This window comes from Rissa tridactyla, chromosome 11 (genome assembly GCF_028500815.1).
Source record: "Rissa tridactyla isolate bRisTri1 chromosome 11, bRisTri1.patW.cur.20221130, whole genome shotgun sequence".
Lineage (NCBI taxonomy): Eukaryota > Metazoa > Chordata > Aves > Charadriiformes > Laridae > Rissa > Rissa tridactyla.
In genome coordinates this window covers 7,745,850-7,888,669 of record NC_071476.1, presented here as the reverse complement: position 1 = coordinate 7,888,669, position 142,820 = coordinate 7,745,850, and the positions used below count along the sequence as shown (strand labels likewise).

At 47.5% G+C, this 142,820-nt stretch overlaps 2 protein-coding genes and 1 long non-coding RNA gene across 10 annotated transcripts; 1 reads left to right on the top strand and 2 right to left on the bottom strand.

Annotated features, from left to right (window-relative positions):
- Positions 1 to 8,512: 8,512 nt before the first annotated feature.
- Positions 8,513 to 20,774, bottom strand: LOC128916360 (uncharacterized). Its single transcript, XR_008468944.1, has 5 exons — positions 20,515 to 20,774; positions 16,256 to 16,357; positions 13,744 to 13,957; positions 11,760 to 11,913; positions 8,513 to 9,860 (listed from the first exon to the last, which is right to left on the bottom strand). It is a non-coding gene; the product is annotated as an uncharacterized LOC128916360 (long non-coding RNA).
- A 27,093-nt stretch (positions 20,775 to 47,867) lies between these two features.
- TCF7 (transcription factor 7) lies at positions 47,868 to 123,691 on the top strand. 8 transcript variants are annotated; one of them, XM_054216900.1, is made up of 12 exons: positions 47,868 to 48,377; positions 48,470 to 48,536; positions 48,938 to 49,047; positions 99,912 to 100,044; positions 103,167 to 103,257; positions 108,776 to 108,886; positions 109,167 to 109,329; positions 109,535 to 109,642; positions 113,660 to 113,708; positions 115,793 to 115,865; position 116,309; positions 123,409 to 123,691. In XM_054216900.1, exons 1-12 carry the CDS (start codon positions 48,177 to 48,179, stop codon positions 123,466 to 123,468), a joined length of 1,167 nt encoding a protein of 388 aa, XP_054072875.1. In that variant the 5' UTR covers positions 47,868 to 48,176; the 3' UTR covers positions 123,469 to 123,691. The 8 variants fall into 8 exon arrangements, with proteins under 8 accessions (XP_054072875.1, XP_054072868.1, XP_054072867.1 ...); XM_054216893.1 differs by lacking the exons at positions 115,793 to 115,865; position 116,309 and adding an exon at positions 106,852 to 106,938 and having other exon boundaries at positions 48,941 to 49,047; positions 120,251 to 123,691; XM_054216892.1 differs by lacking the exons at positions 115,793 to 115,865; position 116,309 and adding an exon at positions 106,852 to 106,938 and having other exon boundaries at positions 120,251 to 123,691.
- A 1,869-nt stretch (positions 123,692 to 125,560) lies between these two features.
- On the bottom strand, positions 125,561 to 135,251 carry SKP1 (S-phase kinase associated protein 1). The gene is made up of 6 exons (XM_054216901.1): positions 135,096 to 135,251; positions 132,266 to 132,362; positions 129,687 to 129,760; positions 128,409 to 128,552; positions 127,585 to 127,725; positions 125,561 to 126,799 (listed from the first exon to the last, which is right to left on the bottom strand). Exons 2-6 carry the CDS (start codon positions 132,360 to 132,362, stop codon positions 126,764 to 126,766), a joined length of 492 nt encoding a protein of 163 aa, XP_054072876.1. The 5' UTR covers positions 135,096 to 135,251; the 3' UTR covers positions 125,561 to 126,763.
- Between the last annotated feature and the right edge of the window lie 7,569 nt (positions 135,252 to 142,820).

Here is a 142,820-nt window from a genome sequence, read left to right as displayed (position 1 = left end):
GGTGTCGTGGGAAAGGAGCTATTTTATCATGGAACAGGTTGTCCATGGAGGTTGTGGATGCCCCATCCCTGGAGGTGTTCAAGGCCAGGTTGGACGGGGACGGGCAGGGGGGTCAGAACGAAATGATCTTTAAAGTCCCTTCCAACCTGAACCATTCTATCATTCCATTTCTGTATGGCCCACATCAGGAGTAGATAAAATCCATTTATCTTCATTTCCCCTGTGCCTGCTCCCCTGCACGTCCGGCACCCACCGGCTGAGATCAAGCATCATGTGGGCCGTGGGATTCACCCTTCATTCCCGAATGGAGCTGAGAACCTTCCATGGGGCAACTTAAACTGCTCTGCCCCAGATCCCCAGCGCCGGGGGAGCCCAGCTCTAGGAACTATTGCCGTCCACCCGCCTGCGTGCTGCCCTTGTGCTGCTTTTCAGTGTTTCAAAGTAACATTTCAGCAATGTTCTGGCAAGCCATTAAATAATGCTGAATTCGGTAAGAACGGGTGGTTGCAAATAATCCGTAAAATCTCTTAGCACCGGCGCTGATAAGCAGGAATTGGGTTGTAACTGGTTGCCTTGGTTTGGTCCCGGTGCAGACACCTGTGTTTAGGGATGTTTTCTGCCGGCAAAAGGCTCCTTCGCCACTTTCCTGAAGCCGGAGCTGTGGGAGAACGACGAGGTCCACTCACCTGTTTCATCTACAAGTGTGACACATCATGAGATACCGAATTTGTCTTTCGTTTTGCGTTAATCACCTAAACGATACATTGGAGAAAATGCAAGTTTTTCAATAAATGAGTAGCAGGGGAGAAACTTTTTCCTGGCATTTAATAATCTTTGTCATCTCTGATCAAAGTAAAATTAAGGGCTCATTTACATTTGGCTGGTTATCTCGTTACTGTAGCGCTTTCATCCGAAACACCAGCTAAAACACGAGAAGGAGCCGAACTTGAAAAAAAAACCTACAATACCTTAAAAAAATCCATATGCGTGTTGTGACCTGCTGTTTATTAGACTCGTGCTAGCTCTCGGCTTGCTGCACTGCAACACTGAGCAAAGCTAAAGCGATCGCCGTAATTACCGCCCAGCAGGCAGCAAATCCACTTTTTTTTTCTCCCCTTCTGTTAAATAAAGCCACAGCCGTGATGGAAAGTGGGGAACGGCTGGAAAGGACGGAGAGCTTGCAAAAATAGTGATGAGATTTGCAAAAATAGGGGGAAAATAATATTCTTTCAAAGATGGAAAGATTAAAAAAAACCTGTGGGTAATTCTGAAAAATAAGACGACTTAGTGCGTAATTAATGTCTGACTTTGGGCCAGGGATCTGGAGTCACATATCGAAGAGCAAATGGAGGCAAGGTGTTTTCAAGCCTAATACCAGAGCAAATCATGAGCAAATCGAATCACTCAGACCACTAACCTGAACCCCCCTCATTTACTAATAGCAGCACGGGATGCTAACGAAGCATGGGCAGTGCTCCTGTAGCGAGGGAGTATTTCTGCTGCCCAACTGCTCAAAGAAAAGAAATATTTGTAAAAACACAATTGAAGAGTGTGTAGAAAGGAAAAAAATTCTCTGACTTGGCAAACAATTATGCGCGAATCGTCTTCAGCAGCCCTTTTCGGGTGATGCTGCAAACACCGTTGCCCAGCTTGGGTTTTCTGGTTTGTCAGGCTGCGTTCTCACGTAGGAACACGCACACGCACGTCACCGCGCAAACCGAGATATTCCCATCGCAGATCCCCTTTGCTTAAAGATAGGACAAATTTTACTCATTTCTAAACGAAGCCTCATCTCTTCATTCGAAAATAACTCATTGCTAAATGGAAAAAAGAAAAAAAAAACAACTGAATTTTTGAAAAAAAAAAAAAATCAGGTTTCGTTTTTACAGTGAGCGTGAAATACCCAATTCTGATGGTTTTCACTTTTATTATACGTTGCATTTATTTGCACAGCCCTTCTCTTACGCAGGCCAGTAAGTGACTGGGAAGTCAAGTTTTTACCTCTCCGAAGACCGTACAGCCCCTGAAAACAAAAGCCTCCAATGCCCCTGGTTAGAACTGGGGTTCCCAGTGCTAACCAGGCGTTAACTGGGCGTCTCAGAGCTCCAGGGACGGAGGGCGCCCCCGAGGGTGGAGGGCGTCCTCGTGGAAGGTACAAATAAAAAAAAATATCCCTTCTCAAAGTGATGCTCCGGCTTTTTCCCAGCCGTACAGGTATTTTTGTGAAAAACGGAGGCCAAAAGTCTGCTTATCTACGCAACCACCTGCTCTCACTTTGGAAAGAAAAGCAGCAAAGAAATTCAGAAAAAGAAGAAAATTGCTTTGTGTTCCCATCACGGGGCCTCGGCGGGGGCAGGCGGGTGTTTCTCTGCTATAATATTTCTTTTGTGGTGCCAGCCCAAGGCGCGCGGCAGGGCCATGGGGCTGGGAGCTGGGCGAGAGACGCGCGTCCCAGCTGGGGTTTCCTGGGCAGAGGTCTCCAAATCACCCCCGTTCTCACCGCGCCACTTCCGCCGCTCGTAGACCCCGACACATAGTCTGATGGCGAGAGGTGACACCTCAGCTTGCCAACTGTCACCGCCAAACCTCGCAGCGGCTTCACAAACCAGACGGGAAAATAGCGTACCAATTTACAGATGGGTAATTAGTGCTTGGGGTTAATGCCTTGTGGTCTTTCTTGGAGGAGGTTGGCGAGCATTGTATCAGCCAAGCTTGGGGCCAAGCAGACACCTCATGGAGGCAACCAGAGATTTGGGGAAAACACCTTCGGTCTTTCAAGATTAAAGGCAGGGTTTCAGGAAGAGCAAGCAGGCGCTCTCAGCATCTGCAGCTCCTTGGCCTGGCCCCGCACCCGGCCAGGCAGGAGATGGTGGAGATGGTTCCCCGGCCAGGGCTGAGGTCCCGGCCCTGGAGTCCCACGTTGGGGTGTAGGATGGGGAAGCGGCGATGGGAGGTACGCGGCGATGCAGCCTATTCCTACCGCGGCGCAATAACCAAAGCGCTCGAAAACAAACTGCCTGTGGTTAGTTAAATGGAAAACACACAAGATCGTTCCCTTCCCCCGAAAAAGCTCACCCCGCAGCCAGCCCCACGGCCGAGCTGCTCCTGTGCCCCACACCGTCAGCAGGGCAGGGGGGGCCCAGCGCCTCCCCATCACCCCTTCGTGGGCATCCCCCAGGGACGTGCATGAACAAAGAGGTCTTGCGATTTTATTCCAACTGATAGTTCCCGTCACTTGCATCGGGGTAAACTCCAAAATTCCCTTCAGGACCACCTCAGTGCCGAGCAGCTGCAGCAGAAGCCTTGTCCCCACATCAGTTCAACTGAGTGCAAACACATCTCTATTTTGGAGAAAACTGCTTTCCATAGTGGCCCAAGCTCACCCGTGATAACAGGAGGGCTTCATTATTGTAACCCGCGCCACCAAGATGGCAATTATTTTTCCAGACTTATGAAAAATAAAAAATGATTTAAATATGGCAGCATATAAACAACCTGATTCGCAAGCATGGGCTCATTTATTCCATCCCTAAACAGATATGCAGTGGAAGACGACAAAGGCAAGGAAATGGACCACCAAACAAATGTTTTCTATGAGCAGAGAATTTATGTTTCATTGAAATAATCTGCTGTATCCCAGCAGTAAACGCTCCGAACTGTCAATGGTTTCCATGTTTCCCTGACTTTCTGGCATGCACAAGGAAATATGTTGTTATAAAACATCAGCAAAAATTTCAGACTAATTAAAGGGGGGATTTTATCTGCTTAAAATCATACATTGTTTTGTTTTTTTTTTAAAGAGACATCTCCTTGCCCGTGTCTTCTAAAGAGCATCTTAGATTATTACAGCAGAAAGAAGTTTTACAAAGATGATTTACATCACACTGTTTATGGTCGTCATTTTGGTTTTGCATGTCTCCCAGTGCAGTCTAGTCAGTCCCACCTTTCTTCACCAGCGCTTTCTAATCAATGGCGTTTTCCAACTTTCTCGCCCGAAAGCAGGAGACGGGATGGTTCAGTGGTTAGGGCACTAGACAGAAATACAACTCCCTGCTGCCAACATCCCGTGGGATCCTGGGCAAGACGCTCGCCCGCTCTTTGTCTCTGCTCCCCATCTGTAAAACACACCATTTTCCTAACGCGCAGGGCTGTCCCGAAGCGCACGGCGCTTTATTGGAGCGGGGTAATGAGGCACAGACTCAGCTTGCATATGCCTCTGTGAATGCCACCACTGTTTATCAAAAAAAAGCTACAAAACGATTGATGGGAGCTGTACATTGTAATTGTAGGCAGTAATGAAGCGGTAGGTAAGGCATATGACTTTGAAGAAAGGAGACACATGAAAGTGTGCAAGTCCCTGGGGTGGAATGTAAATACCGGCTTTCCAGGCAAAACACCCGGCTTCAAAATTGGAGTAACTTTATTCAGGCATAAATACTCTGCTTTAAATAGCACGGCGGTGCCTTATCTTCCTATCTCGAATATTAAGGAACCCTTTGTTTCTCAGCAGACTGCGACTGGCCCGAGTGATGATCGTGTGGCATGTGACTGCTGTGGCTGAAATCAGCCGAAACAGGATTTGGCACAGCAGCAAGGGACGGTCGTTCTTCTCCAGTGAAATCCTTGCCCAGTGCAGGCAGCCTGTCCAGGTGTGGCTGGAGCTGCACAGGGAAATGTGTAGGAACAGAAAAGGAATCATAAAATCATAGAATGGTTTGGGTTGGAAGGGACCTTTAAAGCCCACCCAGTGCCACCCCCTGCCCTGGGCAGGGACACCTCCCACCACACCAGGTTGCTCCAAGCCCCGTCCAACCTGGCCTTGAACACCTCCAGGGATGGGGCAGCCACAGCTTCTCTGGGCAACCTGGGCCAGGGGCTCACCACCCTCACAGCAAAGAATTTCTTCCCAATCTCTAACCTAAATCTCCCCTCTTCCAGTTTAAGACCATTCCCCCTCGTCCCATGGCTCCCCTCCCTGATCCAGAGTCCCTCCCCAGCTTTCCTGGAGCCCCTTGAGGGACTGGAAGGGGCTCCAAGGTCTCCCCGGAGCCTTCTCTTCTCCAGGCTGAACCCCCCCAGCTCTCTCAGCCTGTCCTCACAGCAGAGGGGCTCCAGCCCTCCCAGCATCTCCGGGGCCTCCTCTGGCCCCGCTCCAACAGCTCCGTGTCCTTCTGCTGTTGGTGCCCCAGAGCTGGACACAGTATTCCAGGCGGGGTAGGCAGGACCATCTTCTCCCCACCACATGCCACCCTGACATCTTAGACCAAGGCTATGGCCTTGAAGACGTGAGGCAGCTCCGCAGCCTCCAAAAAGGACATCCCAATGCAGCCGGCCCAGCATGGGACAGGCTGTGCTTTCCCACCAGTATCTCTCTGCCCTGCTGAGCCAGCGTAAAGCTGGCAGGTACCCATGCATGGCAGAGGCAAGTCCTTCCCCATGCTGCTGTGAGGGCATGTACCCCATGCTGCCTCAAAACCCAGAGTCTGCCACCTGGGCAAAAAGAAGAACCCGAGCATGCCAGAGCAGAGAGCAGCCGAGCCGCCATGGAGGCAAGGCCACATCTGGAGCACTGTGTCCAGTTCTGGGCTGCCCAGTTCAAGAAGGACAGGGAACTGCTGGAGAGGGGACAGCAAAGGGCTATGAAGATGATCAGGGGATGGGAACACCTCTCTTACGAAGAAAGGTTGAGGGATTTGGGTCTCTTCAGTCTGGAAAAAAGATGACTAAGGGAGGATCTCATAAATACTAAAGGGGGGGTGTCAGGAGGATGGGGCCAGGCTCTTTTCAGTGGTGGCCAGTGACGGGACAAGAGGTAACGGGCACAAACTTGAGCACAGGAAGTTCCATCTCAACATGAGGAGGAACTTCTTTCCTTTGAGGGTGGCAGAGCCCTGGCACAGGCTGCCCAGAGAGGTGGGGGAGTCTCCGTCTCTGGAGACATTCCAAACCCACCTGGACGCGTTCCTGTGCCACCTGCTCTGGGTGACCCTGCGCTGGCAGGGGGTTGGATGAGATGATCTCCAGAGGTCCCTGCCAACCCCTGCCAGTCTGTGATTCTGTGGGTGGCAGCCCCCGAGGAGCTCAGCAGCACTCCCTCCCGAGGGAACCCACCTGCTGCCACGTGGGCACCAGCCCTGGCCCCATGCCGAGCTCCCTCAGGGGTTATGGGGTCCCCAGCAAATCGCCTTCTATTACCCTGCAGAGTCTGAGAAAGAATCTGGAAAACATTAGATTTAATTCAAGCAGCCAGTCTCTTTGCCTTCTGTACCATAAAATACTACAGGTAGCTAAATAAAAGGATATTGGTAGAGAGTTTTCCATTTCAAACAGATAAAATCCAGCCCAGAGTCCAAAAGAATTGTCATCTACGTGGCAATCATAGAATGTGTTGGGTTGGAAGGGACCTTTAAAGGTCATCTAGTCCAACCCGCCTGCAGTAAGCAGGGACATCTTTAACTAGACCAGATTGCTCAGAGCCTCATCAAGCCTGGCCTTGAATGTCTGGCAATCTACATGCCAGACCTCCCAGGACTCACCCGTGAGACCATCACCCAGGCAGGGTGGCAATTTACCCTTAATGTGACTCCAGCAAAAGCACGAAGTGTAGTTACAAATAGTCACTTTTTGTGTAACTGCATACCCAGGATTTGCCTGTGCTGGTGGGAGCTGAATTTGGTGGCATCCAAAGCTCGGGGAACACTCCCTGCACATCGCTGGGGTGACCAAGCTGTGCCGCTCTCCAGAGCATCGTGTTACATTCTCCATACGTCTGTTCAATCAGCCTGAAACCCTCCATAAATCCAAATGCGTATGTGCATCACAACTGCTATGGATGCTGGGTTACATGAGCATATGCTCCTAACGCACAGGCTACCCTCCAGCAAGGTGAACCCATTTGTTTTCTAAATATTATGGAGTGATCAGTTCTCTTATTTGTAACAGAAGCCAAGAAAAAGCAACAAAATTATCTGTTTTCTCCCTGATATACAGCTAGTAGCAATAATCTATCATTCAATTACTACTCAGCTTTCATAACTATAAAAATACACACCACTGTATGCATAGAGTAATATCTACAATTACTGGGTAAAGCCCAGTTTGCCCTAAAAGAGTAGTTGACTGTAATTACTTGTATTTACCTAGTTGCAGTTCATCACACCCCTGACTAAGCGGGCATCAGCAGCACTTTCGTGAAGATACCTCTGAATGTGGTGGTGCACACGGAGCATTCAGTTGCCTTCGGGGAACGTGAGCACCAAGAACTAATCCTTTTAATCAGTACCCAGATGACGCCGGCCGGCTCCCAGCGTCAGCCTGTCTCTTGCCACCCTGTGTAATGTCACCCCGCAGCGAGGGAAGCCCAGCCAGCCACATCTGCAGAGCCCATGTTCATGCACCAGCATCCTCAGAGTCAGGCTCAGCCCCCGGGGAGCCACAGTCAGCGGATGAAGATCCTATGGAGAACGTGGGGTGTCAAACGAGTGGATACACGCAGCTATTTTGTAAAGCAGAAGGCAAATAATTAGGACCTTCTAAACACTCTGTAAATGGTTGTCCAGCTCTTGAGCCTCCAGCATAGGAAAGACATGGTCTGGAGCTGGTCCAGAGAAGGCCCCGGAGATGCTGGGAGGGCTGCAGCCCCTCTGCTGTGAGGACAGGCTGAGAGAGCTGGGGGGGTTCAGCCTGGAGAAGAGAAGGCTCCAGGCAGACCTTGGAGCCCCTTCCAGTCCCTCAAGGGGCTCCAGGAAAGCTGGGGAGGGACTCTGGATCAGGGAGGGGAGCCATAGGACGAGGGGGAATGGTCTTAAACTGGAAGAGGGGAGATTTAGATGAGATCTCAGGAAGAAATTGTTTGCTGTGAGGGTGGTGAGCCCCTGGCCCAGGTTGCCCAGAGAAGCTGTGGCTGCCCCATCCCTGGAGGGGTTCAAGGCCAGGTTGGACGGGGCTTGGAGCAACCTGGTGTGGTGGGAGGTGTCCCTGCCCAGGGCAGGGGGTGGTACTGGATGGTCTTTAAAGGTCCCTTCCAACCCAAACTATCCTATGATTCTATGCTTTAATACTCATTTCTTATAGGAGCTGCTGATCTGAACCACAGGTACTCCCTTATTCAGCAGGATGTTACAGCATGGACTTTAGCCATGTACACTAAGGACAGGTTTCTCTTCTGAATCAGGGTTATAAGTAGCCCATACTAGGAATATTTTTTTTCACTGAAGTTTCATGTAATATTAAGAGCTTGAAAGCAAATTAGAAATGAAAGTTTTCTTTTACTAAATGCAAATAATTCCTTTCTTCTTGCCACTGGCCTACAAGCCTTTAATGCAGAGCTGGGTCGGCGGAGCGAGAGGTGGAGGTCTTTTCCAGTCTGCAGCTGAGCACTGGGAGCACGCTGAAGACCAACACCAAGTCACACAAAGAGCACACATGTCGTTTTCTGGGAGCCTTTATACATCAGAGTTTAAACAACTTGCTTGGTTCCTGAAACGGCTACTGGAAAAAATGCAATGGAATCAAAATAACTTAATCATTTGGGCAGAAACCCTACCGGAAATATAGAAATAAAGAGCAAACAAAGGACGGTACCAGAAGGGCCTGTTTGATTTCGAGGGTGACTCGAAAGGCCGTTCTACCCGCGCAGAGGTACCCACCATCGCACACTCCTCTGCCCCAGCCCACAACCGAGAAACTCTGTGACCTCTCTCTGCCTCTCCACCTTGTGAGTCTGCAACCATCATTTCAGCATGTATCACTCACAGTCAGTATTATTACTAGTCGTAATATTAGCCAGCTGTTTGTTGTTGTTGTTTAAAAAAAAAAAAGATGACGATGACAACAATCATATTTAACTTTATGGACATTTTGCTGTAACAAGACTTTACCAGATGTTCTGCCCCTCGGTTGTGCATGCCACAAAAGCATGTTTTATAATGACATAAATACAAAGCAAGATGAAAGTCATGGAAATGCCTGCGTGTTCTTTTCTTAACGCAGCTGTATTTGAGATGGTTTTTGCATCTGTCGAGCATAAATCAAACGGGGGAAAACGATCCTCAGAACTAGCCCGTTCCTTGATAGTGAGTGTTTTGTGTCACACACATTAGTCGATGTCAAGAATTATTCTCCGTTATAAACTTCCACTTCCCACACTCATAAGGAGGTGAAGTTAAATGTTACTAAAGCATTCCCAACCCTGCACTGGAAAGTGCTGAGAGCTTCAGGTTTGCTACATTTATTGATCAGCATTGTGAAAGATAAGTAACAAGGACTGCTTACGAGGGATGTATGGCAGCTGCAATTCCTAATTCCTATTCCCAGCAGTGCCAAAACATACATGAGTGGCTACAGCCAAATTTCTGACCTGGACATGAGGATTTGTTCATGCTCTTTGGGGACATGTTAATGAATTAATAGTTGAGACGCTCAGATGAAATTTCCTCATCGGTAAATACGAATATTTATTCTGTTTAAACTTTTCGCATGGCTTGGCCAGGGCACTGGCAAGCAGGATATCATATACATGACAAACAGGCTGAAGCGATAAAAAGTGTTGCCATGTAAGCACAAAATATAGCGGCACCAGGAGAAAGAGAACCCATTTTTTTTCTGACCTTTCCAAAGCAAAGCACTACTTGCGGCGAGCCCTCGGCTGCGCGTTACCTATATCCTGTATGAATGAATTCCTTTTTTGTGTGATTGTTCAAAGCCAATATGTCCGTTTCTATAGAAGCACCCACAGGATCACCGAAAACCACATATTCAGCTCTTGTTAATGTCAGCAATGACGTACCAGAGCAAGTACTTGTTTGTCCTGAAGAAATACAGGACTTCCACCGCTCGAGCACGAGCCTGCTGCCGAACGCCTGTTCAGAAAAAAAAAAAGAAAGAAAGAAAAGAAGTTGTTGACATGAGAGGAAAAACCAGGTTTCCTGTTTGAACTCTGACAGGTACTGGAAGATATGAGTAACATCAAATCTTGGTCTGCTCTAAAGGCAGTCTGTGGTCAGGGGGTTCTCACATTTGTTTGTGTGGAACAGCTTTGAATTGTTTGCAGATACCGCGCAGAAGAAACTCAGAGATCCTTATCAGGGCGCAGGGCCTGTTATGAAATATATGCATTTGTGAGCAGGTTACAGGAGATCAAAACGGCTCCAGATGACATGCCTCACATGCTGTAAAATGTGGTAGATGCTCCCGAGATACCTCTGAAAATATCACATGTCGCAGCGTTGTCGAGTACAGGCAGTGGCCACCTTTATTTCCATTTCTCGCTGCGTGGCAGGCGAAAGGAGTTTGGGGGATTTTTTTTTCCAGATCATTCTTCTTTTTTTTGTGTGTGCGTGTCAGTTTGACTGCTCAAATTAAAACTTTCCTTCATTATGATTTGCACTAACAGAACTACCCAAACAATTGCAAAAGAAACTAGATGCTGGAGAAAAATGGCTTTAAGACACCCTGGGTTTGCCCCAGCTGCATGCCACGCTCTCCCCGCAGGTGACACCACCTGGGGAACAGGGGACAATGCCAATGTGCCCATTTACCAGCTCCTGCAAGCCGCAAACCTCCAACCTGCAGCGAGGAGAGCCAGGAGGGATTCTGCATGAGCAGTAGGGACTGGTTTGTGGCAGAAATAAAACCAAATCGATTTGGGTGGGAATGCTGTAGAACCCTCGGTGACCAGACTAGCCCCTGGATACCCAGCCCAGCCCTAAGAGGTGCTGGGGAGCATTGTCCCATTTGTAAGAGGCTTCCCAAAACAATCGACCAAAATCGCAGCTGAAAGCCTGTCTCCCTTGCCACACAGCCTGCCAGCCAACGGCACACCGCTTCCTCCTGTCTAAAGATCAACCCCTACAAACTTCTCTTTCCTCATAACTTTGGACAAAGTCTAACCAGTTGACCAAAGACCTTCCAAGGAGCTCACCCTCCAGCCCAGGTCTCCAGGTATGAAGAGCTCAAAGGGCCCTGCTCAGCCCCTTCCTCACCACAAGCAGATCTCCAACTCCAGCACCGCACGCTTGCGATGCCTTCTCCTTTCAACCACCCCTAATGCTGCATTACAGTGCCTTTACATACACAAAACAGCTTCAATTTTCCTTACAGTCTAATGCAAGCCATCGTTTTCAAAAACTATCCGAAGAAGAGGCCTCCAAGAGCTTTGCTCAACCCAAGTCATATTGGGGGATGCAGCTAGGTCATAGCTCCGTGTTACAATTTAATAAGTGAATAACTTAAAGTTGCTGCAGCTCATTCATTGAGGCAAAACTCTCCTCAAAACCGTGGATCCCAAATTCATGCCATCAGCTCTCTTATAGCCCAGACTGAGTCCACACAAAGAGCTTCTACTGAAACCAGAGGCAGTTCCTGCGTACACACCCGATGAAGGAGACACAGTCCTTCAGGAGGAACCCTCTCCTTGGAGAACATCAACACCCTGATCCATTGCCATGAAACCACCAGACCAAGATGCTACCAGGAGATAAACTGAACTCTCCTGGGCCATGTCCTGCACAGCAATGGAGGTCCCCAGCTGATGGTGGTCCCTAGCTGGTGGGGGACAGTGCTCAGCACCACACAGTGTCAGACCTTCAAAACCATCGATTTTAGGGCTCCCTACACATCACTAACCTCAAACCCGCAGCTGATGAGACGGTGGCAGTGAGCTCCTCTCAAAAACCCGTGGCACCTCCGAGCTAAATGGTTCACCTCCTTGCAGGCTGCAGAGCCAAGCTCAGGAATGGGTCACGGCTACAGAGACTCACCAACGACAATGCCGTGCAGATCTGTTACTGTTGGATTCTGCCTGTTCTCTTGGATTTTTGTCTTGGTTTTTTTAGTTTTATATTTCCAGCTGATGTGTGTGAGCCTCTTCTACTGCAGTGAACACTCCCAGAAAGCAAGTTCTCAGCTTACACGCTGTAAGCAAATCGAAAATTAAAACCATTAGATTGAGGAAAAGAACAATTCCCTACAACAGGGCTAGCCAGTTGCAGCTAAATAACAACTCAGATTTCAGATCTGGGCTAGTCCTAAACTCACTTAGCTTGCAAAATCCTTCCTCGAGCTACTTGTAGTAAACAGTAAGTTTGAAGCAGAAAACAGAAACTCAGTAAATAATTATCCCCTTAAACTACTGGGTGTCATGTCTTCATTTCTGAGATAGAACCCTTTCAGATAAATTCATGATTTTCCATATTAATTTTTGTAAATTTAGTGAAGGCGTTTTTTGTTCCCCCCACAAGACCAGATGGATTTTGCCAGTTGGATTTTAACTGGTTCTTCTGGTGCAGCTCATAAATACAATACGAACAATATCTTCCCAGTGATCTGGTACTGAAATTCCCCTGAAATCACTGGGTTTATTTAATACCCGTGCTTAAGAGCGTTCCTGAATCAGGGCTATAAATCACAAGAAAAAGCTAGAGGAATCCTCCTGTCACTGAAATCATTGCCCAGTCATTTATTTGAGGATAGCAGAATTAAGCCATTAACTTTATTTTTAGTAATTCATACCAATGTCATTAGAAATGAACTTATACAATGAAAAAGTGCATAAGATAAAACCTAACAGTATAAAGAATGAAAAAAAAACAAAACAGTAGATTCATAAATAGAAATAACATCGAATTCATTCAGTATTACTTGACAGCAGTGGAAAAAAAATTTTAAAATGGGAACGCTGGTTGTTCATATACAGCACCACAGCATCATAAATCTACAAGAGCGAAGGGTTTGTTTTAACTCAATACTAATCTATGGCCAATTTTTGAATAATTTTCGAAGTGAAACTGCTTAAAATAACACATTACAGATCTTTGTTCCTTTGAGTCTTCAAGTACTGATGTGAATTATTACATCCAAAAGTGCTGTCCCCATCGATTCAGCCTTGTTTTAGCAAATAATAAGACCAGGTGTGCTCATACTCTTTGCAGATTTTGAATATTAATGGACAATCAGGAAGATAATCAAATTTAACCAAGATATAAGAAAGACAGATTAATTCAATTAGAAATATGATTTCTGCTCATTATGTTCATTCAGCACAATTTCGTTAAGGCATTTTCCCTTTTCATTTAACTCTTCGTGCTTAAGTGCTGCTCCTAAATGTTTGGATTTTTATTTGAAGAAAATAATTACAAGGAACAGTGCTCTTAATCTTATTCAAATTTTTTTCTTTTCAACTTGTCCTTTTAGTTTGGAATTTGAGACAGTTAATAAGATGGAATAGGGCTCTGTGTGCTCTGAGCAAAAGCTTCATTTATTATACCCAGACTTTCCTGGTAACAAACAGGGAATCCAGCCCCGCTCTGCCAACCCCACCACTTCCCTCTGAAATTCCAGCCATCAGGTGCCACACACTGTACGTGGCTCCAGCTCTGAATTAATATTTATCAGCAATATTACCCAATTTTATGTTATCAAATAGGCTGATAATCAAAATTACATAGTGGCTTATTAAAAGGAAAAAAAAAAAAGGCGGGGGGGGGCATTTTTAAGAAAGCAACTAATTTTCAAAGTGTCTAAATCTTTTTGTCTTTTTCTCTTTTTCTTTTTTTTTTTTTAATTCTATACTTTCAGAATATCTAACCACAAGCATTTGAGCAAACTAGAGAAAAGAAACTGTTGGTAATTTTCTGTAAGTTTCAAAAGGCAGCAGGATATACACGCCGTTTTATGTTTCTATCTATAGAGACCTGCAGGCAAACGTACAGTGGAACAAAGATAGACATCTCGATATATTTGTACCTGCCGTTCATGTGCCTATATGGAGATAGATTCTTAATTAGATAAGTAAACAATGGAAAGTTTTAAAATTCGTAGTTTGAGTGTACGGAACTCTTTCTCTCTTTTTCTCTCTTACTTCTTTAGTAATACATTTTTATACGCTTTCCACACGTCACAGCTGATCACAATGCATCCAGCAGTGCTGGCGTGTTCTACAGCAGCTCTGGGCTTTGACCTGCATTGAAGCACAACCAAACATAGAAAAGTGAAATAACTACCTTTGATTCGCATATTTCTTTGGCATTTAGCACGTGATTTTATTATTTTTTTTTTAGCAGAAAAATAATTTCTGAACTACTGAGTGAGGTGATTGCAACATGGAAGACCTTAAGCAGAACTAAAGCAGCAAGTAAAATTAGACAAATATGGGTTTATCATTTAATGGGCAGGGTCTGTATGGGACCTTCGGTCACGGCTGGAGCTCCCGGAGCAGCCCTGCTCCCTGTTCTCCCCTTCTCCCTGCTGTCAAGTGAATATTCAGTGAAAACAGGACCATTCTCCAACTAATTCTAGGTGAGAAGAGTCAAACGTTTTCCAAACTGGAGAAAACAGACACCTACCAGACTACAAACCAAACCAGTCCTCCTCTTTCTTTCTTTGCCTCTCCCTGTCTTTTATTACCACGCTGCTGCTGTGATCTAGCCCCAGGCTCCTTGCCAGCAACCGGCAGTAGCCGTTGCTGCTGCAAGATGCTTTGATACAGGACTCGGCTTCTCCACCCTGAAACCAACAGCCAGGGTCCGGTTAGGTGGTGTTACCCGTGCTTTGGCTGGAGGTTGTCCCCCATAGCCTTCACACTTCCCTGCTCGGTCCCCATGGCTCTGGGGACCATGCCCTTGGACACGTGGGGTTTTTACCAAACCTCAGAGCTCAGGTTGAGCCTGCGGTGAAGATGCTCCTTTAACACACCTAGTGCCTCAGTTTATAAAAAACTAAGCATCCATTTTGGGGGGGGGGGAAGGACTACATCAGCAGCTAGTGGGGATCAGAAAAGCTCTGGTGAGTTCAGCAGGACTACGCCAACTCACACAAGGTTCAATTTCAGACCACAGGGCTCAATTCAGAAGACACAAGAGAATCATGCACTGGTTTCCCAGCACTGCTGGAAGAGCCATTCAAATGTCCACAGAAATCAATCACTTCTAGCAAACTGAAAGGCAATTTGCTTATTTTTATTAAGCTTTCTTTGTCCCTATACTGGCAAGGATTTAAGGAAGCAAAGATATAAAACAGAAATATTTAAAAGAACATTCATTAATTTGTAATAGCTACAACGTGTATTTTAAAACCCCATCTCTCTGGGAATCGTGTGTTAAATATCCATCCCAAAATTTAGACAATTCCAAAGAGGATATATATTTCTTTGCAACCAAACTAGAAATTAATGAATTGAAATAAATAAATCCAATAAAATCCAGATGATGACTCTGACTAACTTTGCTTTCTTAAAGAAATCTGATGGCTTCAAGAGTCTTCCTCCCTCACAGTCAACAGAGTTCAATGTTAACTGTAGTTGGTGGTTTCTCAGTCTTTGTAACAAAGGATTAAAAAGCACAACTTTGATAATAAAACTTGTCTGTGATCTTATTTAGTGATAAGTAAAGTCCAATGAAATCATAGAATGGTTTGGGTTGGAAGGGACCTTTAATGGTCATCTAGTCCAACCCCCCCGGTATGAGCAGGGACATCTTCAACTAGATCTGGTTGCTCAGAGACCCATCCAACCTGTCCTTGAAAATGATAAAATACCATCCAATACTTTGGTACGATGAGATTATTCTGGTACAGAGAGTTTACAACCTGTTTACCTAAGCCTTCCTGGAGGTTTGAAGCAGTACTCCGAAACCTCAATACTGTTAGGACATCTAAAATAGCCTCCAAGTGTAGGACAAAATATACCATGCAACGAGGTGCACAACTAACAAAGTCAGATCCTTTAATATAACATATAATTGTGTTTCACCTTATGCAAAATACGAATTTTGAGTGTTCACTAGAAGTGAAAGTTGGCACTCAGGTGAGGCCAGCTCAGTGTCTCCTGTTTACGTCTTTCTTCAAATTTCGCAAGAGCTATAAAACCTGCAAAGATTTTGTGACAATCCCTCGCTTTATTTTATTCCAGGCTGGAGGGGCAATATAAAGCAAAAAGGAGAAAAATAAAGCAGAAAGATTAATAAAAAAAAAATCCTTACTCTTAAAAGCAAAAGGTTACTCTTAGGTTGCAAATGTCACTTTTCAGTTGATGAATTTCTCATTCCTAGCAAATGTTTCTGTGATTTTCACTTTCAGGGTCTGTGTTGTGTAAATATTTTATTTTTGGCCACAATAGAGGCTGTTTGTAACCCCTTGATGTGTTCCTGGGGCTCCTATTGATGCCATTTCAGGATTCTCTATCGCATCACATTACTCGCTAATTTTATCACTATCAGTTTTATCCAGTCTATTGTGTGGCTGGTAAAATTGAAAGCAGCACCTGAAATACAATTCTAGGAAATCACCATGGAATTTCACCTCCAGATTTCAACACTGACTCTCCGGTAGCTGGAAATCCAGGCTAAAAGCAATAATTCTGTTCCTGCAATATAATAAAAGTGTGTAAGTGGTTGTAAGTACTGCTATTTTTAGCCAGTACAAAGCTTCCGCTTCCCCAAACCAAAAAAAAAAAAAAAAAAAAAGAGGCAGAAATGAATGAGAATCATCTGCAAAGTCTGAGCTTCTACAGTCCTCCAAGTGTGTTCGCTCTAAGTCCTTTTTGAGAGTTGGGTTGATTCCAGTTTTCTGGCTAAAATCCACATCAGCTTCATACCCCGGGGTGGTAAAACATCATTGCTTTTTAGCTTTCTGGCTATGATCCAGCTCCCAGCCACCCGTCTTTCTTGGGTCATCAGAATTTACCTTGACTTTCTGCTTCTAATCCTGGTTCTCACCTGGCCGCAGCACTGAACCCCGTGCCCAAACCCAAATCATGCCTTCCCCAGAAGCTGCTATCTACGGTACAGGATTTCCCAGACAGGATTGTGCAAATGCATATATGCATTGTAAAAAAAAAAAAAAAAAAAAAAAAAAAAAACACACTACTCTGAATGCAAACTTTCCTAAACCCTTTGATGACAGCAATAGAAAGTGGGACTGCAAGCGCTGATGCGATGCTGCTTACTTGCATTTCTCATTATTGTAACAAGCACTCAGTCTACAGGCTCTAGAAACCAAACAGCAGCCAGGGACTAATTCTCCTCTGATTGCTACCCTGCTGCTGATAAAATGTTACAGCACAGACAAATTCTGCCTTCAGACTTTTATATAGACACACGTACGCAAAAGGCACCGACGGCACCGCTTTTCATAGCGATTCACAGGACAAGACAGGAGGCAGAGCGTTTATCTGTTGGAAGAAAATGCTGCACCAAACCAGCACCACCACAGCACCTTTAGCTGAACGGGAGCAGAATGCACAAGCAAAGAGGAGAACAGGAGAGAAGGTGCATGGCATTGGGTCCCAAAGACACACAGAGCCCACGGCTCCATCGTCCCCTGCTGCTGGTGGAGCCCACGGCTCCTGCCCCACAGAGAACTGGGCAGCTCCCCCTACGGCACCCATGATGTGCTCACTGCCCAGACAGGAGAAAGTCAATTTTCAAAACAGAAACTCTAAAACGTGGAAGGCTGGCACACAACAACTGGCATTTCAGAGAGACAGCAGATTGTTTGGTTTAGTTTTGCTAAATTTGTTGTATTTCTGTTTTGTTTTTATTCTGCTCCTCCTCCTCTCTCTCTCTTTCAGGTCCTGTGTTATAATTATTACTTAACTGGAAAGGGCTTTCTCTAAACATTTCCAAGTAGCCTTTGGAAGGCTATCTTTCCACAGCCCTCAAAGTTTCTACAGAAATCTATTTTCCCCTCCTATCTTGACAATCTTTTTGCTTCAACAGTATATTTTCTTCTTTCTCTGCTCTTCTTTTTTAACAGCCCTTGACATGGCCAGGAGCTACCAGGCAGAGAGTTTCCATTGACTTCATTGTGCTTTGCTTCACACTTTACATTCAAAAGTTTTCTGCCCCTTCTCATCTTCAGATCCCTTTACCGCAATGCTTCCTACCCACACAGAAGCTAGTTTGTATGAGCTGGAAATCTCGTGAGACTGTGGCTCTCAGGTTGTTTCCAGTTCCCAAAGAAGGCAATGTTTTTGCCCTCAGGGGGTTTCAGTAACTCCCATTCTGAACTGGCAACAAACATAATTTTTCAGGCACAAAAGAGCCTCAGATTTGGTCAGATTTAGATAGAGCAGACAGGGGTAGTTGGCCACTTCTAGCCCTATCGATTTCATAAGGTTTGAGCAATTCTTCAGCATGGGTGCCAAAGTGGCTATCCCTTCCCAGGAACCTGGGGATCTAGCCATACCCAGAAGGCGAACGTCAACAACTCATTATCAAGTTGATTCATCAAAGTTCTGCAGGAAACTGTCTCGGATCCAATTCTGTTCAACGTTTTCCCCTGAAATCGGGGATGATAAAACAGAAAGGACATGTTTAGATTTGCAGATGATGCGAATGTGGAAGCCACTGCAAACATATCAGAGAACAAGACTGAAGTTCAACTTGATCTTTATGGTAGAAATAAAAACGGATGAAGTTCAATATGGATAAGTATCATAAATGAAAGGAGCAAGCACTATCACCTGCAGATGCACATTGTGAAAGGGTTACAGTGAATAGGAGTCAATAATTGCAGGTTGTTTCAAAAAAAGTGACTATGCAGTATTTCCTGTAGGGCACACGATGAAATGCATTAGCTGTGTTTGGTACCAGTGCAGTCCCAGCTGTGCCAGCCAGCCACGTCGGGGTTTCAATTTCAAGGAAGTTATGGAGCAGTTGGAGAGAGTGCCAAAGTCAGAGAGGAATGATCAGGCAACATGAAAAATACGGCCCTTAGGAGAGGACTAAGAAAATCGAGGTTTCTGAGCTCAGCTTGACACTGAGCCCCTGCTCACCAGCAAGGGAACGATACAATCACAGTCGTAAAAGGCATCTAAACAAGAAAATAGTTTATTGGACACATCCATAGATGATATAATGAGGTGGACAGGCAAACTTTCTCAAGAAAAACTTTGATGAGACTTTAAGAATACCCTTTAGGGAGAGAGCAGCACTGGAACAGGCTGATCGGAGAAGCTGTAGAGCTCCCATCATGGGAAGTCTTTAAGAATAGATTAAAAAGTTTTTCACTAGAATGAAAAAAGGCAGTTTTTCCTGGAGTGGTTCAGGGGATGGGTCAGAAAACTTGAGAATTCTTTTCCTTGCTTATTAAACAGGTAGCTATGGTTAGGTTCTCTGGGAAGATCAAAGCAAACACTTAACCAAGCACAATGCAACTGCAGATTCATGGATGTTGTAATGATACAATTTTCTGGATTTTTAAACCCTCAACAACAGTTAGTGGCCAACCTTGCCCAGAAGGTCCACAGAAATGATGCAATACCAGTCTGCTGACAGAGATCTACGGTGGGAACAGGGAAGAGTCCACCTTGATTGCTTTTCACTTACAAACCCACACGGTTCTCCAGGAACTGGCTTGGCTTGAGCCAGAAGGATGGAGCTCCACTGACAAAGTACTTTTCCACAGAAGGATCTCCATGGTGCACTTGGGCTCATATTTTCTGTCTTAGCCTTTGTCTAACAACAACAACAAAAAAACCCAACCATTGACAGATCTCTCAGATCTTATGTCATCCTGTTTCCACTCCCACCCACCATCTGGCTGTCCCTTACCCTCTCCCACCACCTTCAGAAGCTGCTCCAACAATAAAACATCTCAGCATTGACAAGAACATTAAGGTTTTTTCAATTATAGAGAGGTCATTTCTGAGACCAGCTTTTCCAAGCACTAAGACAGAAGAATAAATTACGTAGCAAAAGGATGAGTAACAATAACTGCTAAACAGGGAGCAGAATGAATTCCTTTTCTGCATGTTGAGTGAAGCAACTGCTGTCCCAGGAGTTCCTGCCTTCCGCCTGTATCCTTCCCTTATTCTTCTCAGCATTGGTCAAAGCAAAGGTAAACAACCAACGGAACATCCCGCGCTTCAACCAGGAGCGAGACATTGTAATCCTAAACCCTGGGCCAAATCCTCACGTTACACCAATGATTTATCCCAAAGGAGGATCTGGCCACCCGTTTCAGTCACCGTCTGGCGTATTGTTCACACACACTGTGTGCGTGAGGTTCACTCAGGTTTTGCTCCCTTAACTAGCTTGATATTTACTTACACAATTATTTCATGCAGACTTATTGTTCAAGCCTTTTCTTTTGTTCTTGTAAAGACTAACTTTCTAGAAAGACGCTCAGCCGGCAAAACATTTTGAAATATAGTTCTCTGGTGGTCTATTTTCAGAAGTGAAATACTTGGTGGTCACTGTATTTCACTACTAGCATTTAGTGGTTTTAAAAGTTGTTTTCTGTTCTACATATTAACATAATTTGTTTACTATAAAAAGACTCTTAAACATATATTTCTCCAATCTTCCTTGGCCATTACAGAACGAAACCTGAACGTTATATCAAAGAGACTAAGGCAAAGTCAAGTCTCAAAATGTTCCTACCCCAAACCAAGTTGACTTGCAGATTCTAACTGCTTATTTTCCAGATAAGCTTAAAAGCCCTTAAAACACCACCACAGGCACATACACCACACCCCATCAGAAATGCATCGCATTCCGTTATTGTCGCAAGAAATACCATAATAGCAGGAATCCCAGCACGTAGGAGACAGACACACTGAAAGCACAGACTCTGGTCTTCTGCAGACAATATCGATGGAGAATAAACAGCGATGTTAAAAGTTGTATGACTTATAGCTGTGTCTCAGCAACTGCTCCTGCTCTCTGCTCCTGCCTGCAAAAGAACCAAGCAAGAAAGATCTCAGACACTAGAGGAGTCTTCAGAAAAGGATTTTTAAGCGCTCAGGAAAAAACTCTCCTCTTCCCTCATCAGTCATGTTTGCCACTAATGTTTTATTCTGGGTAAATATTTAACTGCAGGTAGTGTTTGACATGCCACCCTCCCGTTTACAGAGTATCTGGTTACACAGTGGAACACGGTATTTTCCCTCGTCGTGAAAGCTTCCTTAAATAATAGAGGGGGAATCAGCCAGGTCTGTACCCAAAACACGACCTCCGTGGGTTGCGTGTACGTGGGCAGGGGAGAGAATAATGTCAGGAAGGCAGCACGAGTGGTTCAGAAGTCATCATAAAATAGTATTGAGAAATGGGAAGCAGCTCAGAGCAGGGCTAGCAAAATAATGAAGAGCCTGAGGGAAGGGATGGTGGAGGAAAGATTAGAGGAATTGCATATGTATATCTTTGACCAAAGGAAACAGTCGAGGGATATCTGACAGGTATCAGCTTTACAGAGAGGAGGGAAGCGTTCAGGATGGGATAGGATGGATAACTGCGAGCGATTATAGGAAAGTGAATAAAAAGAAATTTAGACTCAGTATGAAGAAAGAAAATTAAAGAAGAAAATTAGAATATGAAATAGTTTAGGGGCAAAAGGGTCATTTGTAGAAATTCTCCTTCACTGGAGAATTCAAAAGCAAGCACGATAAAGCCCTAATAAATATTCGGCAAGGAGAATCTTCCTTTGTGAAGTAGGAAAATTGTCTACATGACCCGCTAGTGCTTTGCTAGCTCTAAGATCTAGTGCTCTATTTATACCTGACCACATTATGGAATACGATGCAGTAAAGTCTAACGCACTCGCTTTTAGGGGAGCCTTTTCTTGATATCTCTGCTTCCACGTGGCCGGTCTCTGACGCAGTTCCACAGACTCGAGCTTTTGTTGTGCTCCGGGACACTTGACCACTACTGCTGGTGGCAGCAGGAGCCAAGTATAAGCGGCGTTACTCTGAGTAACAACCAAAGAGCAGGGAGAGCCGCCAGATGCTGCCCTCTCCCTGGAAGGCTAAAACACTGGAGCAACGAATGCCACTAGATTATTCTCCTTTTGCCAGAGTTTACATCTAGGACACAAACAACACAATAGTGTCGCCCTGACATTTGTTTCAATAAACACCGGGAGAGCTTCCAAAAAAGCCTGTTGCAAACAGTTATGAAAACTAACCAAGCCATTGAACTGTTACATAAATGATCTCCCAAGCCTTCATTATTATGGTTACTATTGGACAATAACAAGACTTTGAGGGGCTTCCACAATAGCAAAGTCTTGTTTGTGATCCCAGAGGCTTCTGGCTCGTTCTCTTCTATTCAAGCACACCAGAACTTGTCCCGCTCGGTCTGAATTGCAAGACACTGTGGGGTTAAAACCAAGCATTGCATCAAGATTAAATACATCTGTTATGAAAATCTTCTCTGGTTTGCATACATGATTCAATAAAGAGTCTTAGCAGGATAATTGTTTTGCCCAGGTTATTAACCAGAATTTTCTTTACTTTTTTTTTTTAATTATTATTACTCCTCAGAATAATGTTTAAGGTAAACAACTCATAATTGTGCAAGAATTGCATTAAGTGGAATGCTCTATCCTGAATGTCCGTTCCCGGATATTATATTCTATTACCAAAAAGTCATCCTTGCGTTAGGAAGTTAATGTTGTGTTTCAAGAAGCTAAAGCAGACAGCGCATGTATGCGAAACATTAAAAAAAAAAACCACTGGAAATTAAGTCCTGAATATCAGAGGCGATGTCAAAGTGCAAATTAGGTTTGTACAAGACCAGAACTCATTGAAGGCATTGCCAGAGAGAAGCAGGGAGATTTGCGCTTTGCTCCTTGATCGCTGGAAGCCGGGGCGGCTCCTGCACCCCCCTGAGCAGAGCTCCCACGCTGCCAGCGGTGTCCCTCAGGCGGGGGCCACCCCGAGCCCTGCCACACGCTCGCCTCGAACACCCGCTGTGGGAAACAGGCCGTGACAAGCGGTAGGATCGCTCCCAAAGGAAGCCGTGGCCACCAACGCGCCTCCCCGGGGTCCTTCAGCCTGATAGCCCAGGTGGGAAAGAGCCCGGCGGCGGGCGGGAGGCAGCGCCCGCCGCCGGCCGCCAGGGGGCGCCCCAATGTCCCCCCCGTCCCCCCCCCCGCACTCCCCCGCAGCCTCCGCCCCCGCGGCGAAGGGACAGGGAGGGAGACAAGGGGACCGGGCGGGGGACGGACAAGGGGGGCTCCGGCAACACCTGAAAAGGCAATTAGCAATTAGCCCTCGCATCGGGAGTGGGGTGACTGGCGGCGGCGCCAGCCCGCGGGCCCGTCCCAGCACAGCCCGGGCAGCTCGAGCGTTGACATTCGCTTTTGTAGTTAACTGGGATCATATTTAGGCCTTTAAATAAATAGCTGTATTTTGAGGTTTGTATTTGTATTTTGAGATAAAGGCGTGGGTGGGTTCAGGGTAAGCAGGGTGGAAAATGGGTTTCAGGACGCTCAGATGAACTTTATTCCTATTGCATCAGGCTCTCAAATAGCTGGCACTAGCCTGGCAAGAAGCACACACACAAGCAGATACACACATATATGTATATATATACACACATACACAGGATATATATAGCACATGCACACACAAAGAGTAATTTGTGACATTTTCTGGGGGGGGAAAAAAAAAAGTGAATTGACTTCTTCCCAGGTGATATGGAGGATGTAAAATGCTTGAGAGAAAGAGAAGCTTGAAAATTATGGTCAAAGAAGGAACAAGAGGCATAAAGTGGGACTAATGTAGACTTTAAAAGCCAACAGCCAAAACAGTAATGCTCAAAATTCCCATCCATTTGCAGGTGATGAAATACCCAAAGCCTGTCTGCCTAGGCCAAAAGCATCTCAGAATCTATTTCAGATCTAAGTCCTCGAAAGCCACATGACACGGATTGTTATTATTTTTTCCTGAAAGGCTGGATCCAGGAGAGTAGTTGGAATATTCTTGCCAGATCAGGTAGCGGCAGCATTCTTCTCTTTTCCATAGAAAAGTGCAAAGGTTAGGATACAGGTTCAGGATGCCAGGATGGGGGGGCCGTACCCCTCATCTCCATGGGCAGCATCCCAGGTACCAAACTGCAGGTCTCATGTGCCACGGAATCCTGCTCTTGTTTTTCCCTTACCTAGCGCGGGACATTTCCAGACTGATTGGACTGGAGAAAGGGACTGTGTAGCTCTGGGATAAGACTCTTATTCCTGCTATTCATCTTGGAGCTTTAAAGAAAGAGCATTTCTCCTAACGGAGGATTGCTGCAGAGAGATTTAACCTCTGAACTACTCTGAACTGAAGGGCTCCTGCGCCCTGTCCTGTGTTCAGGGAAAACTGCCAGTTTGCAAAAAAAACAATCCATCACAAGCGTTGCTGGAGAAGTCCTACAAGTTTCAGCCCTTCCGCACAGACAGGCGGAACTTTGCCTACTCGGCAAATCCTGACGGGGCAGAGGTGTTAAACAACTACCCGAAACCCCGGTGTCGCAACACTCCCCGTCCTTGCTCAACTGCCACCTGACCTTAGAGGCTTCTGGAGCCAGCTGATGCCTCTCCTGTCAAATTTAGCTTGCCCCAGAACTTGAATGACACAAGAAGGTGTCCTGCAGTGCTCCGGAGAGACCCACTTCCAAACCATGTTTTGTTAAGGGTAATTAGCTGAGTAGCCATAAGGGATGAGATAGATAACTGGGAAAGCCGCAGCCGAAGCTGCGAGTGACCACTAGTCAGCATCGCAGGCTTTCGACAGCAGACGCATTGTTTTCTGCTATGTGGACAAACAGGTTGGACTAATTACCACATATAATCATTATTATTTATGCTCTACAGACATCAGAGTTTTGTCTTTAAATGAATTTGGTGGGGGGGGGGGGGGAAATAATCACAAAGCTGAATAATCCCTTTAATTATACGCTTAAAAATCCTGAATGGAAGAAATTAAGAGACACAAAGGAACAAACATAAACTAATTATTCCTTGTTTTGCAGCTAACGTATTTCTATGGTAACCACTATGGTCTTCGAAGAAATTAAATTATTTTTTTTAAAATCAGTTCATCAGGAAAGTCACCCAGTAAAGCCACAAAACAAAAATCTTTCAAGTAAGTTTAGAGATGAAGGAGAAAAGCATGCGTTTTCCCAGCTGTTGATCATTAGGGCTATGAAACTACATTTTCCTTAAAACCACGGAGCAGATTCTCTCTTACGTGCTGTGTGGGGAGCTTGGTGGGTATGTGCATGGGCACACAGGCACAAATATATAGAGAAGCAAGGAGAGAGACTACTTTTATTCTGTATACCATGTGTCACTATGGCAAAGCGAACAGGAGGCAAGAATGTATGTTTTAATGCACTTTCTGCTCACATACTCTTTTTTTTTTTTGAGATTGAAAGCTTCCAACCTAATTCTTACACCACCTCAGTTTTCCTGTGCCACTTGAAGTAGATTGTTAAGTACTGATTTAATGTGGAGTGTCCCAGCTCTGTCTCTCCAGTACAAGCAAAAGCATGTCAGGTAAGCAAAAAAAAAAAAGTTATACAATTTTTGTAGGTCAACAACACATGGAAAGTGGTGCAGTACTCAGTAAAGACCAAGTTTACACATTTTTTTGCCCTTGAAACATAGCGAATTAATCAAAACCATGCACTTAAAACCTAAACCAGCCTGCCACCAGCTTTACATTATTAAACTTGAGCTCAGGGGGTGCAATGCCAGAGGAATAATTCAAGCAGAATGGTCCACGAAGCAGGCAGATCCTGCCTCTGTGGGAGGTTCACTTCAGGCTGTGCAGAGCTCGTTCGCCAAAAAGACAGTTCATGCAAACATGCCTTACTCTTCATTTGACCACACCACCAAAACCAATGGTTTCCCCTATCGCATCTGTGGCCATGCTGGCAGCTACAGATAAAGAAGTTAACTGAACAGGCTCATACGAAGGGATCCTCAGGTTTCAGTTAGGAGGAAAGTCCCTGCAGTTGAAGCTGAGGAACACGGTTCAAAGTTTTTTCACAGAATTCAGAATTTTTTCCTCCCTTTGGGCTCTGCATGGCACTTTTACAGTCACACTCTTGATGTCTACCTTCCTTCATTGCTGTGATCAAAACAGGAACTTTACTGCAGAAAACTGTAAATTGAATGCTGGACGCGATCTGTCTCTCTGCGCTGGGATGAGTAGTCACAAACAGGGGAAATACCAAGAAAATTCAGTGTCAGCAGAGGCTAAAAGGCTGTCCAGCTCCCCTCTGTATGGCTTTCTACCCAACAGCCATCTTCAGCTTTTCCATTTCTCTTGGATGGTTTTTGCCACAGCTTTGTAAAGGCGTAAAGACAGGTCACACATCCCAGACACCGTCCAGCAAGAGATTCATTACTGCCTTTGGTTAACATAAGATTATTAATATTCTTAATAATAGCAATAACAGCTCCTATTAAGACATCCTGCTGGCTTCGGAGAACAGGTTTCTATTTTCCTCAGGTTCTAATTTTAGAAGCTTCTGGGGACTATGTAAACATGAGAGCCAGCAACAAACGAGAGAACCATATAGATTATTTGCTGAAAGCATGGGGTGGGTGATCAGATCCAAATATCCTGCTACACTGAAGTCGCTGCCCTGGACTCACACAGATCTGCCGAACAGAAAGTGCAGCACAGGACTATCATGGGTCTGATGGGGCTGCTGCTAAAGAGAGGAGCTTCCCCACCTATTTCACTGGGAGACAGCAAACTCGGGACAGATAGAAGTGTACTGGGAGCGACCAAGACTATCAGGGGAAAGGCAGAGGGGAATATATCTCTGAAGTCAAGCCTATTCGTGTTCCATTTTTCTTTTTCATTAATCCAGTAAAAATATCAAAAACTACACAAAAATTTGCATCACACGGACAAAAGAGCTGAAAAAACTTTACGAGCCCTTTTTGGCTCTTGATTCTACAAAGCACTTAAGCAGAAGCTTAATTTACTGCAGGTAAGTAGTATGTGGCTCCAGTGGGACTATGTATCTGATTAAAGAATAAATGTAATTGTCTCTCTAGATCAATGTCAGAATTTATTCCTCCTTGAGTATCAGATGGATCCTTATAGTTTCTTCGATAAACTCATGCAGTGCAAAACATAAAGTGACCCAACCTATGAAACTATACGCACGCCCTACTGGAAACCTATACCCAGATACACATTAACATCACTGTTCAAGTATTTCATTTCTATTACATTTCCTAGTTAAATAAACTCCATGCTTTTTTTTCACAAGTCTATATAAAGACCTCATAAAAGCAACCCCTCTCCTTTTCTAATATCATCTTGACAAATTCCAGACCAAAAGAAAAAACACTTATCAGGTCAGATCCCTTCAACAGGACAAGTTTCCAAGACCCTGGAAAATTAACTTAAGGTATTTAGAAGAATACAATAATTTTGTAGACTAGCTATAGGGCATAAAATCAGATAGTGGAGTTGATTGTGTTGATAGCTGCTGCTTTGGACACATGTTTCTTTATCTGCACTTCAAGGACCTTTATTCACTAGAGTCTGAAAGTTAGCGCATCCAGCAGAGGTATGATTTAATGGCCTTCACGGCCAACAGTGACCCTACAGGAAGAATAAATGAGTATGTGTTGTTAGCTGAAGGCGAAGGCATGTTTTGCACACATGATGTCACTCTTGCAACTCAGGAAGAACTAATTGCTCGGCTTGTTGTAAAGTCTCATACTCGTTGGGTTCACTTGCAAATTATAGTCGTCTGGAGAGCTACAGTATGTCATCAGCACACAACAATGTTGTCTGAAGCGTAATTAATATCTGTCTTTCTTTTCAAGTTCCTTATTTACCCTCTTTCCCCCATGACAAATATGTTAATGACCTCTCCAAAACCCACAAGTTGTCATTTTCAAAGAGCCCCCGTCTTTCTGCCTTGAGCTGAACACTTTAGACTAAATCACGGTGAGCCTGTTCTTGCCCCCATTAAAGCTATTGAGGGTTTTGTCAGTGACTTCAGCATAAGCAAACTCTCACAGGCTGTAATGGCAGCGGGACCACAGACCTATTTTTCTTCGCACCTTCAGCCAGGGGAAAAAAAAAAACAAAACCCAACACACCAAACAAACAATAGGCAGGGATTGTCTTACAATTTTGCAGGATTTTGAGTTGAATCAGGTGCCCAGAGCAACATGAGGATTATCAAACCATCCAGTCTTATGGGTTGCAACGTTTGTGTTGGATTAGAGAGTCCTAAAAGGCAACTACTTTTGCCTTTGGTTTTGATTTTGAGAATGGGGTTTCTATCTTTGAGTTTATTTTCAGCGATATTATCTGCTAACCTGATTCTCTTTTAAGTACTTATCTGCAAAGGGTAAAGTACTGCCCAGAGTTTAATATAGTTGCATGTGAAAATAAACACACAGAACATGTATAACAGCAACAGCAATAACTGTACTGGTAGCCCAGACCATTACCAGTGAACATTTTGATACCAGCGTATAAAATACTGTTCACACTCATACAAGGACTTGGATAATTCTGAATGTATGCCCATTTTTTTGCGTGCGTCTTTACAAATGACTCAGATTTACAAATAATAAATGCATTTACACTAAAACCAGAAATAGCGTCTCCTATATTTAATTACACATATCTGTATTCTACTTTTCCTTTTTTATTTAAAAAAAAAATCCCCTGATTAAATCATCTGTCATGCAGCAGAAATCTCTGTACAACAACAACAAAAAAAGTACTATTTCCACTACTACATAGCTGCTAGTTTCAGATGTGAATAAAGCATGTCCCTTTCGAAGATTCAAACACATGGCAAGTCCCTATGCTGTATTTATCAAGTTTTCACATGTTTCTATCCTTCCACAATTAGCAAGGTAGATCTTCTGGAATTCTTACTGTATTACTAATATGAATGTACTTGCAGGTAAGAAACTACAAGATACATTATAGATTTCTTCTTCTTTTGTACATAGCGCTGTATAATAGAGGTTCAGACACCTATTTTTTTTCTAGAACACCTGGCCGTACCTGCTTTCAGTGTTAGCTGATACTTGGTGCACCACTTGCAGACCCTCTTGGGGGTCACGGCTGCAAGCAGATATTCATATCTAATTCCAGCTCTGCCTCAGCAGCATTACAGCCGCATCCATAGCGGTGCATTTCAGGGTGAGCTTGGTATCTGAGAGACACTGGGTACTCCTGTGCTCTCAGCTAAGTAGGGGTAAATTTTACCTTGACTGGAGCACCTTTTTCTAAGCATCTTTTCCCCAGTCAGGAGCATTATACCATCCTATGAGGTTTCCAACGAGAGCACTGGCGCCAGTCTTCCAACAGGGATCTGCAAACCCAGACTATCCTGTAAGTGTAAGACGCACGCAGAGCCCACACCTACCCCTTAGGCTGAAGACCATGATCCAGGGTCTCAGTCCTGCTGACCAGAGGTGGAAGGAAGCTGATGGTCTGCGAGCACTAAGGTACCATATCCTACAAGCCATCTGCCATTTACATTTTTAAGAGGCTTTTATGTTACATAGGTAGAGCAGCATAAAGGGAGCACAGAATATAAACACTGCTGAATAACAGGAAAAATCTGTTCCAGCAGGACAGGATTTCTTTTTTTAATGACTTATATTGATTCTCATTCCACCATGGTTTAGATGTGTTTCTTCAGCATTATGTTAAAACCCTCCTACTTTCATCATTTAACAAAGATAACCCGTCTGCATTTAAAAGCATTTATAAGCTTCTAAAGTCTGGCAGACTTAGTAGCAAGTCCAATGGATTCTAATGATCTACTCTTCTAACAATAAATGGACAGTTCTTAGAATAGGGGCTATGATTCAGGATTCTTGGGTTCTGGTCTTTGTTTTGCAATACCATCGCTGCCAAGCTACATTTGACACCTCTGTGCCCCAGCTTGCCTAGTTCATAAATGGGCCCAGCAACACCTCTGTCACATGGTGTTAAAAGGTTTAGTTAATTACTGCTCATAAATCATATTGAGAGCCTTGAAAATGAGAAATATATATATATGCAAAGTAGTTTTGATGTTGTAATAGAATTGCATTGCTGTCAGATGCAGCATTTAAAATTAAATTCTTAGGAGATTCATATTTCTTGTATCGTTTTGCTAATGATTAGCATTAAGGATTACTTCCAGAATATTCAAAACCTAGGTACATTTGTGCAGTTTAAGAAGACGCTACTCATGACAATCACAGAGGAAGATACTGGAATAGGAACAACTTTCTTTCTCTACGCATTTCCCATTGAAGTGGAGTGAGTTTTGCATTCATTTCAAGGGCTGTGGAACCCAAATCTATTCACCATTCCTAATCAACCTTGAAAAGCAACACTGCCACTTTATAAGACACAAATCCTACATTTAATAGCTCAGTTACAAACAAATGCTTCTCCTCCCTCCTCTTAACAAGCACGTTGGCTGACTGAAGGATTTAAAATTAGGCACCTTCACTTAGTGAAGTGTTTTGAGATCTGCCAAGTACAAAGTAGAGCGTTAAGATTACCGTTTTCACTTTGATTTTTTTTTTTCCCCCCATGAATTACTTGCTATCAACTACAGCTGCTTTGTGGACAAGAAGCAGATAAGGGGTTTAGGAACCAATGCTGTACCTTACACAGTATCATATGCACAAATGTAGTTTGCAGTAGCATAAATAGGATCAAGCTATGAAGTTCAGATTAGATGAGAAATTCCTTATTTAGACTTCAATGATTTTCAAAGCCTCAGTTTTCCTTCTGCCCACTAGAAAGACATGGGAACATTACAAACTTTCAATCCATGGCTAGAATTCAACAGAATCCAGTAAAGCTGTCTTTACTTGGATTTTTGGCTCAATTTCAGCTCTAAGACAGAACCAAAGTAGATAATTTCTGGGACTCTTCCACGTCGCAGTGAAGCAGCATGAAAAGCAATAAAGATTCACCAATGGAGGTGCCTATAGCAACATGACTCCACTCCTACACATTTCTCCCACTGCTCCCGCAGGTTGGACACTCCCTGTGCTCCAGGCAAACGGCATACGCGACCACAAGTGGACCTTCGGAGGAGAGAGGACTTGAATCCCTGCTGAGCTGTTCCATCCTGGTACGATTTCTAACCACACAACTACGACAAAATCCCAGACGATGAGACCTTTTGAGACTCATCCCTCACCCCTACCCGGGGCACCAGGGAACATGAGCTCCATTCCCAGAGCAGCTTACTCAGTCTGTCCTACGACTCATGTCAAACAGGCAGGTGAAAGATTAATCTTTTATTTAACCATTTCAAATTGAACTATTTCTGCTTCTTTCACAGACTGGGTGCGCTTTGCCAAGGAAACCTGAGGCTTGCTATGAGGATTTTTTTTTTTTTTCTTAAATCCTGTATGTGGAAAAATAAAAAAGTGACTAGTGAGCTGGGAAATATTTAGTATGCTTCACAAAATGAACCTGATGTCTTAGTGATAGTATGACAACTTCCCTTTGGTGCTAAATTTCGGCTTAACAGAAAAACAAGTGCATCTTAACGTTTTAGTAGCCTCATTTGTTCACCATATGAACAAATCAAGCCACAAGAATAGTTTGCAATTTATTTATTTCTTGCTTGAAACAATGTGCTGGATTGTCCAAATTCCAACCTGAATCTGAAGCAACCAGGTTCTACAAGAAGGGGCCTGGACACTGAGTAGAACCATCTATGTGCTAGAGAATGTAAATAGGGAGACAGGTAACATAAATAATACATGACTGCAGGATCTGGCCCTCATTTGGGGGCAGAACACTGAAACTATAATTGCTCTTGCAATGAATAGCTGATGAATGAAAACAATTAGTCATTTTATTTAAGCTGTTGTTAGTTCTGCCAACGCAAGTTTACAAAAGTCGTTAGTCAGACTCCACACAGAAAAAAAATAGATTTGATTTTTAAAAAAATCACGAGATTCAAAAAAGGCCCGAAACTGATAGAAATGTTCAGGATTTCTCTTCCTTTCTGGTTGAAACATCAGGGTCCTTTTTTTCCCCCCACACTTTTCTTTGGAGCCATCAGAACTAGAATTTTTAGGTTGGTTTTTTGTGTGGTTTTTTTTTTGGTTGTTTGTTTTGTTGGGGTTTTTTTAAAACAAGACAGAAAGCAAGTAAAGCCTTGGGTCTGCAGGAGCAAGGATTTTCTAGATTCCACCAAGACCGAGGATAAATTTTGGAGGGTAGGAGCCATGCAGGACTGGGCCATGCAGGGGAGCGAGGCGCAGCGCCAGCAGAGGCATGGCCTCCTCCAGGGGTGTGGAAGGAAGCCAAGGTGAGCACCATGGCGGCACAAGGAGGGGGAAAAGCTGGCTCAGCTCATCCCAGAGCAAGACAGAGGGACATGGCTGTCCCTGAGCCGCCTCCTCGGCTGGCCCTGCAGGGACAGGTGGCTCCTCAGCAAGTGCCAGCCTCCCACTGAGCACCCACAAGCCTGCCAGCCAACCCCACAGCATCAAAACCAGCAAGAAACACTTCTCTTTTCTGCATTTAACCTTCTCTGGTTTAGAAGGTTTGGAGAAACAGGGCTGCCAGGAGCCTGTATGTTCTCAGTCTTCCTCCTGCCTGGCCATCAGCCATTTTGTCTTCCCGCTCAGGGAGTGGCAGGAACCAGGCCAGAGGGGAAGGGCAACCATTTTGCTGGCCTCAGCCCCAAGCACAGGCCTGGAAGGAAGGCATCGACCATCCCAGCTGGATCCAAATGGCTGCGGGCAACCTGTCCGAGGCAGGTTAACGACAGACACCGTTGCCTGGCACCACTGGGTACTCAAGCCCCACCACAAGACCCGCCTGGAGATGGCGGAGCGCTGCTGCCACAGCACAGCTACCACCAGCACAAGGCTGACCCCAGGCCCAGTCAGGAATTTCTTGCTCCATTAAGACACAAACACTGACTGCAAAGTGCAGGCAGACATTTTATGACCCAAACACTCAGTGCCTGAGGAGGAGACAGGCGAGAGTGGCTTAGCAAGGGAACAGGACAGCCATGGCTCAGAGCCAGCACAGGTCTTGGGATACCAACTGCCTCGCCATTGCTGAGACGCTTTCAGCATCAGGAACGAGAATCAGGCAGAAACTTTGTGCTTTCCAATACCTATAAACAGAAGCGTTTAAGATACTTTTCCCGGGGACATGAGGTAGCGGCTCCAGGTTTGCCTCACAGCTATTCGTCACATCAGAAGTTCACAAGTTTACAAGCTTATCCTGAGCGACAGCGTAAAGCCAGCTGAAGAAGAGCACGTGCTGCTTTTATTATTACGTCTAAAAAAAAAAAGCCCAAAATGTACCAACCCAGATATTTTGAATTGCTGAAGTGCCACTGACAGATGGGAAGCAAAGTGCATGACCAGATTCTGTTGGAGGTTCAAAGGGACCACATCCCAAACGCCATCTGGATACAGTCATGCATTTGTTTAACCAGGAGGAAGGAAAAATATTTCCTAACAGAAATTTATGTTTCATTGACAAGATGATCTTGATGTAGTCTCTAGATGGTCAGCTCTACATGATCTATCGTCAGTATTGCCCTGGATGTTCCAGTCTCCTTTCTTTTCACCTCTAAACTTAGTATTTTAGAGACATTGTTCTCCTATTTTCCTAAAGCATATGGCTTCTTGATGCAAAATACACCATCATGACCGAACAGTTACTGGCATCCCCAGCAAGACCTGCACAGAACATGAGGATGTCTTCTTGCTCCTCTTCAACAAGGATGCAGCACAACTATCAGGGAGGCATGCAGTGGTTATGGCTGCTGTACTACTTCTGTAACTTCTCTTTGGCCAAATGGCATCTGCATGCCTCAAGGGAAAACAGCCAAAGCTTTTACAAGGGCTAAATTTATATGCACAAAAAAATTTGTGACAAGTTTTTTTTCTAAATTGTCACAGAGACTGATCCAGCCTCTCCTCTTCTCTTTCTTGGCTTGCAGCAGTTCTACTTAAAGCTGCCACAGTGCATGGGCACAATCTACACAAGAAACCACCAAAATCCTGCTGTTCTGCACTCACTAAGGAGAGACCACCCTCACACACAGAGTCCAGAGAAACAGTTAAACAGGGGCACAGCAAATGTTTGAATGTGACAGATGCCAGGCAGAAATGAGACTCACCTGTTTAGCAGATTACAAACTGGACTGATAAGAAACAGATACATGTCAATAATCTGGAAACAAAATGGCCTTTTAAAGGGGAGAGTTTAACCCAAGGTTAGCCCTGTCTTCCTTCAGTTCACAAGTTAGAATTTTATTGCATTTCAAATGCTGCTTCACATGAACAAAAATATATTGTACAGAATCCAGGAAGGTTCACACTGGGCTGAGGAAATACTGTGCTATTAGTAATGGACAAATTCGACTTCCCCTTGCCCCCTTTATAGTGGTGTGCTCCAGTATCAGTATTGGAAGACAGGCTAAGAAACGTAGCTTCTGACTAACTTTGTACAAGCAACATCTAAGTTTCACTTTTCCAATCTGTAAAATGAAAGTACTTCCATACCATCACTGCAAAGTACCTAAAGAGCAGTGGGTGTAAAGTGCTGGAGTAGAGCTTCACATCATTGATGTGTAATCAAGGGAAAAACCCCAAGACTTAGACTGAAGCCTTATGCACCACCTTGGCATGTGGAGAGGAGCATATAGTTCATTATAAGAGAGAAAACTGGGATCCAGTTGTTCATTCAGCAATTAAAACTGCTGCTGAGGAAGAGGTATTTCTCCACATCCATGAAAAATTACAGCCTGGATACCATTTATGTTCAGTATACTATGAGGCATTCATGATCTCCTTGGCCCCCATGCACACATTCTTTTTGTCCTTTTATTCAATGAGCTTCAGACCCTCATTACCTATATTTTTAATTTTTTTTAAGAAAAAGTTACAGTTAAGCAGAGATTAGTAAGAGTGGAAAGTTTAATGTGTTCAATGGTCATAAAGAGAAGTCTTTGATAGAGTCTAACCAAGACTAATTTATAGGTAAATGCATTCTTTGCTTCATCTAGACCATCTCAGATATCACAACAAATATCTTCTTTAAAGATGCTTCAGGTTGTTCCATCCACTTTCTATATGGTAGGTACTGCCCAAGAAAGTCACTCTATAGGTTATTCCCCTGGCTGTATTTCCATAAGCTTAGAAGCAGAAAGATGTCTTTCTGCGATCCTTCTGTTTGAGTGAATCCCTGTGAATCTCTTTTGTCTGCCTGGATCTCCAGGAAGTAGCATTGAATCTCCTCAGCAGTGTTTTAATTGGCACTGCAGGAACATGCTGTCATCACTCCCCTTCATTTTCTAATGTATCTTTCCAAAATCACAATGCCTACTTCCCTAATTATTTTATTTGGCAACCTGGAAATAAGGGTAATTGCAGTGTTTGCTATTAACTTTTAAGAAGGACAGAGGATCAGATCATTTGAAGGAAAGAAAAATCAGACCAGTAGGTCCTGGTTATAGTCAAATAGGAGTCTCCAGAGGAAACGTGTGGTTGTCTGTGAAGTATTGCTGGCAACTTTAAGAGCAATTTTCCTTCAGACCAATGCTGAACCAATACTCCAGCATGACAAGAGAGGCACAGTAACTCTGGATATGCTAAATTCCCAAACGAGATGTTGAACAAATGTCTTTACCACATGTGGTCATTAAAGATTTGATGTCGAGATGAAAGGTGCTAACCTTGGAAACCTGGCCAGACTCCAACATGGGTAATTACATTCTGCCTCCCTAAGCAGTTCTCTGTAGAGTTTCAGCTGGACATTTCAGATCTTAAACCGTTATGTAGCCTTGCTGTGAGTGGCTTAAGAAAAGGACTTTGTTTGATCACTGTGACAACTCACTGACATTCTGCATCAACAACTCATATTACGGAGCTGCAAACCTTAGAGCAGTAACAAATCACATCACGGAAAAACTATTCTGGTTACTGTGCATTGCTGCAGCCCTTTTACATGCAAGTAGCCCTAGGAATGCAGTGAAACCTACTGTGCAGATAACTGTTGTGGGATGGACCTTTGGAAAAGGACAGAAAAAAAAAAAAAAGAGATTGTGTTTTCACTCATGGTATCTGCTTTGGAAGACACTCACAGGTACAGGCCAGAGTTTCTGTTTTACTGTGGTTAAATGCTAAAGTTTGTATCCTGTAGCAGTTGCTCTTAGAAGCAGTCCTGCTTGGATCTGTGAGTGATGGGAAAGTTTTGCAGAGTCTTGTAACACCATTCCCAAGTGTAAGCATCGCCTTTGCAGCCTGGCCACTGGGTGCTACCAGCACATTAAGCACTGCAACCTGCTCTGCCAGCAGAGCATTTACAATGCCAGACGTTTTTATAAAGGAAGTTTCCCTAGAGGCAGCATCTACCTTGCTGGGCAGATGCTCCCTGCAATACAGCCTGCAATCCTTGTCCCTGCGTACACACCCTCACCCCACACCGTCTCTGTTTCAGGAGGAGATCTGCCTGCACACCCATTTCCTTGGTAAGGAAGTGAGGATGCTCCCAATCCATGGGGATTGGAGCCAAACTGCATGCTAAGAGGTCCCAGGTTGGTACCACCCGGGCACCAGGGCAGAAATGAGCTGCAGCTGCTGATGCTGCAGCCCCCATTCAAAGAGCAAGCAAAAAGCAGCACTGAGAATATTTTGCACAAGTTTCCCTAAGTGTTGACAAGAATGTTGTTATTACCATCCTCACTATTACCACATGCATCTTTTCCTTAGAAAACGGAATTGTATTTTAGCGAGAGCAGGCGCAATTCCTGCAAGTCCCATGCTGAACAACGTTGGGTCCATGCAAAACCCTGCTGCAGAGGTTTGCTGAAGTCTGTCACTCGACTGATTTAAATGCGAGTGATTTCAAGGACTGCAAACTTAAAACACAGCATAGGAAACTGTTGTAAAACATGTTGACCAGCTTATGAATAGAAGAGTACAAGCAAATCCTTATTTATGTAAAAATCCTCAGCCTACCCGATCTTGTATTGATTGCCATGCTATCTTAGAGATATTCATTTCAGAAGACACTTAATAATACTATGCAATAAGTAGAGCCAGCTATGATCTCCTTTCAACGTTAGGTTTCTGACACCGCGAAGAATGTGGATCATTTTCAGAATTTTTCCCAGTGCTCAAGATGCAACTTATCAAATTCCCTTCAAGCGTTCATCACACCCATGCAAATAATTTATTCTTCCCCACAGAAGCTTTGTGTTTGATCACAATGACAACTTACTGCTGCTACTCTGTATGAAATACGTTATGGAGCTTCAAACCTCAGAGCAATAGCTAAATCACATCGAGGAGACCTACTGAGGTGAACGGCCATTCCTGCCGTCCTTGCACACAATTACAGCTCATGAACTCAGTAAGATTTAGTTACGTCAGCAAGGCCTGCAGAATCCAGACCACGCTTTTGAAAAATGAGTTGTTAATCCTGCAAAGGATTAGCATGTTGGAAGATAAGCAAATACCTAGCTCAAGATTATTGTTAGAAGAAAGGCACTTTGATTATAAACTACGTTTTTATCATTTAGAAGTCACCTGTCCTGCAAATACACATGCACTAATTTGTCTATGAAATCCCTGGGAAACCACAAACAGGTTTTAGAATCTGCTGATCAGTGTAAGTAGTCTGTCAGAATAGCTTTAGCAAATAAAAGAAATGCAAAATACTGAAACGTACCTAGAGGACAGAGTCTCCTGGCTGAGTAGGATTGCAGGCTGAGACCCAAATAGCTGGTAATTTGGGATGGAACGGCTTCTACAAATCAATCAGTACAGAAAGCCAACATCACACAAGCTACACCTTTACCAGTCAGTGTTTGACAGCAAGAAACAAGCTACAGCATAGAAAATTTCTGTGTATTTTAAGCCTCCATCCCAAACGGACTCCTCACACAATTCATCTGCAGGCTGTAATTTACTAAATCCATCTGTTGTTCCTGCAGCTTGCTTTCTGGAAATGCTGCATTTCAAGGGTCTGCTTGTTAGAGAAGGTCAAAGAGTAAAGCAGGCCCTTTCATTTTAAGTGACTTGAAAGAAAAGGAAAGGAAATTTATATTTAGAAATAGCAGTGATTAAGTAGGGGAAATATATTAGAGTATTAAAATAAATGACATAGAATAGCTCTTACTTCCAATTAGGCTGACTTTACTTCAACAAAAATATTTATATACAAATATAAAAAGCTGGAGAATGCTAACCTATACTAAGATGAAAGCATCTCGTAACATAATTCATGTTTAGCCATTAAAACGGGTATCACATTTGTATGTACTTTTTCTTCTTGTCCTTCTAAAGTCTCTGCTTCTGTGCTTTCTTCTCTAGTCATCAAAACTTTAGCAACTTCTAGTTGTCTGTTACCAGGCTGCCTATTGCAACTGCGCACCTTCCACATCTCCATAGCCTTCAGAAACACATCATCTGCTACTACTACATCATCCCTGCATCCGTACATGTCACAAGAAGACAACTAACATATTCACCACGGAATTAAGAACGTAAACTCCCATAACACACCAGTCCAAAACTGAGGGTCTCAAGAGCTAAAGCCTAGACCAGGATCCACCAAGATGTATCCTGGATTCCTGGTTGTATTCAGGGCTTCTGTTATCAGCCCACTTGTTGGACAAGAGAAGGAACACCAAAGCCACTTAAGAAAAACAGAAGTTTTTCTTCCATTTTCTTCAGTTACCCACAAAAGAGGGCTGTGAGCAACTCCTGAGCGTACCGCATGGTCAGTGGAGCGCTAGTGGTACAGCGCAGAGCCACACAAGACAGCACAAGTCAGACCAGAAACCCAAAGGTGTACCTACAGAAGCTTGTTTGAAATGAGTGAACTCACATACCACTGGCGCTGTAGCCATCATCAAGGGAAAGGAGAGAGCCCTGAGACCCCTGCCTAAATACTGAGCAGCTGATCAGCAGTTGCCCAGGTGTGTTAGTTGCTTCCAACTAACTAATTAAAGGTGTGTCACAACCAGCTACAGTCATACTTTAGGGCTGTGGTATAGACCATCATCACAGCCTTAAAGGGGGCAAGAATTGACACCATACAAAGCAGTTACTGAAGGAAAACACAACTAATACAGCTGGACTTTGACCAGGAGACTGAAATCACCATCTGTATGAGCGCAAAAGTCTCCCAGGACCCTTACCGGTATGAGTAGTCAGGCTTTCAGTCTAAAAAACGTCCTAAGCTCCGGTGTGCTCACGTCATGCAAGAGCACTGGTTCAGTCCTGACTCAGATGTCACCTACTGAGTCACCAAAACCATCCCTTGCAGCATGGATTTCCTCGGAGTCCCCTTTGTAAGCCTTGCTTAGGCCCAGCCCTGTTTTGCCTATAAGATTTAACGTGATGGGAGTCGAAAGTCCTATGATGCAATGAGCTGCATAGTTTGTTTGCTTTCTTAGGGGCTCTCCCTCCCTCCGACTGCAACCCTACCAAAAGGCCTTTGTCTAAAGAGTAGAATAAGGAGTGTAACAGAGTGTTTGCATTTACTTATGGAAGAGCTACTCCAGCAACTCCTCTCGAGCCTCTGAAGTCAGCTCCAGTACAGTTACTTGGCCTAAGTTCATCTAAACTAAATGGGCTGACTTGGTTCAAATATATTGCACAACCAAATGATAAAATTGGAGGGGGGAATGACTAGTGATGACACATGTATTTAACACTGCATGTCTCCTCTTTCCAGATTAGGAGGAGCTGGCAAGCTTCAGTCTGTACACATGCCAACAGCGGATGTCGGCACATATACAACACTTTTCAGAACAACATACTGTTGAAACATGTAGTTCAACTCAAAGGCACCCCTTCTGTTCAGCTAGCCCAGCACAACTATGAGAATTGTCTTGCTTAATATGGTAGGATTTGCAGCAGAGCTTTTAATGCCGCTTTAATCTGGTTTCACTATAGCCACTTCAGAAGTGTAGAGAAGTACAGGAGCAACCAGGCTATACTTTGCACAAGGTCCCTCACATCCATTTGAACCAGGGGAAGTGATGGAACTGTTGGCAAGAGGGAAATTGCAAGGATAAGGGGGATGGCATAAATGATGCAGGAATAGAAGACTCCCCTTCCGCATTTACCTTTCCTCACTTTTCTTTCATTTTGTAGTCTGAAGTACAGAGAAATGTGAAGCTGACAAGCTCACCCTGGCTTGTTGTCAGCGTGTCTCGAGAAAGTCATCAGAAAAGATCTGAAAGAAGTAACATCTGCAAAATAAATAAAAATATATTCCAAGTAGTAAATGAAGTGTTCTGCATTCATTAGCAAAAAAGCTCTGCCTTGCTGAATTCAGATTTCTAAATATATTAAATTCTTACCTTCTTTTACTTTCAATAATTTTGGTGTGAACATTTATAAATTCAGCATTCCCCCCCTAATCCCGTGTTCTTTTCCCCGCTTCATTATCCCCCTCGGCTCTTCTGTTATTTTTTCTTCTTTCCCACAGCAGGCAACAATCATAAACTAAACGCAATGTGGAAAAAAGTCCCTAATAAGTGCAGAGAAAGCCACCTTTTGCCGTTGGAGTGGTGCTGGCAGTAATGGATCAGAAGTGATCAATACACCCCACATGATGTGGGTGGCTTTTAGACACTGGAAGCATTTTCCTTTGGATTCCAACCTGGCCAACCTATCCCACCACTATAACCCTGACAATTTCCTTTTAGTCTCACTTCCTACCAGCTGTTCTTTCCCCTTTTCTTTTTGCCCAGCTAAGGCACTGGGAAGGAGGGGATCAGGCTGCAGAGGCTCAAGGAGGGCTTCCTGCCACGGGACTCAACTGCACGTTGGTGTAAGGCAGGAGTCTGCCAGAGCCTCCAGCTCTGCTCTGCAGGAGTTTGATGTGCTAATGCGGGGATCACAGAAAAAGCTGCAGCCAAGCTTGTCATAATAATCCTAAACCCTTTTTGCGTTTCCCCAGCAGCACCAGTACCTCCAGGTACCTCTTGGTTTGGGTCTTACTCCTTTCAGTGACCTCCCTGAGCATTCAGGGACAGCAGTTCTCCAGTCAGATGTCCCAGGTCACAACTAAAATAAAGGTAGCAGATTGATCTGCCGCTCAGTTCAGCATTTAATTGCCCAGGTTTTTTGAAATTATTCTTTTTGTCTTTTAGAAGCGGGTTAATTCGGACAGGAGAAGGTTGGGGAATGCCTACACATGAAATTACACAGCCCCGTCTGATGGAGCACAGTCACCTTCGGTGGGAGATGTGCAAGAAGGGAAGCTGGAAGCTGGATCTGGATAACAACCTCTTAACCAGGCTCCGCTACAGCCTGGATAGCATGTCTGACCAGAGCCTGAGCTAAAAGAACAATATTTGGATTTCTCCTGCACTTTGTTCCGTCCGATGTACAAACAGGAATCCCAGGACAAAGTGTACTTTAAGTCCATTGTACCAAAGGCACAGCAAGGGGCTGCTTCTATCGGCTTGTAAGGATTTTGTTAAAATGTAAAGGACACTGTCAGAGAAAAAAGGAACCCAGTACTTTGTTTTGGTAAAAATAAGATTTTATAGACCCCAAAATCAACATACTTTTCCCTATGGTTTAGGGAAAAAACGGTTGTGGAAGCAATGAGTGTGATTCTGCAAATCCGTCTTCATGGGTCCTTTTAATTTAGAGGCATGACTCATCGGAGCAGGGACTACTTGGATGATTGTATGACCACAGGATGCAGCCCTGGAAAAGTGTTTTTGTAAACAAATAAACATGCTCCTTCCTGTTTGAAACTCAGATCTTTCGGCATCAGGCAAGCGCCTGAGAACCTGACAGTGAAAGTAATAAGAAGTGTTAAACACGATGCCAGTTGCTTGGGCCGGTTCCAACAGCAAGAGGTGAACAAAACACACAGAGTGAAAAATAGATGAGTCTTATAAAGTCCTTTAATAAGCTGAAGTGTTGTTTGTATCAGGAACAAAGAAAAGACATTTTCAGTGAAAATTGCCCCAAGAGACGGTCTAACAACCTGACAAAATCGAAATAAGAGGGTATCTTCTAAACAAAGGAAAACCCAAAAACTGTGCTGGGAGATTTGACGGTGGCTTGGGCCATGTCGTGCCGTACGTACAGGGAGTTGTCCCAAGATCATGGTCTCCAAAATGGATTTCACACTATTTGACATCTGATGAAGTCTTTGGAGCGAGATTATCCTCTTTTCCTGGAGAAAGCCGGATGCTGGCCCCAGCCAGCAGACTGCGGTGCCGTCAGTACTTGCCTCCCAAGGGGGGGAAAAGGAATCTCCAGTCCAAAAAGCTGGAAACATTTCCAGAAAATCATGTAGACATTCGAAAGCAACCTAAATATTGCAACGTCAGGGACTCAATTTTCTGTTGGTAATTTAAAAGCCATCTTTTGGCAGCTGCCAGTGAGTCCTTTAAGTACGTTTAGATCAATGCATGAAGTCAAATAAACACTTAAAATCATGCAAGATTAAGATGGGCCGAGTGAAAGTGAATCAAGTAGGGAAACAGCTGAGCGGCTGCTTGACCCTTTTTTTCTGTCGCAGACCAAGAAAATCGGAGGATGTTCCAAACCAACACGAAATCCTGCGGTTCCCGGGCGCACGCGAGCAAAGGAAAGGCATAGGGGAAAGAAGAACGGGAGGTTTTGCGCTTGCCTCAGCTGGGTCGAGATGTTTCAGTTGCAAACGATAGATCTATTTTACCTATTAGAGCTTGTCTAGACTAAGGAAATGTTCCTGCTATGACTATGCCGAGGTAATTACACCAGTGTAAACCCCTTTGGGCAAAACAGAGCTTTCAGTGGCCTGATTTACTCTGGTCACTTGCCAGGATTAGTTCAGCTGGTACCAGCCTGTCCTCCCGCAGCTCCTGCGCCCAGCTGGAACCTCGCACAGGGGTTTGCAGCCATCGCCTCTGAACCAGTCGCGCTGCCAATCTCTCCATCAAGCCATCCTTAGGGGACGACCCCGCAAATGAGTCTCCAAAAGAATGGTAAATATTTAGAAGGTTCCGCTGTTCGTAGAGAATTGATTAATTGGCTACCAAAAAAAAAAAAAAAAGCCAAAATAAATCTGTTTTAAAATTAAAACACACTTTGATTTGTGTGTGCGTATCAGGGAAACATATTTGCTGCAAATAGAATGAAAGAGGAAGGCAGATGTAGGATGTTCAACCTGCCAGGGATAGATGTGTCCCTTAGCCACATTAAATAAACTTGTAAGCGAGGATAAAATGTGTCCAAAAAGAGTAAAATGGGAGCTACTCCAAACTGATGCTATTAAATGAATGAAAAAACTGAGCAAAAAAACCCCAAAACTAAATTACATAAATCCAAGTGCTTCACTCTGAAGCCCCTTTTAAAGAACAGAAGGTGAAACCCCAGCCTAAAAGAAATATCAGTGGCCGCGTTTACATTGATTTTAAAGGAGAAGCTTCACTTAATGTAACGTGTCTGGTGAAGCCACGTAATGCCGCTGTGCGCAGCGCGGCGCAAAAATACACGTGCTGAGTTTCACACACAGCATTGGGAGAACGTGCTGATAAACGCCAGGAGAGGACCAGACGGACTGACAGCCAGGCCGCCTGGGTTATAATTTAATCTGCTTTACCGTTCTCTGCAGGTGTTATGGTTAAAATGTTCTAAAAAGTGGTTATACACCTTTAATTCTAAACAGTTACTGGAAGGACAGTTAGAAACTCTAATCGGGAAGGAAACACGCTCCTTTAAAGGTCTCCTTATTAAAAAAAAAAAGAAAAAAGAAAAAAAGGAGGGGGGAAAAAAGTATGTCTGAAGCACAAAGATGACATCAGAAAAGTTCCTCAATTCACAGATGGCTGCACCTTTCCAAAAAAATTAAAATAGGAACCCTAGATTGATTTAATCACCCATACAAGCGAAAAAACGTAATGAAGATACTTAGTGCCAAATTGGTTTCTTGGGACCTTTTCCATGTAAATAATACAAATCAAACCTTGAAGTTCAGTGCAGATATGATCTGACAAGTAAGCCAGGCTTTTTGTTTTGCTTTGATCCGGCTCCAGAAATATTTTATCCAAGGTAAAGTTGTTTTTAAGTGTTTTCCATTTCAGTTTTTAATTTTGGATATTCATCATATAGGAAACTTGCTTATAATGCTTAAAACATCAGTCTGGCTGCACTGACTCACAGCCCCAAATATAAAGATTTCCTTGTATTTGCTCCTAAGAGTGAAAACATAAAGAGCTCTTGATGTGACGGGATCGATTTCAAATCCCTCTCTTAGTTTTAATGATACAGCAAACTGGGAAAAACCGGAGTTGAATATTCCCAAACATCAAGTCAAGCTGACTACAGTATTTTTAGCGCTGTTCCACTTCTCACAGGTGTGTTGGTGGATAATACTTTGGAAAATAAGAAGATAGGTAGGCCTTTGCTTTCTGAGTGATTCCCCAAATTCCCCACATGCTGCCATTCCCTCAGGATGCCGTCTGGGAGCAACAGTGCCTTATCTTGGGAAGAAACTCTCAGGCTTATTCTGATTTCTTAGTATTTCACTTTCATACTTCTGTTTGTTAAAAATTAAAAAAAAAAAAAAATCTTTTTCTTACTCCATTCTAAAGCCAGGATGAAAATCCTGTGCTTCAGAAAACTACATATTTATAAAAACAACCCAACATTCTTCCAAATTTGCAGTGTTGTGTGCCCAAATACGGATTTAGGCACCTTGCTGTAGGCATGCAGCTATCACAAACTCAGCTCTTGTGAATAATGTAAAATCCTCTGGATTCTCTTACTTCCACAAATTGTTATGTAGTATATTTAGAATTAACAGGGCCCCTTTTCCCTTTTCACTCGAATATGTGGTGTAAGGTTAATGAAAATAAGATGGATCTTTTATTTTGGGTCTTAAATAGAATATTATTAAATGTGCCCACCAGAAATGTAGGATAAAATATTTGCTCTGCTTGAAGATTATGTGATATTTGTATTCTAAGCCTCACCACAGTGGGTTTCTTTAAATAGAAGCTATACTTTACTCCTAAATTGCTTAAGGCAAAGGAAGCAGAGATGATGTTTTTATGAATGTTTAAATGCAAATGGAACTGAGAGTGAATGCTATGCTAGCTAACATCAAAGGCTCACCAAAGTCTCTGCATTAATGAGGCTCTTTGTTTCCTGGATCACAGATTACAACAGGTTTCCAACTCATTGCCAAGGCTTTATCTCCATTTGGGAGGGCTGTAAATCTCAGACGATTTTTTTTTCACATGCAAAACAAGAGGATCATCTGAAAGGGAAAAAAAAAAATCTTAAAGTAGCAAATATTTCATTCAAATGATTATTACTCAAAGTGGCTGCAGCTTATTTTATTTTTGTGATGTTTAAAAGAATGGAAATTTGCAGACGGAGTTTCCTATGGGGTAGCCCGCTCGTTCTTTTGGATGGGAGAGCTGAGCAGGAAAAAAAAGCCAAAAGCATCCTTTCCCTCTCCCATCTCCCGTAGCCCAGCGTAAACTCTGTGTGTGTGTGTGTGTGTCCCCCAAATCAGAACGATAATTCTATGTCCTGCAAAATCAGCAATTAGCCGAAAGACGGATTTCACTTCATTTCAATATATTCAGTACTTTTCAAAGTGGCTCCAACTAGTTCTTCTCCTCCCCAAAAAGTAATGAGATTATATCCCTGGTAATAATACCCTAATTAACAAGAAAAATAGGGACCGAGATTTTTAGCTTCCTATTCAAGGGCTGAATGTGACAATATGTAGTATATTGGGTCATAAAAAACAATTTACATGGCGTCATTACAGTCTGTAGAAAAGTCTCCAGGACCCAGGGCTATCTTATGCAATCTTAATTAAGGAAAATAAATATCGGTGTGTTGTTTTAAGCTACCGGAGACATGCACAGGACCTGTCGTATGTGATCAGAAGAGATGGGGAGTTTCCTTTTCCATGGGAACTGCTTAAAAAAACCCTCCGACGCCGACACAGAAGTGTCTAGTGCCTTCCAAATTGGCTGCGAAGACGTTAATTTCATGTTTCCTGACCCTCGGGGCCAGTCGGGAAAACTAATAATTTTCTGTGATCCGACGTCCCGCCTGCGCCTCCGAAGGGGCCGGGGCTTGGAGCGATGGCGGGGAGCTGATGGCATCACCCAGGGCCTGGGCACCCTCTGCCCAGCCACCGGCACCCCCGCCTGCCCCCAGGTCCTGCCCGCACCCACCGACACACGTCTCCGTGTGTGCACACACATGTGTGTGTGTGCGTGTGTGCACACATAGAGGTGCTGATGTGTCTCTGTGTGCGTACACATACATATCCTGATGTGTCTCTGTGTGCGCACATATACGTTCTGGTGCATGCATGTGCACACACGTATATGTGCTGATGTGTGTCTGTGGGTGCACACATACGTGTCCTGATGCGTCTGTGTGTGTGCACATGGACGTGTCCTGATGTGTGCCTGTGTGTGCACACACGTACGTTCTGATGTGTCTGTGTGTGTACATATACACATGCTGATGTGTGTCTGCGTGTGCACGCGTATACGTGCTGATGTGTGTCTGCGTGTACAGATAGACATGCTGATGTGTGTCTGTGTGTGCGCATGTACATGTTCTGATGTGTGTGTGTGCACACATATACATGTTGTGTCTCTGTGTGCACATGTATGTGTCCTGATGTGTCCCTGTGTGTGCAGATGCAGATGCTGATGTGTCCGTGCACACATACATGTTGATGTGTCCCTGTGTGTGCAGATGCAGATGCTGATGTGTCCGTGTGCACACATACATCCTGATGTGTGTCTGTGTGTGCACACATATATGTGCTGATGTGTGTCTGTGCGTGCACACATATACACGTGTGGATGCGTTGATGCTCCATGTACAGCCTTCTGCGCTCTGTGTTTAGTTGCGTGCTGCCGATCTGCGCTTGTAGATTTGTGGGCAAATGTGAGCGTGCAGCTGTGTTTGTGTGCTGGTGTATTTGTGTGTGCTGGTGTGTTTGTGTGTGCAGAATCATAGAGTCGTAGAATAGTTTGGGTTGGAAGGGACCTTTAAAGGTCACCTAGTCCAATCTCCAAGTGTTCTGTGTGCGCAGATGTGTGCGCAGATGTGTCTGTGCAGATGTGTGCCGTTGCGTGCTCACTTCTGCTGATGTGTCTGGGGACATGTGTGGGCCCCACTGGTGTGTGTGTAGGTGTGTGAGTGCTCGCGTGTGTCCAGATGTGTGTGTGGATGTACACACCTGTAGAAACGTGTGTGTGGCTGCGCAGACGTGGATGTGTGCTGGTGCATGTGTACAGCCCGTGCACACGCAGACGTGCGCACACAGGGAGACGTGTGGGAAGATGTGTGCATGCAGATGTGCATGCAGCTGTGTGTGTGCAAACAGGCCCTGACATATGCAGAGGTGTGTGTGCAGAAGTGTGTGTGCACAGACGTGTGTGTGCACAGAGGTATGTGCAGGCACGCCTGTGTACACGTGTGTGCACAGAGGTATGTGCAGGTGTGCCTGTGTGTACAGCCATGGGAGCAGAGATGCATCTGTGTACAGATGTGCACACACATGTGTGTACAGATGTGCGCAGGTATCCAGGGGCTGCACCGAGCCCCCAGAGCTGCCCACCATCGGGCCACCCCACACCCCAAACCCCCACCGGGCGCCGGGCCGGGCTGGCATGGCAGTGGCCGGCGGGGTCTCCCCTCCCGGTGCCGGGCCACACCGGGGATGGGGGGGGTCACCCCTCTATAGCGCGGCGGCGGGGCTAGCGGTCCCTTTAAGGCAAGCACTGCGCGTCGGAGCGTGTGTGCGGTGTGTGCATGTGTGTCTATGTGTTTGTGTGTGTGTGTGTATGTGTGTGTGTGTGTGTGCGCCCGCCCCCGGCCCCTCCCCGGAGCTGCCAATCACCCGGCGGCCGCTTTGATGTCGGCAGCCCTTGGCCGCCGCGCCGCCGCGATCGCACACAGGCACCGGGCGCTCCGTGCCTTTGGCTGCCGCCGGCGCCCGCTGCTCCCAGCGAAACTTCCCGGGGCTCGGGGCTTGCGGGGGGGGGGGGCACGGGGGGCGGGGGGGGTGGGCTGTGGAGCCCCGGCATCCCGCGACGCCTGCCCGCAGCCTGCCGAGCCCCCCGCCAGCCGCCGGGGGAAGGGAGGGAGGGGGGGAAAGGAAAAGATTTAAGAAGGGGGAAAAAAAAAATTATAATTTTTTTTTTTAAATAAGGGAATTTGAAAAGGGGAAGCAAAGTTGACGGCAAAAAGAAAAAGTTTAAAAGTTAAAAAGGAAAGAGGAGAAAAAACTTTAAAAAGAAAAATTTCAGGAGGGAGTAAATTTGTTGGTTTTTTTCAAGAGGGAAAAAAAAATTTGAGCCAGGAAAAAAAAAAAAAAAAAGGATAATAATTGCGAAGGGCTTGATCCGGGCGGCGGAGAACAATACTCGCCGGGAAAGTTGCTGCGCGGCTCGGGAGGGAGCGGCGGGAGGAAAATGCCGCAGCTGGGCAGCGGCGGCGGGGACGACCTGGGGGCCACCGACGAGATGCTGGCCTTCAAGGACGAGGGCGAGCAGGAGGAGAAGATCCCGGAGAACGCCTTCACTGAGCGGGACCTGGCCGACCTCAAGTCCTCGCTGGTGAACGAGTCGGAGGGCAGCGGGAGCCCGGCCGCCGCCGCCGCCGCCGACCCCGAGGTGAGCCGGGGCCCCCCCCGCCGCCCCCGCCCGACCCCGCGCCCCCCGCCCCGCCACCCCCCGTTCTGCCTCTCTCTCTCCTCCCCATGCAGGCCATCAGGCGTGTGCAGGATCCGCAGAGGGTTTATCAGGACAAGCTCCCGGACCACATGGATGATGGTTAGTCCGCAGCGACCCCCTGTCTCTCTGTGTTTGTGTGTGTGTCCCCATCCCCGGTCCCCCTGCTTGCCTCCCCCGGCTCGCCCCGTCCAGCCAAGCGCTCGCCATCCCTGGGGTGGGTGAGCCCCCCGGTCCCTGAGCCCGCCACCCTGTAACCCCTGGGAGTAAGGGATGCCAGCTTGGCCACCACAGCCCTCCCTGGGAAAGCCGCTCCTGACAGCAGTGAGGCTTCCCAGTACACCTCCTGTGGGACCCCGCAGGCCCAGGGGACCCCAGCAACCCCCCAGCACCCTCCCCGAGGGGTATGGGACAAAAAGACTCTCAAAACATGCTGCGACCCCCTGAAAGGCAGAGGAATTGCCTGTCGTAAGGCGAATCTTGATGGGGAACTTTGATTTTAGCAGGTATGAAGCATCAGGATCCAGGGATGTATAAAGGATCCGCGTATTCTGGCTACCCCTTCCTCATGCTGTCAGACCCGTATCTGCCCAATGGATCCATGTCACCTCTGGTGAGTTCATCCTCTCCTTACGGAGAAGTTTCGTGGCCTCTCTCACTGCTGAAGTCTGTTGCAGGTGTCGCGCAGGCACCTACACATGCTTTTTTTTTCCTGACAAATTACATCCTCGTTTCTAAAATGGTTGTTCTGCCCAAGCCGAAGGCAGGAGGAGTGGGAAGGGGGAAAGATGCTCGGCAGCAAGCGCCTGCTTGGCTCCGAATTTGCTGGAGGAGCTTCTTTCCCAACCTCCCCATCTTCTAGGTTCGCCTTTCCTCTTCCAGCAATCAAAGGCTAATATCTCATGTAAGAATGGCCCTTCCTTTCTCTGGGTCACAGGCTTTGGAGACGAGCGGCTTCGGGTGTTTGTGTTCGGGGATATGTCCCACAGCTTAACTCGAGTTTGACGTTATCTGCTTGTAAAATGGCCAGGTTTGGGCCTGCCTTCGGTAGGGCTCTGTTGTGGATGGTGGCCCAGAAAGTGGATTTTATGCTTTTAAAATGGCAATAGAGGTTTTTAGGAAAAGGTTTTCATGCTGCTGGAGGACTATTCCCATCTTCTTCCTTTAAAGTTTTTCCCTCTCAGGTCAAATCAGCTTTAGTAATTCCGTTTATTCTAATGTTTGTAAATTTTGCCATCTGATTAATTAAACTAAAGGCTTCTCTACAAAAGCTGTCTTTTCCCATCACCATCTCTGTCAGAACTTCAGAAAATAATGTCACAGCGTTGCGATGGATAATCAGTGCTCGTGTCGCTCCTGAGGAGCCGGCATTGCTGCATTCATGTCAGAGGTTATTCTGCATTTACAGTTGGTAAATGAGAACAGAACATCCTTTGGTTTATTTCAGCTTTAGTTTTAAACCTGTAAAGGGACAAGGTTTGAAAGAATACATAACATGCTCCTTAATTTCACCCCTTTGTCACTAGAGGGGCAGGTTGTTAAACTGGCGTTATGAAAAATTGATGGATTGCAGGGTATGAAACTCCAGTTAAAGTGTGATAAAATACTATTAACTGGAATCACTGCGTGTCCTCCCACCCGACGCCGCTGGCCTGTGCGGCAGGAGGAGACGGGTCGCCGTCCCCTCTTCATGCCCCAGCACAGCCCTTCTCGGTCACACTGGGAGATGATTTTTCCCTGGTACAGGCTACTGTAACCTTGCTGAAGTTGCTGTGCAGGTATTTAGGATCCGTCCCTAAATTTTGAAGTCTTCCTTCAGTTTACAGCAAGAAAAGCTGTGTTTGCAAGGCAGGGCCAACGTGCATTTGTTGTAATTGAATAAGCATTCCTTCTGTTGCTTCCCACCTTGTGTCGCTTCCTCCAGGTCCCAGGTATCCCCCTCGCCCCTCTAAAATATCAAGTTGCTCTCTTCTTGATACATTTTAAATGATGATACTAAATATATCTTACTTAAATGCATTTAGTTTGCTCCCTGGTATAGAATCTGGCCAAATTCAGAGTTATGTTAGCCCAGCAACTATGTGCTGTAGTAGACTACTTCTTTTAATCTTAAACCCTTAGTAGATGGGCAACAAAGTGCGATAGCCTATTTATTAGCAATTAAGCTAAAAAGTAGATTGTGGTTTGTGAATCGCCTTTCCCCTTGATAATGCAGTGAAAACCCCAGAGGTTACTGTCGGAGCAGCAGACAGGAGTAAGTAAGAGTGTGCAGAACTCGAAGGGGAGAAAACTGAGTCGCAGAGAGGGAACCATCCCGTCCCCTCAAGAGCCACAGAAATCACCCGCTGCCCTGGCCCCTTTACTTAGGCCTGGTCGCGTCCTGCGGCGTTTTGTGTGGTGTGATTTAAAAAGCTGATTTGGTGTTTTCAGCTAAAAATCTGTTACCGAACAGGCAGGGGAAGATTTCTTCCTCAGATCAAGGCTGGTCTTTTGGTTTTTCGACTTGGTACAATAGCTATTCCGATATATCTTTCTGGGCAGTTCTGTCTTGTATTTATGTTGACTGTGCAAAGGTTATCATAGTAAATTATGTATTGCTCTCATATAGACTTATTGCTGCTGTGTATATTGCATGAAGCGCGGGCTATAATCTGGTGGCTGCTTCCAATAATTGAGGAGGTCAGATCTGTGACCGAAGATTGCAGATACTTAACCATCCATAAAAGTGTGTTTAATTAACACTTTAGCGCAAGTAGAGTCGGGGAGGAGGGTTGTGTGAGTGAATGGGATTACATATCGCAGTCATGCGGGCATTTGGTAGTGGAGATTATATTTTGGTTAATGGGGCTTCCTGGAAATGGTTGTTTGCAGCTAGGATTAATTTCAGAATCTTCAAAAAATAAAAATGAAAACATTTAACCCAGGAGGACTTTGGCAAACTGGCCGGGCTTTACATTTTACTGATTGAAAAGTATAATACAGGTCCCTGAAAGACGCAGGGCGGCCGGCGCTGAGGCTGCGGGTTGAACCCCCGCCCTGCGACGCACCATAAAACCACATTTTTTTTTTTTCTGCGGGCTCCCTCCGAACCCCGGCAGGGTGCTGCGAGCGGCGCCGGAGCCAGCCCGGAGTGTCCGCCTGGGTGGGTGTGTCGCTACCGGCATTACCGACCTGCTGTTTTCCTTTTTTTTCTCTCTTATTTTTCTCAGCAGCATCACTTCTGCTTTGTTTCCCTCAAGGTGATTGGAGCCCGCTAACTGTTACGCTGCTCACCCCAGCATCCTGCCCGCATCTCCCCAGCCAAAATTGGCCCTTTTTACCAAAACACACCCACTTGTGTTATTTACATGCTCTGGTGTCGCTCCTGAGTGATGCATGGAACGTGTCCGGGTACCTGACATCAGCAGCGACACCCAGCCCAGCTGCTGTCCCAGCGAGGTGGCAAGAGCCACCCTGCAGCCCTTGCCTGAGTGGGCCACCTTTGCTGTAGGTGGTAAAGGCCAGTTTGGGGCAGTTGAGCCGGAATGACGCTGTTTTGAGCACGCACAAGTAGCCTGGACTGGCAGGAGAGTTATCAAAGAGAGAAAGGAGGACCAGGGGGTAACCAGGGTGTGCAGGTGAAGGGGCTCCTGGAGCTGGGGACAAGGCTGAGCCTGGGTGTCCCCTGGTTTGGGAGCGTGCTGTGAACCCCCCTCAGCTGGCCGGGATGGGGAGGGCACCTTCCGGCTCAAGCGTGTTAAGAGCATCTCAGCGCAGGCTCCGAAGATTCCAAAATCTCAGAATTTTGCAAGGCACCAGGAGAACCGTTTCTCGCCCGGTGTCGCATCCATAGTGGTACATGACTCTGCCAACTCTTGCCAAGTCCAGCTTTTCCTAGACTGCGATATATAGGATTTGCCGGTTAAAAATCTGCAAGAAACTTCCAAAGAATATTAGCAAGTTGAGGAACTGTATTTCTAAATGAAATATAAAATCATAAAACTATATCCTTTTTTAAATAGTACAAATGACTTTAAATCAAATTAAGCTACATCCTTAGTAAGAACATCAGCCTTTTAGGTGGTTACAAACATTAGAGGTCAGACATGGTCAAACATGTTAACACTTTGATCAGATTAAAATATTTTTCTTGCTACAGTTGTATAATTGAGTTTAGACCCGAGGGGGTTTTCTGAACATTGTTATATCTTGTACTATGTGGTAGTTAAATGGTAGAAGGAGCGCTTATAAGTTCCTTTAAGTTCCTTTTGTAAATAGGTTTATAAAATAGGGGAATGAGCCGTGCTGTCCCGTATGTAGGGCACAAGCTCTGGTCGGTGGGAGAGCTCTCAGGGGGGCACCTCTGTTGGGTGTAGTGAGCGTGTGAGGTGTGTGAAGGCAGAAGTAAAATGTCTTATTTATAAAGCTGGACTTTCTCTGTGTGAGAAACAGAGGTCCAAGGGCCTCTATTTCTTCAGAAAACAGACGCTACCTAATTTTCTTAATTATTAAGTTGTCTAACCAGAGCTCATGGAGGAGCAGAGGGATGGTGGGACCTTCCTGAGCTCTGCACATCTACAGTCCCCAAAAGAGATGGCAGGACTGGGAAATCATGCTGATGTTGAGAGCCAGCTCTCTGTGGTCCGCCAGGCGCCTGGAGCTCGGTTCCCTTGCAGTGGGTTTGAAATGTCCCCTTGGGCAGGGCAAGATGAAAGTGCAGTTACTGCTGGCCTGGGGCCACAAGTCCCAAACCTCTATCATGAGGTCAAAAAAGTCCTGCTGGCCTTGGCCGGACAGAAGCTCAGGGAGCATCAGCTGGGCCCTGGGATGCGGATACTCCTGCTGCAGCCCCTTCCCCCAGGGCTGCTCCATCCCTCAGTGGGGGGCGACTCTTGCCCCCCCAGCAGTTGGCGGAAGGAAATCTGCAGCTCAGCTGCTGTTGTGGAGAAGCCTTTCTGTCCTAGCTTGTGCTGTCGGGGCAATAGTTTAGTATTGCTTTTTCCTGTGTCGAGTTCTGAGCCTCTTAAAACCAGTGGGAAAACTCCCTGGAGTCGCCTTGTGATGGGGATCTGTCGCCGCTGCATCCCTCGCCAGATGTTGTGTGCAGGGAGGGAGGGCAGCTGCAAACACCCACCAGCTCCGCGCGTTCCCGGCAGCGCCTGCTGCTGCGGGAGGGAAACATCACCAACAGCATCCCAGCCAGGTTCCCTGGCAGCAGGGCTTGTGCCACAGGACCTCACCGGGACGCTGCTCTGTCCCCGTAAATTGCTATATTCCTGGCAGAAAGCGCTAGGAGTGCGGTGGCTGCTGATGGGCGTCCTGGCAGACAGACATGAGTAATTTGTTCCCTCCTGACCGGAGCGAATCCACTTCTTCCGGCTCTTCTACCTGGCTTGAAAGGGGATAATGGTGAAAATAATTTTTTTTTATATGAAAGCATAATGTCGGATAGGTGGATGTACCAAGGCACAGGGCTTCCGAGGTCATTTATTGCATGTCTGATTCAGCCTTGGTTCCCCCCAAGGAAAATTCTTGTCTTAATTTCTGAGTTCATATCACACCCTCAATTTTGAAGCAGAACTTCCCTTTGAAATAAATTAGAGAGTTCTGCTTAAGAAGCAGTGACATGATACAGCACTGCCTGTGTGTGGTCTAATATAACCTTATTTTTAAAATTGTTTGGAACGAAAAAAAGAGAAAGAAAAATGTCACAGGGAAACAAAAGCAAGCTTTATGTAAATCCGTGCATGTGAATAAGCGCGCACGTGATTCAGACGGTTCAACAATATCTGCACTCCCACTGGGATTCCTTCGCAGGCTACCCTGGAACTGGCTTCCCAGGCATGGGATGCTTTGTCGGTGGGGAGCTGCTATGAGATCATGTATGGTAAAGGCACCGTTCCTGCAAGCTTCCAACTGTTGCTGTTTGTGAAATGTTAGTAGCTCAACCGGTTGAGAATTGGGAGAGAAAAGCGAAAACCTAACATCAGCCCGAGCTCCCAGAGCTCATCCATGTTAATGATTAATACTTTTGAAATTTTAACTGTGAAGAACAAAGTGATTTGGGGGTTAGCGGCGCACGACGTGTCCAAGATGAAAGAACAGAGCTGGTCTGGCATCTAAAGCTTTAACTGAGAGAAGGGGGGAGCGGTGGGAGGGCAGCGAGGAGCTCTGCGGCTTATGGTCCCTCTCCTGCCATAAGTCTACAGGCACCATTAAATTCCTGCGTTTGGGTGGAAACTCTGACAAATCTGTACAGTCGGGTGTACTGGCTTTTGCTTTTCTGAGGTACCTGCTCAAGTAACCACGCATGTGCTCCTGTGACTAAACAGACACAGCCAACTCCCTAGGGATGACTCTCTTGACTGCTCTCATAGATCATCTGTGAGGGGCCAGATCCTAATCGCAGGCTGAATCCCTCTCTATCTCTAGCGTGATCTGCAAGTGAAGCAGGTTTTGAGGATACGGGTGGTGTGAGCTGCACACCTGAGATTGCAATCTGGTCCGGACTGTGTGTGTCTGGGTGTACATGACACGATGGTTATTGGTAGAGCACAGTCAAGAGCTGAGAAATATCAACAGTTTTGAGGAAACATCTACAGCTTGCCATTAATTTCACACCCGCAGTTCTTTGATGGCCCTTTGGCCATGAGTGATTCAGCAAGACTGAATTTAGTCTTCGTTTCATACGGGTTGGCCTTTGAGCCCCCTCGCTAGTTCACCGTAGAGAAGGTGAAGGAAGGACCTGTGCATCTGTGAGCATCGTGTGTGCTCACGGGGAGGCTGTGCCGGACAGGATGGGTTTGGGTGAACAGCCATCGAGCACATGCTGCCATTCAGTTACTAAAATCTCCCGCACCATATGCGAGTCACAGATTTCCCAAGAAATCCTCAAGGATTGTCTTCTCCCATCTGTTGCATTGATTTGAAGAGGGACTTGATGGCAGACATCCCCAGCACTGTCCTCTTGGAGAGAGCACTGCCGCCGTGGGGGCTTCTCTCCATCCCACCCCTGCGAGGCTTTGGGCTGTCTGCAGCCAGCATGTAACGCCTCTCCTTTCCATTGCTGCTCATGTCCTCAGGTTCCCAGGCCTCTGCCGCTCCAGCTCACCCCTCTTGGTGCCAGGAGATGGCTTACATCAGCATCTTTCCCAGCCTGATGTATATATGCTCTTACCTCATCATTTACCAATGGTGGGTGGAGGGCACGGAAATCGGAGAGTAGGTACAAGTTGGTTCCTGAGCTATTTGCAGAGCCACTGCGTCGGGGAAAACTTCTCAGCCTGACCAAATCCCAGCTTGATGCCAGGCTGGGACATGTGAGTCCCCCCCACAGGCTCCTTCATGTGCCTCTCTTTAAAAAATCTCTCTTTAAAAAATAGGCTATAACATGATACTTGGTCATTAATCTCTGTGTCTGGAGGAGGAAACAAAGGTTTGGTAGGACGACGGGTGACTCAAAGGGTTGGTAACAGGATACGGAGCTGGTCATCTCCTAGTTTCCAGTTTTAATCCAACTGAATCAGTAAAGACCGATGGCCTGTTTTGTCTGCTGGCTTGTGTGTCGGTCTGTCTGGGAGGGCACAGCCCCCTCCAGACCCCGGGCAGGGCCAGCGTCTCATGGCGTGAATGATGAGGTGTCCTGGGAACCTGCAACGTCTGTACCAGGCCCTCTGCGAGTGTCAGCCCAGGTCTCGGTTCTCCCCGTGGGGCTGCAGGTTCAGCACATGCTGCTGGCTCACAAACCCACCTACTTCATTTCTTAAAAGAAGTGATTGCAACATCACGTGCCTCCCAGTCTTGATTACGGCAGGATCTTTTTCTTGGTACCCTCCCAATGACCTTGGACAAAGAGCTCTCACCTTCACCTTCTTACGGAGCCAACTTGTCACTGCTCTGTCCTGTGACCCTTTCTCTGATTTTTGCCTTTGGGTCTTTGATTTATGACCATTCCCAAAGTTATGCAGGACTATTCCACCACAGCTGCCTCTGTGAGGTGGTTTCACGGAGCCAGTGGGACATTTGGTCAATCCTGAGCATGAGGAGGGTTAGCAGAAGTAGCGGTACCCATCCTGAGCATCCCCCTGGCTGGAGGCGCTGGGCGAGAGGTCACCAAAGTGGCTTTAAACCACAGCTCCTCTCCTGTCCGCTGCTTCTGTGCTAAACACAGCTCAGCTGCAACGAGAAGAATCTGGTTCATTGTGTTTCACGGGGTCCCAAAATTAGTATTTTGTTAAAGAACACAATAAACTCAACAATGCTGTGGTAAGTTTTCGAAACCAAAGTAAAGCTGGATACTAGAATCTAGAGCACTTTTCCCCTCCGGTTATAACAACTTTACATTTGATTAAATGATAGGCAAAAAAAGTCTCAACAGTATCTCCTTTGTTCCATTGAGAATCTGGAACTATAATATCTGCCTTGAAGAGCTATGCAGTAATCATGGACTGACCAAAAAAAAAGCCTTTTTTTTTGTTTTTTTGGGTTTTTTTAAGTGATTCAACTTGTACGCGGTATGTTGAATTTGTTTTCTGCTGTGGTTTGCTCTGAGGAATAGCACACGCGAGCGTAAACAGAGGTTCTCCTCTGATGGGACTCAGACAAAAGCAAAATGTGAAAGCCCAGGATTGTAAAGTATGTTTGACTCAGCACGAGGGGGATGCAATTATAAACACGCTTGTTGAAGAAGTGCTGGGGAGATTCTCTTCCCAGCAAAATGCTCAGAAAGGGTCAGAAATGTGGGATTTTTATTCCAACGCTGAGGAGATGGCAGTGCAGAGATTGCTTTTGTCTTTAGGAAATAAAGCATCGTAAGATCTACCACATGAAAATGGGTTTTTCTTAGCACAGAGAGGCTGATGAGTTGGTTCTTGTTACGTGCCGCTGCCCTGGAATTAGTGGTGCAGGAGTGGAGATAGCGAGGAGGAGTCATTGTCTTCTACAAACCTGGCTTTGTATGACTTTGCCCTAAAAGAAGAAAAGACGACTCTACCGGGGGAGACCGTGCACAACCCCTGACGCCAGCATAGCCCGGCTCGGAAGTTGGCCTTTGAGCTTTGGCTTCCTGCCATGGCGTGTGCCCGCTGTGGCATTGCCAGCTTTGACATCCCACCGTCCAAAGGGACATGCGGATTCACAAACCGAAGTGACGTTTTGCGGGATCACATCATGCCATGCTGAGTGTTCCTTTGGGACAGCCAGTGCTGTCACATAGGGCAAATTAAAATATGCAGATGAGCCCTAAATCCGAAACAGAAGCAACAATATAAAATAAGAAATAAAATTAAAAAAAAAAAAAAAAACAACCCACCCAAACCTTTTTGTTTAACTTTCTCTGATACAAAGCAATTTCTCCCGGACTGTACACCATATGAAACACATTATAAATGCTCTTGTAAAATCCACATCATTATACCACATGAAAGGCTGGGTCCTAAAAATAGCCATTCAGAGAGGATGCAGGCTAGTAGCAATTTCGGTGATCGTGAAATAGTTGTGTTGACATCTCTATGCATGCACACCCACAGAAAGCTTTGACTTTTGAATATTCTTAGCAACATTTGTTGCTTTATGGAATTTTCCACGTTCTGGTCCTATGAATAGTCTCTTAACCTGGGGTCTTCCTTTCTCATCTTATCCCTGGGGGGATAAGATGAGATGATTGGGGTTTTCAAACCCCAATTTTATTGAGAAAATGGCTAATATTTTTATTTTACATGAAACTTTCTCCTTGCTATCAGTTTGACACTGGTTGTCGGTGTCAGTTGTATTTCCCTTTTTTCCTATCAACGGAAATATTTTCTTTTCCTTTCAGTAGACACACACATCCCTGATATTTGTGGGGTTAACTGTTGAAATATAAACCTAGAGCTTTAGTTGATAATGTGAGGAGCTGCCACAGCTGCCCGGCCTTTGTATCTGCTGTAATATTCAAAGGCAAGTTAAATGAAATCTGCAGTAATTACCCAGTAATGTATCCACAACAAAAATGTGCTTCCTCGTCCCAGCGATCAGAACGTTTTGTTTGGAAATATGAAAGGATGCAGCCTCCTGGCTGGAGTGTGTTTGCAGCAAAGCCTTGGCTGGGATGAAGTGCCGTAGCTCTGGGACACACAACACGGTCCTGCCAACTGATACCGCCTCCGATCTTTTTGAAGAGCTCATCAGATTTGATTTTATTGCTGTTGTGTTTTGGTTTTAGCTTGTTATTTGTTTGAAAGCATTACTATAGGGATCATTTTCTGCAAAAGCATTTGAATCTCCAGTGCTGATCTCTTGTTTGCGTTTTTCTTTTACAAGGAGAGATGGGGATGTGGAGACATACACCTCCAGACACCGGGCTGTCTGAAGGTTGTGGTTTAAGCCCATCTAGGATTTTAAGTGTGTGGCCCCTCTAAAGCCAGTTGGAAACAGTCTGTTTCCTCAAAAGAAGTTCACTTTTGGAATTGGAGCAAAATCTTTGGAGATAGCAAATGAAATAAGAGGGTGTTGAAGAAAATGACATTGCTTCTTAAATAGCTGGCATGAAAATCATTAAGGCTGGCGTTTCATTCAAATCAGATGTAGCTGTGGTTGTCATGGGGCAGGACACAAACTCTTCCAGCGATGCAACCCAGGGCGATTCACTGCCGGAGCTACAGTCGTTCTCCAGCTGGTTTTAACTGAAAGAGCAGCTCTTGTCCCTTGTCCAGCTTTGGAGTCCTTTGCCAATGAAACAGGCTCTCAGGTTTTCAGATCGATCAGTTGAATTCTTGCAGGCTGTTGGCAACTTTGAAGAATCAAATGCTGTAAAATGACATCACGGAAATGTGTTTGCTGTTGCTAATTTAGCCCCCCCAAAACAGCTGCTCAGGGGGACACGGGAACACCTTGACAAAATGATAATTTTATCTAAACCTCTTAGAGTTTAAATATATTTCCTTGTCCTGGTTTGAACGCTTCTGGCTTGAAGTTAACATCATGTCTAAATCCTTTTGTGTTTTCCATACTTTATTTGATGGCTGAAACCAGGGTTATATCTAGTAATGTAAGTTTTTTACATTCTGGTGAAGTCTTGTGCTTTTCCTGCCAGGAGCAGAATTCAGGTAAAAACACTAAATATTTGCTGTCTGGGACTTGTGTCAGCACTTGAACACAAGAGTTGTTGTAGAGAAAATTTAATTTCTTCGCACTAGAGGACAGAAAACTACTTAATGTGTCAGTGCCAGTTGCTGGGTTATTGTCATTTACTGGAAATAGTATATAACTAGGTGCGTACATTTAAACTGTGCAACATGAAATGTTTGCAAATTATAATATACTATTTGTACTGGTGTAGTACGTGGATCCGCATATACGTGCATAGTGAGGGATGAGGCAGGCTGCAGTGAATCCCTGAAAGATCATCTCCAGTGTCCAAAAGCATCGCTTTTTGTCCAAATTTTCTTGTAAAACCCAGTGCGGGGGTGGACGTCTGTCTGCGGGGCGGGTGTGTGGCTCTTTGCCCTGGGTGGGAGCTGCCTCTCTCCTGCCTGCGCCCTGTTTGATACGGAGCCGAGCGCTCCCCTTCCCCGAGAGCACCAGGTGCCGTGTCAGACGCGTGTAAATAGCCAAATAAACAGACATTAGTTACACCAGTTGTTTATGTGTTAACACAGGATGTTCTCAAAATCAGGTAAGAAGTGAGGCATGTTACCAAGTTTTATAGCAGAGGAACCGGATAGTCTTGTAACTGCCGTGCACGGCTGCGGCGGAGGAAGCGCGGTTTTATCCTAGCTCCCAGTCCCCCAGGAGCTTGTTTTTCCGTGACTCAGTTTCCCCCAGGAGCGTTTTGAAGCTTTATCGTTTCATGTGTAAGCGATGTTTGCAGAGCACTGCAGGGAAAGCCACCTCGATACTGCAAAAAACCCATAAAATCCAACAGGGGCTGCTGCAAGAGGGGATGTTTCAGAAACGATCAGAGAAGGACTAGCCAAAAAAAGTAAGCTGTGCTGCTTATTAGACCATTTACTTCAAGATATTAAACAAATTGCAATTTCATAATCTTTTAGCAAGCTGCAGGTGGCCCTAAAACCACAACTCCTTCAAGGCGGTTGGCATCTTTTCTTGCTTTAAAAACAAATCGCTTTTTCAGCCTAAATGGTAATTTCATAGCGTGGCGTTAGTAGGATGGGAACGATGCCTGGATGGTCCAGCATGTTGTCTCAAACACACATGCCGTACAAATCCGTGCTATTAAACTGAGGACAAAATGTCATTTCTTATTTACCCGCTTGTAATACGTTGATGAGAACAACCTCCAGGATTGCACGGCGTAGTTTTTCGACACACGTACCAAACCCCTGGATGCATAATTCAAATTCCTTGTCATGAAGAATGAGTCTATTTATCTTGGAACCTTTTTTACTTAAACAGTAATCTCTAGGAAATCATTTGTTAACAGTAGTTAGCTGCCAGTTTGTCAGTTAATGGCTTGAGGCAAAGTCAGAAGTGAGTGAAATCTTTTCCAAGGAGATGCTGCTGTCGCATGTGGTGCAGAAAGGTTTATAACAGCAAGCATTAGAGGAGACGGTCAGATAAGTTCAGTCCAATTTTTAGAAACATGAGGAAACTCAGCACAGTGGGGTAGAGACGGCCGTTTTGCTAGAGCATCCATTTGTGAAATATTAAAGCCATCAGTCGTGCGCATGTCAACTTCTAAGCCTAAGTTTTCCTTACTGGAGGCTCCAGGTGTGAGCCTGTGGAGGCCAAAACCACATGCGTTCGCGGTGGCTGGGGCTCTGCCTTGCATCCTGGGCATCTCTGCACTCCAGGTATCTGCACCCCAGGCATCTCTGCATCCAGAGCACCCCGGGTATCTCTGTGTCCTAGGCATCTCTGCACCCTGGGCATCTCTGCATCCCGGTCATGCCAGGCATCTCTGCTCTCTGGCCATCTCTGCACCCTGGCTATCTCCGCATCACAGGTATCTCTGCATCCCTGCATCCCAGGCATCTCTGCATCCCAGATGCGGGGGCAGCCGGGTGGGAGAGCCGGGGCACAGCCCCCCCCAGCTCAGCCAAGGTGCCGTGGGATGTCTGCCAGGGCAGCAGAGTCCTCCAGCTCTCAGACGTTATCATTTCTCTATAAAAGTCTAGCAGCAAGTTTCAGTTAGGTAATGAGAGTTATCTGATTTCTCTTTAATCTGAGCAGCATCGCTACAGCACGATAACTTCGAATTGGTGTTTATTTCGCGCTCGGTGCTGCAGGGAGAAAAGTGGCGAGAACGGGTGAAAATTGACTGGAAAAGGAGCTGAGAAAAGTTGTCCTAGCCTACACCAAATGCCTCTTTCTTGCAGCAGGAGCGGGTGAGAAATAACTGCCCCGAGTAGAAGCTCTCCCATGAAGCCGCAAAATCCAGGCGAAGTAAATACCACTTCCCTGCAGCATTATCTCCCACTCTGTGCTGTCTACCCACAGAGGATGGTAGGGTGTAGGAACTGGCAGGGGATTAATGGCAGCCTGGTTCATAAAAAACTCTGCTGCCAGAAGGACGTGGGACCCAGACAGAAGTAAAGAGGGGCTGGTTCTCTCTGCAGATGCCCCCAAGTGCTATTTGTCTGAGAGCAGATTTTCCCACAGATCTTTGGCCTTCATATTATTTGAAGAACCCCCTCTGCAGCTGCAATCCTTCCCTCCCCCGAGGGAAAAACAGGGTGGTAACTTTGTGAACTGAATGGTGTGGAGGTTTAGGAGTACTGCCATGGGAGGGGAAGATTTGGCTCATTAGCGTGGAACATTGTGTTGCCAGGAACAGAGTTTTGGGGCAGAACTAATAACATGGAAGCAGATGCAGTCAGCTTTTATTAAACTGGTTTGTAGATGACTTTAAATAGGCAACAGTTGTATCTGGGGCTCTCCTTGCAAGAGGCAGTGTGGCAGACCTCAGCAGCCGAGCCTGGCTTAGATGCTGGCTAACAAGTACAGAGAAGCCAGCCGAATCTCTGGATGTAAGGAAACATTTCTCCCAAACGTATTTAACAAAAAAAAAAAACCAAGAAGAGACTTTGTGGTTCTGTTATATTCTTTAAACTCTTACAGTCCACACAGCTCACTTGGAGCAAGGAAGAGCTGTGGAGTCATAGAGTTTATAGTCTGAAGGACCCAACATTGTATCACCTCCTCTTTGTCATGGTGTGTCATCTCCTCTATGCTGTGGACTCCTGAATTTCACTCAATTACCCCAATAGCTGGATGTACCATTAACTGCTTGACAGTGCGTTACAGGTAGGGATGGATAAATTCATCTCCAAGCCAAGTTTTGCAGCGCTTCCCCCTTGAACCACCCTTTCCGTAGCACTAATTAACTCCGTAATGCTTATCTGCATCGGTGATGGTTGGATGCCATTTCCTGACACATAGCATTCCACGGCCACCAGTAACGATGGGTTGAACTCGCTCTTACCCAACTTGCCTTACCCAAGTAGACAGGTTGGAGTGACCATCAGCCAAATACAAATTGCCCTTCTCAGCTGGCTACCAGAAAATCAAGAAAGGCCATTGATACCTCCGAAAAGTCACCACAACGACCGACCATCCATCCATCCATCCATCCATCCATCCATCCATCCATCCATGCCTCTGCCAGACCTAGCAATGACTGTTGCTGTGTGTCCTTGTGATGTCCTTCTGGTCCTTCACTACCTCCCTGCAGCCTGGACGAACCATCCGGCTTTCATGAGGGTGCCAGGAATGATCAGCCTCCCACCAACGCAACTGAGCCCGCAGAACTCTGTAGAGATGCCCATTGGATTTCTGACTTCTCCACAGAAGTCCGTAAGTGTCACCTCCTTCCACACCAACTCCAGCCACCATTTCACAGAGCAGAGTCCAGAAAACTCCTTGCTCTGCCCTGCGCATCCGGGAGCATCCTGGCATCCGCACCAGGTCCTCATTGATGTGCTCCTCGCAGCCTCGTCATCCCGGGCTGGCTGAACGAGGCAGGGAGAATCCCATTTGAATGCTGTACTCCAGCCTACCTTTGTTGTGCAATACTTTTTTCTCAGGCAGTTTCTAATCTAGAGATTTTCTGGGATCTGTGCATGGCATGAAGGGAAGTCTCCTCATCACCTCGGGTTCTGTCTTTCAGTACCAAGTGTTTAAGACATAATTCTAGGCGTCCAGGGCTTGCTTTCTCTTTGTGTCTCCTTTGCTGTTGCTTTCATTTACTAACATGTTGAACTTCAAAGTCTATTCTTTCTCCTTCCTAATTTTTATGGAAAAAATGGTCTGAACCCTATTTGCATTTCCTCCCTGAGGATACTGGCAATCCTTAATCCTATATATTAAAGAATCTCAGTTTTCCCAGCAGCCTTTTATTCTGGGACTACTCTTCCACTCTGTTTTCTCCTTGAAATTCTCTCCCGTGGTTCAAAATTGCTCTTCACGGTGCCCCTGACCACTGTCACTTTCTGTTATGAGCCATTTGCACAGACGTTTGATCACTTTTAAGTCCTTTTGCCTTCCCACCCTGTCCGTTGCAGGTAATTTGTTGAGGTTTCATGCCCGTGGCCGTAGGTGTGTGTTTACCCTTGGTGGTGGCATCTCAGGGCCATGTGCTCCGCAACCCACCAATCTCCAGGGACCTGCCAGAGTAACTATTGTTAGAGCCAAGAGATAGCAGGGTGAAAGCCATACAGCCCTAGTTTATTAGGGTAATTTTAATTTTATTAGGGTGATGGGCTCCATATTCTGGTCGAGCCTGCTGGCGTTTACCTGCTTGAGAGGCGATTGCCATGCTCCCCCGACTGCACTGCAGGGTGGCACCAGGGGGACCATGCCTGCTTATCCCTTGTCCCTTTCCCTGCTTTCTGTGGCGATTCCCCCTCTCGGGAGCTGTGGGAAGTAAGTAGGGTGCCGGCTGGGCTGTCCATGCGGATCCAGGGATTTAGATCACGCAAACCCCGGTATTGTCTCCTACAAGTCATTCTCAGCGATGTGCTCGGGTAATTAGCATGTGCATAAACACTTTGTAATCTTGTGATCATGGCTTGCAGATTAGCTCTTTTGCCAGCTTTGCGATTTCTTTGCCAGTTTTAGTTTTAATTGCAAATCCATTACTGCCAGCTCCCTTGCATATTGTAGCAATAGGCAAATTAAAACACTTGGACACAGTTGGGCGGGTTTCAGTTAAGAAATTAATTGTTACTGCCAACCAGTGCTTTTTAATGTGAGGGTGGCATTTGAGCTTGTTTTTGAGGGCATAATCTCTGAGACTTTCTTTTTTCCCTTCTCCTCCCCCCTCCCCAGACTGCGTTGCCCTTGTTGAGCAGCTCCACAGATGGCATGAAGCAAACGCTCGCCTCTTTGATCTCCTAGGCAAGAAATTTGGAAGTCGTTCTGAATTTATGAGAATCCCGTCTGAAATAAATCTGTCTGCGCGCGGGGCCACGCTAAGTCAACCCAGAGCTGCAGGCAGGGCTCACCTGCACCTCCCGGGGAAGCACAGGATTACATCCCATAAGAGCATCGTGTGATGCTCTAGCGATAAAGAGAAACTTCATGCATATTGTTGAACATGAAAAAGTCTAGACAATCTACAATTTACCAGTCGGGGTAATTGGCTAAAGGCTTAATCCGCCCTGATAATCCAGTAATGGTATTGTTGGCAGGACATTGATGTAAATATCACTCAGCGGCGCTGGCAGCCGCTGTCTCCTGTGATTGCTGCCGTTCTCGATTCCCTTTACACAGTCGTTAGGGCTGACGGGGAATTGTCAGAGTTCTGCAAACTTCTTGTCTTTGGTATTTTTCAAAGACTGCCCGTGCTTGGTTGGTGTTGGCTTTCAACATTGAATAGGTAACATTTTTCACCAGGTCAGAATTTTCACAAAAACATTCATGGAGAACATCTTTTTTTTTTCCCGATGCCATTTTTTTCCCCTGATGTATTTTTCACATAGTTCTTTCCAGCCTCCCATCGCCCTTCAATACAAAGAGCATCTGGTTTTGCAGCGGACCCGTGCCAACACCCGCCACCTCGTGTGTCACCTCCAAACCTGGTGGCATTCACTGAGACTTCGGTGGCATCGCTCTGCGCGAGCCCGAGCCTTCAAGTGCAAATGCTGCTGGGGCAACTCTGAGGTCAATGTTTTAAAAATACACAGGTACGCCCCATTTTGCAGGGGTATTTTTAATGCGTGTCCATTTGCCCCATGCGGACGAAGGAGGGGAACTGGGGTGGCAGCAGATGCAGGGACACATGGACGGACAAGTCCCCCCTCTAAGCATGAATCTCCCACGGCTGCAGCCTTTCATCCCCATGTGCTGCCTTGGATGTCTTCTTTATGGTTGAACACAGGCTGCCTAAAATTATGGTCTAATTGTGCATGAAGCCAGTTAATAGAATCACCTATCCCATTCTTCTTGCTTTATTCCCTTTAACTCATTCCCTCCATTTCCCTTGGAAAAAGGGTTGTATTCAGCTGGATTTACAGCTGAAGGGCTCTGGTCCTATGAGCCCAGTCAGGGCCGAGCACGAATTGAACCCTGCCAGGTCCTGAAGTCTCCAGGACTTCATTTATTATAGAGTCATATTTGCTCACTGAAAAACCACTTGCTTGTTTCTGGTTGCCGGCCTTGTACGTTTAGGCCAGGGACTAAGAGCCAAGTTAGTTTTTTTCTTTCAGTGCCTCCCCACCAAATGACACCCTGAGTATTGTCCACCCAACGCCCCTGCCGTCAGTGGGCTTGTGGACCTGGAATCGATTGGCACTAGGCAAACACCTCCCCTAATGACCAGAGCAGAAACACCCTGGGAATTACTTTCCTGCAGCAGGGTTGACTCTGTGCTGCCAGCAGAAGTGTTAAAAACCCCATATATAATAATATATATAAACTTAGTTTGGTCATGAAGCCAGCTGAGATGGCCGTGAATCCTTCACACCATTTTTAAGGCAGCCTGGAATGGCTTTTTTTGAACATTGTTGTTGGTTTTTTTCTGCTCGGAAGACAATGGAAGAAGCCCGGTTCCGCTGCAAACAAAACCTGAACGTGCTCTAACTTACATACAAAATATCAAAGAGCGCTTATTCAGTACACATTACCACCCTTCCGTTTTACAGCAAACACCTCGTCACGGCTGAGAGACTTCGGGAAAACTATATATAGTGTATTCGGCCGAATGTCACCCTTGTAATTATCCCGTAGCTCTGGCTCCGCAAAGTTGTGGCTAACAAATCCCACTTTAATTGTTCGTGATCTCTATCGGAGCAGACATCGGGTTTGAGTTCAGCCGGGACAGAGTCGGGAGGAATAAACACGAACCTACAGTAAGATCAAAGCAGCAGAGAGGTGCGCATGTGCTAATAATAATAGCTTATGAAAGCTCATATTTTCCTTCAACAACATCCTGTCATTTGTGTATTAGCTTTGAAAAGGGTAAAAAAAAAAAAAAAAAATTCAGTGTAATTTACTTCAGCAAAAAATGAGATAAGGCAGATAGTTGATTGCAGCAGCTCATGTGTGGTTTGCTGCGAGGGTTGTACATGCACCACGTCCTCCAGTGCATGTGTGCATGGAGTGTGCAGGGGCTGAGCTGGCGGTGACCGAAGTACCATTGTTATCTGATTTTTATATACAGTCTGTGACAATGTGAGGCAGAGAAGAGGATGAGGTAAACAGTCTCAAAGTTGGTAACCGCATCCACACCTGGTGCACCTCGATAAAATGTCTGTAAACAGTTTGTGTAGAGGGAGGTTACGGGGAGGCTGAGGACGTCTAACGGCTCCCGGCCACCCGGGCAAGCGCAGGGGGAGGGACAGAGGGTCGGGGATGGCGTTTCGGTCGCGATGGCATCGCCTCCGGGGGATTAAAATCGGGATTTCGCCCTTCTGCAGCTGTATGCTCATAGGTGGCGTGCACGGCGAGCACGGTCGGGGTGGCCATGCCCTGGGGGAGGCACTTTGGGCCAACTCAGCGATAGCGGGGTCAGGCAACAGTGATTTCTCCTCCGCACGGTGTGACCTACTTAGGAAGCACTGGTCAGCCCTCGAAACTGGGCACAGCGCTGACCGTTTCCTCTGTCCTCTCACTTCAAATTCTCACTATCAGCTTTTTAATCTGGTGCAACGGCTTAAACCTCCGGTGGGGTTTCGTCCTGCCCGTCACCAGGATGGCCAGCGGGCTGCCGGGGATCGGGACCCGAGAAACCGCAGGAGGAGAGCCCAGATGGGTGATGCCGGCCACCGGGAAGGAGACAGCGTGTGTTTTGAATTTGTCTTTCACGTTGCATGCTGTGGTTGTTGGTATTCAGTTGTGTCTGTAGTTCTCTCTGCGAGCAGGAAAGGGTTTGGGGTTTTGGTGAAGGGGAGGAAGGCTGACAATAAAAGGTGACAAAGTGGCCCACTAAGCACCGAAAATGGGCTGGTCGAGGAAGGAGAAGGTTGTTTAGGAAGAAAAATGAGGGGAAGAGGACAAACAGTCACAAACTTCCGCTCTTTCTGCGCAGGTGCTGCTCTGCCCATAGGTACCGGTGGCTCCCTGGGCAAAGTGTGAGGGTGGCCATAGGGTGACAATGACAGCGAGCCATCGCCGCGCTGGGAAGATGTTTGTAAGGATTGGGAGGCTGAGCTAGACTCTATCCGAATTCTTGCAGCGTCTGAAGCGCAGCAAACAGGGACTCGTTAAGAAAGTGGAGCAAATAATAATGATCCGTCTTGTTTAATGCAGCTGAAAGGCGTACTTCAAAGATAGTGTTATCCTAAAAAAGCCCAAGTATAGAGGGGAATAGACTTGATCACGGCTTCCAAGTTTTGATGGTAGTGTTGTAAGTAGGTCAGCAAACGGTAATATTTAAATTAACTCCTCTTTCTGGCAACTAGATGGGAATGTAGGTCTGGAAATGGGTAGATGTAGATTCTCTTCCCAGCTCTGCCACTCTGACAAGTCACTTCATCTCCTCCTGCCTAAGGGAAGAATACACCTTTGGGCTCTGCCCAGTAATCATCAGCCAAATGCTTCCCCACCTATCTAAAGGGTTTTAGAATATGTGATTGAAAAGTGCAAAGTGTTATTAACGTTGAATTAATGTCTGCCATTACAATATGTAATGGAGGATTTCTGCACACACCCCATTTCCTCCTGCTCGAATGTTTTGTCAGACAAGTCCAAGTGTTTACCAGCTTTATAGCTGGCCTAAAAAGAGCCGGCAAGCTGGAGAGCTGCCGGGCTCATTTGCCGGACGGGATATTTTGGGACACGGGAGTTGGCAGACACCGGCACACAGCCCTGGCCCTGGTTTTGTGTGGCAAGTTGGGGGCTGCCCCATGGCCAGGTGCCCCGCAGCTGCCGGGCACATCTCGTGTGAAGCCTGCACGCCAGTAGCACCCTACCGGAAGGCAAGGTGCCTTCGCCGTGGGCTGCACGGTGGGGTGCAGATGTGCCACGCTTCCTGCCGGGGGGTGGAGAGGACCAGGCTGGTTGGAAAGCGGAGCAGGGCGGGGGGGGATGCGCTGCCGGAGCACCCCGCTTCGCCTCCTCTCTGGGAGCCGAGAGTCGCAGCCCTCCCACCGCCCGCGCATCCTCGGCAGCATCCGCGCTCACAACAACACCCTGCGCTAATGGCTTTAATTTCTACCTCCCCTAAATATATTGATTTGCTCGATGCAAATAACAGCAGCATGCTGCTTGACCCACAGCGGTATTTAAGGATGTAAACCCGGGCCTTTCAAGGCAGCGTTCCTCTTTTTCCATCGTCTGCTCATCCCATCAGACAGAAATTCCCTGCCTGCCTGTTGCTCTCACCCGCCAGCTTTCACACACGCTGCCTCGCTTCTCATTATCGCACCCCGCGCAGACTTTTCACTTCTTTTCTAAAATCTCTTAAGCCCATGGTGTGGGTTTGCTGTCTAGACTGCATCACTTGAACCAAATGCCTTCACTAATATAGTATATTATTAGAGCTCACTAAAAGTAACAAACAAAGTACATTTCTTTGTTCGCTCCTTAATTGTTTGTTCATTAGCTTGCTTGCTGATTCATAAAATATGAAAACCTCCAATAGGGTATCTAGTCACTAGTGCAAATTAGCTAGTTTCTAATGTACATAAATAAATTATAACCCTACATTTACAATTTGCCTTTAGTACAAGCGCTGTGCAGAAGTGCTTTATCTCATCAGGAAGGAATTGGTTCTGCTGCTATGCGCCCAAAATGACAAGTAAAGGCAAAAGCTGGGAGTGCTGTATCCTATGCTTGTAGAACACGTTAGTGGCAGAAATTATGTCTTTGCTGGTGGGCAATCTGTTTTCTTTAGCTCCGAAGCTGCAGTGACATCCTTGGGTACCTACCTGTATAGCTAGGCCTGGATGTTGAGCTGCAGTGAATTGGCGTGGGCATGGTCGGCAGTTGGGAAAGCCCTGAAGCTTTTGTTATCCCACGGCTCCACGTTTTCCCGTGGTTTGTGTGATCCACTTTTGCTCTTTCTCTCCAGCAGCAGCTCTTCCTACTTTCTGGCTATTCTTATTGCTTATGAATTACTCACGAAAAGAGCCGTGTCCTCAGATTCCTAAGAAACTTACTTCCAGGTCGGATGCGCCCATGTGCAAGACTCCCAGAGGGTCTAAGACCATCTTTTTATGGTGTTTTTTTCCAGCCTACAGATTTCTGTGGCGGGGAGTGTAATTCTCTAATACATTTGAGAGATGTAATTCTTCACTCCTTTCCATACCACACTTACCATTCTCATCACAAAGGGTATCATTCTCTAAAAAATAGTGTAGGTTTTTAGATAAAGTTCTGAAGGCGGCTGTTTAATGTCTGCGTATTTTACTGGTTTAATCCCTTAATTCTCTCAGATAATGAACACAGGCTATCTGGGATGAGTTTGTGATACAAATTGTGGCTTACATTGCACAACCTGTCTACAAAAGAGGTTCAAACTGGGGCACCTTCACCATCAGTGGATTAGGGTCCCACGGAGAGACCACCAAAGTCCAGGCACCACAACCTGTATATCAGTTATTAAAAACTCAGGCCTCGTCTGATTTGTGTGGACACTAAAGATTTAGGGCCACAAATGCCTTGTGTTGCTAAATTGATGGTTATTGCCTCTTCCACAGGCAACGATCCCAAAGCCTTTGCTCTGAGTAAGGCTCGGGCCTGCAGATGCTCACGTAGGTAAATGATTTCACATCTATGGATGGTCTTGTCGAAACCAGCCTGACAATTTGTGCATACAATTATCTGTATGTATTTGTGTTTGCAACTGTTGGATTTATACATTCAAGATCAAGGACTTAGTTTGTAAATTCTTTTGGTTTGATACATAAAAGCTTTACTGAGTGGGTACTCAGAGGCCTCTGCTGCGAAGTCCTGTTGAATCTCAGTAGCAACCACTCATACACCTTTCTTGAGCACACCTAGGTATTCATAAAATTTTAACATTTATGGTAAACTGAAGGATATTCCAACAGGTCAGCTCCCCAGAGGATGCAACATTTCAAATGGTGTGTTGCCAGCAATCTAGACTTAAAAAACCCATGTTTCTGACAGAATGAAGTATACACTTTTTTCTCAGTCTCTTTCAATGCGATTGATTAAACAGAGATTAGGATGATGTGGCATTCGTACCTTTGGTTATTTTACCTCAGTACTATACCATTACTTTAACTGACTTTACCTCAAAGCCTGTCAAACTTCCTTTTCTTCACTAAATTATCTGGTGAGTTCTCCACTTGCTCACATGCCCAACATCTCTGCCTCTGACAGACGTGGAAAAAACCTTCCCCAGGTGCCATCATTGTTTTCTTCATCATTACCTGTCCGAAACACTCCAAGGGATAACCCTGGTGCTCCTCATCTTCCAGACATTGCAAACTGGGACTTGCTGGGGGGGGACTTCATCCACAGACAGAGTACTGAAAGCTAAATCCCAGTCCCGAAGACGTTTTAGGACCTCGGTGGTATCAAAAGGGATCATTTTTCTTGCCTGTTTTGAATTTGAAAATCCTAAAGCATGATTCATGCGGTTCTGGGAGCTGGCAGGGCTTATGGTGGGCTCTCCAGATTCACCAGGAGCCTGCAAGCTGCTCTGCACTAAGTGTGGGGCGCTTAGATTGTCGGATTAAATCAAATCTTGCCTGGAAAGTCAGAGGCGCCTTTGCCCACCCCCCCACCCCCAATTTGACTGTCCACATTTCAAATGGGTCTTTCCTTGCTGGATCGATCAGGGATTTTTGTCGTTTTGTCGGTATCGTGTTTGAATTAACTAGAATTAGTTGTAGTTAATTAACCCACAAAGCTGTAATCTCTAGTTTATGAAGGAAAAATACAGAAGTGTTAAAATCTCGAGTCCCGCTGTCGGAGCCAACTGGTACGTGATGCTGCTAAGGCCTGCAAAACGACTCCGAACGGCGTCATTCAGAAATTCTCTTTCATCTTCTCATTCTGCTTGAATTTCTTCATTTAATTGTTGAAATCACTGGCTGCGCTTGGGTGCTTGTATTTTTGGTTTCCCGTGTGTGTAATGCTATCCAGGTCTCTTTGCAGATGACCAGATTAGGTGAAAGAAAATGAATTATGCTTATTTCTGTGCTTTAGGTGTTTTTTCATGTGCGCTGCCCTATGCAAAACAAGGAGTATGATTCTTTAATGTTTTCTTTAGATCCTAACTCTAATCCAGCCTCCCCAGCTCCACCTGAGTTACATGTGAGCATAACTTTTTTCACTCTACAATTTTTCTACGTTGTTGAAGGTCAAGGTTCTTGCTAAAGAGGCAGAAAGCTCTAGATCAACATCTCTTCTTTTAGCTTGCAAACATCATTACTTTTTCTGTCCATTCACTTCTCTGCCTCCCTCTTGGTGTGAGGAGTAGTTGTGGTGCTGAGATTTTCTGTTGGCTGAGTTTTGGTGACCATCAGAAATTGATTTCAAAGGCCACCCCACAGCTCCTTGAAGAAGACAACTTTCATTCGCTGCTGGTCCTATCTGGATTCAGGACAACAACTGTGAGGCAAAATATTTCACTGCACAGATACCAAGAGTTTTAGAGTCCTCAAGCAAGCTTGCATTTAAAAGGAAGAGTTGCTAAATTCAACATACATAATTGACATATAATTTGAAATAATAGCTTTACAGGAGTGTCTGTGTAGAATTTGACCTATATATTCCTTAGAATCAGTGACCGTGTAGAGGAAGGAGAGAGCTTGACCCAGCTTGACATTCAGATCCCAGAGGAAGGTTGCATGACTAACATTAAAAAAACAAGTATTTTATTTCAGTCTTGGAATTGCATCATGAAATCACAAGGTGACAACCATGGAACCCAATATGGGCATTTTTTGGAGCCATTTACTGATGCTTATCCACCTGAATTAAGAACAAAGAGTTGACTACTTTCTTTTGGAAAGCAACTGTAAATGTATCTCCTTTTAACCTCTCCACTTTGTTAAGAGCACCTCTTCTCCAGTTGAAGAGGATTTCAGATGTACCTTTAACTCACGCTATTGCCAGGTGGTGGTGATCCTGCTTTTCCAAAATACCTCTACGGAAAATTATCCCAATCCCACAAACCACTCCATATTATTCCATTGATGTTCCGCTGGCAGAGAGGCCTCTAAGGTTTTGGAGACTGGAATGGAGGCAGGTGCCTTTTCTGTCCTCCAGCCTTCCCAGAAAACCTAGCAATGCTGTGGGATTTCCCCAGTCCTCGGAGGAATTCCCCCCTTGGGGGAAGATACAGGTGAGGGTGGTAGTGGGGGTATTTATTTGCATCTTCCTGGGGCAGAGGACTGTGTCTCCAGCGCATCCTTCTCCCGCATCCCCGTGCCACGTGGTGCTGAGCCCTCACTCCCTGCCTGCATCCCTGGGCCACTCTGCCCTCTCCCTTCTTCCATTCCTGGCGCGGTGACAGCAGATAGGTCACACATGAAGGGAGGGGTGCAGCACAGTGGTGCTTGCGAAACAGGGATTTAAGCCAGTGACACCAGTATCCTGGGTACCAAACTCCCAGGGGAGCACATGAGGTTGGTGCCTAAGGATGGCAGCATCCTTGGGTACCGTGCTGGGGTCCGGCTCTTTCCGCAGCCCATTGCCTTGCGTTGTAGCATGGCATCTTCTCGATCAGCTTTATGGAGAGGACTGTTTTCTATCAACTGTTTCAAGCTCTCGTGTTTCATTCGTGTGGAATGTCCCGACTTCCATATGCAGCAGGAATGGCTGTTGGGTTCGTCCCTTCGGCTGTAGGATGTAGCGTGCCAGCTGTGGTGATTCATTGGGCTACATCGCTCTGCCCATTGGTGCCTTTGGTTGAGACATGACACGTTCCGTGAGCATCAGATCAGGAGAGAGCAGAAAAGGAGAAAAATGTTGCTTCTCTGATGTATTTTTTAAAACTCTGCTTCTTAAATGATGAGCAGAGCATGTTGAGAGCTGCTGGTATTGGTCTCCGCTCTCCTGCTCCCTTAAACAACGGGTTCACGGAGATGTGGAAATCCAAGCTGCTGCTGGGTCGCCCAAAAACATGCCCGGAGAGAGGGAGGGGAGAAGCTTGAGCTGCTGTAATCACAGGTAGGAGTGGAAATGCCTGGAAACGATCCATCAGCGAGCAGTGGGCCACTCCTTGGAAACGCCGGGAATAACTCCTGTGCCCTCCCGGCAAATGTGTGCTAACGCGGCCTCGCACAGTACTTTCCTTTTTAGCCTAGCTAATAGTCTAAGCACCGTGTTTAGATAGATATTTATACAAAAATCTCTCTATATGTTTAATTTCCAAGCCACCACGCATGGATTGACTCGTGAGTAATGGATGAGTCGTCAGGGTATAATGCTTATTACTCACAGGGAGCGCGCAGGGAGGTACTTGGAGCAATGGTGAGGGCCGGGTGTATCCCAAATTCATCCCGTCTCTGAACGCTGGGCATCACCGCCCGGAGCTGCTGCGGTGCTGATGCTGCAGGAGCTGGGACGAGGATTTCAGCTCATTTGTCCCCATTTTTTATTCAGTTCTGTCATGGTAGACTGAGCCTCTACCATGTCGTAGAGTGCAAGATAACGATAAAGTCCAATTTCTGCATCTTTTGCCTTCCACTGCTATTTGTGGAAGGGAGGTAACAAATGACGTTGGATAGCCACAAACTCTCTTTTAAATGAGGATTACATTACCTACAAAGAATGTGGGCAAGCCAGATTCAGTGGTGCAACTTTCTGAAGAAAAGACTAGCAGCCGGTGCTAATGAGAGTATCTGGTCATTCACAAATGGATTAATCTTCTTTTCCCTCAGTCGAAAGTTTCTGTTTAAAGCACCTGCTGAAAAGAGAGCAATATAATGAAGTGTCTGGGTGGTAAAGTGTATTTTTAGAGCCCTGGGTTCTCTTCCCATTCTTTAGCCAATGTATAGAGCAAAGAAAAGGCTCCCACAGCATGGGAAGCCAGGAGCAGAGGTGGGGAATTAGGATCTGGGCCCTAGAGCCTGAAATACCCAGCCTGCAAAAATCTCATGCTGTGGGTTGGGTGGAAAACAAGAGCGATAATTGAAGCAGAGAGACTGAATTTAGGAACAGAGCCGAACAAATTAATGTGTGGTCCTGGAGGGTGATTATTCCTGCTCCTGGGCCTGAGAACGCCTGGGCTCATCCCGTATCACAGCAATGCACGGGGGGAGGGAGGTGAAGGATTAACTTCTTCTGTTCAGAATACAGTCTAGACCAACCCTGGCCAGACCAGAAAGACAACATGGCATGGAAATCAAAACACAGGCTCCTATTTCGCTAATGGTGCACAGGATACAGTGGGGCCAGTGAGAGGTTTTTTGCTTGTGGTCGAGAATTTAACTTTCTTTTTTCTGAACATGCTGTAATGTAAGACACTTTGGGGGTGAGGGTTTCAAATGAAACAGGATTCTCTGCATGCAGAAGTTGCTTGTTTGCAAATACAGTGATGTGAATTTAAACCCCTTGTGGTTTACCATGGAAAATACAGACATGGTGTTTTTCACCTGAACTTCGCAACACACGGACTGAAGGCAGAGGAGACCGTGTAGCTCGAGCAGTGAAGAATTTCAGGCGTGAAACTAAAATTAACTTCCTCGGTGTGTGTACAGAGAAATGCAGATACACAAACACTCGCGCAGGCTGCTGTAGGGTGATTTTCTCGCACCATTTTTGTTAGCAGAGCGGTGAGCTTGGTAGTCGGCAGCAGCCTGTGGCCACCTCGGAGCAGTGGGGAGCAGAGCTCTGACCCCCCTGGCCATGGAGGGAAGGTTTTGCACGGTGTGAGCTCACTGCAGCGGTGGGAGGGAGTCAGCGCTCATGGGGTTTACCTTAGCCATCTTCTCTACAAACCTGAACGGACAGTTAGGCTCTACAAATCTTTGTAGACAAGTTCGAGTCTTTGTAAGGCTTTAGTTTATAAGTGCTTTCCCAGAAATTGGGCATTAAAATCTTCCTTGCTTTTGCTCATACAAGACCTATATGCTTCAGCATCCCGCGGGATGGCCATATCTTCCCAGCTTGGACATGGCAAGGGAAAGGCAGGGTATGGCCCTTCTGCAGGAGCTAAGAGAGCCGGGAAGAGTTACTTGTGCACAGGACTCATCTCAGCTGCTTCTGCTCTGCTTCCAAACATGCTGAGGATCAACATACAGGGAGTAAATCCCCAAAATACAAGGAGGGTCAGGCAGGAGTCCTTTTGTGTCTTCTCCCTTGGCAGCTTTTTTTCCAGTGACTTGTGCCTGTGAAAGGAAGGGCAGGATGCGAGTTCAGTGGTGGTATTCCTTGCTCAGAGAGTTGGGAGAAAAGTGTGATTGACCAGATCTACAATGCATCATCTGAAATGGAAAGTTTCCACTTTGGGGCTGGGGGAAAAAAGATATCTCCCAGTATAGACTGTATGCAAAGGACACTTGGACGTAGTTATCATTATACAGTACTGGGGTGGGTGAGAGAATTGGCTTCCACATTCATAATTGCTTTTACTTTTGATTCCTCCTGCAGTGTTGAAGGTTTACAGTCTGTACCACAACACGTGTGGGTTTCGCAGGTCAGTCAACCTGCCCTGGAGGAAACACTTCATGTGTAGTGTCTCATTCCCATTTACTCTCTGTATTCTTCATTGGTGCAGAGACCCACAGTGAGCTGAATACAGAACATCAGCTGCAGTTGGGAGAGCCAAGTTATGGTCATTTTTTCATATGGCAACAATTTTGTGAGGATTTGGCTTGAGTGTACAATTTAGCAAAAAAATAAAGTCTGGTTTTGAGTTAGGATAAGACATGTGTTAGGTTTAAGGTCTGGGCTGGTAGAGACCTGTGAACTAAATGAGCACAAGCTACAGCTGGAAGTGAGCCTGGGGACCAGGACAGAGCACTGACCTGCACGGGGTTAGGGCTGCTAGGAGACACCGGGTAAATTTTAGGATTAAGATGTGGCTGAGAAAAGCCACGAGGCACTGTAGCTGCTTCAGAATTCCTGTGATACACTATTTAGTTGGCGCTTCCCTGCTGCCTTTGCCTACTGCCTTGAGCCTTGGTCATCAGTGCCTTGCTGGCTGTGGTTGGAAGTGTGGCCCAGGGGCACTCAGCAGTTCTCAGAGTGCTTTAGTGGCCTCCTGTGTAGCGCAATCTCAGTGGTTTCTCCAGGGTACAAGCCCTAATCCTACACCCAGTGTCAGCCCAGCCCTAGGAACATCTCCCCGTTCGCAGACTAAATATACTCTGAGATTAATAACAGCTCCAGATGTGGTGCTGCATTCAGAGTCCACCATATAATCTGCTGGACTCAAACTCTAACCCTGACCTCAACCTCAGCCCTTTCACTGCTCCGGTGACTCCTGGTGATCCCAGATGTCAAAGGAGCCACAGATTCACTCAACAGGAGCTTTCAATTTTGGTGCTGTCTCCCCCAGATCCTTTTATTATCCTAGCCCATCAGTTTCTTCTGATAAAACTGTAATTCTGGTGCTTCCCAAACTCATGCAGCCATCGCCAGTCCCAGAAGAAAATGGTCTCGAGGAGCTCCATGTCCTCTCCCATTAGTTTGCTCATCAGCCTCCACTGAGCCTTCTCATGACCTGACTTCGTCTCTTCATCCTGGGTTATAATCTTAATGCCTACGCAAACCTCAAGACCATCGTTTTTCCCTTGTCAAATACTAACCCCAGCCAAAACTCTTACTGGAGCCATAAAGATGCAAGATGTGTTCAACCTGCCTTAAAATGGGATCCGGGTGGAGCTGTTAGAATGCTTTTTTTTGTTAGCAACCACACTAAGATCCAGGGTCCCATGAGTTGAGACTGGGATTGGGGGTTAATATCGTTCTCCAGATGAAGTTTAGAGTTTAGTTTAGGCTCGTGTTTCACAGGAGCCATGAGCCAGGAAAAAATGGGATAGTGCTGACGGTGTGGCGTGTCTCTGGTCACAAGTGCTGCTCTCCCAGCGAGTGGATCGGGAGCGTCCTGTCCCAGATTTCCCTGCCTGCTCTCACGTGGATGAAATAAAAATTGGTACCGTAGGTGCACGGTCTGACAAAAGCCTTCCTTGGAAAAAACAGGCTTCAAGGAAGTGTAGCTGATGTCGTCACTGTGAGATGACTGGGCTAGAACAGTTTCCTTAATTAACCTCCTGTAAATAATGTGCTTTGATGGACTGGAGCTCAGCAGTGGCACAAGGACCTATTTCTGAGGAAATTCTTCTGAGTTCCAGAAGAGATAAAGATGCTTTGACAGAGAAGGTACTGTATCCAATAATAGCTCTAAAGTTTGCAAATACGTCTTTGATCTCTTCTGTTTCATGACTCCACATCGCTTTTGAAAGACAGCTGAATCTTCAAACCACACAGAAAAATTCAGTGTTCTATTTTTTTCTTATCCTGCCTACAACAAACGCAGGCAGGTGGCACATCCTGGTGGTGCGATGAGTGCGAGGGAATGACCTGCCCTTCTTTACAGCTCGGTGACAAATGCTCAAGAAATAGGGAAGCGATGGGATGGGATAGAATGAATAGAATAGAATAGAATAGAATAGAATAGAATAGAATAGAATAGAATAGAAAAGGACTAGACTATTTTAGTTGGAAGGAGTATGACAGCTACTCCTGTTTTACATATAAAAAGAGGGTTTGGGATTTACGTAATCAACAGTTCAAAAACTATCAGAAGAAGAGCAGCTCCAGGCTGTTTGCATGCTCGCTCACAACTGCCTGCAAAGAAACTTGAGGCCAGAGTCCAGCCCAAACCGCATGTCCCCGTGTTGCAGACCACCCCCATCAAAGCCGCGTGAGGATGAGCTGCTCCATTCCCAAAGCCATGTTCGGTGACAGTCACCGGGCAGCACGGGGAAGGCCAGCCATCTGCACGCCTCTCCTGGGAGGTGCACACATCTGTGAGCTCATCCTTTCTGATTTGATGCTGTACATACGGAAGGAGGAGGCTCCTATTCAAACCTGTCCCCACTATGCCCGTGGCCACGGGAGAATAAAGCCACCGCGTACCCAGAAGTTAGTTCAGAGCAGCTGTCACAGGTTTTTCCATTGATTTCCATTCAGACTTCCAAAGGTACTTTTTCTTCTCTCTGTGTTTTATAAAGTGCTGCATACACCTACTTTCAGCTATAAATAAAAAATAATCATGTGCATTTAACACTTATTAAAATTCTTTTTAAATTTATATGCAAACGAGGAGCAGCCACAGGCTCCTGGCAGGTTGCCTATAAAGCCCTTTGTTCTGCAAAGATTGTACACCACTGATGAGGCAGATAAATTTGTCTTCAGTGCCATAGTCTTGTCTTTGCTCTGAATCTTTTTTATAACTACTGGAAGGTGTAGGTTGAGAAATGCTGGTTTGATTAGCTGGGCCTTGTGGTTGGTCCCTTTTCATGCCAAAATCATTTAAGTGTTCCAGACATGGCATACACCCATGGAATCTACAAATATATCTCTCCCCAGTGCGTCATAATTCCTGGGGTAGTAAGTGATGAATCATCAGGATCTAATGTGAAGATAAGCTAATTAGCATTAATCAGAGCTCCTGCCCGAGGTGGGAAAATGCTAGGTGAGCAGTCTGTTGGCTGCCATCTGAGTTATTTAATTATTTTATTTTCGTTTCTTTCGATTTTACAAATCGGGCTCTTCAAAGCTCCCAAGCTCCTAGACTACCGTCTTCAGTGCCATGCAAAATTTAACAACCCCTTTTGTGTCCCTCAGTCTCCATCCTGCCCTGAGCTCACCCAGCGTCTCGCTTCTTGCGTCGCCTGGAAGTCCACAGCCCGTGGCCGAGTCACGTTCTGGCACGGGATGGCTGCTGGACTTAAAAGTTTCTCCTTGCAAGAAACCTGCCTGCAGCCCCCTCCCATTAAAATCATTAAGTGACTATCTCCAGAATTTAAATTACTCTTAAGTTATTGCAGTATCACGGAAGAGAGAGCTCCCATCACGTGTAGTGGTGATGAGAAGTATCAGGCTATGGTCCCTTCTTTCTGCTCTGGGGGCTAACTTTTAATATACATTTATAAAGTCATATTAGAGTGGTTTTCTTCTAGTAATGTACCTTCTAGCAAAAAATCCCAAGCAACAGGGATGACTGTAAATACTTCCTTACGTGTCCTGCCTGGGTGCCAGCTGCCTTACCCTGGTCGGGGCAGGGGTGTTGCAATCGGCGTTCAGGTCTGTGGTGCAGAAGCATGAGGAATCCAGTCTCAGCAAAAAGACGCCATCAAACACCACCCTCCGTGACTGCTGGCCAATTTGACAGATTGTTTATGACAAATTCCTTTATGTATTGGCATCTGCAGCATGCCTCCGGATTTTGAAATGCATTGGCTTTGGTGGCGTGTCTCCTCCTCTGCATTCCCTGCGCACCTTGGGTTTGGTAGCAGGAATCCTACTGCAAAGGGAGTCAAGATTCAGACTTACCATAGATTCAAAGAATGGTTAGAGTTGGAAGGGACCTTAAAGATCACCCAGTGCCACCCCCTGCCCTGGGCAGCGACACCTCCCACCACACCAGGTTGCTCCAAGCCCCGTCCAACCTGGCCTTGAACCCCTCCAGGGATGGGGCAGCCACAGCTTCTCTGGGCAACCTGGGCCAGGGGCTCACCACCCTCACAGTGAAAAATTTCTTCCTAATATCTAATCTAAATCTCCCCTCTTCTAGTTTGAAGCCATTACCCCTTGTCCCATCACTACATGCCCTCGTAAAAAGTCCCTCTCCAGCTTTCTAGTAGCCCCCCTTCAGATACTAGAAGGCTGCTTATGCTTGGCCATTAGCATAAAGATAATTAACTTTCAGTGAGACCGAAACCCTAGGGACCAATTTTTTTAATGATGCTTGGGCACCCCATGCGCAGCGTGGCACCGCAGGGAGCTCAGCGGTGCCTGCGCCCCTCCAGCACCCCCGTACTGATGGGACACTGTCCCACTGCCCCAGTGGCACACGTAATGCCCAGGGCCACCCGACACAGCACAGCCGTGCCCCGCTGGGAGCATCTCCTGGGCTCCTTGGGTGCTCCAGGGCTTTGGGAAGCAACATATTCAGCGCAGTGGGGTTGCTGCAGCCTCACTGGGAGACGGGGATGTGCTTTAGCCAACCCCCCGAGCAAGAAAAAGGAAAACGTTTTCTAGCTTGTGGGTCAGGGAGTCCTACAAAACTCAAGTCCGTGCGTTCCTTTGCCATTGTGTCCAACGCACGTCTTTGCCACCCAAAGACAGAACTGAGGTTATCTTTCCTTGAAACTGCTGGAGATCTGCCACTGGAAATGCCTTTCTTTGCTCTTGATTTTGCCGTGATCCCCTAACTTATAATTACACTGACTCTCCCATTACAGTGAAACCCGCCCTTCCTTTTTTAACCGTGGCTCATGGGCTTTTTAAAGAAACCACCGAGAAGTTTCAGAGCAGCGCTGGTGGGTCAGTGAGTGCCTGGGTGGGTCAGGGAGCTTTACCTCTTGAGCTTGTTTGGATAGAGCAAAATTCTTCTTTTTCACATAAACACCATTCCATAGCTCTGCAGTGAACTGGGGAAAAAAAACAAACCAACCCAAAAGTGCAGGAGCACATAGCTACTTCTCTCGATTACAATGGATAAAAGTACCTGGGCTGGCTGAGAAGGTTTGTAGCCACCAGCAGATGTCATTGCAGCCAGCGCAGCTTAGGGCACGTTGGGCGAGAATGGACGCACTGCAGGTATTCAGATAATACCCAATGGAAAATGAAAATAAAAAACCAACTCCTGTAATCTCTGATCGCCAGGTAGCTCATTCTTAAATCACTGGTAGCTAGTTTGTAGAAGATAGAATAGATATGAGGGATTAAATTCCGCACTACAATTTGTTTTCTGCTGAATAATTATGATTTATTAGTCTCAAGCACAAATTATAGTAATTTAAAATATTAATACTTTTGTTTAAAAAAGGAGCACACAAGTGGATTGTGTTTAACGGGGATAGTTGGGTCCTGGGAACCTAACGAGCCTGAGGATTAATGAGGAAGGCTGGCAGGGGGCTCCCCCTGTGCTTTGCTGTACCGTTGTGTGTGGTGCTGGGGGGCTGGGGGGGTGATGTGCTGGTGGTACCCGCAGCCTGTTTGGGGATGCAGGACACCTCTTCCTCCCTCCCCAACGGGTGCTCCTGGGATGTTCCCGGATGCCGCTCTGTGCCCGATGCTCCGCTGCTCCCCACCTACACTGTCCCCTTGGAGGCGAGTGGGGGGCTCGGGGCCAGGGTGTCGATTAGAGCAGTGACTCCGTGACGGTACATTTATCTTGGCTTCCCTCCTTTGTTTTCTCCACCGGGTCCCCAGGACCTGGCATTCTCCATGTCGCAGTTGTGTCGAAGTCGGTGAAGCCTCAGCAGTAATTTGGGCTCATGGCGAAATCACCCTCCAGCAGCACCATCCCCAGAGCCTGGCCAAATCTGGGGGCTGTGCCCAGCGCCGTCACCCAAAAACTGCCTGGGCAATGACGTGCCATCCTTTCCCATGCGGTGCCATCGAGACCTTGTCCTTGTGTCACCCCCTGGCACGGGGTCGGGGTGAGTGTTGTGCTGGAGTTGTGCTGCTGAGGGGTCACCGTGCCTTGTCCAAGCGACTTATTGTCATTTTCTCACTAGTTAAAAATAATTTCATGCCTTCTTGGTGCAGGCATCCTAGAGATATGCTGTGTGCAGCAGCTCTGGGATGGCCGGGGGGGGCGGATTGTGGTTACACCAGCTTCATGTTTTCTGTTAGCGTGGAAAACGCGGTCCCCAGCATGGTTGGAGTGTGATGCTGCAGACGGGCGGAAAGGAGCCCACCGAACGGTTCAGCTGAACGTCTCGCTGCCAGCGTTACATTTCTGCACACATGGAGGGTGTAAGACCTCTCCTGCGCAAAACCACTGCCTGCAAACTGGGAATGTGCTGCGGCTCCTGCTGGGATGGAGGATGGCATGCGGGAATGCGCAGGGCAGCCTCGACGTGTGTTTGTGCACGTGTTTGCCTTGGCGTGTGTGTTTGTGCACATATTTATGCTCTTCCTAACCAATTTCTAATCCTCATAAAGTTTTACGCTCATGGCTGTAGAGTGCAGGTCGATACTCCTGTTGAAATCAGTGGCAAAATCCACTGTCATAAAGACAAAATAAGGAAAAATGCTTCCTCAGTGATTTCCCCACTCTTCTCTCTGGGGTCAGCAGACAGACAGAGAGACGCCACCGAGCTGAATGTAAGAGCTTGGTCGGTAACTGGTAGTTATTATTGCACTAGTGTATAAAATGTATAGAAATATTTTGTATAAAACCTCCTGTTACAAGCCGTATTTACTGTTTGCATGGTGAAGATCACAACCAGAAGCAAGTCTGCTGCACTCAAGCTTCTTCAGATGCAGGAGATACCAGGACTCCGCCCTAAAAAAAAACACTTTACAGTTAAAAAATGCAATTGCTGTTAAACTCTTGGTCTGAATATAGCCCTGTACGAATACGAAACAGTTGCGCCGAGGCAGATAGATGTGAAGATAAGAGAGATCGACTCAAGGCAGCGTTTTTACGGGCCGTGTCACTGGTCTCCTCGTGAGACACCAAACAAGTATTTATCTTGTGGGAAGCTTCGGGTGACTGGTGGGGCTCTGGCAGGAACCCCGAGCCCCGGAGATAACGGGGGATGCAGCGCGGTGGCCTGTGCTGAGCCCACAGCCCCTCCGAAACCCAGCGCCTTTGATGTGGCGGGGCTGGGAACCAGGATCGGGGCGGCTCCGCAGCCCAGCCGGAGCCGGGAACGTTGGTGGGAGCCCCCTGGTGCCTCCCCGCACCCAGGCGAAGCGGGTTTCTGAAATGAGTAAATTGGAGTCGGAGCAGAGGTGCTAAAACGCCGCAGAGCTCAACAGTCTAAAATTTCCTGCTGCTGTTAAACTCGCAGTTTAAGAGTGATTTTCTTCTCTATATACCGCGCTTGTAGTGTTGCGGAACTGGTGTGCCTCACAAGCTGAAAGCATCTTGCCTTGTTTATGCACAGTGTTTTCAGAAAGAAAATGTTTTTTAGAAAGAAAATGTTTTTTAGAAAGAAAATGCAGTGGGTGAAACACCTGAGATCTCCCAGGTATAGCGTTTCCCAATTTTGCAGTCTCTCAAAACCTGAATGAACACCTGAAAGTGCTGGGGATAACGGCACATCTTTGGCCTTAGGTGAGATACATCAGCGGAAAAACTGTCGTTGACTTCGTCATGGATTGAACCTTGTTTTCTATCCTATAAATCCAATAATCTCAGTTGTTACGCATCTGCTGAAGCCGTTTGGAGATGTGGGTGCGGGCTGGGGAGCAGCGACCTGAGCCGTCGGACACGTCGTTCTGCCCCTGGGAGTGTCACCCCAAACACTTCCACCGGGGACTTACGGACCCGCCTCTTCCAAAATGGAATTTCCCTCTAAATCCCATCCACTGGGTCTTGGCTGTGTTTGGGGATTTATTTTTTCAGAAAGTCCCAGGCTGCTTTATGTCCTGAAACAGTGGAGAGAGCCAGCCAAAAAATTAAAGGGAAGATATTCCATTAAGCATGTGTTTTAAGAAGAAATTGCTTTCTCTGTGTAGCACCTCAGTTAAAACCAAGAGAGGTGTAAAAAAGCATAATCCTTTATAATCTATATGTTTTTTACCTTTTGCATTCAAAGGAGCTTAGATGATGGCCATAAAATAGATGGGTTTATTGTTTAATTGCAAACTTTACAGGAAAAGTATAAATCCCAACCCAGTAGAAATAGTGTTTTAATTGGATTTTTCAGCAAATGTGCGATCCACTGGTTATGAAGAGCACTTTTACTTTAAAAAATGAAATACTGGTGTAGGATTTGATCGTGTAGCAATGTCCTGAAGCGAAGATTTTTTTGCCTGTGGATCGTTGCCCTGATAGCGAGAGGAGTTTTTGCATTCCCAGACTTTCAGAAAGCAGATGTGGGACACACAGGCTTCCAGCTCAGGCCCTAAATAATACCTAAGCTAAAAAATTGCACTGTAGGCATCTGGAGGTTGTGTGCATGTAGGTGTGGTAGATATATTTTTTTAGTATAATTGATGTTCTGTGTAACCTCAGTTTCATCATTCAGCAGCTACTGCTGTCAATTGTTGTAATAGAACAGAGGACATTACAAAGTTAAGTTTAAAAAGAAAAGCCTGTGTTACAAAATGACCTACAGTTAAATAGCTGATCGCTGGTAGTGGGTTAAATTAGTTAATTATCTGGTTAGGAAAAATGTCTGTGCAGGAAGCTTACTATATTGATGGTAGCCCGGATTACCATCTGTTCTTCCTTCTTCTTGAATTCTTCTTCCTTTCATCTGGGTGGGTGTGAATGCTGCGGCAGTTGTAGTGGATCAGTTTGTGTTTCATGGTGACAGCAGGACCCAAATCAGCAATTTCAGCAAACACCGCCATGGAATCCCCGAGTATTTTCTTGTGTCGAAGCCCGAGGTGAGCGCCAGCTGGAGCTAAGAAACCACCTTCCACTCCCCAGCAAATCCCCCAAAATGAGCTGCCAAAATGAAAACGGTCACCTTGGGGACACTTCTGGTGGCATCTCTGGGGTCCCATGGAGCGGGCAGGTCAGTGCAGGCAGAGGCAGACCCTGCGGAGGGCTGAGCACCAGCCGTGTGTGGGGATGGATGCGCTGGGAGCCCTGGTCCCTGCCGGCCGTCGGACAGGCTGCACAACCCCCTGCTGTTTGCTCAGTTCTGCTTTGTTTAACATTTCTGGAAAACCTTCTTCACGGAGTGCCGTGTCGCAGCTGACCGCAGGGCAGGGCGAGCTCCCAGGGCGAGCTGGTTTGGAAAACAAGTCTGACCTCAGCCAGAAAAGTTGGTATTTTAATGTTTTTCCCCTTCGCCGCCTGGATGAAATTGTGATCTCTCAAATTGTGGTGATGGGAACAGACACACACCACCAGCCGCTGTGCTCGGGCTGCTCTTCCCAGTCAGAGTCGGGCCACCGGGACCTTTTTTGTGGTCAGCCAGTGTGGATCACATAGAGCATCGCGGTCCAGTAGAAGGTTGCTGTTGCAATCTGATCAGAGCGTGAAGTAAAAAGAAAGATGCAGGATGAACATGGCTTGTCTTCAGGTCTTATGCGTTGACCAGGAGGTGGCTCAAAAGTCTGTCCTAACTCTGTATCTAAACTTTTCCCAACAAAACTTTGGTGAAGATTCACCCTACAAAGAGTTGTGGTTTCCATGACTGATTTTTCTGACAAAAATAGGTAATTTTGCTTAAAATTCCTGACCCCGTGCAGTCCTGGAACAGGTGGCGAGCTCCCATAGTAAGAAATAGACTATTAAAACTGTACTAAGATTTCAATCCTTGCAGGTTTTGCGCCTGTTGCTTTTTGTGTTTGGGTGAACCCCAAACTCAAAGCAAAACCAAGTTGAAAGAGCAAAGTTTCATCAATTATTTTTCTCATCAAAACCATATGAAATTGGGACTTTCTCGTTTTTTCAACGTGAAGCCTTTGATCGGTCCTGCCTTGTGAACTTTTGATCAGCCTGGGTTAAAATGAAATCCAAGACCGGGCACATTTTGTACGGTCTCTGGTTTCGAAGTGACGATTTTTCGTGTCTGTACTAACCATGTTATTCCCGGGCTGTTATTCACAGTCGCTGTGAATTCCCATAACGCTGTATCCGAAAACTTACTGGAGGTCTTGGAAGAAATATGCTGAGAAGCAAACCTAGCCCTAGCAGGATTCATTTCTTATTCATTACTAAGCATAAAGTTTGCCGTGTTTCGTTGCTAGTCCAAGTTAAAATCCCCCATTACAGCACCTCCTTGCGCTGTGTTTCAGGTTATTTAGAAAATGAGACTTTCAGCCAAGCCTGAATTCTGGAAACCAGCTCTCTCCAAACTGCTTTCCATACCAAGACTCAAAGATGAAAATAATCTCATGACCATCCACTCTCGTAGTAAAATCTTATGCAATTAAATCTATGAATCTCAATACCTGAAAAACAGGATTTGATGACACATGACAAGAGCCGAGTTAAAATATGTATGACTTAATACCAGCATGGTAGGTAATCTTTAGCATCACGAGTGGAGAGAAGATGAAATCAAGGCACGGGGGATGGCACAGAGATGGAGTCTCCTCCTTTATTCCCATCCCATACCTTGAGTCCCATCCTGAAAACAAGCCTACTAAGTATTGCTAAGACTACATAATACTGAAAAGAAAACATGGTAAAAGAACTGAAAAGATGCCTCTATGGAGTCAGGGATTGCTGTGGTACTTGGTGCATCCCATCTCTCTTGGCCTGCCATCTCCTTACCTAGCTTGTCATGGGGAATTAGGAAATTTAGGCAGCAGAGCTGCCTGTTCCCTTTCCATCTGAGTCTGGCTCACGTGCCAGGATCAGACCACTCAGTCCCAAATCTTGGTGGCCCTTGGACAGGAGGCTCAGGGACCCTTCGCCCCGTGTTGTCCATGGCCACGGCAGCCCCTCACCGCTGTGTGCCAGGATTAGCTGGGAGCCTTTAAACTGCTCCTTGTTTTGCATTTCATTGGAGGTAACATTTGAGGAACTTCTAGAAGTCAAGTGGCAGGACACGATTAATTAGGATTCCTTTCTAATCCTAATTACAATGATATTTGCTTCCCACGATAGGAGGCGTTCATTATCATATGTATAAGTTTGTTTCTTTAGTCTGTCTGCTTCTATCCCCCCAACAAAAAAAGGTTAAATAATATTTAATACATTTTTACAGTCATTAAAAAAAATCAACTCTCTTTAATCTGGTAAAAACATCAGATGGGCAGAGGAGAAAACCATTCAATTCCCTATTAATTTCCCTTGCTCTCTAATTATATGCAAATCCACCGAGCCCAGGTTTTAATTCAGCCATTCGCGTTAAGAGATCAGAGGAAGATTCAAAACGGGAAAGCGGAGTTTGACATATCGTCGGGGGCTCGTACGAATTTGACTGGAAGATAAATTCCACATTTTAATTAAAATGTTTATTCCACTCTGCACAATAACGCTCGCTTGCGTTCAGAGGAAAAAAAGGGGTATTAAGCATTAAAGGAACAAATTCCTTCTATCAAGAAAATTAGGATTTCTCCCAGGCAGACACAGGGTATCATCTGGGATTAGCGGCTGTAGCGTTATTTGTAAACATGTCACCCTTGAAAGTGAGCAACAAGGAAAGCTGCTATTGCCTTACGGCTGCAGGGTGTCAATAAAGCATCCCTTCTGCCCTGGGGGGGGGGATTATCTTCCCTCCGCGTCCTCCAGAGAGCCGTTTATCACGGGAACTGGGAAATAAGAGTGAGCGCAGATTAGGATAACGTGGGGGCGGCTCGGGGCTGGGCAGCAGCAGTGCTCCCTGCTCCTGCCCGGGGGTCCCCCATGGGTTTTGGGGAGCCAGGGTAAGGGGGGATGACCCGGCTCCAGCCCCTTGGGCTTCACAGCTGGTTGGAAATGTTAATGCTGGGATGGGAGCGACATCCCGCACCACAGGCAGCCGTCCCCATGCCGTCCCAATGCTGCGGAAGGGGCTGGGAGAGACCCCGGAGGAGACCGGGAGCAGCCACGGTTCATTCGCTCGTGACCACCCGTCTTGGAAACGCGCCTGACACCATATAAATATCAAAGGATTTCGCCGTAGCAGGGAAATGCCTACCCAAGAATGATGATAACTATTACAAATTATCATCACCCGCAGTTGTATCGTCTTATCCCTTAATTAACCAGTGGCATGTGCTCGGGCACGGCTACGTCTGACCAGTTAAAACCTCTTCTCTTGGGGTCGTCTGATGCTGGGCGAGTGCACGGCCTCGGCGGTCGTGTGCGACAGGAGAAAGCTCTCCCTGAACAAGTCAGCAGCATTACGGTATCGTTATTATTGTTGTTAATATTATTACTGTTATCGCTATTATTTTTTCACAGCACAGTCACAGCGTCGGGCATTTACTTTCAGGTGGGGGGAGACACTTCTGATTTGTTGGTTTTTTTTTTCCCACCAGCGACGTTCTCACATGGTGAGATCCCCCCTGGGGCTGGGCTTTGAGGCTAGCAGATTGCAAAGAAATTTAGAATGGAATGGAATGGAATGGAATGGAATGGAATGGATGGATGGAATGGATAGAATAGAATAGAATAGAATAGAATAGAATAGAATAGAATAGAATAGAATAGAATAGAATAGAGAAATAAAATAAAATAAAATAAAATAAAATAAAATAAAATAAAATAAAATAAAATAAAATAGGAAGTATAGTTCCTGCCAGGAGGGGCTGGCAGCCATCCCATCCCATCCCAAGCCTAAAGACAGGGACAGAAGTCCTGTGAGGGGTCTCCTGTCCAGGCCCCGGGGTGGCAGTGGTGACAGCAGCAGGATGGTGTCACCCAGGGTGGCCGTGCACCCCGGCACCACTGCAGCACGAAGGGGCAGGTTTCATCCCCTCTGATGTTGGGAGAATCGAAACGCCTTAAATCACATCAGGGTTTTTTTTGTGTGTTTTGTGTTTTTGTTAACTCCCCTGCGCTCTTTCATGTACGCGGGCTGGTTTTGTTTTTGTTTTAAATGGAAAGAAAAAACCCAGCTGAGCTGCCGGGAGCCTCCTCCTGATGCCCAGGGGATGTGTAAGCATTTGTTTGCCTCCAGAAAACTGCATGGCACTGACACCTGGAGGGTTCCTGTTGGGCTGATCCGCCGGGAAATGCACTCAGAAATCAGAAATCTCACGGGATTTTCCATATGCTGCTGCAGCGCGTCCTCGGCGGGGAGGGATGTGACAGCCCAGCATCAAAGCCACCTGGGCTCAGGACCCAGCAAGGGCTGGGGTTTGCAAATGGTTTGTTAAAACTGGTGAAAATCCCCCAAGCTACCGGTGTCTGAGAGCGGGACGTGGCTTTCCCCAAGCATCCTGAGGTCCGGCTGGTCCCGGTGCTGCCCGTGAGCTGGGTGACGTCTCCAGTCCCTTTGGAAACAGTATCTCGAGCCGTACCGAAGGGCAAGCCTTGGCCCTGTGTCATACCTTTATTTCGCTTTCCTCCCTTGCCCTTTTGGACATTTTCCTGATTAATTCTGGGTATCAGGTCGACCGCTCGCCTTTGAGAAGTGGAGGGAAATAAAGGAGGTCAGATATTATCAGCCTTGGCGGGTCAAGTGAGCGCCTTCTCATTTCAAGTGTTACCGGTAACTCCAGGGTTTGCAGCTTGTGCTTCAAATTCACAGAATTGGGTAGCACGAAGGGGACACAGATGTTCTTTTCCCCGTAGCCCAGAACACGAGAGAGGCAATAGCCAGGGATAGATGTTGCAGAACAGGGGAAATAGCTGGGGGTAGGGGGGCTGATGAAGCCCCGCCGTTATATTGCCCCAGCATTTGGGAGAAAATCGCTGGGGTTTGGTGTTGCGGTGCGGCCCCCAGGTTATATTGCTCTGGCATTTGTTTCCATGAAGCCAAATGTCGCCGTCACCCTTTGCGGGACCTTGTGGAGGGGGTGTTTCTGTCCCCTCCCGAGCAGATGCAGCACGGTGAAGCTGCTTTTAGCATCACAGCAGCACCGTTTCCCGAGCACGGCGAGGGTGGCACAAGGGGACTTTCTGCGTGGTTGAGGAGGCTTCTGGAGTGAGGTGGCCCTCCTGCCGAATGGGACTGTAAACACTGGGCCGTGATGCCAAAAGTTCATTTTCCGGGGGTTTTCTCCTCTCTGGTACAGGGTGTACTTGTCTCCGAGTTTGCCCCCTGTCACCGTACGAGAGAAGCCTCTGGGAGGGACTTTTGATCTTTATTTTTCCATGCCTTTTTTTTTCTTTTCTCTTTTTTTTTTTTTCCCACAAAGAACCACCTACATCTTTCTCTTAGAAGATAAATACTTGAGAAGTGAAACAGCTCTTCCTGTGCCCGTAAACGGCGAAAAGCTCAGCTATTTCCCCTGCAGAGTTTAACTTAAAAATAATAACCATCACTGCTTAAAAACAGAAACCAGCAGCAGCACAGGAGGTCACTGAGAGCTTTTGAAAGGTTTTTAAGTTCTTTCCCTGAATTTGACCCCATCCTGTCTGGAGCTTGGCCACCTCTCTGAGTGCTGGGGCGTGGAAGGTGTTAAGGGCTGAGGGGCTTGTCGCCTGATAGCCATTGGAGTCCCCTATGCCGCTGTGATGCACATCCGAATCACAGGGGAGAGTCAGCATCACAGGAGCGGAGTTTCGGCACTAAGGCGAGCGCGTCCCCTTCCATGTGTAAAAAAAAAGAGCAGGGCTGCTCAGGTGCCTCGTTGGCATTTTCGAAGCAGAGCTGGGTTTTAAAGAAGCTGAAAGAAATCAGAGGGGAAAGGAAGAGTCGAAAGGAAGAGCTCCATCAACCACAAAATGTAGAGTGCAGGGATAAAAACACAAGCAAGGACAATATTTGCCTATATGTGCAATGTGTATAGAATCATAGAATGATTTGGGCTGGAAGGGACTTTAAAGTCCTCTCATTCCACCCCCTGCCCTGGGCAGGGACACCTCCCACCACACCAGGTTGCTCCAAGCCCCGTCCAACCTGGCCTTGAACACCTCCAGGGATGGGGCAGCCACAGCTCCTCTGGGCAACCTGGGCCAGGGGATCACCACCCTCACAGCAAAGAATTTCTTCCTGAGATCTCATCAAAATCTCCCTCTTTCAGTTTAAAACCGTTCCCTCTCATCCCATGGCTCCCCTCCCTGATCCAGAGTCCCTCCCCAGCTTTCCTGGAGCCCCTTGACGGACTGGAAGGGGCTCCAAGGTCTCCCTGGAGCCTTCTCTTCTCCAGGCTGAACCCCCCCAGCTCTCTCAGCCTGTCCTCACAGCAGAGGGGCTGCAGCCCTCCCAGCATCTCCGGGGCCTCCTCTGGCCCCGCTCCAACAGCTCCGTGTCCTTCTGCTGTTGGTGCCCCAGAGCTGGAGGCAGCACTGCAGGGGGGTCTCCCCAGAGCGGAGCAGAGGGGCAGAATCCCTCCAGCATCCCTTCCCTCCGGTCTGTCGACTGCTCCACCAGCTCGGTGTCATCAGCTGAGGGTGCACTCGATCCCACTGTCCATGTCACCAACAAAGATGTTGAACAGCACCGGTCCCAGCACTGACCCCTGAGGAACGCCACTTGTCACTGGTCTCCACTTGGACATCAAACCATTGACCACACCTCTCTGAGTGCGGCCATCCAGCCAATTCCTTATCCACCATGTGCGGCCATCCAACAAATCCATGTCTCTGCAAATGTAGAGACAAGGATGTCGTGCAGGACAGTGTCAAAGGTGTGTATCTTAAACCCGTCAGCCCCTTGCTGCATTTCATGTGCAGAATTAATGCAAGAACTAATAGCTGCAAATTATTGCTTTGACTGCTGCTCCTAAGCACTTCTGGGCCAGCCAGAGATGGGGTGCACAGGGCAGCAGGGCTCTTCTACTCATGGGAGATGTGGTCTTCTGGTCCCTGGAGGAACCTGTGATGGTGCTGAGGGTAATGGCCAGATCCAGCCGCACTGGGTGACCCAGGCCCGAGCAGGGGCCGGGGAGATGCTGCTGCTGCTGCTCAAATTCGGCGTTGCCGGACGGGGTGCTCGGCTGGGCCGGGGCAGCGCCCGAGCGTGGGTGGCTTTAACTTTCCCTGTTTCCTTTCTGCTGTGGCAGCAGCGGGCTGGAGAAATGTGACTGCAGCAAAAGTGAGAAAAGAGAAAAAAAGCATGCTGAGACGAGAAATGAGTCGATGCTGCCGTCACCCACTTCGGCTGCCGAGGGCTCCGGCCCCAGTGCTTGCAGTCAGCGCCAAAAGCGGTCTGCAGTGGGTATTTAGGGTGATCTTTTATCGCGGCATCTCCTGGTGCAACACCACGGGGAAAGGAGGGGTGAAGGGGTCTGCTGACGCCGTTTGGGGTCCCAAGCTGGGAGATCTTATCAGAAGTCGGAGGTGCCCTGAAACTGTGCAGGGCTGGGTTTGAGTCATGGGCTCCGGGTCCCCAAGCGCCCGGAATGACAGTGCTGCTCTGCCAGCCCTCCAGGAGCCGCTCCGGCGCTGCGGGATGTACCCAGTAACATCCCTCATAATTCCCTAATGTGGATTGATTGTTGGATAAAGAGCAAAAGGCACAGTCCCCCTGGTAACCTGCCCCAGCAGCAGTGCATGCTCGGTGCAGCCTGACCTTATACCTTTCTTTCTGTGGTGCGATGACTAATTTTGCAGTGAAAAGGAATTAATTCCTCACTGAATCAGCAGCAGCAAAACTTCATGGGTTTTGTTTTTCATAGCCGGCGCGTCGACTCATCTCGCCTTCTCTGAGAAGTGACGTCGAAGAGAACACTTTTGGGGTGACTTGGGGCCGGACTGTCACCTGCAGCATGTGTGCTGCACCCAGGGCTTTGGTCCCACAGGCACCCCAGCATCCCATCCAGCATCCTGTCCATCCGCCTGCTCGGAGCCGGGACCAGCCCCAGGGGCTGCTCCGTGCAGCCGGACACAGGGCAGAACTGCAGGCCTGGGGCTCCAAGGCTGCCAAACCCCCTCTGCCGTGGCGGTGACAGCCGCCAGCGTGGCACAGCCACCCGCCTGAGCTGCCATCCCTCTGCCAGGCCCCACGGCTGGACACCGCCAGGCTGGCCCACGGCTTTTTCATTTCACTATTTTTGGGGCCGGCGATGTGGGAAAATTTGAAAGTGAGGTGACTAATCTTGCCTCACCGCGGCTCGGCTCCCCGGCGAGGCTGGAAACCACAGCACTCTCCCCGGCTGCCAGCTCCTGCGCCAGGGTGATTCGTGCTGCGGGGGGGGATGGATCCTGCACCCCCCCGGGGGCTGCCAGCCTCCCCTCACCCGGGAGGCTGCCGCCATGGTCAGCATGGCCCAGGGTGATGGGGATACCCGGCTCCGGGCATTACAGAGGGGTTCTGGGCTTTTTCCTCCGTGCAGACTCCCCTGCATCCATGGAGGAGCTGCCAGGACAGACGGTGGCTCCCACAGTGCTGGGCTTTCTGGCAGGCTCCTCCCTGCTCTGCTTGGTTTTGGGCTGACCAGAGGGATTTTGGCTGTCTGGGGTGTTGGCCGGTGCTTTTGCACCAGCGGGGTGAGTGGGGTGGCTGAGAGCTGAGGTTCGTGCAAGGGGCAGGCAGCACCCCGCTATCTTTCACGGGGAGCGCAGAAACCCCTTGTGGTCACAGTCCTGACAGTCTGTCCCTGGTCTGTGGGGTCCCCTACGTGCGCGGGGTCCTCTATGTGCCTGCAGTGTCCCCTATGTGCATGGGGTCCCCTGTGTTTATGGGACCCACAATGCCTGCAGCCTCCCGTGTGTTTCAGGTCCCTTATGTGTGTAAAGTCCCCTGTGCCTGTAGGGTCCCCTGTGCCCATGAGATCCCCTCTGCCTTTGGGGTCCCCACCAGCGGGAGCCCCCCACCTCCCTGATGCTGACTCTGCAGAACTTGCTCTCAGCTGGAGCCTGAACGCCGAAACCGCTTTCCCTCCACGAAGCCCCAGCTGTCTCGTCTGCAAGCCCGCAGCTCATCATTTCAGAGTAGCTGTTAAAATATCTTGTAAAAAAACCCATACAGAAGTAGCATAGCAGGGTTTAAATGTCCAGAAATCCTCTGGAAAAAAACTTGAGGGGAGTTTTCCCCACTCAGAGCGGGGAGCCGGGTGATGCTGTGAATGATACCCTGGTTTTGCAGGAAGGCGATGGGGCGCATTCAGATTTGGCTGACAGCGCGGTACATCTCCTGGGGGCTTAGGGCTGACTTTTATAAAGTGAGAGCAAATTCTTAAATTCGTTCTATTATTTCAAACATATGGGAAATCTGTAAAACGTAAGTTTCTTTCCTACGAAACAGCGTCGTCTATGTGACTTTGCCTTAAAAACAACTATAAAGAAGCCAGCTTTGCACTTTGGTTGGTTTTGTTCAAAATCAGGGGAAAACGTAAAAACTCTTGAAATACAGTCATCAAAACCAAGAAGGGGTTATTCCTGGGAAGGATGCTTTCTGCCTGTGTGCAACGGGGCGGATCCAAACCAACCTTGTAAGGTGAGCTGCTGTATTTGGCTGGTGCAATCTGAACCGTGGCAGACAGGTTTTCTCTTCTCCTTTAAAGCATTAAACAACTCGCCCTGGTGCAGGTCGGGTGCTCAGCCCCGGTGGCCCCGTGCAAGGACCCATCCTGGGTGCTCGGTGCAGCCCTGATGAAATTCAACAAAACCTTTTTCGCTAAACTGGGCAGCAGGTGTGGTCAGGGGCAGTAGAATTCAGCTGCTTTATTTAAGTTAAGAATTGTCTTCTAGTGGAAAATGAATTAAAAACATTCCCATCCCTAGAAGCAGCGGTGCAGCACCGGCGGGATGCTGGGATCCGGGCAGCGTGGTGTGACCACTGCTGCTTTTAGTGGCTCCTTTCCGTTGGAGCAAGGAATAGTTCTCACAGGTTACAAAATATTCACTTTTTTTTTTTTTCATTTGTTTCTTTTCTTAAATCGGTCCAAGCGGAAAAAAATCTTTACCATTTTTTTTCTAATATTTTCACAGAGCTAAAAACCCAAAGAGTTTTGCCAGCCAGGGAGATTTTTTTGGTTTGATCATTTCACTCAAATTTTGACTTTTGACCTTCCGTGGCTACGTTTTGCTAAGATTAGCTTTAAAGCTTAAAAGGAAAATCTGCTGTCAAGCCAGGACGGTAAAACTACTCATTTTTAGTGTGTCACAACTAAATAGATCAGTCTTTAAAAAATGAGTCAAAATACTTGCTAACACGAGGTGCTTTCCAGAAAATGTTTGATTGCAATCTCTCACCATTTTCTAATGAAAAACCCACATTTTGCTTAAAAAAACCTCATTTATTGTTCTGAACACTGTCAAGCTTGGATAAGCCCGTGGCTGGACACGCTGCAGCCTTTGTACAGCAGAGGGCTACCAAGATGATGCGGGGACTGGAATGTCACTCTCATGAAGAAAGGCTGAGGGACTTGGGTCTTTTTAGTCTGGAAAAAAGATGACTGAGGGGGGATCTTATCAAAGCTTATAAATACTGAAAGGGGGGGTGTCAGGAGGATGGGGCCAGGCTCTTTTCAGTGGTGGCCAGTGACGGGACAAGAGGTAACGGGCACAAACTTGAGCATAGGAAGTTCCATCTCAACATGAGGAGGAACTTCTTTCCTTTGAGGGTGGCAGAGCCCTGGCACAGGCTGCCCAGAGAGGTGGGGGAGTCTCCGTCTCTGCAGACATTCCAAACCCGCCTGGACGCGTTCCTGTGCCACCTGCTCTGGGTGACCCTGCTCTGGCAGGGGGTTGGACTGGGTGATCTCCAGAGGTCCCTGCCAACCCCTGCCAGTCTGTGAATCTGTGATCTGCAGCCCTTGCTGGGCACGTGGGACGGGAGCAAAGGTGGAGGATGCTCTGCCCGATCGGGCACCTGGGAGCCGAGTTACCGTTGCGGCGCCGATCCAGAGGGGGATCCTCCTGCAAAAGACCTGCTGGGTTTGTGCATGCTCAGCGAAAAGAGAGTTTTCTAGCTAGCCTGGAGCTGATATCGCAATCAGACACCCATGCGGGAGCGGTGAGGTCTCCTAATTTTGCCTTGCCAACAATTAGTCTTTCTTAATAATTAATGCAACTGTGTTTTCTCTTTGCTCATCCAATTACCTCTAGTTATTAAAGTCACTTCTTGGCTTCAGCATGGGAGATTCTTTCCTCACAGTCGGGGTTTTTTTTAATTATTTTCAGCCAGGTTGGTGGGGGCTGATTAACACCGCCACGGGGTCAGTGCCTGCCCCAGCGCCGAGTGGCACCGGCTGCCGGCACGGGGCACAGTGGCACCCAAGCGGCCACCACTCGCCGGGGAGGTGGGCACTCAGGAGAATTGCAATTCAGCAACTTTGAGAGGGCAAAAGGGCCCTCCAGAGCTTGCAAACCCCATTCTGCTGCTCCGTCCCCTCTGGAAATACCGTTCTGGTGTTGCTGTAAACGCGCCTCTTCATTTCTGGAGCGAGGTCGTGGCTGCGCAGCTCATTCCCCGACCTCCGCTCAAAGGCCTCTGCTGGGGCAGGGGAGACACAGCTGTCCCCAGAGCCCTTTCATGTCCCCCCACGGCTGCCGAAGGACGGGAGGTGACTTGGGGTGCCTCAGGGTTGGCACCAGCAGTGTTATTTGTGGTGGGTGGGTTCCAGCAGCGCCGTCACCGCTGCCCTGAGCTGTGTTGATGGGGAGGAGATGCGGGAAGGTGCTTCGCCAAACCACAGCACATCCCCATGATGTCCCCACCAGCACCACCCCGTGTCCTCCCAGGGGGCCTGCGGGGAGGACACCAAACCAACTGCCCTCGTGTTGAATCACTCCGCTTGGCAGAAAACAGGCAGAAATCATTTACATCAGGTTAATTTTATGGCATAAGACACTGTCAGCTGAAAAGTTCTGGCTTTGAAAAGCCTCTTCAGGGTTCACGTGCTGCAGCTGATTTCAGAAACTAAATCTAAACCTCATAAAAAAAGCAGAATTGATACCACTTCTCTGGCATATAGATTTCTATAAACGAGGTATGATTTCACAGCAAAGATGCGTGTGGCAGCCACAGCACATCTGGTGAAGACCAGGAGCTGCAGAGATGGCCATGGACTGCGACCATCAGCAGCTGCAGTGTTTAAACTGGGGATCAGCACCGAAGGAGTCATCTCTGTTTCTCCAGATCTGTGTGCAACGTTTTGTTCTTCCCTTGGTTGGTTCCATTTGGGAGACAGGTTCCTGTAACGAACTTGCAAATGGGGGAAGCGGGAGGGGGATGAATAGCCTCTTGCAGAAATTTTTGTCTTCCCCCCAGTCTTTATGACTTTAAAAAGCAGGAGAAAAGTTTTTCTGCAAGGCAAGTGCAAATGTAGAAGGGACTCGGGAACGGCCAGCTCTTCTTACTGGTGCAACGTCTTGTTTCCCATCTGAACTGATGGAAAATCTGAGTAATTGAGCTGCAGCCTGTTGTACCACCAAGTTCCCATGTTCTGCTTTGACGGGGAAGACGGGCAGCCCGTGCCTTCGCTGTAACCACACGGGCTCCGTGCCTTCTGCCATTGAGGTATCCTGTGGATCAGCATCAGGACTGTTCACCTGCCTTTGTGTTGGTCTGTGTCTCCTGTCCTTGCTCTGAAAGCTGTTAACAGCCATCAGGCAGCGAGTGCTGTGCTTTGGATCAGGCACGGTGTGAAGGGGAAGGGATCATCTGCCCCACTTTGAACAGCAGAAATGCTTAAGTTGACGTTTTCAAAACAGCTCAGCATCGAGCTCTTTCAGCTCCAGTGTCATGTTAAAATGCACACGTAGAACTGCGTATCCCTAATTTAGGCTTTCTGGCTCTTAAATAAGCTAAACCATAGCTAATTTTAGAAATATCACTGAAAAGCTATTCTTCATCTCATTTCTTGGGCAAGAATAGTAAAAGCTCAGCGCTCCAAACGTGTTTAACTAAGCAGGATCCAGCCCAGTGCCTCTTCCCAATGGGAAAACCACATAGCCCCTGGCCCTGCTGCAGGACGGGAACACCTGTACCACACCAGTTTGTGCTGGGGAAGGGGGTTACATTCCCAGTATCCTGCTGTACGCAGTAAATCTACACCTGGTAAGCATCAGGAATCCGGGTTTTCATTCATTCTGAAATGCAAACCTGCATGCCTCTTGGGTTTTATTTGCATGAGCAAATCTTTGTGGGAAACGCAGATGTAAAGCGGCATCTCCATCAGTCTGTTTTCCTTTACGCTTCATGGGTTTCCTCCTCGGAGCAGGGATGCAAAACGCAGGACTTGCCCAGGGCTCTTGGTCTGCCATGAACACAGCTTGGAGCAGCAGGGAGAGGTCCAGGACAGGACCAGGACAGGTCCTCCAGAGCCATCAGCTCCAGCTGCGCCGCCTCCACCAAACCCGGCTGGCGTTTCGTGCTCACTCTGCCTGGGCAAAATCATTACCAAAGTGGAAGGCACCAGTGAATCAAGTCCAGAGAGCGTAAATGACTTGTCAAAAGTCAGGCAGCAAATCATCTGTAGATGTCCTGGTGGGACACAAGAGGTCTGGCTGGCAATTCCCAGCTCCCAGCCCCCGGGGAGCTGCCTTACCTGGTCCCTTCTCATTCTCTCCCCTTTTTGGGGTGCTGTCAGTCCTGTTTCTCCTTCTGGATTCATCTGGGACAAATCCTAACATTCCACCAGCAAGGCGAAGTCAGTTTGGGTTTAAAGGCAACCATGGGCGAAACCAGGCATGTAGGGAGCAGCTTGAGATGCTGGAGGCGAGGAGGCTGGCAGGAGGGAGACGGCAGCGTGTGCGTGTGTGTGTGTGTGTTTTCCTTACAGCCGTGCAGCTCTTTTGAACAGGTTCCCCTCTCTCTGCTCCGACACGCAGAACTACTCCCCGTTGTGTTCACAAAAAAGCGCCTTTTACAAAGATGTTGGGCTCCCATGGCCTTGCTGTGCGGAACCAAGAGGAGGTGCAAGAGGAGACAGATTTTTCTTTGTTCAATTTTCCTGGTTTTGTTCCACCCCCAGCACTGTCTCAGCTCCCTCAGGTCCTTGTTCCAGCGCTGGAGCTGGGACCAAGAAGGATTTCAGCCCGAGGGCTGGTGGCTGTGTCACCTTTTCAAAGGCATTGCTGTCACGGTGGCTCTCCCTGCTCAAGACCCCCACGTAGAAAAGCCCGAGCCTGGCTTTCAGAGTGAATGTGCAGGATGTGAAAGTCCAGATTTAGACCCTGGTGGTAGCACAAGGCCAAAACCAAAAGTGATGCATTGGGTAACATGCTTGTAGCATTCATCCTGGAATAAAAGATACTGTAAATGAATGAAAAAAAATTTCTTCAGAATTTTCGAACCGTCATGTTGATTTGGGCAGTTTTGCACCTACCCATGCAATCATCTTCGGCTGTTGTCACTGCTTGGCTTACGGATTTTTCTTGCAGGATGCTGCAGTGTTTATTTTAGTAGGCAAGGGCATTTTCTGCCTTGCCCTTGAGAGTCACTGGGGATTTTTAGTAATTCCCAGACTTGCTTGCACTGAAGGGACTGCAAAAGGGCACCGTGCCTCCTTGCTCGCGGAGCCCGATGAGTTCTGAGCCCTCTCCCTCCTTGTCTCTTGCAGTCCAACAAAGTTCCCGTCGTGCAGCCGTCCCACGGAGTTCACCCGCTCACCCCGCTCATCCCTTACAGCAACGACCATTTCAGCCACGGCTCCCACTCGCCCCACTTGCCCGCCGACATCAACCAGAAACAAGGTAAGGGCACCGCTGGGGATCTGCGCAGTGGGACGGGGATGGTGCTGGAGACCACTAGGATCAAGGCTGTCAAGGCCCTGGTCCCAAATCAACGGGGAAAATCAACAGCTTTGGTCAACTGGGGCATTGCTTAGCAGTGGGAGTTTATTTAGCTTGTTGGCAATGCTTTGTAATCCTGGTTGAGAGGAGTTTGATATCGAAAGTGCCAACCCTGCTGATGAGGCGTGCTCCATTCTCTCTGCAAGCCGTCCTGTAGCTTGAGACCAGACCCGAGCCTGCGAGGTGATGCGTAAGAGTCAACCAGAAAATGGAAAGTAATCTTTCCTTTGACTCATACCCAGACTGTTGTCAGGTTGTCATTTTGAGAAAATAAATGCTTGAAACAGGAAATATTTTGACTAAATAGGATCGGTGTCTGATAGCTAACTGGATTGTTATGTGTGTGTGTCCGTAGCCACACGTTGTGTGGTTGTCACACGGTTTGGTTCTTTGGGTTCCTGTGTGAGCCCAGGACACGTCAATTAGCTCATGAGGCTCCGGAGGAAAGTACAGTAGGTAGAGGTTAAACCCTGAACTCTACAGTATAGGTACGTGCACAGGAATTCACCCCAGCCCATCGTTCTGGGTTACTGGCAAGCTGAGTGTAAATTCAAACTTTTCTCAACCTTACATTAACGCAACAGAATCTTTCAACATCGGTTCAGATTACCCAGGGCTTTGCACAAACCCGGTCTTGATTTCAATGTGAAAGCGAGCAAATTGATGGTTTTGTGCCGCAGCACGTTCGGGAAGGGATTCGGGGTCCGTCAGAGCCCAGAAATCAGGGTTTTTGGATGCACAAAATTAACTGTGGTGATCTGGGCTCCACCGGAGTGATCCAAACTGTCCTGGAGACATCAGTTTTGCCGAGCTAACATCATTGCTAAAACAACGGGGTATCGCGATGCTCTTGGCTGGAGGGCATGATGAATTATCCCTGCTCTGAACCCGGAGACCACATTCTGGATTCATCAGGGATGCTGATGGGGAGAACTTAGGTCCGGTGTAAGACATACCCAGGCACATCCTGATTTACTTCCAGCCAGCACGTTGCTTGTCAGCAGCCAGAGCTTAATAAACTCAGCAGAAAAATATGAAGAGTTAACAAAATAAACCTCTTAAAAGCTCAGCTAAGGGCAGACTTCCGAATCCCAAGAGGAAGCGTGCAGATTTCTTAAGTCTCCCGGGAAGGCAACCCAATGCACCTTCCTTCACGCTGCCTTTGCCGATGCCTGGCGGAGCACAAAAGCCCCTCACCATGCGCTGCCCCTGGGGCCTTAGCATGAGCCTGGAGAGCCATAAGCAATGCGGGAGCCGCTCCCCCAGGGGATGAGCTGGTTATAGCCCTGCGCGGAGGCTACGATTGGCACTGCAGTAGTGCCTGTGCGTCCATCTCTGCTGGGTCAGTAGTTCTGCAAGCTGTCCTCTGGCTGCATGCCCACCTGCACCCTCTGTGCAGCCGCTTTCCAGTCTCCCCTTTCCCATTTAGCCCATACATTTATGTCGGAGGCAGGGGGAGTCTGTCCATCCCAGAGACCCCCCCAAGTCCTGTTTGTGGCGAGGTTCAGACCATCATCCTCAGCTGGGACCTGCCTCCGTGGGGCGGCCGTGATCAGCTCCGCATGCCCCGTCCCCACGCTGCTGGGGCGAGGGTTTCCTTCCCTGTTCATTCTGATTGTGTCCCATTTCTGTTTTCATCGCTGAAATATCTCCCATTATCACTGAGCGTAAGCATTTGAGAGTCACCGTCGTACTCATTCTCACAGCACCCCTTTAAAGTATTTCACGGTAGCCCAAGGACACGCAGACCAGGAAATACGAGCAGGATCTTCTGAGTCAGTGGCTGGTGCCCCAACCACTGGGCTAGCAAGAATAACTTGTGCTCTGCCTTACGCAACTTGTATTGTCGGAGGTCCAAATCTCAGGAAATCCTGGCAGCTGCCTAACACAGATGCTGGATTTGTTTGGCCTTCGGGGGGCTGCTGTGTCCCGCGCGAGCACAGCTGTAGGTAAATCTCATACTAAGTTATATATTCCTTTCAGTCCAGGGACAGATTTATTTTAGCTAACTGCTCATAAGATGCTTGGAATCTGTTGGTGTCATTCCTAATTCATCATTTACTATTAATACACCTAGGAGAATAATCCAGACTTCTGAGTTTGCAAACTGCTTGCAACTAATCACCAATTTATTCAATGTATTTATTGCCCAGGACAGCTGCTGGACAATCTCTGTACATGGATATTTTTTCTCTGAGTCTCGTTCGCAGTCAGCATTACACGATACTGTGGCAGAGCTCAGACCCATTCCCCCCCGGCCCAGTTTTCCAGTCGGGGGGTCAGCCGTAGGCTGCCATTGCCGGCAGCACTGCGGTTGTCTGAGTCCCACCCGGGCTCCGCGGGCCGTTTTCAAGTCCGGATAGAAATGGGGAGATGCTGTGGCTGTCTCCTCTGGCCATGCCGCCCGTGCCAGCGGCTTTGAAGATCTCGCAGGGATTCCCCGTGCGAAGGGTGAATTCCCAGCTGGCACCGTACCCACCCGCGCCGTTCCCTGGCACCCACAGAGCCTGCGAAACGATTCTTTGAACAAGGACTCAAATTGTCTAAAATAGAGATAGAAGTGATGCCAGCCGGAGCGTCCCCGTTGACCACTCCTAGGGGTCCTGGGGGTGACTGATGGGAAGGGGGTGTGGGAATGGCTTTGCCCATCAGTTGTGCACCTGAACGGGCTCTCTGGGAAGGGCAGAGGGATGCCCAGAGTCCATCAAATCCTTCCCAAAGCAAGTTGCTGCTCGTCCCCAAGGGTGGCACAGAGCAGGGATGATGCTTGTGCAGGAGCAAAGTGCCTTCCCCACCCCATGACACGAGTGTTTGGGATTCTGCAGCAATGTGTACGACCCACCACATCCCCACAGAGAGAGCCACAGCAATAAAAAGGGCAATTAAAATCTCAGTTATTTCACAGATGTTCCCTGCTGCCCACGAGTGCCCGTCGATGGAGCAGCCGGGGGGGTCAGGAGTGGTGTAGGTCAGCCGGGGAGCACGGTGCTGGGTCCAGCTCACCTTCTTCTCCCTTCTCCCAGGAGTGCACCGTCCTTCCCAGACCTCAGACATCCCCGGTTTCTACCCCCTCCCTCCCGGTGGAGTCGGACAGATCACGCCGTCGATGGGATGGTGAGTGTGGAGGGCTGGGCGCCGCGCAGCCCCCAGCCCACCGGCTGTTCATTGAACAAACCACCTGCAGCCGTTCTCCGTAACCCCCACGGTGCTTTCGCCCCGGCTTCATCCCTCCTGCGCGCTGTGTGATGGGGAGGAGGATTTAGCCCTGGTTTAGAGAGGGGGAGCAGATCTGCAGAAGGCTTTGTCCAGGCTGGGGCATCCCTGGAGCGGGGTTACAGCCTGCCTGATTCAGAACTGTCTCCTGCTTTACATCCAGCTGCCTGTATGGATTGGGAAGCCCAAGGAGAGCTTCCTACTCACCTCCCCTAATCACGAGAAAAGCCTCTCTTTTTGAGTAGGAAGTAATTTTCTCCCTCGCTGGGGTTTTCAGCACAAACAGTGCTTTCCCTGAGTGTGCTGCCAGCGGGGCGTAATCTAATGGGATGCTCCATCTGCTGGGCCACGGTGCTTCTCTGGGTCTGACATGCAAGGAAAAAATACACGGTGGCAGAGTCCTGCCCTGGCAAACGACCCCGGTACCTGCACCCTGGCCACGGTGGCACCCGCTGCCCCAGGGGGAAAAGGGAAGGAGGGGACATGAGCTGGAGAACTCCCAAAAAGTCCCTCCTGCACGAGCCAGCCCCGAGGAGCATCCCGCAAAGCAGAGCCTGTTGGGAAACCTGCCCCAGGGACATGAGTTAAAAACTCAGCGGTCTGTGCTCTGCGGTCAGTGCCGCTGGTTTTTGTCACCGTGATCATAAGCACACGGAGGGAGCGGGTCTGGCAGGCGGTGCCGTGTGGGCATCGTCACTCTTCAGATTAATTTTTAACCCGGGTGGGTGGCGCGGGGACCTTGCAGAGGCTCGCGGGGAGGCCGGTGGCTGCAGGCGGCGGGTCGGGGTGGCCAGGACAGGGGGACAGTGCGGGGAGTGCGACAGTGGGGGTAGGTGGCCAGATCCTCCCTGGTGCCGGCTGATAAAACCCCCGCAAAGCCCGGCCGAGACCACCGGGTACAAGAACATACTGCAAAAAATGGGAGAGGCGAAGCATATTAGAACACAAAGTAAAATGGGAGCTTTTTGTTTTGTTTATGAATTTCATGTTCCAGATATTTAACCACAAGGAAACAGAGGCTGGGGCCTTTGATACAGGGTTTGGCTTCAAAGAGATTACATTTTGCCTTCTGTGCTAAATCTGCTACTCTTGGGCGATGATTTAACTCCTCATATGATGTGATTCATCCTCAGGAAAAACAAGTACTGGGGTGACTGTGCTGTAACATGAAAGAAATAGTTGGGGGTGAGAAAGGAGCCTGTTTGCCAAATGCGAGGTCCACTCTTGGGGGTGGGATGCTGGTAGGGGCATCCCTGGGTGCGCGGAGGGAAAGAAGCGTGGTTCGCAGAGAGGTTTTGTCGGTCGGTTGGTGGCGGAGGGAGTCTGCATCGCTGAGAGCTGCTCCAGCATCTGCGGGGTTCGGCATCCTCAACCAAGCCTCGTCAGACACGTTCATTAGTGACTAATAGAGCAGATACAGTAAAGCAACAAACGGCCTGACGGAGCAGAGAGCAGCCCTTGGAAGCGCGTGTGTCTAATTGAGCCTTTGCTCATTTAGAATTTACAGAAAGAGCCCCAAAACCTCTCCCGAAGTGCCCAGTCCTCAGCCGAGACTCTGCACCAGGGTGCGGGTGGGTGCGGAAGCGGCGGCACTGACCCTGTGCAGGATGCAGTGGGCAGCAGGGGCTGCCTCCCGGAGATGCTCGTGCCGGGGATGCTTGTGCCAGGGATGCTCGTGCCAGGGATGCTCACACCAATGCCACCGAGCTGGAGCGGCCACACTCAGGAAGCAGCTTTTCCTCTGTGAGCCATCAGGCAGGAGCTGGGCAGAAACGGGTTTTGTTCTCACCGAGCGCTTCGGGAGGAGGAGCTGCCATCACTCCCTCTGTAATTAGCTGGGATGACAGTGGGATAAAAGCCTCCGAGAGTCCAGTCGAGTGAGTTTTTGCTCACAGGAGCCTGGCAGCAAACATCAGCCGGGAGCCTGCGAACCGTGTTGCTCCCCGGGCCGAGCGGCAGCAGCACCGCGGCGTCCCCTCCATGGCTGTCCCCTGCCTTTTTTCCAGCCGCCCTCCCATCACCGGGTGATACAGGCTGTAACCATGCATTCCCCACCATCAGGGACTGATTCTGCCATGGCATTAATCTGCACGTCAGAATCACTTTGGATGAAGCCGCCAGTGCCCGGCTCCTTTTCTGCCCCAACCCCTCAGCCTCTGCAGGAACGCCTGTCGCTTCTGGATTAGCTCCGAGTCTTTTCTCGGCCCTGGGGCAGCCGCCTTCGAACTTCAAAGGTTGTTTCGGTTTCCCGATGCACGGTAGCACTTGGCTGTTTGTTGGTGTGTTTATACCCGCCGACATCTAAGGGTGGGAGAGGGCTTCTGCCTGGCAGGGTGTAAACAGCCCCGCCGCCTCGCCCGCCTTTCCGACAGACAGATCCTGCAGATTTTGGTCAAGCCGAGACACAGCAGCTCCCGGAGCGGCAGAAACAGAAACCTCCTTCCTCCCCAGCACTGCTCGAGGGCCTGACCGCGCTGTCGTTATTCCTCTTCGGGGCAGAAACGGTCTTTAGCCCTGAAAAATCCCTGGCATCCAGGGGCTCGGTCCTTCACAGGGCACCGCGCTTAATGATAATGGGCTTTTTTTTGATTATTAGAGCTGAAAATAGCTGGTGCTGGTCTTAGACACAGGCTGGCCAGAGGAGCATGAGCATCTGCACGGGTTTAAGCACCCTGTCGCGTCCTCCTCAAGCTTCCCGGTTTCCGTGCATAGTTTTAGTCTGTGAGCATCTTCTGGCAGGTTTGCAGAAGAAGCCAAGGTATTTTTGAGCTATCTCCATATGAAAACCAGGGGGGGGTTTTCCCTTGCTGGGAACAACAAGGAACTTCCTGCATAGTTATTTTACTATCTCAAAATTAATTTCCAGCTCCAGGTCTGGTACCTGCTCGGTCCCCAGCATGAAATAACTTTCAAAAGAAATGTCAGCCCGAGCTTTTGGCTTGTTTAAAAGTGATGGGCATCGTTTTAGGGATGTGCTGGGGAAACCAGAGCCTTTCTGAAGCATGTACAAGGGCAGAGTAGGTACTTTCTCTCCGGACTCTGGGAGATTCCCGTGTTTGGGCATCCTCCCGCTGCAGCCCGCAACTGCGCAGCATCTTGTGCATCGCACAGAGAGAGGCTCTGACTGGGCTTTAGTTTTCTGGTCAAACTGCGCTCTTTTAAGCAACTTCTTCTGTGCAATAGCAACATCTCCTAGTTTTTCAGCACCCCTCCACATTTTGCATTTTAACAGGATGAACTCAAAGCTGCAGCGTTACTGAGCACCGGGGATGGAGGGGGGGGTCAGAGTTGGATCCAACCTTTGCAGGGAGGCCCAGCTTCTCCCAAAATGAAGTCCAAGTCCTTCACGGCCCCTTGAGCCTGGGGAACACCCCGAGCATCCCACCGGGCAGAGCTCTGGGGGCATCAATGCTCTGAGTCCCCTTAGCAAAGGGTATCTTTAGGAAACGCCACGTAGCTGTGGATACTTTATAGACTCTTTCTTCCCGATCCCAGGCAGAGCCAGTCTGTCTATCCGCTCCCGTCATGTGGATTTAGACAGCCGTATTCGTCAGCGCTTTCTCCTGGGGCTTCTTTCTCCAGGTGAGTATGAGCTGTGTGAGACAGGGCAGCGGCTCGGCTGGTCTCGCAGCTTGCAGTCTGTGCGGCAGGAGCTTGCAGCAGACCACGGCCACCCAGGGACGGCCACCAACCCTCCCCGGGGCAGCCGGGGGAAGAGAAGGCGCTTTGAGGCAGTGTCTGGTCCAAAGGGCGGTCAGAGGAATGTCCGGCATCCTGGGAGGATGCACAGCCAGTGGGTTTTAATCAGCAGAAGGCAAAACAAAGCCAGAAACCACTGCCTTCAGCTCAGCACTGGGAAAAGCGTCCGTTGCTCAGGATTTTGCTCCTTGTCACTAACCCTAATCCTAAATATATCCCTGCGGCCACCACTGCTGAGTTTTGCTCTGCAGAGTCCCGTCTGTTTTACTTGGTCTCAGCCTTACAAGCAGGACAGGCAGCGGGCAGATACTTGCTGTCCCCCCCATGGGCACAGATATTTGCTGTCCCTCCATGGGCACAGCTCAGCCCTCCGAGACGTAGGCACGTAACACAACCCCAAACCATTTCTACTGCAAGTTTATGGTCACCCAGGACTAAATTTTGCCCTCTGTAAATACACCGAGACCCCGGTGATGTCCCGGTGAACAAAATACACCTCCTGTGGATGGAAATGGCAGAGCCCAGCCCCTCCGGGCATGCTGGGGGGCAAAGCCCCCATGGCTCCAGCAAGATGAGAGATGATCTTTTGAACGAGATGATCTTTAAGGTCCCTTCCAACCTAAACCACTCTATGCCTGTGCACGCTGCGTGTGCTCCCGCACCAGCTTTCGCTTCTGCTTCGTCTTGTCCTGAAGAGCCTTTAGTGGAGGTTTCCCACAGGAAAACCATGCAGACCCTTACCCGTGCTAGCCCGTGGCCATGCAGAGACCTCCGGCCACGCAACCCTCACTCCCGTAGCCCTGCAGCAGAGGCGGGGGAGCGCTGCCAGCCCTCCTTGCTCGCCGAGGCATCGCTTTGCCCGGCCTCAAAGGCGACAGAGAAGCTAACGGTTCCCCAGCGAGGCCCATCAGCCTCCCCGAGCCCGGCGCAGGAGCTCCCGCTCGCAGGATTTTTGAGGCAGATTTTGCAGGGCTGCTGCAGCCGAGAAAGTACACCTGGTCAGATAAGGATCAGGCTGTGCCGGTGGATTAAATTAAACAGCTTTTTCTTTTCGTGCCAGCATATCTAATGAACAGTTCATCTCCCATGGGCAATTCTGCCATCTCAAGCTGCAGTCATAAAGTGGCAAGCTTGGCAAAGCTGACTGCGCTGGCTTTACCCTCCAAAACTCGGGAGAGAACTAATGAAGCTTGAAAGCGAGCGAGACCTCTGGTGATCTCAGTGCTGTGTTGGTGGAGAGCATTGCTCAGGCAAGGTGCACCTCCTAGAGTCGCAGTTCGGTTCATGTTCAGACTTATGCTGTTTCTGTTAAAAGAAAGGCGCGGGGTGGTCCTAATCTCTCCCATCCAAAGCCTTGGGTTGAGTTTGTTGTTCCTTCCTGCAGCGCTAATAAGATATTGCAATGAGAGAGCTGAGCAGCTGGAGCCGCTGGTTGAAGCGCCCTTGATCTTGGTCGGGCTGGCTCCGGCTGCGGGATGGGCTCCTCGCCACCGTGCAGCACCCGGACCCCGTGGCTCGGCCGGCTGTGCCCACTGCCAACACGGTGGGGACAACCTGGGGGCGGCAGTGGGCACTGCCTGCCCTGCGCCTGCCGGAGTTTGCTTTCCGTGTCCTCTGCTTACCGTCTGCTTCTGCCACGTCAGAGTGCCATCTCGTGAGACGCAGTGCTCCGCCTGCATCCCCAGCATTCCCGGCATGGCTCATCCACTCTCTGTTGCAGGTTCACTCACCCGCTGATGCTGGGCTCTGGCATGCACACCACCGGCATCCCGCACCCCGCCATCGTGCCCCACTCCGGCAAGCAAGAGATGGAGCACTATGACCGAAACATGTAAGTTGGAGGTGCCAGCAGGGCTCCTCAGCAGCGTTAGCACCTTAATGCCCATTTTATTTATCCCTATTAATGCTCGCACAGGGGGAGGATGGATGAACACTGAGCTCTGCCTGCATCAGGCAGTGGCACACACCCGAGGTGCAGATCTCGAGTCCTCCCACCTGCTTGTGCCATGGGGTGGGCTTGGCATCGAGTCTTCTGCTGAGCTTGGTGCCACCAGGCAGGAGGGCTGGAGGGTGGCTCTGATGCTGACAGCTCCTCTTTCGGTCCCACCAAGGAAACCTCAACCAGAACCAAAGAGAGAGAAGGAAGCCAAGAAGCCTACTATCAAGAAGCCCCTGAACGCTTTCATGTTGTATATGAAAGAAATGCGGGCGAAAGTCATTGCCGAATGCACCCTGAAGGAGAGCGCCGCCATCAACCAGATCTTGGGAAGGAGGGTAAGAGCACGTGGGGCTCAGCGCCATCGTCCCATCCAGCATCCCCGTCCCTTGCAGCTGCTTTTAAGCATGTAACAACCTGCTTTCAAACCCGGATGCTCTTAAACACGCGGAGTCAGATATGCCCCGGAGCGGGGCGGCCGCGGTGGGCTGGGCTGGGAGGGGACAGCGGGGCCAGGTCTCACCACCATGCTTGTCCTTGCAGTGGCACGCGCTGTCCCGGGAGGAGCAGGCCAAGTACTACGAACTGGCTCGCAAGGAACGGCAGCTCCACATGCAGCTCTACCCCGGCTGGTCTGCCAGAGACAACTACGTGAGTGGCTTCCGCGGCTCGGACCCCCTCCCCATGGCATGGCCAGAAACATCCCGCCTGTCCCTGGTAATGCCGGTCCTGACGGCACGAGAGCTGTAGAAATGCATGTTTCAGGAGTATTCCTCTCGGCTTGTTGCCTGTCCATAGCACAAATGTTACGGGTCCTCAGCTACCAAACTGGTTGTTCGCTTATTGCCAAAGTAAATACCAGTAGAAAGGAAGAAGAGCTTTTAAGTGATGCTTATGATCTTTAGGAGTATAATTTTATGGGAACTCACTGCTTTGTGCATCTTGGGCAGCAGCTGAGACGTCTGCCCAGAGGATGGGGCAGAGATGCAGGGGAAGAAACTGGGGATGGGATGCTCCGGTCGCTTTGCGATAGCACCTTGTTTATCAGCTTTAAATCGCGGGGCTGGGTACCGTGGGCTCCGTAGCCCTGGGCACGTGATGCTGAGCCTGGGCACATGCCGCAGGTTTGGGGGGATTTGCCAAATTGTGGGTTGCCACCTCCACTCTGTGGGTTTAAAACTAGCACAGGGCGTCTGCACTAGCTGCACTCACGAGAGCGTAATAATAATGGGACATAATTGTTTAAAAGGAAAAATAGAAAAGTGTAAGCTGCTCTGTATGAGTTGTAGTGCGAAGCTCGGTTTCGCAGGCAGTTCGGGTCTGATTTTGGACTCTCCGTGGGGTTGCATCCCGAGCAGCAGACCCGTGTATTGCAGGGTGTGGAAGTGGCGCCCGCAGGATGACAGTCCCAGAGTTTCCATCTGTCCCTCGGGGGCCTTGATCCCACCCCGATCTATCATTATTAGAGGACCCTGACCAAATTAAGCACACCATGTTTGAAGTATTCAAGTGCAATTTGAGCAAATGCAGACAACAGCACGGCTCACTCCACGAGCTCGCGAGCTCAGCCCAGCTTTTTGATGAGCCTGTTTCCCAACCAAGGTTGCTGTTAGGGGGAAAAAAACCCTTTCCAGATTGAAAAAAGGAAAAAACATCCCCCAACTCCAGCAGCGGCTGCTGAGCGGAGCAGCTGAGCCATGCAGCAGAGGGCGGTGGTTCTCAGCAATAAAAAATAACTAGTGCAGCGGGCCCTAAAACGTGCCGAGTGTTGGGATCGTGTGTTCCAGTAGCCAGAAGAGCTCTCCTGGTGTCCAAGGGAAAGAAGGGAAGCTCCAGCCTTCATCTTCCCCGGTTCTGGCTGTAGCGAGGTACGCTGCCGCAGCAATCGATGCCCAACCGATCCCCAAGGCGTGAGCAGAGAAAAACCTGCGCTTTGGTTTTTATAGAGTACAGCTTGTACTCTGTAGAGTACAAGCTTTTATAGAGTACCTTGACTGTACAGCTAAAAAGCTGGTTTTGGAGGGGGCTGCGGTGGACTGGCCGCGCTGGCACAGCCGGGGTGCCCGGAGTTCCCCCACTCCCTGGGGAGATGCAGCAGCAGCTCCTGGGCTGGCCAGAGGGACAAAGCTGCATTGTGGCTTGTGGTGGTAGGGACAACACTTGGGAAGCCTCCGGGCTACTCCATAGAACATTTAAAGGTTACTTTTAAAAAAAATAATTAATTTACTCTTAGCTATATTAATCACTCCAGCAGCACTGTGTTAAACAAGGTTGTATAGGTGTAGCGGTGCCACACTCCGGGTCTTTTCTAGTGGCTTTCTCAACTGTTTTGATCTTATACGCCTAACGAGCTCGTTAGAAACCCGAAGCAAAGCACACGTAAGTCTTCAGATGTCCGTCCATCCACGCGAGGGCTCTGCCCTTTGATCTAAGGCTCCGTCATTTCCCTCGCAGCCGCGTTCTTTCCCCTGGGAGCCGCGCAGCGAGTGCCCATTCAGCCCACCCTGACCACCACTCCTTCCAGACAGCCCAAACTCCACCCAGGGCGAGAAAACACCCTTAAACAGACCTAAAAAAAACCCCAAAAACACATAAAGCAAAAAAAACCCAAAAAAACAGAGGGCAGAGGTGATGTAGAAAAAGCAGATGCTCCCAGCCCATGTTTCCCTGCAGCAGCACAGACATCCCCGCCTCTTTGGAAGCGCAGACCAGGAGCTCAGCATCCTTATGCAGCTTTGCAGGATCAGTGCTGGATGCTGCCGACCTCCGGAGCCGCCCTTAGAGAAACCGGGGCAGCTGCCCCGGTTTCTCTAAGGGCGGCTCCGGAGGTCGGCAGCATCTGTGGACACACATCTGGAGAGCATCAGCATCTGGAGGGCATCAGCATCGCTGAGAGCAAGGCACCATCTTCCTCCAAGACCCAAGCGCATCTTCCATGGAAATCTCAATCCTGTAGCATCCTTCATCTTGGCACGGGGTGCTTCCTTGCTCCAGAAGAATTTTCCCTCCGTAGCTAGCGGGCTCTGGAGGCGGACGTTGGATTTCCCGGCATCGGCAAAGAGCTGCTTTTGGGTGTTGTGGTCGTTCCAAGGGATGCTTTTCTCTCTGGAGCGTGAGCAGGGAGGAAGAGGAGGAGGAGGAATGTAGGTCACTTCTGCAGCACGTGATGCGGATATCGGGCAGGAAATACAGTTGGTCCCACACTGAAGAAAAAGCTTACCGCAGTTCGGAGCTTTCCACCTTCACTCAAAACCACAAGAAGTCATATAAAAAGTCACGGGTCGAAGGCAGCCCTGCGAGCCGCCGCCTGCTCCACGCAGGCCAGGTTGGCTCCTGCGCCGCTGTGCCCTCGTGAATAAGCTCGTTAGGAGATGAGGGGAGTTGGCGCGTATTGTGAGTCAGAGAGGCAGTCTGGGGACAAAATCAGGTTTTCTTGTTAGTGAGGGAAGAAACAGAAGAACGAGAGATGGGTCCAGAGCTGCAAAAGCGTTGACATAGATAAGATTATAGATAGTGGATTATTTAAAAATAAATTTCTGTGGATTTCCTAGATCTTTCTTTCCCTTTTGAAATGAGGGGTGCTCTTCCTGGTGACACATGATGGAGCAGTTTCTGTTCAGGTATAAGGCACCTCATTAAAGTGCGTATTGGAAACAGGGAGGGTGCTAAAATGGGCCAAGTGCTATTTAGAAACATAAAGAGGGAGGAGGAGTAAGAATAAGCCAGGAGGATCCGCTGTTGATCAGACTGCCTCTGCTGCATGCAGTAAATCTTGCTTAATTCCACTAATCTAGTTCAATCTATTAATTAAATTATCTATTACTCATGTCAGGGTGGGCCAAGGAGGACTGGCAGGATTTGGCAGAGGTGCTGAGCGGCGCCGGTGCGGGCGCTGGGTTTATTATAGTTGTTCTGCATCCGCTAACGTTTTCTCTAGCGACTTCTTGAGCAGCCTGCAGTGTCAATCAGGGTCTCAGCCGCGTTTGTAGCGTGGCCGTGGGCTCATAAACCAGAGCTGGGAGCAGCGCGTTGGGAAGAAGATGGAGCAGATGCGGCGGGTGGCAGGGACGTGGCCGCCATCTCCTCCGAGTTTCTGTTGCTGTTTCTGCTCACACGTGGGTCTCGTGCAGAGTGGTTTCGGCATGCTGGGGACGTGTGAAAATGCCTGTGGTGCTGGATCCGGGGGTACTGGGGATGAGAGGTCGTTCCTGAGAAAAGGGAGATGCCCAGAGCACATGTGTGGCATGTCAAAGGCAGCCCTCGGATGTGCGCAGACACTACTGCGGGTGGTCGCTTTGAGAGTTCATAGAGTCATAGAATCAGAGAATGGTTCGGGTTGGAAGGGACCTTAAAGGTCATCTAGTTCCAACCCTCTGCCATGGGCAGGGACACCTCGCACTAGAAGTTCCTCCTGGGTGTCTTTTCTGGAGCACTGGTCGGGGCAGCTGGGGGAAGGACAGGGACGTCCATGGAGATAAACCCGGCAGGTCCCCTTGCCGTGGTTCCCAGCTCATCTCGCCCTGGAATGGGCAGAGCTGGCAGCACCGCGACTGTTCCAGCAGAGCACCCGGCCCCTGGCCAGGGCTTGCCCCTCCGGCCCCAAAACCCCGCGCAGCACCTGCCGTCTCCTGGGAGCTGGGACTAACAGCCTTCCCTTTCATTCCCCAGGGGAAAAAGAAGAGACGGACACGGGAAAAGCAGCAAGATTCCAACTCAGGTAAATGCGTGCGGCTCGGTGGCTGTCCCTTCGTTTCTGCTCAGAAGGGATAATCCGAAGCAGTTGTCGTGTTTTATCATGTTTTCTTTTATTCTCTTGAGCTTAACTAAAGAAATACGTATTTTTTTTTTTTAAGATGCAGTAAATTAACATTTTTGTGACTTTTTCAGAGACATGTTTGAATTAGAACATAAGTAGGGTGTGAAAACTGAAAAGATGAGGTTTAGGCAAGTGCATAACTTCATATACATTATCACTAAACTTAATCTGTTCAAAACATCCAGGGTGAATGTCCCCATCAGCCCTACAAATAGCATTAATTGAAGAAATCTCTGCTCAAATGCATCAATATTGCATGTGGGACTAAATGCAGTGAAAGGCTTGAAGATCACCCGTGGGACTACCGCAGATTTGGGTTTCATTTCGAAGTAATGTACAGTTCAAGTCAAGTCATGCTAAAATCCAGTGTCAGTTGCTTCCCTGCACCACCCTGTTTATTAGAAAAGGCCCTTTTGACAGATTTCAGCTGGTGACACACACATTCCCATCATCCGAGGCTATTCCTGTGCTGGTTTCTGAAGTAGTTCTGCCATATCAGGAATAAATGATATCTGTATCATTAAATATTCATTATAAAATAGTGAGAGACTGTCCTTGCCCACCATGGCATCACATATCCATGCAGTTAGACAGCCTGCTTTTTCCAGTATGTCCGTTCCGTGATTGCCTATGGATTTACAAAGAGCTTTTCCCACTCTCCAGCCTCCCGGTTCGTTACTGCTCGTTGCTCTTATTTACTTCCGCATGAAACGAAGTCAGCCAGATGACAGGCTCTTGGCTTTCTGAGCAGAACGCTCATTCTCTCTCCCTCCAGAAGAGCTCCCTGGGGAGGGCGCCAGGCCAGGCTGGTGCTCTCCCGGCCTCGCACAGCCACGCAAAGACCCGTCACGCCGGAGCTGGGGACCCCAGGGTGCACAGCTGGCTGCATCTGGGCGGCTCAGGTGTTGGTCAGGACATGGGAGCCCAGCTCTGGTGTTACCGCCGTGGATTACGCGTCCGTGCAACCAGAATCCCACAGCCTGCATTAATGCATAAAGTTCACACTATTTCATTAATTTAATTAATTGCCCTTGGGTGACCTCCTTGAATTGTCCGTAAAAAGCAATTCTACCACTGTGTCCCAGGATAATCTCCAGTTTAGTTAACACCGCTGATCTCATTCAGTGCCTAAACTGATAAGGGGAATACAAGCTTTTAGGCTGGTACGTAGTGTATGTAGATATTTATATATCGATATGCGTGATAATTTCACCTGTTACGGACTGAAAACCAGCTGCTGGTCGTACGCAACAGGAGACACCGGTGGTGGCTGAAGGAGGGAGTGTGAATCCAGCACAGAAATGTGCTGTTCAAATCCCATTTATAGCACTAGAGAAAAGACATGAGGTGCATGAAAGCAGACAGGGCTTCGCCCCAATGAGTCCCATAATTATACAGCAAAACTGCAACATTTTAGGACAGGCCAGGGAGAACAGCTTTTCCATGGAAACTGGCAGGGGAATGGTGGGGAGCAGAGCAGAATAACCCGGGGCCTGGGTCTCCTTGGTGCTAACTCTGCTTTCAGCCTGCTTCTGCAACGTTTCCTCCTCTTCTTTTCCGGGCGCAGTGCGAGCTCGCCGGCAGCCCCTCTAGTCGCTGCGGGAGCAGGTAAGGATGCAGACACCGGGCGCAGGCAGCGCCTCTGGGATTTGGCAGCTTTTCCAGACTTAAGATAATTCAAAGAGCTGTGAATTTCCCTGTAATTGCCCATATTTCCCAGAGCTGAGGCCGCTTCCCAAGCCTCCTTCTTCCCCAGCTGCCAGCAGCGATCACCGATATTTGCCTAACGATCACTTTTTTCCAGGAGAGGTGGTGCCGGCACTGCCCTGTTGCAGGAAAAAAAAAAAAAAAAAAAATGGGATTTTAGTCTGTTAGTCGTGTGTTCAAGTGGCTAAAATGATGTTGCCTCTTTTCTTCCTCCTGCTCCTCCTCCTCTTTGTGCCTCTGCCTTGCCCATTCTCCGCCGCGCATGCTTCTGTGTTCAGATCCTGCCTCTCCTAAGAAATGCAGAGCTCGCTTTGGCCTCAACCAACAAACGGACTGGTGCGGCCCGTGCAGGTGTGTATCGGCATCTCCTCGCTGCTGGGGTGCTCCTGGGCGAGGGGGTTCGGCTCCCTGCCCCCTCCCAGCGCCGGCGGGGGCTGCTCCGGCCAGGCGCGGATGGGGTTTCTCCCTGGGCATCCTCAGGAGCTGTTGTCCGAGCTGCGAGGGTCAGGCTGTGCCCTGGGGTTGTTATTCCCCCCCCACCCCCCGCCGGGGCAATGGTGGTGTGATGCTGGATGGAGTTAAAAGCTTATTTCCAGGGTGGAGACCTCTGTGACCCTGATGCAGGGCTTTCTTCCCCCATTAAAGATTTCCTAGGGCCATATAAATAGACCTCTAATAGCACCCTAGGGCCAGCAGTGAGTGGTTAATGTTTTGGGTTTTTCCTATTTATACTGGGGCTGACCCTGTATTTCAAGATCCAGCTCCTCTTGACCCCGCAGTCTGGCAGTTCCCAGCGTGGGGTGGGAGAGCCGCGGGCAGTGGGGCAGTTCGGAAGTGCCCAGAATGGACGTGCCCAGGAGATAATAAACCTCAGTGCGTGAACCGAGCGTTACCTGGCTCAGGGGGGAGTCCACAGGTTCAAGCAGACAGAAAAAGCTCCTGGGGGGGACTTCTGGACCTGGGCGCTGAAGCCCGAAGAGGGTCCAAGCCTGGACAGAGGATTTCATACCACTTTTTTAATGCCGGTGCATCGAGGACTCCAGCAAAAGCTGGAAGTAAAGTATTGGTTAATGTGTTTACCACAGCTTAAAGTGACTAAAACCTACCCAAATCTGACCCCCAACGGTGCGTGGCCACTGCGCTTGCTGGCAGCCCGAGCCCAGGTCCCGGTGGCTGAGCCCGAGGTGAGGTCCCCTCCCCGCCACCGAGTCCTGCACCCCGCAGGGCCGGGCAGCAGCAACCCCCCGGCTCGCTGGGACTGCAGCCAGCACGCGTTTTTAAACTCGTAAGAATCTGGAAACTAATTAATACTTTACTGGTGTCCAGAGAGGGGTTTTTGTCACCCCCGTCACGCAGACAGCAATGCCACCAAGCTGAGCCCCGCTCCGCAGCGCAGGGCACGACTCCGGATCTCTGGAGTTGCGCTTCCGACTTCCCTCTGCCTTCGTTTGAACGCTTTTAATTCAGCTTCTTTGCACTGCTTCCCAATTAACACAGGCTGCTGGAGTGCTGGGAGACCTTTAGCATGCTTTTATGTTGTAACCTTTGCCTCTCGAGCCCCGGGTAGTCACGGCCCTTCTGCAATTCTCCGTACTAACGTGCCGCTGCCGGCTCCGCGGCTCCTGTCGTACACGTCTGGTCACCTGCGGAGAGCAACTTCCACTGGAGGGTTCCCACCCCACGGGAGAGGTTAACTGGTTAAAACTGGGGGTTCCTGCTCTAGAGCTTTCACCCTCCTCCCCTCACCCCCGGGCAAACCGCTCCGGGGTGCCGTGGTTCCTAAAGGGAGAGGGATAAACCCCTTTAGCTCTGTAATAGCCACGTTGTCAGCAATCCGTAATACCAGATCTGCTTTTTTCCCCCGTTATTTTAAATCAAATCAGTCAATCGATGGATAGATTGGTATCATCTTAAACAGGGCCTTGGAACTCCCCATCCTGTGGCTACTCCTGAGACATCCATGGGGAAAACAGCTTCTCCTGGGGCTCGTCTGCGCTGGGAAATCACAGCCCCTGTAAAATAACTTCCAAGTTAAATACTCCGTTCAGCGGGGCTGCCGTGTTTCATATCGCGTTAATTGGGTCACCACAGCTAAGGATGACACCGATAGCAGTAATAGCACTTCTCTTGTTCACAGCCAGTGCAAAGTCATGTTTAATACTGGACTAGTTAATACATATTCTAACACTGTCTAGTTTTTCATTAGTAAGATCAAAGAAAGGTGTGTGCCCGCATTAGCGAGTTCTCCATTTGATCTGTTTTCCTCAAATGAGACAGCCGAGGCAGGGAGCCGGGCGGGAGGAAGATGCTCGTTTTGGCTGGTTTAGCTGTAAAGTCATTAATACCATCTCCAGCAGAGGAATTGTTCCCTCGCTACTATTAAGGTGACACCTTGAGAGCTCTGTTGTTTAAAACTACCCTGAGATGCTTGAGGACCCGTAGCAGGTGACGTGAGGGATCTGTCACATGAAGAGAAGGAAAACCAGCTCAGAGTATGTAGAGACAACACGAGACAGCGCGAGGGACCAGCCAGCAGTAGTTAAAGTCAGCTGGGCGTATGAGCCGACACCTGGAAGTCAGGGCAAATATTCCTGGTTTTCATACCACAGAGCAGAATTGTCAAGGGATGTGGAGAAATCGTGCCCAAATCCGGTCACGGCAAGGGTGATGTAGGACTTGTATTTTTGAGAGCCCCAAATCATGACATAGGAACAAGTGGGGAACCTGAATATCTTCTTCAGGGGATGAAGGAGACTGAGCCCTCCTCCCCAGGCACCGCTGTCCTGCTGACCTTCCCAGCCCCAGTGGGCTTCTTACTGGGAAAGCAGGGCTAGGGGAGGAGAGTTGCCACTGATGGGGTACTTTTCTGTAAAAAACCCTTTTTATGAGTAAATCTTCCCCAGCAGACGAGCTCTATTTATCATGCTCCACAGAGAGGGGGCATGGAACCGAGTTTTTCACAGTTGCAGGTCCATTCAGGGCCTTCTTCGGCCTAATGTCTCTCTCCAGTGTCTGTCTACGTTGGGTTTTGTCCTTGTACCTCTGCTTCCTAAGGGAGAGACCTCAGCAAACGTTCCCTGCCCAGAACAGCCACAGGCTGAAGTGTCAGAGCTGGTTTCTCCTTAGCTTCATTAGCAGTTTCGAAGGTGATCTACCCTCCAAAGACCAACAAGTCCTCTGAAGGGCTCAGGACTACTCTAACATCCAAAGCAGGACCTCAGCCAGCCTCAGACCGTGTCTTCCAGCTGGTCCCACGCCATTTTCTTCCCGCTTCCTGAATCTGTTGAGCACTTTCACCTCAGCGGAGTCACTGAGTCATGGGTAGAGGTGGGGATGAACGTAAAGTATTTTGCGATGCAGAGGTGGCTGAGATCAGAGGCTTTTGCTGCAGAATGATGTAAGTCGATGATATTGTGCACAAGTCTAGGAAAGTGCTAGGAAATGAGGTCTTCAGACCTTAAGATTTTGCGCTGTCTTGCATTGCCTGAGGGGAGAGGCCAAAAATGGTGCGGAGGACAGTGTCCTGGCAGTGCACGGCCTGGCACCCCCGACCACAGCGATGCCCTGTGCCCCACGCCCTGTCCGAGCGCCCACAGCCGCTGGCCTCTGGCCCCGCTCCAACAGCTCCGTGTCCTTCTGCTGTTGGTGCCCCAGAGCTGGAGGCAGCACTGCAGGGGGGTCTCCCCAGAGCGGAGCAGAGGGGCAGAATCCCCCCCTCGCCCTGCTGCCCACGCTGCTGGGGATGCAGCCCAGGCTGCGGGGGGTTTCTGGGCTGCCAGCGCATGTTGCTGGCTCATGTGGGGCTTCTCATCAAATGACCTCCTTATTTTGACTTTTATTATTGGTTTGATTTTTGTTATTTTTATATTTGTTATTTTTTTATTATTGTTTGGGGGTTTATTATTTTGATTTTTTATTGCCATTTTTATTTTTTTTATTTTTATTCTTTTCATTTTTATTATTTAGATTTTATTATTATTTTTATTCTTGTTTTTATAACACCCAACACCCCCCCGCCCCACCCACCCCCCATCCTCCCCCGTCCCGTGGCTGAACCCTTTCCGTTTGGATTCAGCCCACACCGCACTGTCGCGGCACCAGCACCCCCCGGCCCAGCGCAGCCGCCGGCCGGGCGCGGAGCGGGCACCGCCAGTGCGGGTTGTGCGCGGCCGCGCAGCGCAGCGCCCGCCCTTCCCCGCGGGGCCGCCGTTATGGCGCCGCCTGGCGGTGGCCGCGGGGCCGCGCAGCCCCGGCCCCGGGCCGGGAGGAGGCAGCGCCCGGCCGGCGGCCGCGGTGACCGGGGGGGGCCCGACCGGGGGCTGTGTTGGCCAGGAGAGCCCGGCCGGGGTTCGCAGTGACCAGGAGAGGCCAGATAGGGTCCGCGGTGGGCAGGGGAGCCCGGATGGGGGCCAGAGTGACCAGGGGAGCCCGGCCGCAGGTCACAACGACCGAGGGGACCCTGCCGAGGTCCGCGGTGACCGGGGACCGCAGGTCCCCATCCGGCTGCGCAACCCAGCTTGCGCCGAGCGCTGGTTTACGACTGGTGTGTGACCACGCGCTCACCCTTTATTCACAGATAACTCTCTTCACTGTTCCTAGGAGGAAAAAGAAGTGCATTCGGTACTTACAAGGAGAAGGACGCTGTGCCAGCCCAGTTTCTTCCGATGGAAGTGCTATAGACTCCCCTCCCTCTCCTCCGGACGCACTCCAATGCATCTCCTCTGCTTTTCCTTCAGACAAGCTCGCAGCCCCCGCCGACTCCGCACACAGAGAACAGCCCGACCCCTTCCCCGTCTCCGCTCACCTCCACACCGCCTCCGGCTCCTCCAGACCCATCACCAGGTGCTCCTCTGCGCCCGCAGAGTCCCCGGCGTACAGCGCGGCCTCGGCGGGGACATAGTCCCGCGCGCGCAGCCGCCTTGGCCGGGACACTGGGCACTTGGCGCTCTCCCACCTGATTTCGCTGGAAAGGACCATCCCAATTCCCCATCTCGCTGTAGAATGTGCAAAGTTAGGCAACAAGGATGCTGGAAAACTCATTTGGTGTTTCTTCTGGGGGGGGCGGGGGGTGGCGTTAAGGATAGAAAAGCAATTTCAAAAAAAAAAAAAAAAAGGTAAAAAATAAGTACTTGCCAAAATTTAAAGTGCTGATGAGTAAACAAGCCTTTTGTCCCTGCCCTGTGCTGCTTTATTTTTTGTTTGTTTGGGGGTTTTCCTGTTGTTTTGGTGGTGTTTTTTTTTTTAACTGCATTACCATCCAGTACAGCAGAAAGCTCCCGGCTTGCTGCAGTAGACGTAGGTGCTGTCAGCCCGACCCTGCCTTCCCCCCCCCCCCGCCCTCCCAGCTGCTTCAACACCCCCTCACGCCTCTCTCCTGGCCCTCAGACCACCGAGCTGGAAAAGCTGGAATAAGAGCATTTTTTTTAAAAAGCCCTTCTGTGTGAAAATGCAATGTAGCGATGCTGGCTTTCTCATCCCACCAGCTGACAGAGAAATGAAATATTTAAACCGACAAGGTGAACTTTTTTTCCAACTTCTTGTTTGAGAACAGGAAGAGAACTGTTTACAGGTGCAGGGGCTCTGTGCGGCCGTGTCCCGTCCCGCCGGCGCGCGGAGGAGAAGGGAGCACACGCCGGCCCCGCAGAGGAGCCGGCACCGGCCGCTGCAGGTCCCGTTGCCGGGTGCAGGGTCTCCCTCGCCGTTAGGAATTGTGGAGGGTCAGAAACGTCCCCAGCGGGCAGAGGACCGCGCTGGCCCGGCCGCAGAAGGGCACACTACCCCGCTCTCCGCCTCTGGCCTCCATCGTACCCACCCTCGGCAAGATCTGAACCTTTTTTTTTTTTCTCTCCATAATTTGGTGTATAACCTTTTAAAAAAACCTTACTCTAGCTTTTTCTAAAAGATCCCTCCGCTCCCGAGATGATGCCAAATGTGTTCTCTCCAGCTTGAAAACGTTTACCGGTTTCTGGTGGTTTATTTATATTTTGAGCTCGATAAACAAAAAACACTGTGGGCAGATCCTGATCTCCCAGAACCGATGTAAATCCCAAATTAATCCAAGTTCATGATTTACTTCAGGTTTACCGACTTCTCAGAGACCACAATTTAGTCCACTGCAGATTTTTTCCTGCTTGAAAGAAATCTGTTGTAGACTGCTGAAGAGAAAAATAACACCACACAGAGGGAGAGGGGGGGTCCTATTTTTTTCTACTTTACAGAATAGGTTTTAGAGTACCGAAGACCAATCATGTAGTAATATTATTGTAGAACCGCAAGAAATTTAAGATGACCTTTATAATGTACAAAATATTTTTATATTTTTTTTCTTAACGCAAAACCACAAACCCTAATTTTTTACATCGGGCTAAACATAACTTTTTAAAGAAGTTTATGCCTCAAAGATTGAAAATTTAAAAAAAAAAAAAACAAATCTGATTAGTCTGTAGAGCAGCTTTGGGTTTATTCCTTTTTATTTAGGTACTTTTGCTTATAGTAGTGTAGATTTTTTTAATTCCAGTCTTAGTTTAGAAGATCTAAACCTATTGCTTTATTCCTCTCCTGTGTAAATGCAACTTCAGAAGCACTGAATGAAAGCTACGTGCACAAACCTGGAAAGTTTGAAAAAAAAAAAAAAAAAAGAGTCATTTTCAAGTTCGACAGAATCATTTTAACCCTTAGAGAAGCAGCATTACCTGAACCGACTGCCAGCTGGACACTCGGTCGTGTGCTTACTGCGCTCGGAGGGTTAATGACACAGCGCTAGCTCAATCCCCGATCTGCTGGGGTTTGAATCATCTCAGCAGGCTTAGACAAGAGCATGCTCCAGCGCCGCGCGGAGGAACCCAGCAGGCTCTTCCCAGGTCTGATATAACCTCTCTTTATCACTTGACTTAAAAAAAAAAAACCAAACAAACAAAAAAATTGCTTAAAAAAACCCCAAAATTAGCTGTGTCTCAGCTCAGCGTTCACCCCTGTGAGAGCCTCTGCTGTAAGGTGCTGCCGAGGTGTCAGCTGCCCCGAACGCCCCAGGTGACAAATTGGCCACAGTGGCCTCCCGTAACTCAAGGCTGGGTGTAAAGCTGGCGTAATTTAATACCCGATCGGTATCTCGGGGTGGGATGAAACGTGTTGACTTCGCGGCAGAGCAAAGGCAGGTATAAATGAAAAAGCAGATGTGTCTAAGTAACACCAGAGGAAATTCAGGGGAAAGTCCTGAGCGGCACCAAACGGCGTATCCCGACCTGGCGCGCGCAGAGCAGCCATCGCTCATTTCAGAATTCACCGGGATCGTCACCCGTTTATTTCAAGGCTCCTTTGGCCCCTCCATGGTGCTGTGGACGCCCGCCTTGGCGCAGGGCACGCTGACCGGCATCTGTACCACAGCCCCACCGTCGCTCTTCCATCTCATTCCTGCAAAATCCCCCCGTGACACCCACCGCCCCCCTGTCCGGAGCCTTTCCTCGTGCCCTCACGGCCCAGCAGCGTTGCCGTAACGTACAGGTTCATCGCCAGACCTTACCCTGTGCTTTCAGCTACCGCAGTATAAACTCAGAGTAGCTGCCTGGTAAACCACAACACCTTCAGTTTATACTGGTGTAACTGAAAAAATTTAATCTTTTTTTTTTTTTTTGTTCCCCGCCCCCAAAACACCAGATAAGAGACCTTTAAGCTGCCCATTTCCAAGACAAAACAGGGAGCAGGACCAGCTTCTGTTACACGCCCCATGGCTGATAACCAATGCCAAAACAAAGTTACTTTTATAAATACCAAAAAAGTGTCTTTAGAAATGCTATATGAAGTGTTACTATTTTGTGTTAATACTCTTTTTTTAATAGAAGGAAAACTTTGCCCTTAAGTTTTTATCGCAACAAGATTCTTTTTTTTTTTCCTTTAGTTTTTGCAGCAATTTCAACTCTTCTTGAAATATGTATTTGAATTCCTGAAATCAGTTTGAATGTAGAAGTCATGGAAGTACCACTTCATTAAACCAAGTAAAACCACTGTATGTATGTAGCAGGGATAAATGTTTTGCAGCTGTACTTTCATTTGTCTCAATGACTATCCCTCATTTGTTGTAATTTTTTTACTTCCTTGAGTTTGTATTTTTTGGCTTTTATGTTCAAAATATGTTTATAGCTTTATAAATAAAGAAATTGCCAGACTGGCTATTCAAAACAGGCCACTGGAAGTTATAATCCTATCGCACTGTCAAATAACTGTTTCTTAGAATTCAAGAGGCTCCTGGTTCTCCCCCCCCCCCCATGGCAGTTGTATGAACAGCTTTTAGAGTAATTCCCAATTATTCTATATTTCAGTTTCCCCAGTCTTCAGTGGGTAAGACTGAAATAGTAAGCCAAGACCAAGAAAAAAATGCCTTCTACAATCACTACTGAGGCTTTGCCTTCCCCCTCCCTGCCTCACACTTATCACTTCAGCCAAGAAGAGCTATCTCCGATTAAAAAAAAAAAAAGAAAATTAAGGCAGCACCATACGAGTTAAACAGCACCATGAAGTTTCACAGTGGGAAATTGGACAGTTGCTTCTTGAAGAATTCCCAAGCACACAGCCGGTGTCTGTCACCGCAGGGACAGCCATGGGGTTGAGCTGGAGAAGAGACCCCGTGCAGCAGGCGGGGGGCACGCCGAGCTGTCTCAGCGCCTTCCGAAAGAGGGTTGTTCTCTACAGCCCAGCACTAATATTACTGGAGCAGATGAGACAACTGAGAGGGTGGTACCTCCAGAGATTTTTTTTTTAAAAAAAAAAAAAAGGAAAAAAGGTGTTTTCCCATACTGACATAGGTGTCAGGCAGCTACAGAATTTGGATGAAATCGGAGACGGCACTACAGGGGAATTTCATTAGAGAAAATAAGTTGGATGGAATTCTAACTAGCAAGACTAATAGCATTAAAAAATCTGTCAAAGCTATATAATGCTTTGAGCACCCAGACTAGCCCTTTCTTCTACACACTACTACGCTATACCTCCACACTTGCACCAACTGGTGCTGCATCAACAGCCAACTGGTAGGACCCTGCAGCTCCAGCAGAAGCTCCACCATTACAGCATTTGACCACCGAGGGCTGTAGTTTAGGCAGGGTGTTCTAATAATGAGCAAGTCTCACCACAGGGTCACAGGTGTGTCTTCGGCAGGTATGACAAAGAAAGCAGAAACAAGGTAATAAGGAAGACAAACTACCTGTCTTTGTCTCTTCCTCATCCTACAGCCCAGTGAGGCATCACGCAAGGCAGTGGCTCTAACAAACAGGGATCCCAGTCCCATGACAAGCACCTCAAGGAATGTACGTGGGCTTCCACCACGGAACACCATTACAGTTTAGCCTTCTCTATTCGCAACACAGCGCTCCAAGGACGAAGCTAGTGTATTCTGGAACACAAGCTTCACACACAGATGGATTTACTTCTTGCAAGAATGCAGGACAAGCTGAATATTAAACTACAAATACAGCCACAGGCTCGTCATCAGAAGGTTTTTCTCTAGTAGCACTTTTAAACGGAGGTGTATTGTTTGCAAACAGGATGCTGGAAAGGCTTCCTCACATCCAAGTCCAGCACTGAAGTATTTTATGCCCACTAAATACACAGTATCCTAGTCTGCCCATGTAACATGCACACCAGCACAAAGGCAGGCCCACAACCTCACACATCAGCAGATGTGAGCAGCAGCTGCACCCAAAGCATGGGTTTGAATGCTGCCTTAGAGCAAGTTAGGAATGCTGTCACTAGTGGTTACATCAAAGATTACCTAAAAGCTAGCAAGCCATCAAAAAAACATATCCATCTGGATCGCTTGCTATTTAATTTCCATCCTAATTTGAGAAGTTGCCCACTGTGTCTGACTAGGGGCTTGCGTTAGTCATTTAACAAAATCTTTACAGCTGTTTTATTTCAATTAACTGCTGCCTCAGTGCTATTATTTGTACACTCCGTGATAAGTGACAGTAAGATTGTCTAGTTTCAAATAACTAGAACCATTTGCAAACCAAAGTTTAAAAGCCCTTTATTAATTCAGAAGTGAAACACTGATATTTAAAGTGAGATAAGTATGTTTATTAAGGTTCATCCTACTCTAAGGTTTATACAGAGAATGGAATGCAATACAAGCTAAGAGCACACCTCAAAGATCTACCACACAACCACCCCCTACTCCCTATAAGGGAACTGTAAAAAAAAAAATAAAAATCAGAAAACCAGTTACTGTTTAACTAGTCGCAAGTGGCTTTGTCCAAAGAAGTTAAGCTTGATATTGCATTAGCTTTGTATGCAATAATTAAGTCTCTACAAGCTGAAGTATCACATACAGAGGCGTAAGATTTCCTGTGGACACACAAAACCATGTTTTAAAGAGCTACAGCACAAGGGTTGTTTAAAATTGCCTAAAAACAAGCCACTAGTGGCATGCACAGGTCAATAATATTAACTTTGGTAATGTCAGTCATTTTTGGTCAAACCTGGATTCCACTTTTAAAAGTAACATATAAAAACACACCCATCCTGTGCATGAAGCAACACACTTTTCACTTGCTACCAGCTAGAGGCAGGTCTTCAAGACATGGTTGAAGTATTCAAATTTAACTGTCAGGAGCTTGCTTGGTTCTAGATCGCATCTTTCACTAGTCTATAAGGCAAGACTAACAGGACAAGAAAGTGGTCAAATATTTTTTCTTTTTTTTTTTTTTAAATGCAGGACAAAAGCCATCTTCAAAGTTATATAGCTTTAAGTAACACTAATTTTCCCCACAATGTATTTGTAAGAAATCCAGTAACTTTTTTTTTTTAACTTTACCTAGTTCCCCAAGACACATTCTAGTTTGTTTTTCTTTCTGAAGCTATCAATACCCTGTAAACTCAAGTGTCTTGTTCTTCTTAAGGAAGAAGTCACAGGTGGTTTTATTTACAATGGAATCAATCCTTAGCATTGTAACTGGACTTGAATGGTTTAAAAGTGTAATGAATATGACAACCTTAAGTGTTACTTTCCATACAGAATCCACACTTAGTTCAGGTTTATTCGTTGCAGAGTAAAGTAAAAAGACATCCAATTACACTAGTAAAAACTCAGAAGATTTAGATTTGTACTCAAAAAAACACTACACATGCAAAGGGAACAATATCCTGCTAACACAACGTCATTTGCTGCTGCATTTGTCTAATATTAACAATTATGAACAGAGCAGTGCAACTAGTATTTGGAACAATCCTTACAGTGTTCGAGTGTCAGGCACAATACTTCACTTCTCTTCACACCACTGGTTCTCTTTACGTACCTAAAAGAACATTTTAACTATTAATATATTGCAGTGAACTTCCAGAAGTTAGCTGTAAATTCCCATAAGCATTCAGGATTACTTATTGCAGGAAGGCATAAATTTGGAAGTAGCTTTACTTTTTCATGCAGGGTTTGTAATTAGGAAGTCAGCCTTCCAAACTGACCTGTTTATCAATATAAACCAAGAAATTTATTTCTCATGCCCAGATTTGACCAAAACTGAATTTTTTCCACCAAGTACAGCAAATGGACTAGCTTAAGACTAAACTGCTTGTTTTGTGACACAACACTGAAGACAAACCTAAGTGTACAATTCAGTGCCTTTGTATTTTAACAAGGCACCTTGTTCTGATCTTTCCCTGCTCTGACATTTCGCAGTTGGTTTGCTATTTAAGCTCAAAGGCCAACGAGTTCATTACTTAAAGACAAGAATCCAAACATCTTACCTTTCTAGCCACACGCAACACTGCATCTTCAGCATTCTAACTGCGACTCCAGAACAGCAAACTAAGGCTGCCACAAACAATCCTACATGTTTTCTTACCAGACACACATTTGAGCTAGTCGGTATGCTTTGGTTTAACCTTTACCAGTAACGGGCTGCAAGCATCATCAGTACTGAAAGGTCTTCCACCAATAGCAACCCATTTCCGAGGAGCTGATGCATTAGTTTACATTTATCCTTAACAAATCTGTTGCATCACACATTAAATAATAAAGCACCACGCAATAACTCAGCACAAAAAAACCCAACTGAGTAATAATTAAACCCAAATCAAATACCTGTGCTTCTTCTTCCTCAGTGAAGTCATTCTTAATATTGAATGTCTTGCGAATTTCTTCTGGAGTTTTCCCCTTGATCATGTTTGCAACTGTCTTGCATGTGACATCAAGCAAACCTTTGATGTCCAAGTAATTTGCAGCCTGTAGAAGAGTTTCCAGATTTAAGCCTACATATCAGTATTCTGCCTCTGGAGATGTACTACCAAAGTGGTGCTTACACCGAAATCGTAGAATACTGTAACTGCAAATAAATGATCTTCACTTTGAGAAGCTTCTAGCTAGAACCTTGAAGTAACAGTACCTAAAACTTGCTTGCCAGAAGAGAGGGAAAGTCATTTGTACCATGAAATACACGCACCCCTGCTCCTCCTTCTACAAAGGGCTTTCAGAAACCTGCAAATATTAGAGGTCTTCAGTGTTGAAGTGCTGGTAACTAACTAAGACAAGTAATGTTGCCTCAGTATCACGTAAGGCACAAATTTTAAGAGTCAAATCTAGATTTTAATTTGGACACAGATCTCCAGAACTCCATTTCTAGTGATAAGCCCTCAACTAAGACTCAAGAGCCACAAGAATAAAGACAGCTGGAGGGCCCCATGTTCAGAAAAGTATATTAATTGATTGCTAAATGAGCAAGTATAGATTAAAGTCTAGCATTGGGTTAACAGGCATTCTAACATCAACAATTTCAGACAGTAGTTGCCAGAACTACTTGCCCTTCCCCCAGTGAAAAAGTTATTCAAGAAGCATAAAGACTTTATTTGTAAAGTGCACTAACAGAGGGCACTTCAGACATAGCCTTCTCTCCACTTGGACATACTTACCAAGATAAGTTCAAAAAGCGTTCCTTGGTCTACTTTCAGAAACTCCTGATCCCACACGGGGATGTCATCTGTTCTTTTTTCTTTGTTCTCATCATCCTCAGGAGGAGGTGGATCATCCTTGTGATGGGTGCACCACTGAATCACCTAGTTAGGGTTTTGATATTAAAGTTTTATCCAAATGATTCTCCCATTAGGCCGCAACTATAACTTAACTTCATTTTATCAGAACTGTAGACTCCGGTATGAACATGCTCCATTAACCAATATTTTCATCTGAGCAACTGATTCCCAACCCTGAAGTACAACAGTATTCAAGAATCTTATCTGTGACAGTAGCTAGTTAATTACTTAATCTTAAGAGCCAGCTGCTGGTGTTATAAAGTCACTCAGCCCTGTGCTAACACATACAAGACTGTACAAAGCAAACCTAAACCTCATTTTGTGGTGTTTAATCTGTTTGCAGAAACATAATTCTTATTAAGCAGAATACTACACAGAGGAAGAGTGTGTAGTGGTAATCGCTATCAGCAGGACACGTTCACCACAGCACAAAGTTCACCTGGCAAAAGTTTGCCTATTCTTAAGTTTGCCCTTTTTAAAAAAAAACAAAAAAAAAACAAAACACACCACCATGTCATAACCCAGACAATTAAAGGATAGGTATCTACTGCAAGTAAAATCCTGTTCCATTTCACCAGCCTGAGAGACTTCATAATTTATTTATGTGTAGGTTCACTAGGAAATAATTCCTAACCCTGTATTTACCCCAAAACAGTCCAGTGCTTATTTTGGCACAACACTTTCTACTTCAGAGCAAAAAAGTCATCTTAGAAGACAGCAAAAGATGCACAACACCTCTTCAGCACTGTAACTGGCACACAGGCACAGCTACTGCCAGTTTCTCTCACCACTGCCTGTCCCTCAATCCTTTCTCCTTACATTTGGATCTCATGAACTGCCACCTCAGTTCACAGAATCCAATTAAAATCAGTGCTTTAACACCATGAAATACTAGTGTGCACAGATGTCCAGCACCACTTCAATACGTTAGAAGCCTGTCTGGCCTCCAGCTGCTGTTCCAGAAGGTCACCCCTGTAGGTCTTCTGCCTCACCCCAGTTCTCAAGATACCCAAAATGCCTGTGTTTATGCACCTCAAATTGGTTAAGCTTGTAGCTAGCACATGAAAAGTATCTTGATTACAACAGGTCATAATATCCAACTCCAACATGAATTTCACATTTTGTTACTGCCAAACACTACCGCTTTCAGCGCCTTACCTTTTTTAAGATGGCTGCATTAACATTTGGAAGAGGGACTGGGTCATCGTCACCTTCATCATCCATTCCCAAATCTAAAAATGGAAAGATGACTAAGCAATTGGCAGACAAAAACCATTTACTCTGAACTGGGCCGCTTCACCAATTCTCCACTATTTTAACAACAGTGAGGCTGAATGGACTGGTAGCAAAGGGTCTCTAACCCGTAAAGTCAGAAGCTTTTAGAAAGCTTCAGTGAGTCTTTGTGGAGCCATGGCTGCATTAGTCGTACTAGGCACAACAAGTGCTTAGTCGAGTTTAGCCTAAAGTAGCTAATAAGGCTGTTTCATCAAATGAGAGCATCAACAAACCATCAGTTAAGCAGTCAGTTACTTGTTAGAGCAGGGACTTGCTAGTTCATTCTTCTGGCAATAAGGTATGTTGAAGAATAAGACATATTTATGCAAGTTTACCACTTTCAACAGTTCAATCCACAAGTTAAACCAAACTGTGATCTCTCATTCTGTTTATTATTTAATAAGAACTCAGATCTACTGTGGTAAATAGAGACGACATATTTTCCTCTATATGAGCAGCAAATACTGTAGCCATAGAGATGCCAGTTATCTGGCCTCTGAAGCACTGGTACCGATTCTTACCAGCCGAAAAAGTTTGCATGCCAAGACAGCAGCACAAATCCTTCAACCAAAAAAGCATTTATAAGGCATGCTTCTGATACTCCTTGTTTTAAAAGCTTGTCAGCATGCTCAAGGCAGATTTGGATAAAGTTTGTCACTTTGATTCCTTAATCATATCAAGGTGACCAAGTAAAAACAGAGACAAAACCATAAATTAAAATTTGGACTTGATACACAGAACAAATACCACCTTAGCCACCTTTGATTAGAGAATATGCAGGTTTTTTTATTACATAAATGCTAACAGTTGGATGACACCCTAGCTGTCAAAGATTAACATCTTGTAATTAGTTATGTAATTGAGTAACTACACAGACCTTCCCTCATTATATGCACAGATGGGCCAATTCTACATCACCAAGGAGCTTCATTTTTAAGAACAGATGACTGTCACACCATCATCACTGAACAAATACGTGCACAATTAAAACAGCATGTACTTCTGTATTTAGACAAGTCAACTACTGTTATTATTTGGGGGATATTGATTAGTACTACTTGTTTGGAATAACTAGCTTCATAGATTCAGGAACTAAAATACTGACATTAAAGGGTACTGCATACATCACCAATAACTTCGAATGCATACTTTGAACATGGCGGCAGATACTAATGTAAGAAGTGACCAGTCCAAAGTTGTTGGTATGGGGAAATAATTCAAGGAATATCTCAAGTTTAGTCAACTCTGTTCAACCTGTGCCCACCACCTCCAAAACAGCAGCTACGTTTGTTATCAGAAAATTGGTACTTTATTGGTGGTCCTATGATGCTCAACACAACCACCTTTCAGCTCCAGCACCCAACACACATAATGTGGCTTATTAACTGATGCTTACCCAGCTGTACTGCTAACGCATTTCATCCGTACTAGGAGACTGGTTCTCACCCAGATTAGCGAAAGGCAAGTTTATGGTGCCTGGCTTACAACACTTACCACGTGTAACTTCCCTTTCATCAACACCTGAGTGTCACTAAACACCAGCAGTGACACAGCTTCTGCGTGAGAAAACTGAGAAGAACGGGGCTCCCTAATGTATTCCAACCAACTGCTATGTTTCCTGCTCATGTTGCTAGTCATGTTCAACAGCATCTTATTAAGAGAAAGAAACTGTTCAATGCGTGGAGCATTTCAACCTTATTTTTATTGTTCTTATGTATAAGGTGTCACAACCAGACAAGGATTTATATCGGAGAGCATCATTTTAACTACACCTACAGAAAGACTTTTTTCGCAAGTTAATTCATGAATACACCCAAAAACTGGAAAAACACACCAGTAAACAATGAGGATTTGCAGTAGAGGGATTAGACACAGTTTGCTCTGTATCCTAGCCATCTGGCAGATTTCCCCTCCCCCGCCACGAGTTCTTTTGTTTCAAATTTATGTCAGCAGAAGATCAGAACCAAGTATTTATCCCAAATAATTTAACTGCATCCATAAGCTCACGATATAGGTTTCACTTTATCTCTTTCATTGCATTTGTTTATGAACTCCCACCTCATTTAAAAGATATTTACATTGTAAGACTGCTTTGTATGATTACTTAAGTTTTTAATATGATTAGATGTTTTGTTTGCTTAACTTTTACAAAACTGAAGTAGGCTGTAGGCAAGGCAGTGGGGTGCTTATATTTTACTAGCCTCCCTGTAAGTGCTCATAACAAGAGGACTGAACTTTAAGCTTTTTTCAACTGCACATCCACCCTAGAACAGTTTCAGCTACAACAGCAATTGTTCCAGCTGCTCTGACACATGACAGCAAGCTGCTTCATAGGCCTGGGAAACCTGTTTCAGCACAGTACCAGCTTGTCTCCTTCGGTCACAATTCCTATTCAAGAAGCTTCCTTGAACACACTGCTATCTCTGCACGAGCTAGTGATCCGCGAGGATGCATACTCTTACCTTCCAGCATAGTCTTTATAGTTACAGACTGTTTTGCAATTTCCACATCAACTTCAAAGATTTCTCCATCTGAACTCTGCAGTTTAATTGAAGGCATCTACAAGAGAAGGACAGTTATTTCCACACAGTATTCAGCAAATGTTACAAGTTTAGCTGACTCAAAGATGTACGTTACCCTTTACTATTTATATTGCTTCGTACCAACAGCAGATAACCCAGTACCACTTAAAGCACGCTCAGATTATTCACCACTTGAATTAGACCTAAATCATTAATCCTCATGCTTGAGAAACAAGGATTGATAGAAGCCTAACACCAATTTAAGGGAAGAGAACTTTTTTCTTAATCTGAAAGCATAAAATACACAACTTTTCTTAGCCAATACTGCTTACATTTTTTACAGCGCCACACCAGAGCTATCTTTCTCATTAACTTTCAACAACACTTCCAAAACACTGCTTGTCTTCAAATCCAAACAATTGCTACTCACTTTGACTACTCGAATGAAGTCAGATCTCAAAAGCATTTTTCAAATTATAGCCTCTGGAAGAGAATCACAAAATTGAGGCCGGAAGGACCCCCTTCTGGGCAGAGTCTGGTCCAGCCTCCCTTGCTCCAGAGTCAAACACACCAGGTTACTCCAGATCAAAAGCTTTCCTTCAGAAAAGCATTTGGTTTTCTGAAGAGATTAAAAAACAATATACCACTATGAGGAAGGCTTTTAGCACTCAATACTACTCTTACAAAGTAGGAAGTTAGATCAGCACTTTGTTAGCATTGGGAAAGACTAAGATGACTATGCATTTTAACAAAATTTTTCAAACAAACTGTGATAAGACCTACGACACAAGCAGTAGACTTCAAAGATATCAACAGCAGAAAAATAATCAAACTTTCCAAGAATGTAAATTGCTTCCAGATATTTAACAACTCAAAGACAGAAGTAATGCACTAGATACAGCAGCTACTAGGTAACAACTTCTGCCTGAAGCTACACAAGTCTGTTTGGGTATCGCCGCACTTGAACCAACCGATTTGAAGGACACAATACACAACTGCCTGGCCACATAAATTTTATAAATCAGTTCTCAACAAAGTAGTAGGATTTGTTACAATAGGTTCCTTTATCACTCAAAATATTTGTTAGCAGCAGACCATTGTAACAGTTTCAGTTTTTCCCTCAAATTACCTGCTTAAAGATCTCTAAAGCATGTATTTGTAAATACAGCCTGCAATGCACTGTTTTCAAGTGTTCTCCCCCATCAAACCTAAGAGCTATGTATGCTAGTTCCATACAGTAGTACTAGAACTGCCAAAATTGAATTAGCTGGACCACTTTCAGCAAAACTTACATTATCCCTTTCTGAATGCCTCCTGTAGCTCATCAGTACAGCTGAGCCTGACAGTACTGCAACAAACCCAGGCCAATGGAGGCCAGCCAAAGCACGTTATTAAGCTGCTCACACCAGCTTGAAGTCCTCACTGCTTTAATTTCCATTTGGCAGAGCGAGTAGCTAGTTAATGTTTATACAGTAATGTAACCCTATATGACAGCACTACTTCTAATTAAGATGGGTGTTCTGGAGGGACACAGTCATGATTGTTCCAAAGATACAAATAGATATATATACAAACACAAGAATAAAGTTCAGATTAAAACACCGTTCCGAGTTGGTAGCTTGAATGATGCTCTCAAAAAAAAATTATCTAGGCATGCATTTTAGATTTAATGCATCTGTTCTTGCAGTGATTGCCTGAGAACACTCAAGAACAAACCCGGCTTCAGATGCCAGCCTTCCTGTGCTTGTGCTTAACATTACATAATGCTGCACAACGCAGCCACCACCACAGAGATGCTGCTGCCCCACGAGTCCAGCCCTGCAAGAATATTTGCATCGAGACCCTTCTATCACACAAACCCACTTTTATCAAGGTTTAGGCTACTGTTAAGAGCCTGAATCAGACAGAATGAAGTTAATTTACTACCTCATCACTGATAACAGATCACAATTTCATCTAAATTTCATTACTTTTTTTTTACCACAGAGCTCAGTCTCCTGGAAGAAAAAAAAAAAGTCATTTTTAGCAAGCTGCAATACAGCTCTGGAAAAAGACAGGCCTCAAATAGCAACACAACTGGGTGACTAAGCAGGCCAGTCTTAAAAGCTCTATTCGACGATCAGCAAAACAGGTTGGGAGCTGGTCAAAAGGCAAACCTGAACTACAACGGTAATTTGCATATATAAGCCTGAAACGCAGAGCTCAGCCATCTAAACCAGCGCTCCCAAGCAACTCCATACCCTCCCCAAGCTATTCCGGATGGATGCCTGCTCCTTCCCGCTCCGCTCCTCCCTGTCACTGCCTGTAACGCTGCAATTATTTAATAAAATCACACCTGAGCCGCTCTGCTTACTCCAGAGCCCCCCCGCCCCTCGCTATGAGGTGACACTCGGGGCACCCTGAAGCAGCCCGACAAGCAAAGAAGGTACACTTGATTTAGCTTTACTTATTTTAAGGGCTGAGTTATTTACTAGAGCCTGCAGACGCCGCCTCCCCACGCAGCCTCCCCTCCGACACACACACCTCCCACGGCCGTTCAGCCCCGTGTTACCCAGGGCTCAAACCTCGGCCTGTCCCCTCAGCGACCACCACCGGGGAGCCCTGACTGCCCTCCCCAGGCCGAGGCCGGGGCCGGGCCGCGGGGCCCACGGAGCGGGCCCCGCGGCCCGGCCCCACCGCCCGGGCCGGCCCCGGCCCTGCAGCCGCCCTCAAGCACCTATCTTCGCCCCACCGGCGCCGGCCGGTCCCCCTCCGAGCTCGCAGGCCTCACCGTGAGGAGGCGGCGGCGTCCGGCTCGGCGCTGACTGGACTCGGCGACGGCAGTAGCGCTTGGGGCCCAGCTGCGGCGGTGGCTTTATATGGCGGGGAAAAAAGACCCGCCTCTCGGAGCCTCGCAACAGCCGGGCTGCCCACGGCGAACGCCTGATCAAAACAACCCCCGCCGTGAGGCCAAACAGCGCGGAGAGCGCTGATTATCAATAACATAGAACCGCGCCGCCCTCTGCGGGTTGGGGAAGGAGGGAGAGGGGACGAAACGAGGCAGAGGAGCGACGCGGCTGCCGGCGGGTTGTTCAGGCGCGCCGGGGACAGCAGAATAGGCGGGGGCGGTGGGAGCGGGCCAACGGCTGCGGCGACCCTCAGGGGCCGCCATGGCCTCGGGCCTGCACCTGGCCCGGTGGTGCCGGGAAAACCGGTGGTGGGGGAGGCCCCGGCCCCGGCGAGGGCGTGAGGGAAACGAGCCGCCATGGTGAAGGGTGCTAGTGCGGCCTGTAGTAGCTGGAGGCCGGCCTGGTGACGGGAAACAAGCGGGCCGCGGCTGTCATCGTGCGTGCTTAAAAACGGTAATTCGGGAGTAAGCCAGACGGGTCACGAAAAGCCCACGTTGGGTGTCTTCCTTCCCGTGAGGGGAGGGGAGCTGGGTCAGACGCTTGTGGTAGCGTCTGGCATGTAAACACAGGGAAATGCCCTCTTCAGCGGCTGCTCAGGCAGCAGAGAACGTTTTAATTGAAAAACTGCACTAAAAAACTGTCTAATTTCAAATTGTTACAACAAGAGGTTGCTCTCCTTGAGTGGTGGTACAGCTCAGGGCATTTCACAGCACTAGAAGTGGATTTAAGTCTAACTGGCAGTCGCTGAACATCTACCCCGGCTCCCACCAGGAATTTCAGGGAGCTGCAGCTCTGCCTGTGGCCGGAGCACATCGAAGCATCTCCAGACACCAGCTGCGCAAGGAGCCACCAGGCTGGAGGAGTGGACTAGGAGCTAGGAACCACCGACATGCAGCCCAAACAGTGCAGTGTTAGCACGCCACCCACCAGAGTGGTGTACCCCAGCGCAGGCAGTGTCTCCTGAAAGGTCAAGAGTATGTGCTAGATAGCGACAGGCATTATGTTTCCAGAAAAAGAGAGATCTGAAGGATTTTGCTTGGTGAGGAAGGCAGACCAGGGTACGAGTCCACCAAAGCAACCGTGAGGTTTCCAGGGTGCTGCATTGTGCTGTCACACAAAGCACTCATTCCAGGCTACACTGTTGAGCCTGGCTTTGCATCAGCTGTCCATGGTAAAGTGGCTTTTAAGTAGTTAAAATATTTAACACAGTGACAACCCACGATTATGACAATTTGCTTTACTTCAAATCTTAATTAAAAATGCTTTTAGAACCTGACAATGTTTTCACAGCACTTCAATGCAGATATACCCAGGCTGCCTGTAGGCAGAGCGGTACTTGCAGCAGCGCTGCACTGCAGAGCACAAATACAGCGTAAGGCACAGCTTTCCCTTTTCTTTAGGGTTCCAGAAGGTCCCAGGCTGTGCCGACACACACTGTTGAACAAATGACAATCATACCCGCTCAAAAATACTTTCGAATTTAAAGAATTTTCCTGAGATTCAGAAATTCAGTTCAAAAGCGTGCTTTGCTCATTTCAGAGTCCAGAGCACAGGACAGTAGCCTAACCACAGAACTATCAAGTTTTCTTTCTTCCGTAGTTTCTTACTTGAGTGACATAACCGGTGAGACCACAGCTACTAGACATATTTAATATTAAATAGCCTGTTGGTTAGGGCTGACTCTCAGGAGGGATGGAAGACTCGAATAAAGACTCTCAGCCAGAAGAACCTCTTGGAACTCAGGTGACAGTGAGGCTATTCTACATCAGGTAATATCATTTAAATAGGTTTCTATATAAATTCCAAAGAACTGTTGGAGGCAACTGCCTGTCTTGGGAATCTTGTTTCATGGGCTTTAGGTCGCTCGTTAGTTGGCTCGTTAGTTACCACACACTTGAAGATGACTCTAAGCAACCTGATCTGACTTTGAAGGTGGATCTAAATTCAGAGCACGGTCCAGAGGACCTCAGTGGTCCCTTCCAGCCTGAACTACTGTGCACTTCTGGAACATGGACTTCAGTGGAACCCTTCATGACAGCCGAGTGAGCATCCAAAGATCTCAGGTGATGCTTATACAGCAGATTTTGACACTAACAGAGGTTCCTCAAAGATCCTGGTATTGGTAACCGGATAAGCTATTTCTTCACCATGCATTAGGACCTAATTATCGTATTTTTTATTTTATATATATATATATATATCTGACATATATGTATGTGTGAAGCCTCCAAACTATGCCTAATGTGACCTTTTGATTGTACCATCACCACTTTTACCTCTTTCCTCCTCAGTCACTCCATCTCGTACTCCAGTGCTGAGAACCACATTCACTGCACTAAAAGAATAAACAACACTGCCTTTATTTTCCTTAAATGTTCTTGGGTTTTACTTTTATTAAAAACTCCTTGAGTTAGAGGATCAGACGATGACAGAAGGCGGTCTGCGGAAAACACATCTGCAAATCCTAAATCCCCTTTCCTGATGTTGCTGAAGACGAAGGTTTCTGATTTGGCTGGTGATCAGCGAGCAGAAGCTCTCAGACTGCAAATCAGGCTCGGCAAGAGGGGGATGGGGTTTGCTCTCCGCACAAGACAAATCTAATAAAATCTAGGAAGAGGCAGAAAGCGAAGCTCCATGCTTAATTATAGTCTGTGTATGAATTTAATTCAAAGTGATACTGTTGGATGAGCTTGATACAGCTCTCTACAGCTTTCCAAAGGAGAAAATTCAGTCCCTGGTTGACTTTGAATTTAGCCGTCGAATTAGAAGTCCGGGAAAGTTAAAACAACAAAAACACCCCACACCCAAAAAAGAAGCGGCAGATGGCTGTCACAGATATTCTATAATCGCACGACGGCCACCTCCCACTGTGCCCTACATATCGTACAATGAACCTCCCCAGCTGGTCCAGATGCTTTCTGTTATCTGTGCTGAAAAAGCAGCTGCTGCAGCGTTGATAGCCGAAGTCCTCCGAGTAAGTCATTATTAATCACAAAAGACTCATCCTCCACTAAAGCTGCAAGGCAAAGAACAAGATTTTTCAGAAAAGGGGTGGCCCAATTTCAATTGTTACGTACATCAGTAATTATTGCAATGCAAATAATCCTAAACCCAAGCATTGCCACCCTGAGCAGTAACGATAATTGGTCCATGTATCAGCCACAGATAAATTACAATTAATGGCCTTTTACCACTGAGAACCCAGAGGAGGAAGGGGGAAGCTGAACACTAAAGCAAATACCTGGAAAGACTGGAGACACCAAGATCAGCACAAGCTTGATTTAACGCTTCCCAGACCCAGAAGAGCTCTGACCTACATACGTGCAGCATCCCCAGGCTGCAGGCGAAAGCAGCCAAGCCGCGACACAGCCACAGGGGAAAGGGGATTTTCACAGGCTGAGCATTCGGGAGCAGCCTCCCGGACACAGCACTGCATCAGCTTACAACCTGGGATTCTCTTCCCGGCTATTCCTCTCAGGCAAAACCCCTCAAAACACCTCACACTCTCCACTTTTACAGAGAAACTGTTTGGGGTTATTGTGGTGCTGGTGGTGATTTAGAGACTATGGAGATAACACACTATTTTTCAATACCACAAGTGTGACTTGGGATTGTCAAAGCCTAATGGCTTGCGAGATCTCCGCTTTGCTCCTTCAACAAGTTGGGAAACTTAGAATCGTTTAGGCTGGAAAAGACCTTTAAGATCATCAAGTCCAACTGTAAACTTCACCGAACCGCAGGGATGGAGGCCTGGCCAGGGCTGGACTCAAGAGCTCGGAGAGCAGAGCAGCTCTAGCAGAGAGAGCTGGGAAGGATTTGCTGGAAAGCGAGGTGTGACCACCCAGTCTGAACCAAGAACCTCATCTACGGGTAGGGGAGGATGAGACTCGCTGCAAAAAATCCTCCTTTTTTTTCAGGAATACAAAAGATGGGGAACTTTTTTTAAAAAACAAACAGCCACATCAACAAGAGAACAAACTTAGAACTGGCTGGATCAGGGTAAAACCAGAAAACATCAGAATTATTCATGTGAGATAGATAGTAGAAAGACGTTGCTGAGCTCAAAGGCCTGTACCACTGCTGTTTAAAGCAATCTTGCAACAACGCGGCAGCAGAGGAGGAAAATTCTTGTTCTTGGTACAACTCTGGGAAGAGCTAATTATCACATTTCCACTTCATCTGAACCTGTATTACAGGAGCATCCTTGGGAAGGTGCCAATTTTGTCCAAGCTGTGCCCCAGCATCACAGGAGGGAGGGTGGCAGAGCCCACCGGCTCGGTGAGAGTCCCATTAACACTGATGGACTGACAAAACCCAACAACCAAATCCTATCAAGCAGACGCCAACTGTTTTTTTTAATTTATCAGCTTGTTTCTTCTCCTAACACTGCTCATATTCCCCTTACATAACTACAGGGATTCGAGCTAGTTTAGAAGACTAGAGATAGGGGGAAAAAAAAGATTAAAAATAGAAACACACCTACCTCAAGTGTATTTGCAGCACCTACATCCTAACCTCATCCTCGCTCCACCTCCACATGCTTAAACAGACCGATTTTTGTAGCGGTTCTGCCCCAGCATCCTTCGAAACCGTTGGGATTGCTCAGGAGGGGCTGAGCGCGGAACCTGCAGGTGCTGTGGCGGGGAAGATGCTGCCCGGCAAGACTCACCCACCTCCGGCTTCTTCAGGCTGCCAAATTAGAGAAAGAGCATATCCCAGCCTCGGCGACAGGCAAACGGCTCCCCGGCCCCGCCGGCCACCGCACACGGGGGACACGCGGGACGCGGCCACGCGGTGGCGCCGGGGCCCGCTCCGAGGGACGGGGGGGGCGGTCAGCAAGGAGCATCCCCGGGGAGATGTGTTCGTATGGATGCCATGAACTGAGCAACAATCGTAGAACGGTTTGCGTTGGAAGGGACCTTAAAGGCCATCCAGTGCCACCCTCTGCCCTGGGCAGGGACACCTCCCACCACACCAGGTTGCTCCAAGCCCCGTCCAACCTGGCCTTGAACCCCTCCAGGGATGGGGCAGCCACAGCTTCTCTGGGCAACCTGGGCCAGGGGCTCACCACCCTCACAGCAAACAATTTCTTCCTAATCTCCCCTCTTTCAGTTTAAAACTGTTCCCCCTCGTCCCATGGCTCCCCTCCCTGATCCAGAGTCCCTCCCCAGCTTTCCTGGAGCCCCTTAAGGGACTGGAAGGGGCTCCAAGGTCTCCCCGGAGCCTTCTCTTCTCCAGGCTGAACCCCCCCAGCTCTCTCAGCCTGTCCTCACAGCAGAGGGGCTCCAGCCCTCCCAGCATCTCTGGGGCCTCCTCTGGCCCCGCTCCAACAGCTCCGTGTCCTTCTGCTGTTGGTGCCCCAGAGCTGGCGGCAGCACTGCAGGGGGGTCTCCCCAGAGCGGAGCAGAGGGGCAGAATCCCCCCCTCGCCCTGCTGCCCACGCTGCTGGGGATGCAGCCCAGGCTGTGGGGGGTTTCTGGGCTGCCAGCGCATGTTGCCGGCTTGTGTTGAGCTTCTCATCCTCCAACACCCCCAAGTCCTTCTCCTCAGGGCTGCTCTCCAGCCATTCTCTGCCCAGCTTGGGGTTGCCCTGACCCAGGTGCAGGACCCTGCACTTGACCTTGTTGAACCTCATACAGTTTGGTCACATGGGCCCACTTCTCCAGCCTCTCCAGGTCCCTCTGGATGGCAAATAACAAACTTGCTTTAAATGGTCTTAAGAACAACTCTAAGGGTCTAATTATAAAATTGTGAATATCCTTGATAACCAAGTATGAGAATAAGTGAACCAGGTTGGCTTTAAAGGGTTGCCAACGAGTCTTCAACCTTGGAGCTGTTCAAAGTCCAAAAAGAAGATTATTCTGGGCTGGTTCTGACGCCACAGATGATAAAAAGCAGCTGCTTTGAGGTTTCAAAGTCCATGGGAATAAATATAGTGTGTTTCAGAAGTCAGGCTAATTCAAAGCATTTTTAAAAAGAGATTGCAGGGAAAAAGGGACAGTCCAGTGACATTTTGAGATGTCTGAGCTAAAGCTCAAGATAAACTCATGAACAGACACAATGCAGAACCATCACCTGCCTTTCTCTGAGAGGGGGAGGAGAGGAGAAGAGAATCCCAGGGAGCCGCAGCCCCCGCTTTCCTGGGCAGGGGTTCCCACATCGGCAGCGCATTGTGTTCCTCTTCCCCGAGGACAGACACGACGGCAGAAAAGGAGCCAAGCTGCAAACTGGGTCAAGCGTGGAACAAGCACCATAGGATCCTCTCGGTCGGACAAGGCTCCTCCAGGGTCTCCCCTTCTTCATTAAATACAAGGGGACAGAAGAGAGCAGCGGGCACAGGCCACTCTTGTGCTCACTGCTGCAATAAAGAAGGGGTCTTAACACAAAGTTTTACGATTAGGCAGGGGGTGGCGGGTGTTTATTTTCAAACTGCCTGAAAAATAAAGGCAGTTGGGAGCCAGGCTAAAGCCTTTCAGCCTAATCGATCAGGCAATTAGCAGTTTGAACAGCATGCTCCTCTTCGGCAGTTCAGCACTTCGTTTTTAAATGCATAATCCAGAAGGCGGTTTATGTATTTAATAAAAATTAGGAAAAACCTCAACCCCTGCAAAAAAAACCCCAGTTGTGTTCGGGGGAAATCTGATGAGGAAGGCGCATACGGAAGTCAAGACGACCAAATAGCAAAGGTTTAGTTTGATTTATACAACTCTACGCAATGATACAAGTATCTGCCAAAAGGACTGTGTTATCAGAAGCGCCTGCCTGCAGGTTTCCATGGGGATACTCACCCCGGATTGCGCTGCTCCTCTTCCATCCCCAGTGCCGGGGCGGCACAGGCTGGGCTGGCACCACGCAGCCCTTGGCAAGGTCAGCAAAAACAAACCGACACCGACCTGAAGCTACTGGAACAGAGACACCCCCCGTTTATTTCTAATTGACCACACCAAAGTCTCGACAGCTTCACAGCAGTTTGACAGAGGAGCTAACAGGACAACCACCAGTCCCGAGCCTCGTGTACCATAACCCACTAAGATCTTACATTTCTAAACACAGAAACGTCAGCTGGAAGGGCCCTCCCTCTCCTCCGAGTGCGGCTTTTCCTAGCCCAGGCCTGAAAAATTCCAATACTAGATATTCTGCAGCCTTCCAGTGCTTCAGTGCCCTGCTATTCGAAAAGCTATTGTGTCCAACCTGGTTTTATATGTTTCCCACATGCTGGCTAATTATACATATATATAGTATATAAGTATTATTAATGTCTTATACACCAGCAGCAATCAGTTTATCTTCATCCCAAAGCAGTTCTATTCATCACAGAGTAATTAAGAGATCAGAAGCTCTAGTTCAACACATCTTAAAGAATAAAGCTTTTAAGCCACAGCACAGGTTTCAAAAGGCTAAAACATGCAGCACTACTTAATTTAAAACCAAAAGTGCTGTTTCAGCCTTTTTTTTCCTGTAGCCATGCCAAATAACTCCAGTCCCTTGCTCAAGAGAGCAGCTTGCCTTTATTCTCATCCAGAAGCAGCACAGCCAAACAAATTAGAGCACCGAAATAACTTTTTTTTTTAAAACCACAGCAGGCTGACTCATGAACTCTGCAGGGT

Bases quoted from the DNA above. Each gene is read 5' to 3' on its own strand.
- TCF7 (XM_054216892.1), top strand. From the start codon at position 48,177: ATGCCGCAGCTGGGCAGCGGCGGCGGGGACGACCTGGGGGCCACCGAC. The intron at 49,048-99,911 runs GTGAGTTCATCC...TGTCTCTTGCAG, and splicing joins ATGGATCCATGTCACCTCTG to TCCAACAAAGTTCCCGTCGT. The intron at 109,330-109,534 runs GTAAGAGCACGT...TTGTCCTTGCAG, and splicing joins ACCAGATCTTGGGAAGGAGG to TGGCACGCGCTGTCCCGGGA.
- SKP1 (XM_054216901.1), bottom strand. From the start codon at position 132,362: ATGCCTTCAATTAAACTGCAGAGTTCAGATGGAGAAATCTTTGAAGTT. The intron at 129,761-132,265 runs GTAAGAGTATGC...TTCCATTTTTAG, and splicing joins TATAAAGACTATGCTGGAAG to ATTTGGGAATGGATGATGAA. The intron at 127,726-128,408 runs GTAAGTATGTCC...ACTCTTCTACAG, and splicing joins CGCTTTTTGAACTTATCTTG to GCTGCAAATTACTTGGACAT.